General features: G+C 39.7%; 7 protein-coding genes across 14 annotated transcripts; 3 read left to right on the top strand and 4 right to left on the bottom strand.

Annotated features, from left to right (window-relative positions):
- Positions 1-10,678: 10,678 nt before the first annotated feature.
- On the bottom strand, positions 10,679-25,770 carry prkacaa (protein kinase, cAMP-dependent, catalytic, alpha, genome duplicate a). Of its 3 annotated transcripts, none has more exons than XM_041061935.1 (10): positions 24,991-25,770; positions 18,153-18,214; positions 17,439-17,567; positions 16,696-16,794; positions 16,518-16,600; positions 16,305-16,431; positions 16,097-16,192; positions 15,789-15,911; positions 14,614-14,778; positions 10,679-13,544 (listed from the first exon to the last, which is right to left on the bottom strand). In XM_041061935.1, exons 1-10 carry the CDS (start codon positions 25,034-25,036, stop codon positions 13,419-13,421), a joined length of 1,056 nt encoding a protein of 351 aa, XP_040917869.1. In that variant the 5' UTR covers positions 25,037-25,770; the 3' UTR covers positions 10,679-13,418. The 3 variants fall into 3 exon arrangements, with proteins under 3 accessions (XP_040917869.1, XP_040917867.1, XP_040917868.1); XM_041061933.1 differs by lacking the exon at positions 24,991-25,770 and adding an exon at positions 22,793-23,251; XM_041061934.1 differs by lacking the exon at positions 24,991-25,770 and adding an exon at positions 19,921-20,298.
- A 631-nt stretch (positions 25,771-26,401) lies between these two features.
- On the bottom strand, positions 26,402-30,155 carry asf1ba (anti-silencing function 1Ba histone chaperone). The gene is made up of 4 exons (XM_041061652.1): positions 29,782-30,155; positions 28,842-28,957; positions 28,122-28,298; positions 26,402-27,200 (listed from the first exon to the last, which is right to left on the bottom strand). The coding sequence occupies exons 1-4, from the start codon at positions 29,888-29,890 to the stop codon at positions 27,009-27,011; spliced, it is 594 nt and encodes a 197-aa protein (XP_040917586.1). The 5' UTR covers positions 29,891-30,155; the 3' UTR covers positions 26,402-27,008.
- Positions 30,156-31,318: 1,163 nt separating this feature from the next.
- Positions 31,319-35,608, top strand: crb3a (crumbs homolog 3a). 3 transcript variants are annotated; one of them, XM_041063582.1, is made up of 5 exons: positions 31,320-31,635; positions 31,851-31,955; positions 32,259-32,457; positions 33,506-33,552; positions 33,648-35,608. In XM_041063582.1, the coding sequence occupies exons 3-5, from the start codon at positions 32,292-32,294 to the stop codon at positions 33,855-33,857; spliced, it is 423 nt and encodes a 140-aa protein (XP_040919516.1). In that variant the 5' UTR covers positions 31,320-31,635; positions 31,851-31,955; positions 32,259-32,291; the 3' UTR covers positions 33,858-35,608. The 3 variants fall into 3 exon arrangements, with proteins under 3 accessions (XP_040919517.1, XP_040919516.1, XP_040919515.1); XM_041063583.1 differs by lacking the exon at positions 31,851-31,955 and having other exon boundaries at positions 31,319-31,635; XM_041063581.1 differs by having other exon boundaries at positions 31,320-31,955.
- Positions 35,609-35,884: 276 nt separating this feature from the next.
- tubb4bl (tubulin, beta 4B class IVb-like) lies at positions 35,885-38,706 on the bottom strand. The gene is made up of 4 exons (XM_041062724.1): positions 38,580-38,706; positions 37,586-37,694; positions 37,309-37,419; positions 35,885-37,189 (listed from the first exon to the last, which is right to left on the bottom strand). Exons 1-4 carry the CDS (start codon positions 38,634-38,636, stop codon positions 36,132-36,134), a joined length of 1,335 nt encoding a protein of 444 aa, XP_040918658.1. The 5' UTR covers positions 38,637-38,706; the 3' UTR covers positions 35,885-36,131.
- Positions 38,707-40,224: 1,518 nt separating this feature from the next.
- LOC121197919 (nuclear factor 7, brain) lies at positions 40,225-42,995 on the top strand. Its single transcript, XM_041061684.1, has 6 exons — positions 40,225-40,802; positions 41,076-41,171; positions 41,262-41,492; positions 41,580-41,602; positions 41,684-41,802; positions 41,920-42,995. The coding sequence occupies exons 1-6, from the start codon at positions 40,410-40,412 to the stop codon at positions 42,456-42,458; spliced, it is 1,401 nt and encodes a 466-aa protein (XP_040917618.1). The 5' UTR covers positions 40,225-40,409; the 3' UTR covers positions 42,459-42,995.
- Positions 42,996-43,221: 226 nt separating this feature from the next.
- LOC121198266 (G-protein coupled receptor 183-like) lies at positions 43,222-44,190 on the bottom strand. The gene has a single exon (XM_041062264.1). It carries the CDS (start codon positions 44,188-44,190, stop codon positions 43,222-43,224), a length of 969 nt encoding a protein of 322 aa, XP_040918198.1.
- Positions 44,191-57,087: 12,897 nt separating this feature from the next.
- gcgra (glucagon receptor a) lies at positions 57,088-91,419 on the top strand. Of its 4 annotated transcripts, XM_041063000.1 has the most exons (15): positions 57,088-57,364; positions 59,677-59,755; positions 81,245-81,392; positions 81,933-82,029; positions 82,933-83,040; positions 83,191-83,285; positions 83,650-83,744; positions 83,928-84,114; positions 84,558-84,717; positions 84,928-84,988; positions 85,650-85,719; positions 86,824-86,912; positions 87,005-87,149; positions 88,097-88,138; positions 88,235-91,419. In XM_041063000.1, the coding sequence occupies exons 3-15, from the start codon at positions 81,339-81,341 to the stop codon at positions 88,640-88,642; spliced, it is 1,611 nt and encodes a 536-aa protein (XP_040918934.1). In that variant the 5' UTR covers positions 57,088-57,364; positions 59,677-59,755; positions 81,245-81,338; the 3' UTR covers positions 88,643-91,419. The 4 variants fall into 4 exon arrangements, with proteins under 4 accessions (XP_040918934.1, XP_040918933.1, XP_040918932.1 ...); XM_041062999.1 differs by lacking the exon at positions 59,677-59,755; XM_041062998.1 differs by lacking the exons at positions 57,088-57,364; positions 59,677-59,755 and adding an exon at positions 79,609-79,779.
- The last annotated feature ends 29,072 nt before the right edge of the window (positions 91,420-120,491 follow it).

The raw sequence follows: 120,491 nt of genomic DNA on the forward strand, positions 1-120,491 counted from the left end.
ACGTCATAGTATAGTATGGCGTTTTTTTCGGGCGAAAAAAGTCAAAAATTTTTTTGACCTCAAAATGTCATAAAAAACGTCATAGTATAGTAAGGCGTCAAAATTGGACAAAAAAAGTCAAAAATTTTTTTGACCTCAAAATGTCATAAAAAACGTCATATTATAGTAAGGCGTCAAAATTGGACAAAAAAAGTCAACATTTTTTTTGACCTCAAAATGTCATAAAAAACGTCATAGTATAGTATGGCGTTTTTTTCGGGCGAAAAAAGTCAAAATTTTTTTTGACCTCAAAATGTCATAAAAAACGTCATAGTATAGTATGGCGTTTTTTTCGGGCGAAAAAAGTCAAAAAAATTTTTAACCCCAAAATGTCATAAAAAACGTCATAGTATAGTATGGCGTTTTTTTCGGGCGAAAAAAGTCAAAATTTTTTTTGACCTCAAAATGTCATAAAAAACGCCATAGTATAGTAAGGCGTCAAAATTGGACAAAAAAAGTCAAAATTTTTTTTGACCTCAAAATGTCATAAAAAACGTCATAGTATAGTAAGGCGTCAAAATTGGACAAAAAAAGTCAAAATTTTTTTTGACCTCAAAATGTCATAAAAAACGTCATAGTATAGTATGGCGTTTTTTTCGGGCGAAAAAAGTCAAAATTTTTTTTGACCTCAAAATGTCATAAAAAACGCCATAGTATAGTAAGGCGTCAAAATTGGACAAAAAAAGTCAAAAATTTTTTTGACCTCAAAATGTCATAAAAAACGTCATAGTATAGTAAGGCGTCAAAATTGGACAAAAAAAGTCAAAATTTTTTTTGACCTGAAAATGTCATAAAAAACGTCATAGTATAGTAAGGCGTCAAAATTGGACAAAAAAAGTCAAAAAATTTTTTGACCTCAAAATGTCATAAAAAACATCATAGTATAGTATGGCGTTTTTTTCGGGCGAAAAAAGTCAAAAATTTTTTTGACCCCAAAATGTCATAAAAAACGTCATAGTATAGTATGGCGTTTTTTTCGGGCGAAAAAAGTCAAAAAATTTTTTGACCTCAAAATGTCATAAAAAACGTCATATTATAGTAAGGCGTCAAAATTGGACAAAAAAAGTCAACATTTTTTTTTACCTCAAAATGTCATAAAAAACGTCATAGTATAGTATGGCGTTTTTTTCGGGCGAAAAAAGTCAAAATTTTTTTTGACCTCAAAATGTCATAAAAAACGTCATAGTATAGTATGGCGTTTTTTTCGGGCGAAAAAAGTCAAAAAATTTTTTAACCCCAAAATGTCATAAAAAACGTCATAGTATAGTATGGCGTTTTTTTCGGGCGAAAAAAGTCAAAATTTTTTTTGACCTCAAAATGTCATAAAAAACGCCATAGTATAGTAAGGCGTCAAAATTGGACAAAAAAAGTCAAAATTTTTTTTGACCTCAAAATGTCATAAAAAACGTCATAGTATAGTATGGCGTTTTTTTCGGGCGAAAAAAGTCAAAAATTTTTTTGACCTCAAAATGTCATAAAAAACGTCATAGTATAGTATGGCGTTTTTTTCGGGCGAAAAAAGTCAAAATTTTTTTTGACCTCAAAATGTCATAAAAAACGCCATAGTATAGTAAGGCGTCAAAATTGGACAAAAAAAGTCAACATTTTTTTTGACCTCAAAATGTCATAAAAAACGTCATAGTATAGTATGGCGTTTTTTTCGGGCGAAAAAAGTCAAACATTTTTTTGACCTCAAAATGTCATAAAAAACGTCATAGTATATATAGTATGGCGTTTTTTTCGGGCGAAAAAAGTCAAAAAATTTTTTGACCTCAAAATGTCATAAAAAACGTCATAGTATAGTATGGCGTTTTTTTCGGGCGAAAAAAGTCAAAATTTTTTTTGACCTCAAAATGTCAAAAAACGTCATAGTATAGTATGGCGTTTTTTTCAGGCGAAAAAAGTCAAACTTTTTTTTTACCTCAAAATGTCATAAAAAACGTCATAGTATAGTAAGGCGTCAAAATTGGACAAAAAAAGTCAAAATTTTTTTTGACCTCAAAATGTCATAAAAAACGTCATAGTATAGTATGGCGTTTTTTTCGGGCGAAAAAAGTCAAAATTTTTTTTGACCTCAAAATGTCATAAAAAACGCCATAGTATAGTAAGGCGTCAAAATTGGACAAAAAAAGTCAAAAATTTTTTTGACCTCAAAATGTCATAAAAAACGTCATAGTATAGTAAGGCGTCAAAATTGGACAAAAAAAGTCAAAATTTTTTTTGACCTGAAAATGTCATAAAAAACGTCATAGTATAGTAAGGCGTCAAAATTGGACAAAAAAAGTCAAAAAATTTTTTGACCTCAAAATGTCATAAAAAACATCATAGTATAGTATGGCGTTTTTTTCGGGCGAAAAAAGTCAAAAATTTTTTTGACCCCAAAATGTCATAAAAAACGTCATAGTATAGTATGGCGTTTTTTTCGGGCGAAAAAAGTCAAAAAACTTTTTGACCTCAAAATGTCATAAAAAACGTCATATTATAGTAAGGCGTCAAAATTGGACAAAAAAAGTCAACATTTTTTTTGACCTCAAAATGTCATAAAAAACGTCATAGTATAGTATGGCGTTTTTTTCCCGCGAAAAAAGTCAAAATTTTTTTTGACCTCAAAATGTCATAAAAAACGTCATAGTATAGTATGGCGTTTTTTTCGGGCGAAAAAAGTCAAAAAATTTTTTAACCCCAAAATGTCATAAAAAACGTCATAGTATAGTATGGCGTTTTTTTCGGGCGAAAAAAGTCAAAATTTTTTTTGACCTCAAAATGTCATAAAAAACGCCATAGTATAGTAAGGCGTCAAAATTGGACAAAAAAAGTCAAAAATTTTTTGACCTCAAAATGTCATAAAAAACGTCATAGTATAGTATGGCGTTTTTTTCGGGCGAAAAAAGTCAAAATTTTTTTTGACCTCAAAATGTCAAAAAACGTCATAGTATAGTATGGCGTTTTTTTCAGGCGAAAAAAGTCAAACTTTTTTTTTACCTCAAAATGTCATAAAAAACGTCATAGTATAGTAAGGCGTCAAAATTGGACAAAAAAAGTCAAAATTTTTTTTGACCTCAAAATGTCATAAAAAACGTCATAGTATAGTATGGCGTTTTTTTCGGGCGAAAAAAGTCAAAATTTTTTTTGACCTCAAAATGTCATAAAAAACGCCATAGTATAGTAAGGCGTCAAAATTGGACAAAAAAAGTCAAAAATTTTTTTGACCTCAAAATGTCATAAAAAACGTCATAGTATAGTAAGGCGTCAAAATTGGACAAAAAAAGTCAAAATTTTTTTTGACCTGAAAATGTCATAAAAAACGTCATAGTATAGTAAGGCGTCAAAATTGGACAAAAAAAGTCAAAAATTTTTTTGACCTCAAAATGTCATAAAAAACATCATAGTATAGTATGGCGTTTTTTTCGGGCGAAAAAAGTCAAAAATTTTTTTGACCCCAAAATGTCATAAAAAACGTCATAGTATAGTATGGCGTTTTTTTCGGGCGAAAAAAGTCAAAAAACTTTTTGACCTCAAAATGTCATAAAAAACGTCATATTATAGTAAGGCGTCAAAATTGGACAAAAAAAGTCAACATTTTTTTTGACCTCAAAATGTCATAAAAAACGTCATAGTATAGTATGGCGTTTTTTTCGCGCGAAAAAAGTCAAAATTTTTTTTGACCTCAAAATGTCATAAAAAACGTCATAGTATAGTATGGCGTTTTTTTCGGGCGAAAAAAGTCAAAAAATTTTTTAACCCCAAAATGTCATAAAAAACGTCATAGTATAGTATGGCGTTTTTTTCGGGCGAAAAAAGTCAAAATTTTTTTTGACCTCAAAATGTCATAAAAAACGCCATAGTATAGTAAGGCGTCAAAATTGGACAAAAAAAGTCAAAAATTTTTTTGACCTCAAAATGTCATAAAAAACGTCATAGTATAGTATGGCGTTTTTTTCGGGCGAAAAAAGTCAAAATTTTTTTTGACCTCAAAATGTCATAAAAAACGTCATAGTATAGTATGGCGTTTTTTTCGGGCGAAAAAAGTCAAAATTTTTTTTGACCTCAAAATGTCATAAAAAACGCCATAGTATAGTAAGGCGTCAAAATTGGACAAAAAAAGTCAACATTTTTTTTGACCTCAAAATGTCATAAAAAACGTCATAGTATAGTATGGCGTTTTTTTCGGGCGAAAAAAGTCAAAATTTTTTTTGACCTCAAAATGTCAAAAAACGTCATAGTATAGTATGGCGTTTTTTTCGGGCGAAAAAAGTCAAACTTTTTTTTGACCTCAAAATGTCATAAAAAACGTCATAGTATAGTAAGGCGTCAAAATTGGACAAAAAAAGTCAAAAATTTTTTTGACCTCAAAATGTCATAAAAAACGTCATAGTATAGTATGGCGTTTTTTTCGGGCGAAAAAAGTCAAACATTTTTTTGACCTCAAAATGTCATAAAAAACGTCATAGTATAGTACGGCGTTTTTTTCGGGCGAAAAAAGTCAAAATTTTTTTTGACCTCAAAATGTCATAAAAAACGTCATAGTATAGTATGGCGTTTTTTTCGGGCGAAAAAAGTCAAAAATTTTTTTGACCTCAAAATGTCATAAAAAACGTCATAGTATAGTATGGCGTTTTTTTCGGGCGAAAAAAGTCAAAAATTTTTTTGACCTCAAAATGTCATAAAAACGTCATAGTATAGTATGGCGTTTTTTTCGGGCGAAAAAAGTCAAAATTTTTTTTGACCTCAAAATGTCATAAAAAACGTCATAGTATAGTATGGCGTTTTTTTCGGGCGAAAAAAGTCAAAATTTTTTTTGACCTCAAAATGTCATAAAAAACGCCATAGTATAGTAAGGCGTCAAAATTGGACAAAAAAAGTCAAAATTTTTTTTGACCTCAAAATGTCATAAAAAACGTCATAGTATAGTATGGCGTTTTTTTCGGGCGAAAAAAGTCAAAAAAATTTTTGACCTCAAAATGTCATAAAAAACATCATAGTATAGTATGGCGTTTTTTTCGGGCGAAAAAAGTCAAAAAAATTTTTGACCTGAAAATGTCATAAAAAACGTCATAGTATAGTAAGGCGTCAAAATTGGACAAAAAAAGTCAAAAATTTTTTTGACCTCAAAGTGTCATAAAAAACGTCATAGTATAGTATGGCGTTTTTTTCGGGCGAAAAAAGTCAAAAAATTTTTTGACCTCAAAATGTCATAAAAAACGTCATAGTATAGTATGGCGTTTTTTTCGGGCGAAAAAAGTCAAAATTTTTTTTGACCTCAAAATGTCATAAAAAACGTCATAGTATAGTATGGCGTTTTTTTTCGGGCGAAAAAAGTCAAACATTTTTTTGACCTCAAAATGTCATAAAAAACGTCATAGTATAGTATGGCGTTTTTTTCGGGCGAAAAAAGTCAAAAAATTTTTTGACCTCAAAATGTCATAAAAAACGTCATAGTATAGTAAGGCGTCAAAATTGGACAAAAAAAGTCAAAAAAATTTTTTGACCTCAAAGTGTCATAAAAAACGTCATAGTATAGTATGGCGTTTTTTTCGGGCGAAAAAAGTCAAAAAATTTTTTGACCTCAAAATGTCATAAAAAACGTCATAGTATAGTAAGGCGTCAAAATTGGACAAAAAAAGTCAAAATTTTTTTTGACCTCAAAATGTCATAAAAAACGTCATAGTATAGTATGGCGTTTTTTTCGGGCGAAAAAAGTCAAAAATTTTTTTGACCTCAAAATGTCATAAAAAACGTCATAGTATAGTATGGCGTTTTTTTCGGGCGAAAAAAGTCAAAATTTTTTTTGACCTCAAAATGTCATAAAAAACGTCATAGTATAGTATGGCGTTTTTTTCGGGCGAAAAAAGTCAAACATTTTTTTGACCTCAAAATGTCATAAAAAACGTCATAGTATAGTATGGCGTTTTTTTCGGGCGAAAAAAGTCAACAATTTTTTTGACCTCAAAATGTCATAAAAAACGTCATAGTATAGTATGGCGTTTTTTTCGGGCGAAAAAAGTCAAAAAATTTTTTGACCTCAAAATGTCATAAAAAACGTCATAGTATAGTAAGGCGTCAAAATTGGACAAAAAAAGTCAAAAAAATTTTTTGACCTCAAAGTGTCATAAAAAACGTCATAGTATAGTATGGCGTTTTTTTCGGGCGAAAAAAGTCAAAAAAATTTTTGACCTCAAAATGTCATAAAAAACGTCATAGTATAGTATGGCGTTTTTTTCGGGCGAAAAAAGTCAAAAAATTTTTTGACCTCAAAATGTCATAAAAAACGTCATAGTATAGTATGGCGTTTTTTTCGGGCGAAAAAAGTCAAAAATTTTTTGACCTCAAAATGTCATAAAAAACGTCATAGTATAGTATGGCGTTTTTTTCGGGCGAAAAAAGTCAAAAAATTTTTTGACCTCAAAATGTCATAAAAAACGTCATAGTATAGTATGGTGTTTTTTTCGGGCGAAAAAAGTCAAAAAATTTTTTGACCTCAAAATGTCATAAAAAACGTCATATTATAGTAAGGCGTCAAAATTGGACAAAAAAAGTCAACATTTTTTTTGACCTCAAAATGTCATAAAAAACGTCATAGTATAGTATGGCGTTTTTTTCGGGCGAAAAAAGTCAAAAAAATTTTTGACCTCAAAATGTCATAAAAAACGTCATAGTATAGTATGGCGTTTTTTTCGGGCGAAAAAAGTCAAAAAATTTTTTGACCTCAAAATGTCATAAAAAACGTCATAGTATAGTATGGCGTTTTTTTCGGGCGAAAAAAGTCAAAAATTTTTTTGACCTCAAAATGTCATAAAAAACGTCATAGTATAGTATGGCGTTTTTTTCGGGCGAAAAAAGTCAAACATTTTTTTGACCTCAAAATGTCATAAAAAACGTCATAGTATAGTATGGCGTTTTTTTCGGGCGAAAAAAGTCAAAAATTTTTTTGACCTCAAAATGTCATAAAAAACGTCATAGTATAGTATGGCGTTTTTTTCGGGCGAAAAAAGTCAAAAAATTTTTTGACCTCAAAATGTCATAAAAAACGTCATAGTATAGTAAGGCGTCAAAATTGGACAAAAAAAGTCAAAAAATTTTTTTGACCTCAAAGTGTCATAAAAAACGTCATAGTATAGTATGGCGTTTTTTTCGGGCGAAAAAAGTCAAAAAATTTTTTGACCTCAAAATGTCATAAAAAACGTCATAGTATAGTAAGGCGTCAAAATTGGACAAAAAAAGTCAAAATTTTTTTTGACCTCAAAATGTCATAAAAAACGTCATAGTATAGTATGGCGTTTTTTTCGGGCGAAAAAAGTCAAAAATTTTTTTGACCTCAAAATGTCATAAAAAACGTCATAGTATAGTAAGGCGTAAAAATTGGACAAAAAAAGTCAAAAAATTTTTTTGACCTCAAAGTGTCATAAAAAACGTCATAGTATAGTATGGCGTTTTTTTCGGGCGAAAAAAGTCAAAAAAATTTTTGACCTCAAAATGTCATAAAAAACGTCATAGTATAGTATGGCGTTTTTTTCGGGCGAAAAAAGTCAAAAAATTTTTTGACCTCAAAATGTCATAAAAAACGTCATAGTATAGTATGGCGTTTTTTTCGGGCGAAAAAAGTCAAAAATTTTTTGACCTCAAAATGTCATAAAAAACGTCATAGTATAGTATGGCGTTTTTTTCGGGCGAAAAAAGTCAAAAATTTTTTTGACCTCAAAATGTCATAAAAAACGTCATAGTATAGTATGGCGTTTTTTTCGGGCGAAAAAAGTCAAAAAATTTTTTGACCTCAAAATGTCATAAAAAACGTCATATTATAGTAAGGCGTCAAAATTGGACAAAAAAAGTCAACATTTTTTTTGACCTCAAAATGTCATAAAAAACGTCATAGTATAGTATGGCGTTTTTTTCGGGCGAAAAAAGTCAAAAAAATTTTTGACCTCAAAATGTCATAAAAAACGTCATAGTATAGTATGGCGTTTTTTTCGGGCGAAAAAAGTCAAAAAATTTTTTGACCTCAAAATGTCATAAAAAACGTCATAGTATAGTATGGCGTTTTTTTCGGGCGAAAAAAGTCAAAAAATTTTTTGACCTCAAAATGTCATAAAAAACGTCATATTATAGTAAGGCGTCAAAATTGGACAAAAAAAGTCAACATTTTTTTTTACCTCAAAATGTCATAAAAAACGTCATAGTATAGTATGGCGTTTTTTTCGGGCGAAAAAAGTCAAAAAAATTTTTGACCTCAAAATGTCATAAAAAACGTCATAGTATAGTATGGCGTTTTTTTCGGGCGAAAAAAGTCAAAAAATTTTTTGACCTCAAAATGTCATAAAAAACGTCATAGTATAGTATGGCGTTTTTTTCGGGCGAAAAAAGTCAAAAATTTTTTTTGACCTCAAAATGTCATAAAAAACGTCATAGTATAGTATGGCGTTTTTTTCGGGCGAAAAAAGTCAAAAAATTTTTTGACCTCAAAATGTCATAAAAAACGTCATAGTATAGTATGGCGTTTTTTTCGGCCGAAAAAAGTCAAAATTTTTTTTGACCTCAAAATGTCATAAAAAACGTCATAGTATAGTATGCCGTTTTTTTCGGGCAAAAAAAGTCAACATTTTTTTTGACCTCAAAATGTCATAAAAAACGTCATAGTATAGTATGGCGTTTTTTTCGGGCGAAAAAAGTCAAAAAAATTTTTTGACCTCAAAATGTCATAAAAAACGTCATAGTATAGTATGGCGTTTTTTTCGGGCGAAAAAAGTCAAAAAATTTTTTGACCTCAAAATGTCATAAAAAACGTCATAGTATAGTATGGCGTTTTTTTCGGGCGAAAAAAGTCAAAATTTTTTTTGACCTCAAAATGTCATAAAAAACGTCATAGTATAGTATGCCGTTTTTTTCGGGCGAAAAAAGTCAAAATTTTTTTTGACCTCAAAATGTCATAAAAAACGTCATAGTATAGTATGGCGTTTTTTTCGGGCGAAAAAAGTCAAAAATTTTTTTGACCTCAAAATGTCATAAAAAACGTCATAGTATAGTATGGCGTTTTTTTCGGCCGAAAAAAGTCAAAATTTTTTTTGACCTCAAAATGTCATAAAAAACGTCATAGTATAGTATGGCGTTTTTTTCGGGCAAAAAAAGTCAACATTTTTTTTGATCTCAAAATGTCATAAAAAACGTCATAGTATAGTATGGCGTTTTTTTTCGGCCGAAAAAAGTCAAAAAATTTTTAGACCTCAAAATGTCACAAAAAACGTCATAGTATAGTAAGGCGTCAAAATTGGACAAAAAAAGTCAAAATTTTTTTTGACCTCAAAATGTCATAAAAAACGTCATAGTATAGTAAGGCGTCAAAATTGGACAAAAAAAGTCAAAATTTTTTTTGACCTCAAAATGTCATAAAAAACGTCATAGTATAGTATGGCGTTTTTTTCGGGGGAAAAAAGTCAAAAAATTTTTTGACCTCAAAATGTCATAAAAAACGTCATAGTATAGTATGGCGTTTTTTTTTGGCCGAAAAAAGTCAAAAAAATTTTTGACCTCCAAAAGTCATAAAAAACGTCATAGTAAGGCGTCAAAATCGGCCAAAAAAAGTCAAAAAAATTTTTGACCTCCAAAAGTCATAAAAAACGTCATAGTATAGTAAGTCGTCAAAATCAGCCAAAAAAAGTCTTTTTTTTTTTGGTATCAAAATGTCATAAAAATTGTCATAGTATAGTCATTTTTTAGAACGGCCTCCAAATGTAAAAAAATCACATATGCTTACAAACACGAGAGTAAGTACAGAAGAAGGTTATACTGCTTAACTATTCAATTGTGTATGTGAACATGCCCATAATTTGAGTGGTCCAGAAATTACTAAATGTGTCTTTTAAGTAAATGTCTTAATATACTTTTAAAATTCATACATTTAATTACATCTTTCTTGGATTGATTTACAGATTTGTAGTTCTTTCAATATGTCCCATTTATTGTCCAAATATCAATTAATGGATTACTTTATTTCATTCTTTAATGGACTTTTTCCATTATGTGGTCTTTTACTTCATCTTAACTGCTTTCAATTCATCTGGAAGGCTCTGTAGGCTCTTCACATCTAACTGTTGCAGCTAGATGCAATCCTAAAAGAGGAGTGCTCTGAAGATGTAGATGCATTTGGAGAGGGGGAGCTGAAAGCTGGCTGGTAATTGATCCTGTACTGTGACAGGATGAACACAACACTGCATTATTCAATTGCACCTGCCAGCCTCCGAAAACATTCAAAATAACACACTGGACAGTGAAAATAGAGCATCTGCCATCACCTACCAACAATTTTCTTCCTCTGATCCAGCCATGAGAGCAGCCTGAGGCTGTAAATATCTTCCTTCAGATTTGCATTTCATTAAAAACATTTTTTTCTTTTTAAATAAATGTGGTTAATCTAATTTAGTTGAGTGTGATATTATGCAAGGTGAAGTGGGAGTTTATATATATAACTCAGACATATTAGTCTTAACAAGTAAAACTTTATTGGAATGATACATTTTGCAAAATATTAATTTATGTATATTTTTTTAACATACTCATTGTGTTCTAAGGGTATCTGTCAAGTTCTCCAGAGGGTAAGATAGTTAAGACTGTCAAAGGCAAAGATATACAGTATTGTTTCCCAAAGGGTACAATAAACTACACAATCACTGTACCCAGGTCATGAGGAAAAGATTAATGTTCTGTTTTTGCTTTTTTTTTTTTTTTGAAAATACAATTAGAAAATATGAACGCAAAACATCTCAGATGTAAAAAGTGTTATGTTTGAATGAAGAGTGTGTGAAAACTTGATGCAAATAGAAGGCAAACACAGGAGAAAAAACTCAAAACGAGCACAGATCAGTTGATAGTGTTTAGCTGATAGAAAAGAATTAAAGACAATTGACAAGAAGCTTTGTATGGGAAACAAAACCAAAAATCAGCATTGCGATGACCTTAGTGTCTGAAGTGGATCAATTGACATTGCCTTCTACCCACCAACTCTGATTTAGTCATTTGTCAGAACATAAAGACTAAAGATATCACATGTGCTCTCTTCAAAGCATTACACAGCGTCTTAAAAATTTCAAAGAATCAGCACAAATCAATTAAACAGGAAATTTAACAAGGTGTGGCATGTGCTTCACTATTTGCAAAAGACTGGACAAGTTGGTTGGCGATCCACTGCATTGCTGAGAGTGATGCTCACGAATCAAAGGTTAAATGGTGATGAGGCTGTCAGCTGTGGAAACTATGGTTTCTCAAACATGTCTCAGGCCCAGGGGATGTCTTGCCGTCTGGTTGCTTTACCACATACAAGAAAAACCAGGCTGACCAGAGAAACATGTATTATAAAGAATCCACATCATGTTTCCAAACAGCAGTGAAACATCTCCATCAGACATTTCAAGACATTCAAATGGTATCCTGCGTTTGATCTCAATTACATTAAGAGAGTCCCGAAATAATTGCTAAAGCCTACTGAAATCATTTAGAGTCGAAAACATTCTCAAAAATGTCATGTTACAAGACTTGACAAATAGATTGATGCACATCAAACAATTCACAGAAGCTTTTCAGTGAAATGGACAAAGCCTAGCACCTAGGGTCTTTGTGGGGTGGAGGACAGGGGGCTGGGTTGGGTGAAAGCAAACATCTTTCATCAAACCAAAACAATGTGTTCAGTCAACAAACCAGCAATAAGATTTGGTCTGTGATTGTCTTGCACCCACAGAAAAAAACTTGGCAAAAGGGGACAGCTTTAGGATAGCTTCCTTAGTTTAATTTGTTACATAGAAAGCTGAAAACGGAAAACGAAACACTCCAATCTCAAAAGTCCCAAAAATTTGGTTGGACTGCAAATCTATGTCAAGGTGTTACATGTAAGGTATATACAAGAGAAGGGGGGGGGGGCAATTATCAAGGTGAGAAGCACAAGTTAAGTGACAATTATCAGCAAACTGTTGCCCTAACAACAGAATAGTGAACAGAGGCCAGAAGGACTTTCTGACCTGACACTGGGTCTTGTTCCATCTTCAAAATAGAGCAGCTGAGAGTCCATTTCTAATAGTTAGGCATGTTATCCACAATCTCAGGTACCCCAGCACAAATAAAGCATAATGCTCTGCCATCTTTAAAAGTGATATTGTACAAAAATAACATGCACATTTTGTTGAAACATTTTGCTACTTTTTTGCGTATTAAAATCCACCACCATCATAATTACATACAGAAAACTTTGCAGTGTTCTCAGTTTGCAAATTTGGCAGAATTTATATTTGTTTATTTATGAAATCTTAAGTCAGTTTCACAGCTATGAGACAATGTTGAAAAAGATGGATATTTCATGTTCTCTATCATATATATATATATCAATATACATGTATAAATGTACTATGAATTAAATAAACAATAGTCAGGAGTGTGACCACAATGTTAGTTGCTGCTAAATCACAGCTTTTTAACCCACCCTTGAGCACTAAATAACACACAAGCACAGAGATTGACATAAAAGGACAAAATGATCATCGATAGGATTTTTTTTTAAATGCGCTAATAAATTCAGCTAAGAGAAAGACAGACTTAAATGCAGACCTCATGTTTACCATTTCTTACAGGTCCCCAAAAGCGGTAAGATCTAGATGACGTTTACTGTGATAAATCGTTTTCCCCCTGATCGAAGAGGTCACCACTGCTTCAACTGCAAGCAGTGAATGCATCATCTACCCAATAATCATGCCACACTGAGCAGACAAAGGCAGGTGCAGAGAGTTTTCAAGCTTTCAACCAAAATGGGCATGGGGGCCGACGTCACCATAGCCAAAGCTCTGCATCAATGCTTTCGACACAGTTTTCCAACCAGTTGGCATTATGATAGGCACATCTGTTGGACTTGGTATTGCTTGGACAGATTCAGGATGGAGAGATGGAGGGGGAACCAGGGTGACAAGATACAAAAATCACTCTTTGAGAGGATTGTAGAGAGGGCCCGTTCAAAAAAAAAAAGGAGCCTAGCTGATTCAGTACCTTAACAGCAAAATCAATGCCTCAACCTGCAAAGACTGAAAACGTGTCATTACACCATCAGATAAAGATACAAGTCTAGCTGAACAGCCACAGCCTATGCCTGTTCTCCTCAAGCCCCTGCCACAAACACAAGAGGGATAAATAAAATGAATAGGTAACAGCTGAGAAACAATCAGAAAAGGCAACACTGCTGGTTCTGTTGGATCTTTCTTCACTCTGCCTAGCTTTCCACTGGGGGGCTTTTACATTGTTGTCGTCATTACAAATAAGCAAGTTAGCAGTCCACCCTAGCACTTCCTGTTTTCAGACCCCCTTTTACTTTCTAAATTCCTGTCTGTCTCTCCGCTACTCATGGTTGGAATCTAGAACTCAGCAAACTCCTTTGCACACTTCTCTGTGAAGGAGACTCTGATTTCCTCTTCTTCGTAGTCATCAAAGTTGCTTGTGTCACCAGGGCCTTTGCACTTAGGAATAAAGGGAGCTTCCACCTGGAACACACAGATCACTAAAATGATGCAGGAAAGTATAATAGAGGACCAAAGCCATAGCATGCTCCATTAACTACTGGATGACATTGGAATACGTCCCAAGAGATAAAGAGACAATTAAAGACAGATTTCTATTAATTTATAGTCATACACAGCAACTTAAGATGATTAAAATGGGAGTAAAATGCATTATACAATCGAGGAATCATGCTTGAATAACTTGTCATGCTTAGAAGACTTGTCCATAAATCAATCGGTGGTCACGCTGCAGGACTAACTTTGTGATCACATGTTGTCATAATTTGCTTTCCCTGAAGCTATTTCAAATGGTAATTTCACAAAATGAATTTAGATAACTGCCAGAAAAAAATATGAACTTGCTGGATTCATTTGCATTATGTGTAGGCAGAGATTATTGATACCAAAACTAAGAGCTCCAAAAAAAATTCTGTTTGTATATTGCTGTCAACATTTAACCTCAGTCTGCACAGTGTCAGTACTCATTAAATGCCTGACTGCCCTGGTAGGGATCCGCCTCTATGTAGCATTTGATCACAGCTTTTTCTGATGAGTCCAAGGTAAAACAAGGAGTCATTTTTCAAGTTTACGTTTTCTATTATGGGAACTTTGTCAGACGTGTTGACAACTGAAACTGAGATTCAGGCTGTATACAATTAAACTTGAGTTTATGTGGACCAGAAAATGGGGCTCTGTTTGTACTCCTACTGGAATGACAAATGAAGGAGGACTTTGTTCTACCTCTAGTCCACTTCAGATTTTCAAATGATGTTTCACTGCTGCAATCCTAGAGAATGCACTAGCTTTTTATGTTAGAAACAAATCCGATGTTTTAGACATATTTACATTTGCCTCTAATGCAACATCAATGGTGAAGAGAAATTACACATGGTGTGAAATTACCCATTGCCACAGTCTAAAGGCACCTCCAATGTCTCATTAAAGCAATCTTCCTTTGTTAGCATCTCCTCTCTTCTGTTTTTTTTTATTTCAAAATGGGAGGTGGGCTCTATTTGTACACATTATTGCTGTATCGAGCCTGGCCTCTTACCTTCCTCTGGTAGATGGCAATCCAATCAGTGGTGGCAAACCACTTGTGGCTCTTGATATCATTGACTCCATTCCTGAGGTTGCCAAAGCGCTTGGTCAGGTCCACCTGCAGCAAATTTCTCAACAGATCCTTCAGGTCTGAGCTGAAGTGGGAGGGAAAGCGAACCTGCAAAAAGTAAAAGCGGAATGAGTGTGTGTTCTCAAGCCAAGTGTTTTATACCTCATGCTATGGTTTTTAAATAGACTGCCAGCGTCTGGCCTACAGCTGTGAGTTAGTGCAAGCCTATGAATGGTGCGTAGCGCTGTGAGTGGCACTGTTTGGATGACGCTGTGCCCACTGATGCTGAATCTGGATGTGATTTGCTTGGTTTTCACATGTCTGCTTGTTTGCACCATTCCACTTTCCTTTGACCTTTCTGATGCCTAAGCCATTTTCGTCCACAGGACTGCTTACCACTGGCAGTTTTTGCATGAAAGCAGGATGTGACAGCCATTTGTGAGGTGCTATGGCTGGCTGATTCTAATTTGTTCAACTTAACTTGAAACTAGTGCACTTTGAATGGAATCTATATTCTAAAAATAACACCTATTTACAAAGAACAAGCCGATAGTAAAATAAACAAATACATTATAAATTTATATTGATTAAAGCACAATATTTATCAAGGAAAAGTGGAGCCGTTTCGTCTGTGTCCTGCTCGTTAAAGAAAATTACTGCACATGTAATTTCACCAAGAGGACTGTTTTTAAATGCAAGAGGCAGTAGAACTGATTAGTTAAGAGCAGTAAATGTTTTTTCCTCTATATTGGTGATACAGTAGTGCTAAGGAAAAGAAACAAATTAAGGTCAGTCAATAAGACACCTCACTAGTCTAAAATAAATGGAGTGATTAGAAGGTTTAAGGCAATAATTTCTGTTGTTTGTCTGGAAGGGTCCATTTAATACAGGAAGCAAAAGTTCCCTTTTTGAACACAATCGCCATTTTGATATTACAGCACTATTTTTGTCCACACCGATATGAACCATGGACTTTTAAAATGCATTTTGAAATCGTTTTGAAAACCACTGCCTCTGTTGAGGAAGAGTCTAGAAATGTGCACTGCATTGAGCTGGGACAATCAAACTACTAAGGAAAATAAAAGAGGGATTATTTGGGTAGGCTTCTCTACACTCACCTTCCCTGATACAATCTTCTCGTAAATCTGAATAGGCTGGTCTGCAAAGAAGGGGGGGTAACCAGCAGCCATCTCATATATCAGCACTCCCAGAGCCCACCAATCCACTGCTTTATTGTAACCCTGGAAAACACAAAGGAAATAAAGGGAAGTCAGAAATTTCCTCAAACAAAAACTCAGTTTGTTTACAATGTCGACAGTAGATAGTAAGGAGTTTTTTTTTTTTGTAAATTAAGTCCCATGTAGAACTCCTCTGCCCTTAATATAAAAAGCAGTGCTGTTCAACATGGGCTTATCTGAACACTTACCTTACTGAGGATGATCTCTGGTGCCAGGTACTCTGGTGTCCCGCAAAGTGTCCAGGTTCGGCCTTTCACCCTTTTTGCAAATCCAAAATCTGTTACCTAAGGAAGAAAGGGCACAGCTCTGAGCACTAACCACACTCTGCAAGAGCACAGAGACCAATCCAACAATAATTGTTGTCAGTGGCCGAGAAATCAAACATATAATCCTTGCCTGTATGTAACCTTGCTGGTCAATGAGCAGGTTCTCCGGCTTCAGATCTCGGTAGATGAGATCCAGTGAGTGAAGGTATTCAAAGGTCAGTACAATCTGGGCTGCGTAGAAGCGGGCGTGTGGTTCACTGCAAAACAGATCAGTCTCAATATTTACAGTCAACCAGCAGCGCATGGAAAATATTTAGGTTGAGTAAACTAAAAGTCAGCTTACCTGAATCTACCGATTCTCCTTAAGTGTGAAAACATTTCACCCCCAGGGACATACTCCATTATCATATACAGATTACTGTTGTCCTGTGGAGAGATGAGCAAAGTTTCAGTTTTACGTACAAAACTTTAAAAACTTAAACAAGAAGTGAACATGCTGAGAAGATAAAACAAATGCATACCTTAAAAGAGTGCTCCAGTCGCACCAGAAAGGGAAAGCTGACAGCTTGCAGGATACGTTTCTCGTTCAGTGTGTGCTCTATCTGCTTCAGCTTCACTACCTGGGATGACACAGGATGGAGGCTTATTCAAGGAGCAAATTTTGTTCAAAAGGCTCACGAGACACATTAAAATACAAACAAAAAAAGAGGATCTCTATTCAAAAAGGTTTGTTTTTTTTTTGTTTTCCTTATATCCCAGTCTTTATATCCCATTTTATCATGAGCTCCTTGATTCCCAGACACGATCTCTAACATTGACATGTTGTACAGCCAGGACCTCTTTTAGTGATGACAATCTGAACAGAAGCTTTATGGCACTGTAGAACATGTGAACTCTCCTAAGACCGTTTCACTGTAAGAACATGCACCAGTAGTGCTAGGAAAAAAAAGGTCACAGCCACTTCTCCTTTCTTTGTGGAATTACTGGCCAGCAAGGCATGTTTGATTTGAGTAACTGTGACATGACTACTGGTCATGAGTCACAATTTCTAAGACCAGAATACTATTTTAAAACATTTTACACATAAAAAAAATGACAACATGATTAATCATACAATGAAAATGTTACCTTGTTATCAGTATTATGCATTGCATTGATAATGCAACAATAACATTATCATGATATCAGAAATACAAGATGGAGTACTCAAGTCACCTAAGCCAGCAGTATTCCTCTTGGATATATATTAAATGCTGTACTGTACCTTCTGTTTGTCAAGTATTTTCATAGCAAAATGCTGGCCCGTCTCTTTGTGTTTAACCAGCATGACTCGACCAAATGAACCAGTGCCTAAGGTCTTCAAACGCTCAAAGTGGTCCAATGCCGCAGTTTGCTGATGGGGTAGAAGAGGGTGTCAGTAAGAGGGAAGGGTGCGTAACATTATAGTAGCAACATACCACAAGGAGCCCTACTTTAGTTTGACTATTTTACGAAATGATAACTCCACTAACATGAACTGTCGAATCAGTAACAAGTATTTACAAAAAATCCTGTTGCTTTAATGTGAATTAAACATGCTGAACTAGACATGCAGTCATTTTGTTCATAGAGCATATATTGGGAGGTGCACCCATTTTAGAAAGAATATATATCCACATCAGCCCAGCAGAGGGTGCAATGCTCCTTTAAGATAAACTGGAATTAATTTGATAATAGGCGGGGCTCTTCCCATGAGTCTGTCTGAGAGAGTGAAGGAGGAGGTGAAATGACAAGACCGGTCAATTGAAGATGTATTATAAAAATGCAGTATTACATTAATGGGTCTCAATGCACAACAATAAATATACTATATTAGCAGAATTACAATAGGAAAAGGACTGCATTTATATTATATACAATGTACATCAATAATGAGAATAAAACCATGACAATAATGATGATAGGACAGGAAAAAAAACATTGTCAATAACTCTCTCACCTGTGCTGGATTCTCCCATTTCTTCAAGAAATCTTCTTTGGCTTTGGCAAGAAACTCCTTCACTGTAATTAGAAACAAACTGCATATTAGTTTACAGTGAGTTTGTCTACTTTAAAAACCACCAAGTCCAGACTTAAAAAGGTTTAAAACTTTTGGGTAATAGGTCATCCTAACCTAATCACCAAGACCCAGAGAATACCACAACACTGGTGTTTTGAAATTAAGTGGAAGAATTTGCGAGATATTCCGGTAAATTAGTATGTTTCATGTTATCTGCCTATGTGCACATCAACATAAATATTGTCTGTCCAAACATTTGCTTGTATTGCAACCATGAAAGTGAACAAGATACTATAAAACTACTGGAATGAGTGAATTAAATTTAATGCTGAAGTTTATCCTAACACTAACACTGCTCAAAGTAAATTTATGTCAGATCACCCACAGAACAAACCACTACAAATTAATTCCTCCCTATACTACAACCAACATGGTTGTATATGGAATTATAAATTGATCAGTGCTAATATTGCAGTTTATCATGAGATTGCAATGTTTTTAGAAGAAACCTACACTTGGACTCTGTGCACACAGGGTTTGACTTGAAAATGCATCACATGCAACACTGTGCACACACACACACACGTTATTGTCGGCCAACAGACATGCCTGTGAACACATTTTGACAGCTTGGCACACATAGTGTCATATGGAGAAGTTAATTTTTCTTGTGCTTATCTTTATGAGGCTAATCACCATGCTCTGTGGGAACATGTAGATTACCAGTCCTTCCTCATTCCTCTTAACTATCTGTGACTAAGGACACTAGCCGCGCTAGCAGCTGAGGAAGCACTGCTATTTCTACTGTTAGCCCGGGAGATCAAAGTAAAAAAATATAAACAATTACAATTTCACAAAACATGATCATTTACGTTAATTAATGAACAACTGAAAAAATGGTGGAAACACAAACCATCCCAGGAAAATGTCAAATGACCATCTGTCAATGTAATCGATGCAAAACAGCAGCCTAGGGCACCGTTTAAATAAAGTCAGTCAGCTGTCAATAGTGAAAGTGAATTGAATTTATTCATCAAGTTTTTGATATGAATATTTTAACTAATGGACTTTTGCAGCAACACACTGAAATCAGAAATGAGTGGCAACTATCTACACAAATTTCTCATGAGAACATTTGCGCATCTCTCTCTCTCTCTCTCTCTCTCTCACACACACACACACACACACACACACACACACACACACACACACACACACACACACACTCAAAACTAAATGAAGATTAATCCTCATCTAGCTAATGTGATTTCCTGCAAATTCTCTACAGACCAGCAGCTCCAACAATAGGATGGGAGAAAGCCAGCAAGAACAGCAAAGACCAAAGTTCACATAAACATGTCGAGAGCACTACTGCTCCCACAGACAGCAGTGGAAGCAGACTGGTCACCAGGGAGAAAACATTTCCCGTGAAAGTCGCTCAACTGCTGCTTCCAAGCACAAAGAGCCACAAATGGAGCTATTCCTGTAGTAACTTGGAGCTGTTCAGAAGAAAGATGTGGGTGCTGCTGCTAAAGTAGCCGGGAGCTAAATGGCCAAATCAACAGCTTTAAGGAAATACCTTGATTTTCATTCAGACTCTCTTTCTGTTAGACTTAGGAGGCTTGGCCACCGTGACTACCCACAGGAGTTTCAGGTGATAAACTGAGGCTCATCTCTCATGACTCTCCTGTAACCCCAAATTCCTTACCATCGGGGATGACTATGGGTACCTCTGGTGCTGCAGCATCTGTCGAGCGCGACCCGGGTTCACTTGAGCGCGAGGATGACTCCCTCTTCCCTGCATGCCTTCTGGAGCTCTTCCTGTCACACATTAGCCCTGCAAAGTCTCCCCTGTTCTTCTTCCTTGGCCTCTTCCTCACAGCCACTGACTCATGACCTATCCTCCCCCACTCAGAGCACTCTGGTCACATCAGCTGCCCCACTCATCCACAGAAACCAGTCAAGTGTCCTTGCTGGAGGGATGCCTTCAGTCTTTCCTGTGACTGTCACTTTGCTGGGGACCAAGTTCAGAGAGTTGCATCCACATCCAGTGTGCAGTCAAACATAGCATGGAGAGCAGCACTGCTCCCGTTACACTCTCACGGATCAATTGGACCCTTGCTTGGTTTGTATCAATATTTATTCTGCACACAAAGTACTCTCTGCCGTTCCCTCTCATGTCAACCACACATACAAACACACACGCACACACAGAGGCTATATATTGATCTAAATAGGAGCATAATCATCAGGGGGAGGGGCATAAAACACTAGCTGGTATATTTATCCAACCCAGAGAGAAAGTCCCATGGAAAACTAGGCCTAAGTGAAGACCCTTGAGATGAACTAGACACATCTAGATGCAACCAAAACTTTCCCTAATTAGCAGAACCAATCAGATGTCACATCGGCAATAAAAAAAACTTTCAGAGCTGATCTGGGTGTTTTCAAAAACATAAAAGTAGCTCACTCAAGAGACACTAGCTAAGCAGGAGTGCACAAACCAATGTGAAACTTTTTCCTCCCTGCTCAAATGCACCAGAGAGTCTGTGTAGTGCCAGTGCTCAATCGATCCTCCAAAAAATCAATCCTACATCTCTCCCCTGGGCCTCACTGCCCCACTCTGACGCAGGAACAGAAGGGTTATATTAGGGCGAGCTGACCGACATTTAACTGTGAAGCGCGCCAAATCAGGTCCCAGCCTACATCGGGCCTTGTTCGGATAGCATACAGCCCCATGTGGTGCATAAGAAAACAGTGAGAGGGGAAACGGAGCCGCATGAAAGCTAGAAAGGTGTTTGCATGTGTGTAAACGTGAGAAATAAATTGTATTCATCAGCTGAATATTGGCAGTAGACATTTTACTTTGACCTGTGAGCAAGCAGCTACTTAAAAACCACCAATGCAAAGTTGTTTTGTATACTACTGCGGGAACTTAACTGAACATAGTTAAATTACTGTGCAATATGGGAGCAAAAAAGCTGAGCTGATGGTCATCTTACATTTTCATGTTCTATTCACATCTATTCAAATGCATGCAGAGGACAGGTTAAGTGCCTGTATCCATCTGTTTCATTGTGTAATGATTGTTATTTTAATTGCTCACTATCACAATGACCCCTAGCCTGCAAAAGTCAAACATGAAGAGTCTATATACACAGGTACACAACAAAAAGTAAACCCTCAAAAGTGAAGCTTTATGGTTGTGCTGAACTCATACAGAGCATGCAACCATTGTTACATAGTTAATTTATCCTTTACAAATCCATCTAGTTTTCAATGTCCTGCCTATTAGGTACAAAGTCTATACAGTGGCCAATGACCATTTTACAGTGAGTCTACTGTGTTTCCTTGAATTTCTGCTGGAAGCCTTGATTACTGCAGCATGGGATTACAATATTCTATGGCTTTGTTCATTGCAGAGAACAAGTAATTTCAGTGACACCACTGATCTGACCCCAGATCTAGAAGATTAAGGACAACAGATACAAGGACTCACACTACTACAGCGCCTGGCGATGTGAGCGTCCAAAGGAAACTACTGTTCCTTTTATGATCAGTGAACCCCATCGTCAGTTTTCCCTTATTTGCTGCTGGATTTTGCATCTTAGGACCGTTCCAAGGGAGTATGTTAGCTTGCCAATGGTGTTGTAAGCTTATCTGAGGAGGTTGATTGGCATTTCAACTGTAAGGTCCACTGGTAATCAGTGCAGGCTTATAACAAAGCCCCTTTTACTGGAGACAGGAAGTGATGAGTGATCCAAACACAAACCTGCCCCTGTTACACAAACCAGCTGCGTGCAGAGCAGGGGCAGGACATGAACCACACAGATATTTATAGACAGAGGGAGGTGCACTTTGACAGGGTGCCACCTTATTATACGGCCAAATCAAAAAGCATAAGATTCAATACAACCATACCTTATGTCATGACTGGATGTGAAGATGGTCTTGCTCGTGTGTTTAAGAATTGTGTGAAGTACAGGAAAATATTTCCAGGCTATCCAATCACACAGACTTAGAGCAACCCTACCAATGAAAAGGACAATGACACAAGGGTGTTGTAACAAAAAATATCATCTGTGTGTCTTTGAATAGGTTCATCATAATGCATGTAAGGCCCACTGTGTTATGCTGTGCAGCATGGCAGCTGACAGACATTTCCACAGTAACTGAGGAATGCTTTCCTTTGAACTGTAACAAGAAAACAACAGGTAACAGAGCAATGACAAACAAAAGGCTGCACCTTGTGTGTGTGTGTGTATTTGTATGCATGGACATATGCATGCACACACACACACACACGTCCTGGCTTCTGGCCATAAATACCAGTAAAAACCAATGTCTGCCAGGGTGAAAGATCACCCCACCAAAGCTAACAGACAATCAACTCACCAGGTCACAAGATAAACTTAGTAACAAACATTATCAAGAAAAAAATAAAACAATAACAGCTTGATTATCTGTTAAGCGTATGAGTTTGAGCGCAGCTTGTGACTGCCTAAGTTAGTGGGACATAGCACGAACCACAGCTCCACCCCTAACCCATGCTCCTGTCCAGCACCAGAATGAAAACTCACTCCAGCAGCAAGCCTCTAGCTCCTCCTGTGGTTGGTCATGTCTGCCTTCTCCCCTGTCTGTGTCCCCTAAACAGGGCCCGGCTCGTTGAAACAGCCTTCCTGCCAGCCTGTGAATAACAGACATCATAAAAGGCTGGGGGAAGCCAGCTGATAGCCTGTGTAGAGTCTCAACACTGCAGTGCGTCCAGATGTTCTAACAAGCAGGAAATCCAGAATATGTCATGCCAACCGCGTCTTAAAGACCAAAATTTAAAGCTATCCTGGCTGGCTGTGTTTAGTTTACAGAGCAGTAGAGGCGATGACCAACTGTGCAGAGCCTGGGCTGGACCTTCCTTGCTCCTTCACTTCCTGCTGCAGTTCACAGTATCTGTCCGCCCTGCTTCTTCCTGTGGGCCAGAAATCAGCTTTGTATACTAGAGCAGTGGCTGTCCGCTTGTCTTCTCCAGTCTGGAAAATGCAGAGGAAACACACCCCGTACACCTGAACCAGCTCTCAACACTCTTTCCATTTTCCGTAGAAACCAAAATGGGCTGTCATGTTGTCCTTAATCTCTAGCTGCTCTGTGGAAAATTACGCACCAGGGTGTGGGCTCTGGACCCCTGGTCTGCACCTGTCTCTGGGGATCAGGGTGGGTCCAGAGCGATCAGGCTGATAAGGATGTGAAGCATGGCATGTGAACAAACCTCCCACCAGCAGCGCCTCCTATGCCCTTGCTTCTAACCTACTAACCCCCGAATTTCTACTACTTCTAAAGTATTAAAAACACAAACCTCTGAGCTTGAACACCTGAAAGACATGGGTCTTGTTACAGGGGTTACCAGTGATGGGTTAACATTACAGAGGGCCTAGAGGCCATTCTTCACACCTACTCTCTACCAGCAACAAGGAGCTGACACTCATTTTGCAGATACCTGTTCAGATTGCACACTTGAGCGTTATTTATGGTATCGTGGATAAAAACATTAAATTGTATCCTCCCAGGGCTTCTCTAAATCCAGTGATCCTGACTGGAAGAGGGCAACCTAAATGCTTAGATTGAGTGAACAAGCATTTTTTGGGAAATAGAATGCAAATTTCCCCTCATTTAGTTGGTAAAACTGAGGTTCATCCTTGTACATAATTGTCATTTATTTTGTTAAAAGTTATAGTGTTAAAATCTGAAGATCAAGAAGCTCATCAACAAAATAAAAAGTTGTGAGGAGCAAGAGCACAAAACAACTAGCAAGAGCAGAGAATCCCTTGCTCTATATCACGCAAACAAACATTTGTGCACACGTACTCGGTGACACATACAAGTGCCCTTGTTCTAAATGCTGCTCATCACATGATGTTCAAGAGACTCCTCAACTCCAAGTTTCTGCCTGGAGAGGATCACCCTCATGCATCATATGACCCTATCCTGGTGGCTTTTTCTTTCACTGATAACAACCAACTCCCCTCAACACACTAACTGTCCAAACGCAGTCTGTGAGACTAAAAACTCTGGTCAACATTTGATTAAAACTCATCACTTACGTAGATATCTTGAAATAATACCTGGCCCTTCCTTCCTGATTTAAATTTCTGCTTAAAACTTACCCTTTCCCTATTTACAGAGGAATGTTTTGTTCTGAAGAAAGCGGGTTATTAAAAACAGTGCACAAGAAAACAACTCGCACTAAGTTTTAGGTTGGCATTATTATTGCAGCCTTTCATAACCTTACGGGGGGGGGGGGGAGCACATCTGAAACACATGAACCACAAAGAAACCTATGACTGTTGTATAAGGCTAACTGTTGTCATCCTCACTGGTACCTCTGAATATAACCTGGGGCTATTAATCACGAGCTTTCCCACATAATCAGTGGAGAAAATGAATAACATCCCCTGCTGTTTAGTTCAGATGACCATGGTGTCACAGTAAAACGGCCCCGCTGAAGTTTACATGTGCATATTAACGACCACAGGTTATCTTTCACGGGGTTTGACCTAAAGTTCAAGGTGCAGCAGTGTAGTATACTGTGCTCGATCACTTCGAAAGAAGTGAAATATTGTATGATTGTGGAAGGTCTCTGAGTCTTGATGCACTGCACAGGTGTTACGCTGAACTTTTCATTACGCTGCCATTATAAGAAACAGGAAATGACTCCAGCAAAACCACCCAACGGCAGGTTGCATGATATAGCCAGCTGCAGCAGCCACGGTTTATGGATACTCACCACTCTCCATCTCATTGCCCTTCTTTGCGGTGGGCGTGTTGCCCATGATGGCAGGCTGATGGTGGAGTCCCTGGGATCGGGCTGAGTTTTCCTTTACAAGTCGTAGAGTGATGCTACACCGCTAACGCAGTCAGTCTGGGCTCAATGAAGCTGACAGTTAGCTACTAGCTAACAGCTATCATTATTGACCAATGAGTGTAAATATATTTCTTCCAATACTTTTCCGAGATGAGTTTGGAAAACTCCAACCAAGCGAGTATATACAAGTCTGCGGCTAATACTAACGCTTTAAGTTAGCTAGGCTAGCACGGCAGCTAACTCTAGCAGAGATGTCCAGTGGATGTTAGCTTGGTAGCGTTAGCTTGTCAATTTCCAAGCGAGCACCGGAAAATCAAGACGACACTCAACTGTCCTTTATTTCCAGATACGACTTGGTTTATCCAAAATCCAGTCCGGGGCATTCATTCGTCGAAAGCTGTTTTCCGTATCTCTAATGAGCAAGCTAGCGTTAGCTTTTAGCGTCCCTCGTAGTCGTATCCTGGCCTGACCTACCCAGGTGCTATCTCTGTGTAGGCAGGCCTTTTCAGTTGAGACCTGGATAACAAAAGTGTTGTCCGAGTTATTCGTTTTTTCCGCTGTTGGTTAGTTCAAATTAATATTTCTCCATTCGTTCCTAAACCAGCCGTCAAGTGCAATGGTTTCCTGGGACCGACCATCTGCTAGTCGATTCCTAAGATCAACAGACCCCTTCCATTAATCTTCAGACCGCAAGGGAAACTCCAGTCATCCATCCAGTGGGTCCCGCCTCTGGTAGGCTCTGATTGGCTACATTCACAAACAGAAGTCACCCTTCAAGCGCTGATTGGATGAGAGTCAATACATCTAATCATTGCATTGATGCGATTCGTGTATTGAATGGTACTATCCCGCCTCCCGGACTTGCTAGTAATACGCCCAAAACTGCAGCTATTTTTTAAAATTTACTTTAAATTATCAACTGTTTGCATTTGCCCGACTGAGTTTTGCGAACAACAAAAATCCAAAGCAGCGATTTTGCAATCGTCGTTCCTATGTGAAGTATTTTTCTAAGTAAGTTCTGTAGCCTAGCCACCCCTTTTACCCGACCGATCTGTGATTGGGTGTGACGTTAACACACGCTATTTTTAGTAAAATGTGAAAATATAAGGGGATACTCACACTGATATTTGTATTACAGAGTTGACACAGTTGCTGTGTTTAACCTTACCGTGAAAAAAAAGGAAAGTACATGTATGGTACATACAGGACAAGGATAAGAGTAAACACATTTATCTTCAGGATAGATGCATTCAAAAGTGTTATTTCTTGCTTCTCTAATCAAAATAGGAAAATGTGTCAATTAGGAGGAACACAGTTCCCACCATCACACATAACAAATACAATGTTCTTTTATTTGGAACACAAACTTGCGAACAGAAAAACAGAGGAAGTGATACAGCCCATACAAAGCCCATCCAAAACTCCACAATCTACGTGGGAAAAGGTTTAAGTGCTAAAGGAATTTGAACACAGATACAATGGCAGATTATCAAATTCCTGTAAAGCAACATATTGCAATTTATTTGCCTATTGCTTCAGTGCTGAAATCCTCTTAAACAGGTACAAATCCATTTTGCACCAACAAAAAGGAAGGAAGGAAGGACAATCACACCACAGCTTTCTGCTCTTTTTCAGTTCAGCTGCATTATTTCAAGTTGCTGTTTTCCCTTCCATGAGTTTATCTATTTCAATATTGCTTTCAGCATCATGGCAAGGAACTCCCCAGCTATTAGTGATGATTATTCCAGTGAGATGTTCATAATCTTCCTTGGAACAAACACTCATCTGAAGCCCAAGGTGAGAGTTCATTTGTGACAACAAGCCTCAGTGAAATAAGTGCAGCTGTAAGGCAAAATGTTTGTACATCCACACTAGAATGTCCACCAGCATTCTTTAGAAATAAGGTCTCGTGCTGTGATTAATCATCTTTTGGGTCATTTCTATAAGCAGTCCATGGAATTATCTGGTAATATCCCCAAGGGTGGGGCCTTTCCTGGCATACAGGATGGAGGGAGCATGGAGTTTGATGTGGGATCCACATTTTCAGAGTCCTCCATTCGCTCTGCACAGCCTTCCCAGTTTATATGGAATCTGGTAACACGAGGGTTTGATGCTAGAATATTTCTCTGGAGCTGAAAGGGGAAAAAAAAGGAAATATAGACAAATATTGATTAATGTTATAATTAAATAAATTTGATTAGCATGCAGTTATATCTTATCTAACAGACATGTTATTTATGTTTATATTACATGTTAATGTCATATAAACATGTTACATGTTAATGTAATATAAGCCAAAAGGAAACAGTGACATCATTTAACAACCTTTAACATTTCCCCTGATGACTAGTAAATTTTCCATTAGCTGCAGCTAATTTTTACTAATGTGCATATTGCTACTATGTGTTTAATGATGACTAATCACATTAACAACTATAAAATATCCTACATAAAACTACATCTTTGCAACTGTCATTGCTGTAATCCCTCATCCTTTTCTTTTGCACCTGTGAGTGAAAGGTTTCATTCCAAATGTCAGCCACCTTAAAAATGTGACACCTACAAACAAAATCCTTTGTCATTCCAGCAAAAATCACAGCAGCTTATTACTGAAGTTACCATCAGAATTAAGAAAACTGCTTACAGAACAGAAACATTTCTGCTTAGCTAGTTATATAATAAAGGGGATTTGGTAAGATTATTGGTCATTTTTGAAAGGATCAACCAATCTGAGCCTTTTTTGTTCCAAAGTGCGACTTAGGACAAAAAAAAAAAATCTTAAAAGATAAGCGTTGTAAAGTATATTAGATCTTTCACCAATTAAAATTTTGATTGATAGTTAATGTTTGTAGGGTACATTTTTGAAGAAACCTTTTGGGCTGACTTCTTATAGCAAAATTCATTCACAACTCTTCTTCAACCAGACACTGTACAATCAAGCTCATAAAATGTTTTTTTTCCCCACAATATTACTTAAAACCAGTAACATAAGCATTAGGCAGATTTGATGGCATCAGAACAGAGATTATCCAGAAATCAACCATTAGTCTTACCTGTGTGTAGTCTGGTTTGATTGGAGGGTTTTCACGAAGCTCGGGGTCTGTGTATTCGTTGTTCACATAGTAACCGATGCGAATGAACTCCTGGCCACGATATGTGCATGTAATTAGCACTACAGTTACACCAACAGCATCACTTTCAGGGATCAATCCAGTGTTTGGGGCATCAGCCTGTTAAGAGAGAAACAACATAGAGATGTGCAAAAATATAAAGCATCCATTAATTTCAGGAATTTTAACTCTCTATCGCTCAGATGGGGACTTTGGCACTGCTGTGATACAATTAATCATACAGTGAAATAAGACCTGGGAAGTATTTTTTGTCAACTTATTATCATGAATTCGTCCCTTTCAGGAGTACAGCATCTAATTTTATAGTTTGAAAACAACTATGCACTATATGACATTATTATTACCACATGGGCAGATGAATACATAGTGAGGACAAGAACTGAAGTATGGTTTTTTGTTTGTGTGGAAGATGTGTCTACTTGTGATATTAGATCTTTAAAACTGCTCTGTGAACAATTACAAAGTTATGCAGAAAAGAAGGAGATCTGACCAGAATTTTAAAAAGGCAAGAGGATGTCATTGCCAATGTTGAAGGCATAATAGAGTATAATATGATATTACACCTACCAGCATAAACTATATATGGCTTCATAAAAAAAAAAAAAAAAAAAAAAAAAAATCCTTTGCCTTAACAAAACAAACCTGAAACACAAACATATGTCTCCCAGCAGGTACGGGGCCGACCAGAACAGAGTCAAGGATTTGATCATATTCTTCACTCTCTGCTGAGCCAACATAGATGATCTTCCACTCCAGGTCTATAAAATAAAAAAAATTGATGTTATGTTTCATTATAAAATCCGATATTGGTAAATGCAGTGTAGAGACAATTAGTCCATTAACTGATTATACCATCAAATCAAGTGTCAGTTTATTAAGATGTTCCGTTTTTCTTGAAACTGTGTTAAAGAGGCGTTTATCATGATCATTTTGGTGGCTGCAGTTTGTAATGTGTTAACAGGACTACCCCATTCAAATCAAAAGTTAACTAGGTGTTCCTAATAAACTGAGTATCTCACAATAGTAAATTATAGCTCAAAATGTTTTCTCTTGCACCTAGAACTGACACCAATATTTGGACTTTAAGTGCTGTAAAAGTAGATTAAAGTAGGTGCTGAACTATGCAGTCTACTCTACTGTGTCCATAATTACAATGCACACTTGACAGTTAGTCAAGTTAGACATTTTACATACAATACTTGACAAACACTTTCACAATATTTAACGGCTAATCAGCACCGTGCCCTGCTGTGTAACTCGAACGGTACGATATAGATGCATTTCAAAGACTCGTGATAGTCTGCATTAGCGTATTCATAAGTTTACGATCTGAGTTAAATAAGTTTGAGATGTGTCCACCGCGGGGAATACATCCAGTCAAGCTCAGCATTCTTACTTTACTTTTGACTTTTTTTTTAATTAACATTACCTCCCGTAATCCCGAACACTTTCTGGTTAAAGTTAGCTAATGTAGCTAATACTGCGTTAGCCACTAGCAATTTTACCCAGACTGAGATAGCAACATGCTCACTGTTTGGCCTCAGAGACTCAATAATGATGGTTTTTCCGCGATGGTGCCTACCTTCGGGGAGGTCCTCCATACACTCAAACGTTATTTCAAACTGAAAGGGGTTTCCAAAAGGACTCGGGTTATCCAGGACAGCCACATTCAACACCTGTACCTTCGCCATTGTTGCTGAGGCGCTAAAAACGATGCTAACCGAAAACAAACGTTCAAACCAGTTTCCCGGGGAATGCTTTAAAAGAAGCACTACCACAACAAAGACAAATAACCAGCGTCAACAGTATTATTTGCCGAAGACCCGGGCTTTTACCCAGCTTAACTCTTATTTTAACGACTCAAAACACACTACACACTTAATTAATATACAGTATAACCAGCTTTCATTAAATTTGAGGATAGATATACCACTCTCCCGCCGCTTTGGTTGTCCTACCGCGTCTACGGCGAGCGGTACGTGCGTAGAAGAAGAGCCGCCTCCATCAGAGGAAAGGCAAAGTGTGTATATCGCCCCCTAGTGGCACGATACCAGAGGAGCAGGGCCTACAAAAACGAGATGCCCATTGCTTTCCTTACTTACTGAAATTATTTCAACCAGAAACACGCAGTGCCTTTCCTGACTCACCAAAGTACAAAATCAAGTTGCAAGCATTATTGAAGCGAGGCATAAACCCCTGATCTATCAATCTACAGTCTATGCTGCAGGTATTTTGCAACCAACACTTCGGGGAGGCACACCTTGAAACAGGTCTCCTCTGAACACATACTGATGAGCATACCCTTCACAAAGGTAACACTTATTGCAAGACTATTGTTGGGCTGTCAGTGCACATGTGATTTCCAAGTTTGCTGCAGAAAAATGTCCACATTGCTTCAGGCAACTGAGAGGAAATTCATGTACTGGCAGGGAAAAGATGATTAGATTATGATTTTGAAAAACATGGAAGACATTCAAATAAAAAAAAAAAACAAAAAAAAAAACAAGAAGACTGATACACAAACAAACAAAATAGCTTTTCTACATTAGAGACAGTAAAACTTGCTCATGTACTGGCTTACCTTACAATGAAATTAAAATGCAATTTGAAAATTGAAGGAATTTTCACTGGATGAGACAAGCACCCAAAATTCTTTAAGAGTATAATATTACACCTTTACTAATTTTTTAATTTTGTCTGTCATGTCTATGAGTCTATATCCCTGAAATGCTAAAGATAGGACAGTGAAAAATGCAGGAAAAGGACATGATCTGAAATGCCACAGACTGACTCACTGCAGTAATATTACAGGAGTGACTTATAGCAGTTGTCTGCTTTTCAAAAACGCCTCAGTGCTCTCACACACCCTTCAAATGAAAACTCTTTGACCACCACAGATTAGGGCTGAAGCAGCCTACATTTTCTTTGCCCCTCTGAGTCTGAGAAGGGGAGATTAGGTGCGGATTAGAGCACACTGGACCAGCTGGCCGCCGAATTCATCCTTAAAATATCTCAGGAATGTTGATATCCTTTCTCATGTTGGGAAACATGAAACCTGATGGAGGCGCTATTTCATGCCACCCACCACCACCAGCAGGAGCAGCCAGGTTGCTAGGTAAGAGCTGGGCAGGGAACACAGTCAAACATTGTACTCCAGCAGGTTGGAGCAAGTGAGAGCGAGCTGGCATCATTCTGTACTATTGAAAAAAAAAAAAAATCAGTTTAAATCAAGTATCAGAAGCTACATAGGCATTACAGCCTATGCCACAACAGTGATTTGAGTTATTTCTAGATATCAAACAGTCTATTTTGAGGAGTTTTTTTTTAAGGCAAGCGGAGAAGTCGTGTCTGTTCTGCTCCAGTGAGCTGCGTTTTTCTTCGACTTTGTACAAAGGAGGATCTGTCCGCTCTGCTGCAGGTGGATAACTGCGCTCAGGTAATGTAACTCGAAACTGAACCATGTGACCAATGGCGATTTGAAGAGTAGACGAAAAAAACTACTTTACATAAAAAAACCCAACCGGTGGTGCAGTCGAGGATGTAGTTTGGCACTGGAGGAGCCATTGTGTTTCAGGTGTACGGAAAACTTTTTTTTTTTTATTTCTGAAGATGTTACCTGTCATTTTCATTGGACTAAACCATTTTTTGCAGTTTCATTTTTGACAAGGTGAGGCGGAAGCAACATGGTTCATTCGTGATCAACCTGCTCGATGTTTCCCGTTTTGCTCTGACCACTTTAAAGCAGCCGGATCAAGGGTATGTCTTTATCACAGCTTTTTCATTATTAGTAAATATAGTAATATCTTTGCAAACGGGAAGGGGTTGAACTTTAAAGCAGTTTAATGCAGTTTTTAATACATGTGCTATTAATAGCGTATTATTTTCCTGTGGTCTGAGCAGGTTTATGGTGATTCAACATCAGGCTGAATGTGTGACTCAGTGGTTGTATGGTGTTAGCTGCCTCACTAAACCTCAGATTAAAGGAAGCTGTAAGGGTGAATTCAAAATGACAAAAAAAGCACATTTGTCTGAACATTACTGACAATAACGCGTTTTCAGCTGTTCAAGGAGGACGATAAATCCACACAGTGTATGCTGGACCTAATGAGATGGACCCAAGCTGATGCCCTAAAGTCCCAGTCTGCCCTCGCTTGGCCCTGCTGGGTAGAGATGGCAGCATATCCGGACGTGCTGGCCATTCCCCGAGTTGTGGTTGGGAGTGTTTTACTGCTAGTACTGAGCAGTAATCCAGTGTTGGGTGAGTCAGTGACCATCTCCTCATCCTCAGCACTCCCACACAGATAAACCATCATTCAGACCACACCTATACACACTCACAGACACACAGACACACACACACACACACACACACACACACACACAACATTAAATCCTGCAATGATAAATAAAAAAGGAGACATTCCAGAGCAAATTTGAAACATGCACAGGCTTGTCAGCAAGCACTGAATTAAGCAATACGCTGTATGTGAGAAACAGTTACAGGTACAGTACGTTTCTATCCAGTCTTGGCTTACTATCAGTAAATCACAAAAAGCACAAAAGAATTCTATTTCGCAGTGTATTCAGCTGTCTTTTTTGAGCATGGCTGCCCCTTCCTTTAACCCCTGCTTTTTGTTATCAGGTTGTACTTTTGTCCTTGCGAAGTTTACTATTTGCCCTGGTGAATGATTGACTCAGAAAATGCCATGAGGGTTGGTTTAAGTTTCTAAAATAATAATTTCTTTATAAAGTGATTCCAAGTAGCGTTGTAATGTTTAACACAAACAAACAAGACAACGGTAGATTTGAGTTTTTGTCTGTTGTTTGACTCAGCTGACTGTATAGCTGCGGGACGCTCTGCATTCCTGAGCTTTTCCCCCCTCTCCTCATTCAACTCTCCTGCTCAAGCAGTTACTATGTAGTTTCCTGATGTCACTTAGTAATCACATGGCTGGTCATGGATAAAATAACTGAAAACAGCAGTACACTGGCAGGATATCAGGATAACAACCTCTGCTGTGCTGCTTGTTCCTCTTTTTTCTACTTGTGTAAAATAATGTCACCACTGCATTAAGGATATTGATCTTTTGGCTGTGAGTCATTAGTGTAGAGTGACTCCAAAGCCCAAATTTGCAGGTATTTAACAATTAAAGCAACAAATCCTACTTTAATAATTAACTAACAATTTCTTTAGTCAACGGACAACCCTAATTGGATGCAGTATTCACAGACTTGATTACCTTTCATTGCAAAGGGTGATAAGAATTGTCACTACAGTGTTCCTGATGTTTCTGCTCTATTTACAGGAAATTTCACCACCAGTGCAAGTGGCACCCATTCTAATCAGACCTCTGTGAGTGTAAAACGTTTATCACGATCAGTTAATAACATTGGAAAGAATCCAGTTTCACCAGATTGATCCCTGCTCTGTGTTTTTCCGTTTTTCAGGGACCCAACATTGCAGCTATTGTGGCCCCTACGGTCACTCTGGGTGTCCTGGCCATAGTCTTAGCTGTACTCGGCTGGCTCTTCTGCGTGGTGAAAAAGAAGAGGCAGACTGAAGGGACATACAGACCCAGCGCTGAGGAACAATCCGGTGCACGCAGCGTGGCGGCACCAGATGCACTAAAGCTACCAAAGGAGGAGAGACTCATTTGAGATATCGTGCTTTATGTACTCAAAAAAACCTGTGATGACGCAGACTGCAGACATGTGCATGACAGCGCTCCTGTGTGACCAGACTCTCCCTTGGGATGAACATTGAAAGAAAAATCTCTCACATTTGAGAGAGGACAGAGTGCCAAGTTTGAGGCACCGTGACATGATACATTTCCTTACCGCTTCATTGCAGCAAGCACTGAATGGTCCCTGTGTGGCTTTATATGAGGAAAAGCATCTGGATGTATCTTCCAGTGGATTGTAAGACAACAGTTGAACATTTCTAGGAGCTTTGGAACATTTCTTCTGCACAAGTGAAACAGGAGCTTCAGTATTTTATCACCACTAATCATTTTAGTTTGACATGTTTTTCTTGTTTCACTTTCGTTAATATTCAGTTTACCATGTAACTGTACTTGATTTGATTCAATCTATTGTGAAATACTGTTGCTAGCTAAATCTGCACTCCTTTACCTTTACCTCAAACTACAGAAAGCCCTCATGAGTCCATTGCATTTGAAACTGATAAGTTTTTTAGCCTAGCAGTGAGAGTAATCAAACACCTTATCACAGTGCAAACATTTTTGATTGTACTGGGAAATTATACCCAGCAAAAGCAAACACTTGTTTACAACTTAAGTATTCTTTGAATAATCAAACTAAAGTTGCATTATTTAAAAAATTTCACTTCAGTAGATCAGTGATGCAGCGCATTATACATTGTAATCAATCAGAGATGTTATACAATGGCACATATTTATTAATGCTTTTGTCAAATAAATAGTAACATATTTGTGTAATAGTTGAGTAATTTAACTTTACAAAGCATTTAAAAGTCCCTGCGGGAAAATGATCTCTTGTTCTAAGTTATGAGTTTCTTAAAAATACATGATGGTACTAAAGGTATATTTATATTCACGGTATGCAAACTAAGATTTGGATGTGAAGCAGTGGGACATTTAATAAGTCACTGAAACACCCTCATGGGCAGTGAGCCATAATTAGATGCCTAAAAAGTAAAGACAGCATTGGGAAAATGATAAAAGTCCATAACTAGATATTTGTGCAGGGATGATAAAACAGCAAGGCAGATAAGCACTCTTGGCAATCAGAGAGCGGAAAGTTCAGCCCCTCATGGTACCTAAACACTGAAGCCATTGTTTGTCTCGCTGGGGAAAAAAGGTTATCTGTAATGAAATGAAAAAGTGTTGAATGAGTCTAATCTTTTAGAGGTCTTTAATTAATCAAAATATTTGGATATAAGACAAAAGGTAACATCATGTAACACCAAATTACACCTTTTACAGATATGTTTTCTGGTTCTTAATAGATTGTGTACAGAACAGTAACTTGTATAGTCACATAATGTCATTAGCAATAGGGTGGATGTTAAATAATGCTGTCATCTAATTAAGTTTGGACTGGTAATGAGCTTTTTATGTATGACATAGACTAAGATAGTACTGGAAGTATTTATTTTTTAAATCCCCATCCATTCTCTGATATTGGATTTCTAGAGAAAACATTCATATTCAGTGATGCCTTGCTCTTTGATGCCAGTCTACAATTTAGCTGATCAGAGAACAGATAGAGTTTATATAAACATAAAAAACAGCTATAAATAATTTCTTCCTTAAAAGTGGGATCCAGGTAAATTTCTTAAAAACTGTTACTGTTGTGCTGTTTAACTTATTTACATGACAGCACAGTCGGTTACCTTGACTGTGTGTTTTATGGGTATATTATTTTTTTATGGGAATAATACAGTATTTGTTGCTTTTATGCTTCATACTCCCCATTTTTTTGATTCCTAATAACGTATTCAAAATCAAAACTGCATTGTTGCTGCCCACATCACCACATTTCAGAATAGACACGGAAAGTGATGCAAGGTCTGATAATGTCAGATCACACATCAAATGAATCCATAAAAACTCAAGAGGCAGCCTTTTAATCAGACTTTAATCATCCTCCAATTTCAAGGCTTCACAGTTAAAATCGCTTGCTGCTGAATTTGGCAAGGCAATGACAGGACAGATGTAAGGATGTCAATAATTCAGTGCATTCACAACATACCAAAAAAACATTTTAACCAAAAAGTTCACTAGTATCAGTTAACATCAATGTCTAACACTAGAGCAACAGTGATCTAGATAGTGACAGTTTTTCAGTGTGGCGGACCATTCAATTCATAATGGAGAGGGATGAAAGGGATGGAGTCGGTGGATGGGTGAGGTAAAATGAGGTTTGGCAGCTGGGTGGAGGTGAAGGTTTTTAGGCGACTTCCTCCTCTCCCTCTTCCTCAAACTCGCCCTCCTCGGCAGTGGCATCCTGGTACTGCTGGTACTCGGACACCAGGTCATTCATGTTGCTCTCGGCCTCAGTGAACTCCATCTCATCCATGCCCTCACCAGTGTACCAGTGGAGGAAGGCCTTGCGACGGAACATGGCGGTGAACTGCTCGGAGATGCGCTTGAACAGCTCCTGGATGGCTGTGCTGTTGCCGATGAAAGTGGCAGCCATTTTGAGGCCACGGGGTGGGATGTCACAGACGGCGGTCTTCACATTGTTGGGGATCCATTCAACGAAGTAGCTGCTGTTCTTGTTCTGCACGTTCAGCATCTGCTCATCCACCTCCTTCATGGACATGCGGCCCCTGAACACTGCAGCCACGGTGAGGTAGCGGCCGTGACGTGGGTCGCACGCAGCCATCATGTTCTTGGCATCGAACATCTGCTGGGTGAGCTCGGGCACAGACAGGGAGCGGTACTGCTGGCTGCCCCTGCTGGTGAGGGGGGCGAAGCCTGGCATGAAGAAGTGAAGACGTGGGAAGGGCACCATGTTAACAGCTAGTTTACGGAGGTCAGCGTTGAGCTGTCCGGGGAAACGCAGGCAGGTGGTCACTCCGCTCATGGTGGCGGACACCAAATGGTTGAGATCGCCATAAGTGGGGGTGGTGAGTTTAAGTGTGCGGAAGCAGATGTCGTAGAGAGCTTCGTTGTCAATGCAGTAGGTCTCATCTGTGTTCTCTACCAGCTGGTGGACAGAGAGGGTGGCATTGTAGGGCTCCACCACAGTGTCGGACACCTTAGGAGAAGGCACCACACTGAAGGTGTTCATGATACGATCAGGGTACTCCTCACGAATTTTGCTGATGAGCAGGGTGCCCATGCCAGAGCCAGTACCACCACCCAGGGAGTGAGTAAGCTGGAAGCCCTGAAGGCAGTCGCAGCTCTCAGCCTCTTTCCTCACTACGTCCAGGACAGAGTCGACCAGCTCGGCTCCCTCAGTGTAGTGGCCCTTGGCCCAGTTGTTTCCAGCTCCACTCTGGCCTATAATTAAGAGTATCACATATTATTGAGCTGATGTAGGAAACACTGGCAACAAAAAAGGTACTCTATTCTAACGTGACCACAAGTAAGTGCATTATCACTAAATTCACATAGCTTACCAAAGACAAAGTTGTCGGGTCTGAAGATCTGCCCAAAGGGACCAGACCTGACTGAGTCCATCGTACCAGGCTCCAGATCCACCAGGATGGCTCTGGGCACATACTTACCACCTGAAATCAGGCAAAGTGGATTGACAGTGTCATTCATGACGCAGTTAATGTAAAACACAGACGTGTATGAAAATAATTTTGCACAGTAGGACAGCTGAGTAAGTGAGGGAAGGGATGAGATTGTTTATTTTGTTCTGTGTGTATTGTAGCTAAATCTGTAGCCTACCTGTGGCCTCATTATAATAGACACTGATCCTGTCTAGCTGCAGATCGCTGTCTCCGTGGTAGGTACCAGTGGGATCAATGCCGTGCTCATCACTGATCACCTCCCAGAACTGAGAAATAGATGTGGTAGCGGAGGAGGGAGAGACATATGTTAGTGGTGCCAAAGGTAAAAAAGTAATAATAAAAATAACAACACAAAAAATTTAATATGCCCAAAATTGGTAACTATGCAGACACCCAACCACTGAAACAACACATGCTTGCTGTGCAGAAAGCTATTTACATTAACATGCAAAGCTGCAAGACTGTTTCATTCTCTAGTTGAATGCAATCCATTAGTCTGAAATGCAGAGTGTCTCAGGAGTAATTCAAGCACATGGCAATAATCTGATAAGTAGCAGCTTCCTCCATGCTATTAGAACACACCATACTATTAAAGGTTAATGATCTTAAAAATACTAAAGATATAATCATGCTACTGTTAAAATACAGAACTAGTAACATTTTAAAACAGTTTTAAAACAGAAATTGGCTTGAAAAGAATCATAGGTTAAAAAAAAAATAGGTCATAATGTGAAGGGGGAGGGGAGGCTGCTTCTCCAGTGACAGTAAGGTTACATTACTACTACAGTCAATCGTTTACATAATCGCCTGCAGCACCTGAAAAAAAGGTCGGTCATATCAAAGACCAATTTTGCATTCAATTATCAAACCCAAATATTTTTGTTGCATAAATTTTTTGTCTGTTGCATAAATCAAAGCGTACATAGATTCTGAGCCTAATGAAAGCCCTGCACAGAATATCAATGAGCGTATCGTCTATATACGATTATTAATTGCACGGAGCTTTAATCGAGAAAGGACACTCTGTTTCTTCTAGAGAATTCCTGCAGGATGGATTAGAGGGCTCTGCTCAGCGACACCGAGGTGTGCCTGTACAAATGCCTGCACGAATGCCTGCACAAGTCTCACCAACAGAGAGAAAGAAAAAATACCTTGGCTCCGATTTGGTTTCCGCACTGACCGGCCTGCAAATGCACAATTTCGCGCATTTTGGAAAGATGGATTCGAGGATGGTTGAGTAGAGGATGGGAAACTGAGCAGCAGAGATAGACAGGATGACTGGCTCTCGCGGTCGATTGTCCGGGATTTTTTAATTTTTGCACCGCCTCTGAAACCGTCTACTGGGCTGAATCGGTGGTGCAACTTGACGTCATCGCCATGGCAACCATAGACCGGAGGAGAGAGGGAGGAACCAAGATCCGTGGAAAAGGCGGATAGGATGCGAGGAGCTGCATCAGTCATCGATAAGAATCTCATTACAGTCCCGGACTGAGTTCTCCTACGCCTACCCGTACACGTACGCACACATCAGAAGTAAGTGACCGAGACCTAATGTAACTACACATATTACCATCAAGGTCATCATTGTGCAGTTTTATCAGTGTAGCCCATTGTAATGCATCGTGATTCATTATTCTCACGTTAAACACACAACATCACTCAGCCATGGCTTGAAAGGACAAGGACAGAAAAATATAAAATGTATTTACTAGAGTTTGAAGACTTGATACTTTCTGAAGTATCAACTTGATGTTTTCCCAGGATTGTTTTTTTTGGTTTGCATGTTGAAACAGGACAAGAAGAACTGGAAAAAAAATGCCCAGGATTTGCAGCCTGGTAGGGCTAAGGACCAAATCTTCAGAGTTATTAGTAATATTCCCATAAAGTCCTTCAGCCAGTTTTCCAAGTTAAAACAGTTTAGTTTGTGTTATTTCCAGGTTATTGTGACAATATATTTAACTAACAGAAAAGAAATATCCTCCAAATTCACGCCTAAAAGACAGGCACTTTACTCTGTGTTACTTAATGTTCACACTCAGGATTAAGGACAAACCTATAATTATATCATTCTAAAAGCTTGTCACTTGTCAGGAATAACAACCTGCATCCACAGATTCTCCAGACTCAGCAAAAGTAGGCGATAAGATTAGATGTTCTCTGTGTTCTTTAATCTATTTTTAGCTGCCACATATTTAATATTCTGCTTTTCATGGATTGCAGTTTTCTTTCAGAAAAAAAACATGTTCCTCTGGTTCTCTGTTATTAATCTGTATCAAAACGAATAAATGAATAGAATAAATTACAAGTTTTAATGTGACCTGTTTGTTACTATGGTAAAATCCTGTAGGTGAAAAAATCTCTGACTACTTTGAGCTGGTTTAACCTGTTCAGGTCAAAACACAGCTGCTGAAAGACAGAAATCATACCGTGAACACAACATGAGAGCTGGGTAACAATGCTACAGTGAATCCATTCACTGGTGTATGAAATTAGTTGCAGTATTTTGTTTTCACCTGACCATCCGTTGTTGAAATGGTCAATCCCTAAACTTGTTGAATTAATGAGTGGCTTGAAAGGTTTGTTAGTGTGCAGCCTTGGGTAGTTAACATGGATGTCAACACTGAAACATTCACATCCTGAATGATCACATTCCAAAACACGCTGCATGTTACCAGCCAGTTTTAAGCTCTCCAGCAACTAGCCAATAGGGCTTTATTTCCTGTTTCCCTGCTCTGCTATATACAGGGTTTTTCACACCACTGCATGATTTAAGTTACTCCCACAGAAGTCATGCAGAGGAAAACCAAGAGCTCTTGCTACTTCGTGTCAAGAACAATAGATAGGTAGCTAGTGCACTCTGAAGATTTTGGGCGACAGGTTTAACTGGGTACATTGAATTATAGTGTGACAGAGGAATCATAAAGGACTTCTGCTGTTTTGAACTGTGGATTTACCTCACTGCACATGACGAGCTAAAGATCATGTCACTACCAGAGGAGGATCTTACTTGCCCGGTGTGTTGTGACATCTTTACAGACCCTGTTTTGCTGTCATGTAGCCACAGCTTCTGTAAGAACTGTCTGAAGCGTTGTTGGGACACAGGGTTACATAAATGTCCAGTATGCAGGAAAAAAGTCTCCAAGTCCTGTCCTCCCTCCAATTTGGCTCTGAAAAATGTCTGTGAGACTGTCCTAAAGGTCCGGAGGCAGAGTTCAATTCCAGTGGAAGAGAAGACAAACTGTAGTCTACATGGGGAGAAGCTGAAGCTCTTCTGTGTGGTTGACAAACAGCCCATCTGTGTGGTGTGTCAGTCTTCTAAACTGCATAAGACCCACGACTGCTCACCTATAGAAGAAGCAGTGCTGGACTGCAAGGTAAGGGAGGCGACCAAAGCAATGTGTTTCACTATTAGACTTTAACAGCAGTTTGCCAAACTGACTCTGTCTGACCTGTTTTTGTGAACATGATGCATTTGTAGCAACACGTTAAGGTAGAATACGGTTCCACAAGTCTGTCTTCATTGTAAACCAAGCTGTTGCCTTGTAGTGGTGAACATAGGCCTAAAATATCTAGAGTATTGAAAACACTGAAACATCCCTCCATTAAGCTTCCTGGTCTCTGCTAACTGAAGCATGCCTGACTTTCAGGACGAACTTGCTTTATCTCTTAAAATCCTGCAAGATAAATTGGACGACCTCAAAAGAATTCAGAGGACTTCTGCAGACATGTCCAAGTACATCAAGGTAACTTGTGATGGGATAACAAGTCTTGCATATTCCTTATGAATAAAAAAAAACAAAAAAAAAAACAGAATTTGCAATAATCTCCCTCAGAGTCAGGCTCTGGAAACTCAGAGATTGATCAAGAGCCAGTTTGAGCAGCTCCATCACGTCCTCTGCCAAGAAGAGTCAGCCAGATTGGCAGCTGTGAAAAGAGAAGAAGAAGAGAAGATTGCAGAAATAAAGGACAAGGTTAAAGAACTCTCTGCAGAGATGCTGTCCCTCACAGAGACCATCTCAGTCATACAGGAGCAGCTCAAAGAGGACAAAATGGTTCTGTTGAAGGTTTGCACAGTCTAGTTCACTTCATCTCTTCAATCAGTGTTTCCAAAAATGTCCTACATTGACATTGTTTTTTTGTTTTTTATCCAGAATTTTAAAGCCACTCAGGACAGGTAGGTCATTAAAATTATATTTACACTTTTCCTTTAATCTGTTGACATTTTCTCAGTGTAAGATATCTGTCAATATCACAGAGGCAAAGGCATTGTGCTTGATTCAGACAACATGTCGGGATTATTGATTGACATGACCAAGCATCTCTGCAACCTCAAGTATAAAGTCTGGGAGAAAATGCTGGACCATATTGACTACAGTGAGTACACTTCATTTTATTTTATTTTTTTTCAGGTCCAGAAACTGAAAGTAGAATCACAAAATACCAAACCTTGTTTATCCCATCATCCATTGTGGCAAATTTCCTGTCTTTTAGCTCCGGTCACTTTGGATCCAAACACAGCACACCCCTGCCTCATCCTGTCTGAAAACTTCACTTCCCTCCACTACTCAAAGCAGCCCAGCTGTTGCCCTGACAACCCAGAGCGCTTCCACATAAGCGCTGAAGTGGTAGCCATGACCCCGCTTGGTTCAGGAAGTCATCACTGGGTTGTGGAAACAGGAAGTAATCAGGACTGGCTCCTGGGCGTGGCCTCTTTGTCTGTACCTAGGAACGCTGAGATCACAGCACGACCTGAAAATGGCTTCTGGACTTTGTGTTTCCGAGATGGAGAGTTCAGGGCGATGACCTCCCCACCCACCCCACTGACTCTTTCAAGAATGCCCGAACAAATCAAAGTGCAACTGGATTACAACAAAGGGACTCTGTGTTTTTGTGACCCTGCTGATAACACAGTCATTTTTGCCTTCATGCACACATTCACAGAAACTTTATTTCCATATTTTTATACACAGAGCACTCATCCCCTGAGAATAATGCCAGAGAAGGTAGTTGTCACAATATTGCGTCAGTAAGTGGTTGAATGACTTATTAAGTAAAAAATAGCATTTCAGTCCTGTTTTGCTAAATGAAATGGGTTGACTGGCTGTGTATTAATGTCTTTAACTGAAGACATGGTACTCCAGAAACATTTGTCTCTCTTCTCTAAGGAATAGTTTGACATTTTTGGACACAGCTATCCTGGCTCTTTCAAAGGGTAACAAAATCCGCCTTTTATCACCTCTAAAGGTCACTAGTTAACACATTATATCAAGTTTGTTTTTTGATAACAATTCACTGATCAAAATGTGCTCTGTATTGGAGGGGTTTGTATGGTAAGGTGTTTATTGTACTCTACACATGAGGGCGCCAAAGCCTAACAAATATCTTGCAGGATGTGGCGACAGCAGCTTTGAAACATGCATCTAATCGTAATAGCAGAAAAAAAAAATTCAAGAACACAATCAGTTTATCAGATTATGAAAGTAGAATTTAGATTTTCCACTTGTTTCCTTATTATTGATGGATATTATTTGTAAATAAGAAATTGTCCTGCCTGCTAAAATTAAAGTTGGAAAATAAAATATTTTAAGTTATATTTATATATTATTTTCAGCAATGAAACACATTCAATTAAAACAAATATTTTAAAAGTAATAGAAATAAAGAGAAACAAAATCAGTGACCAAAATAAACATGAATTCACAGATAGATTTACAGTATTCAGCTCCTCCTTTGAGACAAATATTAAAATCAGCAACCAAGGGGCTCAGTAAGTCTGATATTCATTTGTAAATCTCAAGCATTTTGGTTTTGTACAGGTGGAGTTTTGTTATTTTCTGCAGAGACACAGGAGCAGCACTTCTTGACGCAGGTGTCTGAGAGGAAAGGCACCTTTTCCAGACGAGACAGGTAAACAAGTGGCTGGATGGTGCTGCTGATGTTGAGGAAGGCAAATCCCACGGGCTGCACGTAGCAGCGAAACACATCAGGGGAGTAGTAGTCTTCAAAAGGGAACAGCGCGACAGGCGGCAGGTAGTTAAACACAATGATACAAAGGATAGAGAGCACCATCTTAAAGGCCTTCTTCTTCATGGGGTGCATCTCATCTTTCCCTGCACCACGGGACCTCTTCAGGGTCCACAGGATGCTTATGTTACATACAACCATCCAAGTAAATGTCGCCAGGATCTCACCAGTGAACACCTTCTCAAAGTTGGGGAGACCTCCCACAGTCTTGGCGGCTGAATAGGCAAAGGTGAGGCAGAGTACCAGCACTGAGAGGCTTACCCTGTATTTAATGTGTTTAAGCTGCCCAAACAGAATCGGAAAGAGCACAGCCACAAAGCGATCCAGGCAGATACAGGCGAGAAACAATGGGCCGCTGGTGTCTTTCACACCGTAGGAAAACTTAATGGAGGACCACACCGCTTTGCTTTGCCAGTGGTAAAGGTTAAGGAAGATTATAGGGGGCATGACACTAAAGTAGGCATCCATGAAGGCCAGGCAGCCCAGGAATATGTCTGAAGTGGAGGGTTCTTTGCGATTGCGGATGAGGACTGCAAGGACAAGGACGTTGGCTGGGAGTCCCACGATTACATTGATGGACTGCACGGTCAGGTCAAAGAGAATTCCCTCTACCTGATGATCACAACCATCAAACACACTAAAGGGTTTTACTGTTGCATTTCTGTCACCTGTGGTATTGAGGGGTAGCTGAGTCGGGAGAGAGGTCGTGCTGAGTGGTGAAGATGCATTTCTCTCCATGTTTCAACAACAGCAAAAAGCTGGACTCTGATGGGAGAAGGATGAGAATAGGGTTGAAAAAAACATTTATTTACCATCTTCATCTGGAATCACACACTAACTCAATGGCAAATAATACAGTATTTATTAAGGGAACTTATATTGAATCTTGTTTTCTCTCTCAACACAAATGTGTCATCTCAAACATACTCGTGTTCATTAGGATCCTTGTTTCTAATCTGCTGAGAAGTTTATTCTCAGTAGAGTTAAACTAGTTGCAGAGTAAAGCGAGACAGTTCCCAGAGAGCAAAAACATGTTACAAACACCGTCAGGGCTTCTCCTCAGGCTGTTATCTTGTTATTGTGTCTGTGTGGACTCTCCTCTGGGAAGCGTGACTCCCTGTATGCAGGGACATCTAACTCACTTAAGGGACTCATAATACAAGCACCACCCTTTCACTGCAGAATAAAAGGGCAGCTATTCCCAAATTAAAATGGCAAAATTCATATTCTGCACGTAGACAATTGCTCAAGACTATTGTTAGTAAGGGCAGTGGAAATTTGATAATTTCCTGGAGCTCTTAAAAGCCTGCTTCTGACATTTAGCTATTCCTAAAGCTAATTTCTGACCAGAAAAGGACAGTAACCTGGAAAATAAACTTAATAATGGGTTGATTGATGGAATAATAACTGGAGTCAGACATGAAGCAAACCATTATAGGTGTGCTGGGCCTTGAGATCTGTGTCTCTGTCTTTGGCCCCTACAGAAGGACCACAAATGGAAGCTTTTTTCTTTTTTTCCCCAGTTTTACTAATACAGGATCTAAATGTCAGGGTCTGTTCTGGGCTCTGGGACTATTTACAGCGGCTCTGAGTCAGGCTGATTTGCATGACCTCTTTGAAAATGTGAGAGTCCTCTCATGCAGTACACCTGATCCCCTCCACTGAACGGACTGTTGAAGCCAGAGGCTGTGATCGTTCCTTGTACAACCATCAAGGGGCCTATTCTGGTTTAACGTGGACCTTTGTTCCCTTTGCTCTCTCAGTGGATGGTGTTTCTCACCTCCCTCTGCTGCCGGCTCCACCTCAGGCCACACACACTCCTGTGGGACTAATCACACTGACGAAGAAGAGAAGCTCTTTTCCAAAGATACTTCTCCCTGGAGATGAAAGACTTAATCAATTGTGTTTTTATTCAGGCGTAACTACTGATAATGAAGCAAACATAACAGAATATTAAAAAGTATTTAATCAGGTGCTGAGCACCCTACAGTCATTAACTATTTTACATGTATCCTGAGAAATACTCAAAGCTCAGTTTATACTCTGAAAAAGTGACTTGTGTCAACTTATCACTTGATATTTGTCGTGTTTTTTTTTAATATGTAGAATTACTTTTCACCAATTATTTTTCTACTGTCATCTGACAGCAACATATATATTACTTGTCTGTTATTAGTGACAAAAACATGTTTCCTTGTATATATTTATGTATATACTTTTTCTGTTCCATAAACTATTTTATTTGCTTTTAATGTTTTAAATCATTCAACACTTGGATCAACGATGAGAAGAATTATTTAGTATCACTGTCTGTGCAGCTTTTGTAAAATACTTCAAATGACACAGATGTTTTTACTCAGGTTTTTAAATTGGAAACTCTCTTAGAGCTAAAAAAACAAAACAAACAAAAAAAACCTTTAACCTTAAATACTCCCAACATTCCTATCCTATTGATTTCCTATTGAATATAGATATTCAATGCATAAAGATCTTCAGTGAGAGTTTAAAATGTTTGCAGTCACATGTTGATTTTAAAGTTACAGGGCATGTGAATTTATCCGCATCCACAAATTGAGTTAACCAATTTTCTAGGTTTATATTACACTTAATAAGGCAGTATAATTCTATCAGCCTCACTAAATAATATCAAACTATGCCATTTAAATGGAGATTAATAACTGAAGTCCAATAATTAAGCAGCTCTGCCTCTGTTTTAAGGACCTGTATTGACTGAAAATGATTTGATTAGAAACTGACTTGCAAACTACTTTACAAAAACCTAATTGACCTGTGGAGCTTTGTGAAAATTCAGATGTATTGTTTTTACTCACCAGTGTGGAATATTGTTCTGTGCTGTGTAGAAAGTGCGATGCAGCGTGTGTCAAACATGAGTGTATATTTCAGGGATTCATTTATAAGTTCTCTGATGTGTCGTGGATTTGACGCTGACCAGGAGGGCAGGACTCTTCCAGCTGAAGTCTCTTTATTAAGATGCCTCTACGTGTTCTTGGCAACAGCGCACTAAGAAAAAAGGGGCACGTCTGGGGACCTGAAGATCTGGTACTGAATTATGCCAGAGGTTACAGATGTATTTGCCAGTGTCGTTACCTTGTCTCCTGGGTTTTCAGCCTGGGTTTTACATGTGGGTTCAGGCAGCAGTGTGGGACTGGCCGGGTGATGCAGTGGGTTTCTTGGAGTGAAATGTGTCGCTCTTATCTCCTGCTTCTGGAGTGGCTGAGAACAGGTACACAAAAACAATAGCGAAGGCAAAGAGGAAATGTCACTGGTCATTTTCAGCTTGTTTTGTTTGGTTTTAGTACATTTTCATCACTAGGACCAAAATAAAAGCATCCTCGCTCTGTTGCACTCGTTCAATCTTAGCATAGCTCATTAAGACTCCCTCTGAAGTGTTCTTAACAACTAGAGATGGAAAAAGATGCAGTTTGAAAGTGTGCAAAGCCTGTGTGTGAGTATGTGTTAGGGTGTGTTGGGATTGATTGTTTCTCAGGGTGGTTAATTGCATTTGAGCTTGTGCTTTGGTGAGTTGAACCCAATGTTCTGTTCCCATCTGAACACAAAGACAAAACCCACACTGATCCACTGTCTTACTGATGTGTAAATCACAAGAGAGATAGAAAGAGAAAGACTCAAAGAACAGGACAGGGTGATTTGGTTGCTTTATCTCTTTGTGGTCTAGGGGGGCGGTAGCGGTCTGCACTTCGTGTTGGACATTGTTAAGGACAGCAGGGCCTTACTAAAAGTACTTTGCAGACAAGACAGGATATTTACATTATATTAAAGTCTCCAGGGCAGTCTGAGATCTGTCAGCTCCCAGAAGTCTTTCCAACCAGATGAAACATCTCACTTTGTTTCACACATGTAGTAATTTGTTTTAAACACATACCTTTGGTCCTTAGCCGTGACAGTTACAGATCCAAACAGGTACTGAGCTTTGGGGACATTCTCGCTGTGATTTTATGTACACCACACTCTTCTCTATTATCTCATTCTTTAGGTTTTTCTCTGTGTTCGGGATATTTTCTCGAGAACTTTCTAATCATTTCTTTTCTACAGTCACTCTGCTTAGTGTGCTTGTATCCACCTCTTTCTTTTTTAAATCAAAGTATCAACTCAAAAGGATTTTTCTGGCATCACCAAGAATATCAGCGTTGCCAGGGCAAGTTGGAACATACAACAACCAACAGAGGTTGGAGCAGAACTTAGATATCCTGTGGCAAACGTGTTTATGCAGAATCAAATAAATAAGGTAAAACACACAAAACGTATGAAATGTAACCTTGGACAAATCTACTTCAATCTGATATTTTTAGGACTAAATCAAAAACAATCTATTTATATAAAAAGGCAAAGGAACACAGGATGTATTCTGGGCTGCTCCAATGGTTCATATAATTGTAGCAGAGTCACGTCTTACATAAACACATTGTAAAACCATGCTGTGAGGAAATATCTCCCTCTTTCTCTTATTTCCTGTCTCAGATGTGCCAATGTTAGCAAAGAGGCTCTATTGCAGGAGGCAGTGTATGTGGTATCAGTCAGGATCAAGCATTAGCATACATTTTCCCACCAGGGGTCAAGTTGCCAAAACCAAAATTATAATATGAGCTGCTATTGACACTGTGCAGAAACCACCCACACAGAATGGACATCCAGATAGTGATTTTTTTAAAAATTCAGACATAGAAAAAAAATATGTGATGATCATTTGTCATAGTGAGATTAACAAGAACAGTAACAGAAATCAGAGGCTGTGTGGGTCAATAAAGTACCAGTATTTGATTAACTCATTAAGTCCTAAAAAAAAAAAAATAAATCTGTGCAGATCTGTGTATGTGTGCAGATATTGTTAGCATGATTTTCCACAGTACAAACATGTCAGAAATGCACAGTTCAACAGAGATCGGCCTCAGGTCTCTTCAGGGTGAAAGAGATGCAAGTAACTTTCCTGCACACCTACACACATGCACACTCCTACACACACACACACCACATGCGTGTGCAGGCAAGACAGGAGTACACAAAGCGCAACACAATCAAAAATTCTGAATGAGTTGCACAGTAAAGCCGTAGCTGTGATAACTCTATTTGTGGAAATAGGAGTCTTATGTTTTTCCTCACAAACACGGTGGCAGCGAATGCGGCCTGAAAAAAAATAAAACTGAAATTGCCGCTGAACAGTGAGTGGCTCATCTGTGGAGCTAGTCTCTGTTGTCCAGTGTTAATTGAAATCACATGTCAACAAGTGAAAAGGAATCCAAAGACCTCTCTGCCAGAAAGGTGGAAGATAAATAGTCTCATATGGTCAGATATAAATACAATAATAATATTATACAATGCCTCTGTGTTTTTTACATCTGTCATTTTCTGTAATGGTTGTGAGAGATGAAATTGGCTGCAACAGAAACCTACGTGCGTCACGGCAGTCGGGAGAAAGAGGAGCTAGAATTAGAAACAGGACTGAAACTTTTCTGTGAAAGCACACACCCTGGCGAAACGGTCATCAATCAAAAACCTTGCCGTCTCAGATGGGTGAAAGTAGAGAACTCAAGCAGAGAGAGAAAGTGACAGAGAAAGAGAGAGATGGAGAGAAAAGGGCAGGAGTAAGGACAAAGCTTCTTTTTAAATAATATATGTTAACATAGAAATGGAGTTCTGAAGTTTTATAATGTGCATTACATACATGCAACAGATTTCCTCAGTATCGGTGCAGCAGTTGTTTTAATTTCTATACTGATATTAATGTCAGCATTAACTGCGCTTCAGAGGATGTTTGTGTGGGGTGAGCGACTGAGCTGAACTGATTCCTTCTAATGGGATTTTGACATGAACGTATACAGTTGGAACTAACCGAATGGCCTGTAGCCAAAATAGGAAGAGCGGGCATCCCACCAGCTTTCCACCCATTATTACAATTATGCCACTCTAAATATGCAGTAATCACCATAATTACGGCCCTTCAGTCCTGGGGTGGCTAACCAACAAACAAACAAGCCAGAGTTTCATTTAGCAATCACTTCTTAATGGAGTTAATTATGGAATCAAACAACAGGAAGTGATGAAGTTTTTTTTTCTTTAGTTTTTAAAATGCATGAAGGGCTGCAAGACAAAATACGCTGCTGAAAGACTCGTCACAATAACAGGTGTTTTGCGATTAATAAAACCAGTGAGCTGATTCATGTCAGAGCAATATGGACACAGGCTCAAGATTAATAAAAAAAAAAGGCATTGAGACAGACATCTCTTTCAAGATGATTTACAGCTTTGTGATGCCAGTTGAACACAACAATAACATGAAAATAAAACTGCTATCAGAGAGTAGAGTTCAGGTGTACAACAGTAATAATTAAGTATTAAGATCAGAGCTGTGTGGTATGAGACAGTACTCAAACAGGTCTGGAATAGGGATTTTATTGTACTCCGTGTGTGTGTATTGTATCTCCTGAAGGACACTGCTGATCAGCTCATTATGGAATTAATTACCAATATTCTGAATTTTAATAATTTTGTGCCTTTATCTGCTCTTTCCACTTTTCACACATAATTATACTCTCAGTAATCTCATTTTCACAGGGCCTGTTAAGTCAAGCATTGGCTCAGTGACACAGCTGAGCTGCGTTTGGGTGAGAGGGGAATTTAAGGTCAATTGCCACTTGGAGTAACAGAGTAAATGTTCACGTTTTAAGTCAGTACAGCAGTTATGGGATAATGTTGCTGTTTTGAACTGTCAGAAAATGTATCTTGGAGCAAAATTAAAACCAAATCGTGCTGACAGAGAATTTAAACCACTAACTGAGCATTTGATTGTTTTAATTTTGCTGTGATGACAGAATATGCAGTAGCTGTTTGCAGAACTGTTTTGTTTGTTAAAGCAGCAACATGGTAGGGGTGGTTACCTCTCACAAATCCATCCATCTCATCCATCCGAGACTCTAATTAATCTGGGCAATAATAATGGACCCAGTTCTGCAAACTGTTGATGTTTCATATTTCCCAAAGTACATAACCTGCCTAATGTTTTGCTAAATTATTTGTTAACAGAGACACTCACTTTGCAGCTTGTCTGCAATGGACTGTGAAATGCATTGGAAGGACTGAATAATTTAATCACGAGAGCCTTATGAATAGAAAACTAAACTCATCCTGTTATGATTTCTTCGTGAATGTTAACCTCCTTCTGTACAACAGTTACATGCTTCTAAAGCTCCACATTTTATTACACAGAAATAAAAAATAAAAAAACGGAAAGAAACAAAAACTTTTGAATCATACACTGCATTTTGAAATCTCCTGTGTTGTTGTCAAACGCTGCCAGAAGGAGCTTTTATGTTTGATGAATTTGAAAGGGAATATCCTGCTGGGCTGCTATTTTGCCTGTGTTTGTTTAATTTATTGGAGACCAATAAACCACTTAACCACAATTCAGGTCTTTGAGGAGTTTTGAGTCTGGTTTGGATTCTCTTTCACATCACCTCAGCATTATTCGGTGAATAATTCACAGAAATCTGTAACATGAACCTGGCTGGATGAGAGAGAGAGCTGGCCTGGCTTGAAATCTACAACGTCAAGGAGGGACGGGGGCGGGGGGTGGGGGGTAAAAGAGTGTGTCTTTGTTGGTTAGTAGTTGTGTGAATAGGGAGATAACACCATCCGTCAAACGGCTATTTTTACACTCAGGGACATGGTCCAAGTCTGTGACATGAGCTGCGAGGCTCTATTGTATCACTGTAGTCCACAGGAATAAACACCTGCCGCTGTTCTCAGAATAATTATACACACTGTTTGAGCTGCCCTGTCAATATGTAGCCCTGTCAGTGCTCGCCATCCACAAAAGAATCTATACATAAGTTCATATATGGGTTGATCCCAGAGAGACACTCTGCAATGCAGTGGATCCTTAAACTGGGAACCTGGAAGGTGAAAACATTTAACATTCACTTTCTCTTTAACTTCCACATGAGTGGTAGAGAAAGGGGTTAGACTGAACTTTAAAGGCCACAAAAACATATTTTCTCTGTCAGCTTCTCTTACTGTGAGTGATGTGATCCAACATGAACACATTTTCTGCCAAAGTTAGAAGAGCTCTGTTTATTCTCCGTTAAAGATTTCTTCTTTTTGTGCTTTTATCTCTGCTGTTGTCGCTGGTTCGAAGTGGGCATGGTTCAGCTGATAAAAGGTGACGCCACATTTGAAATATAACATGAACACAGGTGTGACTGCCTGCTTAGCTTATGAGTGTTAGACTCAGTGCTGTCAATGAGAAAAGTGCAGAATTTGACACCAAGTTTTTAGGGGCTTTAAACTTGCTGGAAGTTCATGTTGGTCCCGAGAGACATTGTTGCAAAGCAAGGTTTAGTCTCTGTGTTCAGGATCCTCACAATAAAGCCACTGAATAATGTTGTTATAGCTGACACATGACAGTAACTGCTAGTTAAACAAGACCCTGTTGTAAATATTATATATTTGAGTTATACAATATTTGTTTGAATTACAGAATTCCTTTCCGGGTGAAGAAAAGCTCAGCTGTTGGAGTTATGAAGCCTTTTTAAAACCTGTAGGATAAACTGAGAATACATCACTGTCAAGCTCAAAGCAATGTTTAGTAGCTCCACGAAGGTTCATCGGAGAAGTTACAATTACTGAAAATGCATTAACATCTCTTTAGAATATCCTCAAATCTGCTCATACCTACATTATATTTGTTCATTATAAGTTTATATAAAGCTTATAAATGACAAACATCATTCATAAAAAGCTCTGAACCCAGCCAGCACTCAGAGAGAGTGCTGTAGTTTCACTTAACCCTGTGGGGGGAGAGCTGACGTGTGATAAGCGGTGCCGCCCACCCCGGGTCTCTGTAGTGGCCTCCCCAGGGAGAATCATACTCTAGCCAGCTGGCTGTCATAGGTGAGAACAGAGCTGATAGCCTTTCAACATGACTGTACATCTATCAGCCTGTCTCTGCCATTACCGCTGATGGACAGCTGGCTGAAGAACACTCAGACCTTCTCATGTGCGCAGGGAAATGCTTTAATGGAAACATGCACAGATTGGCTATTTGTACGTTGCCTCAAGTTGCCTGGTTTGGGGATATATGTGTGTTGTTCCATTACGTGTTGCTCAGCAACTCCTTTCACTCACCTCATTCCATTACAGTGGCTCTGGTACGGCCACTATGGACTCTTTCTTTTCAAAGTGAGAGTGGTCAAAATTCATTAATTTGGGTGGCACCTTATTTTCTCTCATTTAGCCTCTAAAACAGAGAGCGTGTTAAAAAGGAAAAGATGTAAACTTACGTTAAACAAGTCAAAGTCATGACTTGAGCCTTAAGTGACGTTCAGATCATCACAGTTCAATGACATGTAGCTTTATGGTGAAACATTGACAAAGCCCTCATTGATGCTTCCTCTATTAAAACCCTAGAATACTTGAATAGAAGATAATATGTTGAATAATGAGGAAGTGAAGCGTGGAACATCTATAGGATGGCATTTATTGTTGCCTCATGTGCCCCACATATAGCACATGTACAGTAATTACTTTGAAACCCAAGATGTTTCTGGCCAATCACTGTATATTGTGAACAAAAAGAAGTCCCTACAACGAAAGCCTCAAATCAGGTCTAATACTATGAAAGAATGTTTGTATGCCACAGCGCACTGATCTCATTGTCTGGCATGGAAAATACGATCCTACCGAATGCCAGCTGAATGGCCAGATTCAAAGAGCGTGACCAGACTCTGAAAACAAACTTGTCTCAGAGGGCCCAGGGGGACCAGAGACCAGGCCATGACTGACTCAAACACACACTGCCGCGTATTGCACTCTCACCTGTCTATTCCCACTGCCAGCTTGCTTGTGCAGACCTTTTTCACCTCAGCACAGAGTGTTCCAAACACTATTCTAACTAAGTTTTCATGGAAGTAAGCAATGTTCAGCAGAAATGTTTCACCTTGTCTGATGAGAAGTTTATCTCTGCAGCAGCAGTATGCCCCACAGGTTAAATCTGAATAATCTATTTATTCTGATGTAAATGAATACCTCAACAACATGGGAAAGTTATTTTTACTTTTATGTGTTTAGGTAGCACAGGAGGTGTACAGTGGTGCGTTCGGACTGTATTACACTCCAACAGTTGTTGCAGCCACATGAACTTAGTCATGTTCCAAAACCAGAAATCATTATGACTATGTCAGTGGTTTAATTCGTTGAACTATACATACAGTGTTTACTCTAGCTTTTGCAACGAGGCTAATCTCTCCTCAAATATTTACCTTGTATACTGTTGCTGACAGATTTGTGTGCTGTCATGTGACTAGATAGCAGACCTAGAAAATGTGAAGATAGCATCCTGCAGAGAGAGCAGAGAAAAAGAGTGGGCGAGTGGTTTCAGAGGGAAACACCAAGAAAATCACAACTATATCTTTTTGTGTGTGTCTTTTAAGACACCAGAGAGCTGTATTTTAATATTTCATAATGTTATGCATCTCATTACTGGCATTAATTCAGCTGTGTCTCTCAGTGTGTTGGCATTGGTCCACTGGCTCCCTCTGTTGGATGCTCTGGGGACTGATCCCCACCCCTCCCATACACATCCAACACACATACGCCCACACACACTTTCACTGTCATTTGGTAGTACTAAATGGCTTTTGCTATTTTCAGCTGCAACACTCTTGCATATGTGAATAGATGTGCCCCATGGGTCTGTTTTAAAGAAGGGGGGATATGTCTTATTGTTGGTGTTGTTAAATTATCAGACATTTCTCTTTTTATAGCTCATGGCCTCTAGAAAAAAAAGATACAGATGGTGCAATGATCAAATAGTGGTTAAGCAAGACACTATTGTTATTTAGAGTCAAATAGAGCCTGTAAATGTGCCCGTAGGCTAAATCAGATGCTGTTACATATAATGTCTCAGAGGCCAGGGGGTGGAAAACATATATATCCGGCTCCTGACTTATTTCCACCTGATTTAAAAGCCTTTCGGTATAGAGGCAGTGATGCCTTCCTAGTGGAGGATATCATCACATTTTGTGTGACACTGTAGCCACAGAGAGCTCGAGGCACTTTTAGAATCACAGCTCAGTCTAGTCTTATTCTTGCATATCTCATGTTTCACAGCAAGAGGACAAAAGTCACAGAAGCTGCTGTTTGCCTTTTCTTGCCTCGTTCAAAGCCAGGCATCTTCAACAACAGCTGCTACAGGACATGGCTGATTAAAAAAAGAATGTGTAGGTGGAGAAATCTGATCTGCTGAAACTGTTCACTACTATTGGCAATTCATGGCTTTTCTTAGAGTAAATAAAGAAAGGTTGTTTAACAAGAGGTGAAAGGGTTAATAGATCTAAAGCACCACTTTAATAATAACAACGTTTCATGGAAAGATGTAGCCCAAAGTGCTTTAAGATTACAAAGAAAGGTCAAAAAATAAATGAGAATAAAGCTAAAGTTTGAAACAACAACCTAACAAACAAACAAAAAAATAATAAGATGCAAAAAGATGCATGACCAGAAGGCAGAATAATAAAGTAGGTCATACAATAATACAATAAATAAAATAAATGGCAGAAAACTGTTTTCCAATATTATATTAGAGGCAGAGCTCTGTTCAGCAGATCATTGCTTCAGCCCTGCAGAGCTTATTGACACACGCAGAAGGTCCTTGAACCCTGTTTATGAGCAAAGTTCTTTTAAAAAAAAAAGTATGTGTGTGTTTTGCAAGAAGAAACACAGTGTTTTGTTGGGGGATTCACTACAGCAGCATACAGCACTCTGTACATGCATCTCATTTAAGTGTTGTAAGGACGGGATTTTATTCACAGTGGGACATGCGGTCAAAGTCACTGCAAGGCAAGGTGACTGATTAGCTGGTTAAGCGTCCAAGAAATTCCCCAGACTGAGTATTAATATACTGTGAGGCTCTGTGATGGGAAAACTATTTCCCCATTTATTCACAAAATGCTGACAGTATTCAATGCATTTTCAGTAGCTTGCTCAGTCTAATCCTTTGTGTTCACATCCATCTGACCTTACGCCACAGCGCAATCCACATTTCTCACAGGATGGATCCCCTGCTCAGAGCATAAATTCAGATTCAGTCGGGGATGAATATCACTGAGGAAAGCATTGATTACTTCAGCTTGACATTTCAGTAGAGATCACACAAAATTCAACCCTCATTTGCAGTAAAGAACTATTCCTGCACCCAAAGCTATTTAATAAAAGCATTAGTTCTGCTCAGTGTATGAAGTGAAATGGCCTTGCCAAGGGTAAAGACACACAACAGTTTTGTAAAATGACAACTGAGGGCACATTAGAGATACAAGGCGCCAGGAGAGAGCGGGACAAAGTTCAGTCAACCAACAAACTATTTGTGAAATTGGAGTGAAGTTTGGAGATGGTAGGTCTCTCACAGACACACACAAACACAAATATATCTCAAAATATAATATTGTCAAAAGTTATAATAAAATAGTTTGGCTTTATGAAGTCCCTACAGAAATATTATTAATATGGTGGTAAGAGGACATCTCACATGCACACACACAATCTCTTATAAATCATAAATTTTTAAAGAAGTAGTTCCACAAGAAATTCAATTACTTGCATTCTTGATATGAGTTTGCTGAGAAGATTGATACCACTCTCATGTCTGTGTGGTAAATATGAAGCCAGGATCCAGCAGCCGGGTCCCTGGAGATGCTGATTGGTGGATTTTATTACGTTCGGACAGAGCTAAGCTAGCTGTTTCCATGCATATTTACCATGCAGATATGAGAGTGAGATTAATATTCTTATCTAGCTCAAGAAAGCAAGGTGCTGGTAGGGAGACTTTGCTCCCCTTGGACAGGGCTGGGGTAGCTGCTTTACCCTGCTTCCAGTCAACAGTCTAAGTTTAGTTAAGACCAATTCATGGTTTCCGCATCCTTGTGGCCACAAGGGTCTGTCTTAAATTCTGCTATTTGTCATCTGTATTCCCCATCCTTGGTTCAGTTCTGGTGAAGCTACCACTTTTTCTTCATCTTACTGTTAGAGGGTCACCCCCATGTTTTCAAGTGCATATACATACATGTGCCTGTGTGCACATCCTGGGCTGTGTGTCCACGTTTGTCCTGGAGTTTCACCAAGGCTTCACTTTGCTGCTGGTGGCTGCAATCTGTCATGCAGAGATGAAAGTGGTGTCGATTTTGGCAAGAGAGCAAATAAGCGTATTTCAAGCTTTTCCTTTAATGAGTATTTCAAATTACATTAATTGATTGCCTAAAAATGTACATTATATTAAAAAATGTTATTTTAAAAATAATAACACCAGAAGTCAAGTCAGGGGCTACTTTCAAAAAACAAAGAAACAAACAAAAAAAAAACCATTATGATCAGAAACATGTCAATTTATTACGAGAAACACAACACACACACACACACACACACACACACACACACACACACACACACACACACACACACACACACACACACACACACACACACACTATTCCTGGCCCGAGGTTTAGACCCCCCCCCCCCCCCAGATTCTCCCTGTTACGTCACACGGGTACGGGGAGCGCAAGAAAGCAGCGGTGCGGCTCGCGCTCACTCAGCCAATGGTGCCAACCGCGCTCGCACACCTAAAGCGTGTACTTTACTTGTTAACTTTAATTCCATTTTAAAGCCTTTTCTTTAAAACCACAGACAGTTCACACTCTTTGCAGTCGCTGACAGGACAGCGGACTTGTTCCCGAAGCTGCACGCAGGCGGTAATTTTATTTTAAAAGTTGGATTACAGCGGAGCCACTTGAGCTGAGAGGAAATATTGTCTGCCAGATGCTGCTCAGAAGATGAGCAGCACTGAAGTACAGGTTGGGGAAATCAGCGTAATCCCGTGCTGTCAACGGTAATTCGCCTTTTATTTATTTTATCTAGTTGAACGGAATTTCCACATGTGCTTCAAATGAGCTGAATGTCATCACTCACATGGAAAAAAACAAACAAAAAAACATTCGTAGACGCAGTAATTCTTAACAGATCTTTGCACAAATATCAATTAAAACCTGACTTTATAGGAAGACCATGCGTTTGTTTTTAAGCGAAACGCGATTTATGGGACTGATCAACTTACTGCTGAGAGCCTCAGACACATATCGGTCACCATGAGCGTGTGATTTTTCGCTTGGTACATGTTGAGACTTATTCAAATTTCTGGAAATGTTCTCAGAGTTTCCAGCAACTGCAGTTAGTGTCACTTATCGCTCGTTTTCAACTGCCGTGTTATCTGGACCATCCTCTATCTGGAGTCTGCACTTGGTCTGCTGCCCAGTCTGTCAGACCCACACGTGTTAAGTCAATGTCAAGGTGCGCTGTGCACAATTACAGTAATGAAGGGTTTTAGATTACAAAATATCTGTTCATCGGCCTCGGCTTGGCCTTTAATCTTTGGTGAAACACAACTGCACAGTTTCTGAAATTTTTTAAATTGCGAGATCAGTTATCGCAGCGTACAAACAAACAAATATATATACAAATATATTCTACTTATTGTACAAAAGTCTAGACACATCTTGCTCTGTACATCCTATTTAGTGCAGAGTAATGTACTAAGTAAAGTATAATAAAACATATTATGTAATATAATATAATATAATATAATATAATATAATATAATATAATACAGGAAATTACTAAATTTGAGAAAAATAAAAATGTATTTTTGAAGACACTATGTCAGACAGCTGAGATTTAACTTTAAAGTAATTTTGATTTTATAAACTGTGATGTTGCATTGCATTCTGCTGTAAGGTGTCAGTGTGTCCACAACAGCAGCTCAGCCTGAATTTTCATTTTCAGCCAAAGCAATGGATCATCTTATCCATGGTTGGGTTGTTTTTAATAATTGAGTTATTCTGCGCGCTTCGTGCAAAGTATTTCCTTTCTTCAGCAGAATTGTGAAACGTAGTCAAGACAAGAAAACTTTATGCATTTTTAAGGCAGCTGCAAATGAACCATGGGCACCCTGTGCTGTGCCTATATTAGAAAAATGTGTCTAATCATGTACCAGGCAGAATAAACACATTAGTGCTTCTCTGTGTTCTTTAACACTGAATAGATAAGAATTTAATTGTTATGGGAATTAAATGTCCAGGAGTGATTTTGATCCTAATTAGACCTACTTGGGCAGCATCATGCAACTGCAACAACAACATGTGGGCCCTCGGTCCCTTGTGCATCTTGTATTCTTCTGCACAGAGTGTGGCTAATAAATGTGCCTATGGTTAGGTAAACACTTCTCACACATAACTAAACAAACATGTTCGTTATTACCGCAACACATCTGTTGCAGTGATATAAGAGATGCTCCTCATCATCACTCATTCATGGAGTGCATACAGGTGCGCTCCATGAATGAGTGATGCCTTGTGCCATGTGTTGTCTTTAGTGGTAATTTGCAAACATTAGCGGGCGGTACAGGTGCTTCAATGCATACAAAATACACATTAGTGCAGTTTCGTGGTGCATAAAGTAATCCTCTGCTTTCTAAGTGCTGCTACAATCAGCAGGGTGAACTTTTCATGGTCACAAGATCCATTATGTATGTGGCTTAAAAACACTGAATGATAATACAGGGTTTAGGGTTGCATTTTCTAACAGGTTGCATACAGTATATGTCTGACCCTTGTATGCATGAAGCGCATTGTGCAGTCTAAAAAAGCCCGCCGGCTAAATTACTCAGACCGTGATTGGCCTCAAGGGGCGGAAGCTGAAAGCCACGAGTGCTTTCTGATCTTTCCACCCCCTCCTGAGAACTGTATGTCAGTGCTGTACACCCTGTTCAGCTCCAGCATCCCCAAGTCTGTCAAAGAACTTTCACTGTTTCATGGCTTTGCCATTGTTGGATACAGATTCTATAATAAAAGAATTGGTGTGACAAAGGATGGCCTGATATTCAGGTTACTCCCCTCTCCTTCCTTTCTCTGTGTAAGTACAAGTTTGTGGCTTGAGCCAAGCAGCATCAGCATCATGCAGTGTTATCTCACTTGCTATTTGTCTTTGAGGCTTGAGCACACACGGTACGAAACCGGGGCTTCGCTATTGTTGTTACAGAAAATCATATCAAAAGCTGTTTAAAATGGTCACCTTTGATGTTATATCACACTGTAAAAAGCTGCTTACAGTGACTTAATGCTGTGTTGTGAAATTGTGCTTTGTCAGGGTGTCAGCAGCAAGTTACAGAGATGAGTAATAACAGATGGTTACAGATGACTTATGTGCCTGTGATGCCTGAAGACAGGTCAGTTCATCTGTCTTTATAAGTTACTTAGTTTTACTCATAGTTCAGGACTAAAAATGAATGACTCAGTGATTTAAGGAAGAACAAGATGGACACATCAGAATAAAGAAATGGGCACTTGCAGAAATATTTAACAAGAAAGTGATTTGGGGTTTTTAGAGAAAAGAAACTTTTAGAACTCAATAAGGGCCAGTATGAAAATTATTGCAGTGGTGAAAGAAGTAAAACCGTATGTTTCACCTCTTCACTTCTTTATATAACTGTTTAATTAACTATATTGCAAAGAGAATATTTATCAAGGACAAGAAAAAACAAAAGACCCTCCCCTGCTCTCCCATAAAAGTCTGACTACCGTATCTTCAGCCAGAACAAAAAATACAATACCCTCCTCCTTTTCTGACCCCGTCTCTCCCCCCAATAATTTTCCTTATAGTCCTGGACGCATGGAAAGTAATAATAAGATGGTGATGTCTTTGTGCTTTGAAAGTTACACTTTCAAACTGCTTTCTGATCCAGGTCATGCAGACATATATAACAGGGCTGCCTGCAAAGCACTTTAGGGCTTTCTCTGTTCACAAACATTCGTTCTTTGATCTGTAACTTGCTAAGTCAAGTGTTGGAAATTCAGGTTGCTGAGTTATCCTGCCTGCAAACATTCAGATTTCTGTCTGTGGTAACTGTGGCTACTGCAGAAATATGGTGAAGACGTTCAGTTGAGAATAACAAAAATGGAGAAGCAGCATGACAGAGATCAACTGACATGGTGAAGTGTACATCCTCACAGCTGATGACCAATGTTAGTATTGTATCGGACACCAATTGCTTTGATCTTTTTGATTTGTGTTTTCTGGATAAACTGTCAAGTATTTAACACTGAAAAGAGGAAAACCTTTTTATCAAACACTTGAAAATGCATTTGATAGATCCATGATGGTATAGAGCTATGCATAATTGACATGCTGCAGGACTGAGGTTAAAGAGGGGTGAACGAAAGAAACACTTGATGTATGAGAAAGGAAGAAGGACAACTTCATATAGTGCATCTCTGCCTTTTGTGGTTTCCTGAGTATACATGATCTAACAAGATGATTGCAAGAGAGGGAGCAAGATAGAGAGAGACAGAGGAGAAATACAATAGCTTTGCTTATGTTTTGCTTTGCTCCCTTCTTTTTCTTTGGGTTTAGTGCAGGAGGAAAGGGAGAGACAAGAAACATACAGATAGAAACAGCCTAAAGTGCAGAAAGACAGACTGAGCGTGCAAACAAAAGAGACAGAACTAAAGAGGGAGGGATGATCAGGAGGCTCCTAGCTGGACGATGGCCCGTGGTGGTGTGGACGACAGGTGTGAGGAGGAGCTTAGGTGTCAGCACCCATCAAGTGACCACGAAGGTCCTGTGCAGCTCTGCAGGCACCGCTTCAAGCAAATCCCCACGATGGATCCAGGGGCGCTAAGAATAGCTTCCACTACAAAGAGCTGTCACTCTGGATTGTAACGGAGCAGCGATAACGGTCTGTTTGAATACCGCCTCTGGGCTCCACTTAGCCCCGCGTGCCATGCAACTCATAACACCTAAACCAGAAACACACACACACACGTGTGTGCACACTCTAGAGTACATGAACAAACACAAACATTCTCAGGTGATCAAATTATTTTTTGAGACAAGTGGAAAAAGTCAGCCCCTCAGAAATGATACAGGCATCCCTTGAGCACAATAATAACAAGTTAAACATTGCACTGTGTCGCACCTTACCTCAGTTTGTGCAATTTCTGAATAATTAAAGGAAAAGTAATAAGGAGCAGTGAGGCATCACTCCTCTAAGAAAATTCGATCAGCAGCAGCCAAGGGTCTGCGCAAGCACACAGGCAATTAAGCAAATCTAGTGTTCGTCCAAGGGCAGTCATCAGTAGCAGTCAGTAATCTGAAAAAGAAAAAAAAAAATAAAAATAAGCAGATCAATGACACACATCATCCTCACTCTTAAACTGTTTTTTTTTTTTTTGAGAGAGAGAGAGGAGGGGTGGGGCAGCAAAACTCACTGCCCACTGACCCACTTTGTGACAAAATGACTTGTTAATAAAGACATTTTTAATTTATTGGCTGCCATGTAAAGAAACACACGTTAGTACACACCACGTGCGCCCTTTCTGTCTTTCTCTATTATACACACAAACATACTGTATATGTACAGATACACAATGTTTATATACACAATTGAACGGGAAGGATCAGAACCAATCCCTTCCTGTTAGCGGCAGGAAACATCTACAGCTTATTGAATAGACATCGACTCCCATGTTGCTTTGAGCCACAATTGGATGGGTGATTTCGCTCTCCAACTTTCAGGCATGTGCCGGGTTAAACGGATAAGTTGAGAGTTTATTAAATCTTCCCAAGTACACCCAACAGTGTGCCAGTAGCAGAACCACTGTCAGTTCCTTTAATGACCTCTTTGACCTCTTCGAAACAAGCTCTTTACCTCTGGAGGAAAATTGAATTACTCTTTTTTTCAGAGTTGCTATAGCAACAGAAAAAGCAGCATGTGCGCAGTGTTTATCTTACACTTTCCTGTTGTTGACGTTTTGAGGGATGTTCATACGTAGTGAATAAGGCAAAACATGTTACTGTTTCTTCATTTTGTTGGTTGTTTGTCCGGTCCTCATTGGCCGCCTTTCGTTGGTTTTCTTTGTACGCAGAGCAGAATGTGCTCTTGTTTCTTGTGCACACTTCATGCTGGAAACGATTTCCCTCTCTGCTCATTTGAGCCGTCTCCTGGTGTGGCTCTCTGGTCTCTGGGTAGCGTCTCTTGCCTTTTCCTCCGTGTTCCCTGCTCAATACCAGAACCAGAATCAGATATGAAGTGCAGCACATTCCATCACTTACTGTGGTCTGGGTGGCTGCCAACATCTTACCTTCCTGCCCCCGTGAACAAATCCAGACAATGTTTTGATGTTGCCTGCTCTGCAGTGGGAAAACGGTGAGATTAATCAATGTGACATGCCAAAAGAGTCTCCTCGAGGTGGACAGCCTGAATTGTTTCTGAAGCTTGGGTCAAAAGGGATCAGCACTTAAGCTGTTGTCAACAAAATGAGGCTAAGATGTGTTTTTTTTAAATTTGTTTTATATATTTGTGTTTTAGTAAGTGTGTGTCTTGCCATAGTGAGAAAACATTGCGTCATTCCTTTTTCCACTTTCACACACCCTGAACTGAACATAAGAAACATATTATAATATAGTAAATAAAGCAAAACCAGAGTTGCAGTTCTCTGGAGAGACCCAGCGCATCATTTAATTCTTAGTTTGGTATGAGATTTGCTATTTCAGCCTCACAGCACGAAGACTCACCACATTCCCTTTGGGTATCAGCCAGAAACCAAAACACTTAAATCATATCCTTCCTGTCTTCACTCAGTTCGAGAAAGTCCCATAAGGAATAGTTTAAGGATTAGAGCTGTTCCATAGTATGAGGTTCAAAGGTGAACGTCTCATAGTTGGAGATGATGCTGTTAAGGGAACTAGAGAGATTAATTTATCCATTATTTTAAATCGATACCTGCTTCCTGTTAAAGCTGGTGTCACTGATAATGACTCATGCTGTTTATTCATTACAGAATAGCTGTTACAGAGAATGTGCTTCTGCTTCTGAAGATTTTTTTTTGATTCTTGTAAAATCAACACAGAACACACGGAACACACAGAGGTGATAAGACTGAAATGTTCTGGTATCACAGTGAAATCATGCTCCAGAGTCTGTGTTGCTGGATTTGCCATAAAATGTGAGCCAGGCGTACGCTTTCTTAAAGCAGTCAGCTAGGATTGCATGTTAAAAAACAGCAACCATTGGGATGTGTGTTTCTGATTTCTTTGCAGATTTCTTAAAGTGATAGATTTTGCTTAAATGAAAATCCAAACAGTATTTTGAAGTCACATATATTAAACTGTCAACACCCTTGATTGTATAACATGGACAAGGTATGGGAGTGAGAGTGGAGAGCCAACAGCCCTTTTGATATTTGAGCTCAGATGTGGACGGATAATAATTTAGGGCTCTTTCCCATATGTTCATACTTAACCTAACTTCTTAGGGTTTCTTTAAAGACAATCAACCTGCCCATTAAATTCAGTCAGAGTTTACGTGTCATAGATGGACTGAGATATGCAGCTTTATGTTAAGGAGGTCATGACTGGAATAATCTGTGAGGCCTCAGATAACTCATGTTGGCCTGAGAGAAGTCAGTGGGTTGTGATGATGGAAACACATCACTTGTGCTGTCTTGCTCGAAGATGAATCACACAATCAGGCTCAATGTGGTTTATATGATTACTCCCTAATGACCAACCCACACACTCCATTGTCAACTGAACAGCGGCCATGTGCACGTGGCTCTTCAGGGGTCACTGCTGGTCAAGCTGTGGATCAGATTTGGGAGTTTGGAAAGTGGCAGTCTTGCTCATGTCTGTCTCACGTCTCCCTGAGTGGGGGAGTTAACCTGCCAGTCCAGTGGGAAGTAAATTCCTCTTCTGCGTGCACGGAGACATTTCCACGCAAGGTGGAGACTGGAGCAAAAAGATTTATTGCAGAGGAATCAATACCAGCAGAGCAGCAAAGGATTTGAAAGGATAAATGAACACAACAAGGTTTTGCTTTTCTCTGAACTCCTTTGTAAACCCTGGAGGAGGTAACAGTATTGAGCCATTTTCTGTTTGTTCAGATCCACACCGGTGAGGCACTAAAAATACCCCCTCCTCCCTCGCAACGAGTGTGGGTCGAGGGTCAAGTGTAGCTCCTTTTGCTCCCCAACACAGCCTATTATCACAGTACAGAGCACAAACAACAGTTGTTTTATCTCCACAACTGCTCAACTGGAAACTCTCGCAGCCATGCCTTTGCCGAGGCCTTTGGGTCGCACGCTGTCCACTTGACAACTTTTCTCCAGCCACAACTAAATGATCTGTAAATTCTGGTCCACCGCTCATTTTAGAGTGAAAGGTTTTTCAGAGTATGAAGGTAGAAAGTTGTGAAAGTCGGACTAAACATCAAGGACTTCTGTCCTACAATTGTATGTCTTTAATCCTTCATCAGGGATATAAAATAATAATCTATATTTCTATAGCTTTTATCTTAAAGTTATAAAGGACACACAGGAATAAAAAAGCAATTACTGTTACATATGATAATGAACACACGTGTAAAATTTTTTCAGCTTACCTATAGTGATTTTAACTGAAAAATACCCATAAGGAGCAGATTGATTTAACTTGATTTCCATACAGATTTTATGTCCCCAGGCATCAACATGTTGTTGTGTTTCCATCTGAAAGAACGTAAAAGCAATCAAATCACTGTAGTTTACTGTAAATAACGTCCTCATGCGAGGAGCATGGATCAGAAAATGCTTCTGGTAATAGAAAGTGATGACTTTATGCGCCAGAGACCAGTAAACAATGGCTAAACAACAGGCGCTTTGTGGCGCAAGTGGTATTTATTTATTTATATCTGAAATTTTTTTGTTTAGTGTTCCACGCCTCAAAAAAAAAGAAAAAAAAAGAAAAAGTGAAACCAAACAACCCTCCCACTTAACCATTACTCATGAAACCAATCATGACTTTTGAGTATTTGTTTAGAGTATTAGATGGTTTTTGCATCCAACAGAGCTTTAGATCATTGTTTGGCCAGTAGACCTAAACCAGAAAATGTGCCCAAATTCCCTTACAAACAAAGAAACCACAGAGGGAGTCTTGGCTTACTTCTCCTCCAGCTTCAGTGGAAAGACGAGTTCACAAGTAGACGTGAGCTGTGCATAGTCGCAGGAGTAATATATGTGAATTTTGATGCAAGATATATTTTCCCTAACAGTAGAGTGAGTGCACTTCATGTGTGATGAACTACTGCAGCATACAGTGTCCATAGGGGTGGAGACTATTTCCACTACTGGGAGAAACAGTAGATAGTACAAGGTGTCTTGTCTGAGACTCATATTTGTGTATAATAACAGTAGAATTCAGCTTTATAGCAATGCGGTAAGAATATATAGGACATACAAGTGCATCTTAAAGAGAAAGTTTTGTTTTACTGATGTGGAAAAGAAAATGCACAATGCATTATATCAAAATAAATGTGGAATAACATTCAAATGATACTGTTAATGAAACTTCTTCTCTTCAAGTGGCTTTTTAAACGGTCCTGATGTGATCCTCTATGGCTGTAGTAGCCCCTGGATGTGTACATCAGAAAAACATTAAAGAGAGAGTAACACAACACTTATCTTAAAGTTACCACTCTCCCAAATATCCTCAAGTGTTCACAGCAGTCAACAGTGCTGCAGTGTTGCTTGTTGCTGGTGCTGTAACAGGTAAATGGTTTTGAAATGAGGGCTAGACAGAAATTAAGGGATCTGAATAGCAGACAGTGTCATGCTGAACTAAAAAAGACGAGAAAACAACACGTCTTTCTGCGTCACCGAAGAGACCGCTGATGTCAGTGTGTTTTTCTGACCCGGGTGGGGTGGGCTGGACATGGGCCTCCACATGCTGTGTACACAGTGGGAGACATTGACCTCCACATGTAACACACACACACTCACACACACTCCCTGCTGGTGGCTGTCACAAGAACAGAGGAAAACGCCTACAAGGTTAGGTTTTAGTGACTTAATCAGCCCTCTGTATTAAAGCGTCTGCTGACAAACAGTGAAATATTGTTTAGGATTAAACAGGACAAAATAACTTATTCATGTTTAACTGGTATAATTCACCCTACCAGTGTGCAGAAAGTGTGGTTAGTTTGGCAGGTATTTTACCTTAAACCAAAGTATTAGACAAACATAAAGTTTGGCTACGGGATGAAAGGTGTCTGCTATTCATCCTTGTAAATTTCTGCATCAAGTTTTGAGACTTTTTACTGAAAACCTCAAATATGATATCATTGTGGCGCTAGAGGGAAAGCCGGGGGACCACTAAAGTTATTAGTCTTTATTAATTTATTCTTTTTCCAACATGCATTAACAATGCATGTGTACAGAAACAACGCAGATGTACAGAAAATACTATCTGTATTACAACTGTGCTGTACGTCTGAAACGGGAAGAGGAAAAGTGTAATCCGAATAATAAAAGAGGTTGTGGCACATCCTAGACTAGATGCAATTTTCAGTCATTAAACCTTTATATTACACAGATAAATGACACAATCTTTCCAAGTCAAATCAGCAGTTTTTCTGTTGAATGTAAAATTTCCTTTGTTTTGAGTCTGAACTCTCTTGGTTATGATTTATACATATGAGACAAAGATAGTTTCCTCTGAGTTGTAGCATTTGCAGGCATTTCATCATGTGCTGCTGCGTATAAGCTTGCAAAAGTGAGTAATGTCAGGGCATTTATTTTGCTTACATGACCTCCCAGCCCCCCCCCCCCCCCCCCCCCCCAGCCCCAACACCTCACCTGTCTGCAGTTGACTGACTCGCTGGCTACGTGTTTCTGCTCGGTGATTCATGCTGTCACCTCGTCTGTGCAGCTCTCTCCTGTCAAACCACATCTTCTCCTCTCCTTTAAAGAGCTGCCATTAACTATGCTCTCCTCCCTTCGCAGCAGCGTTGTCATAAACTAAACACATCAAATATTCATTACACACGAACACAGTACTGCTAAGGAGTATTATTCATTCTCTCCACGGGCCAGTGTTGAACTGCTGAGGGTTTTTCAAAAGCTCAAGACGGCCTCATACTACATCCATCCAGCAGCTCTTTCTCAGGCATTGGCACAACAGATCTTATGTGCAAGTGGAAGACAGACACATTGAAATTCCATCCCCCTCATTTATAATCCCTTTTTTCTTTGTATGCTCTTTCCAGTCTGTTAAGTTATCATCACTAGAAGGTTTAACATTTCTTTGGAGAATCTGTAAAGTAGATAAATCCATCTACAGTGATGATACTGTGCTGTCATCTGTGCTTAACTTTTTCCTGCGTGTGAATCCTTCGGTCTCTGTCGGAGCCAGTTTTAGAGTTTTAGACTTTCAGAGTAAAAACGTGAGGTTGTTGGTTCTTCAAGAAGACATTTTAGGGTTATAGTCTGGGATTAGATTGGTTTAGATGGTTAAGTTTGTGCTTAGCAGGGAGTGAATGTAGTCACTGAAGGGTCCTCACACGGACAGAAACAAAAGGCTATGTGTGTGAGCGTGTGTGTGTGCATACATATATTTGTGCGCTATCTGTTTTACTGCCTAATTAGTCTCTGTTTGCTGATTACATTACCTGCATAACACAGCCACCTGAATGTTTCCAGCAGGCGTGTTTTTGCAGGATGACATAACCGCAGCTGTGAAACAACTGCATTACATATTTTGATTTTGTTGAATAGAAATTGAGTAAAATTCTTAAGATGAAATGATTAGTTGATAAATTAGTCAACTGGCCAAAAATTCACTGGTTCCAGCTTCATAAATGTGAATATTTTCTTTTTTGTTTTTATTTTTTTCATATTCTAGGTTGGATAAAACCAACAAAATTTGAAAACATCACCTTGGATTCCTGGATGGTCTTTTTTTTCTATTTGCTGTCATTTTAAAGTCAGTGATTATTGCATAAATAATTTGGTAGATTATTGAATTTTGAAAATAGTCATTAGGTGCATTATATGGTAGTGGCACAGAAACTCCCAGATGAAACTTACAGACTGTGGGTTCTATATTTATTCTTGACTTTCTTGACCTACATTACATCTACAGCTTCCGAGCTGCTTCTGTTTCCTCGCTCACTCTGCTGCTCGCTGTTGCGTGACGTGTTAATATCTTGTTTGCCTTGCACCGCACTTTCTCATGAATGCCTGAAGATGATGATGCTGCAGTCCTCCTAAGTGATGAGAAGCAGGATATGTTATTTTACAATCTAAGAACTACATCTCCAAAGTACAGACATGGGAAACGATAGCGCTGTAGGTCTCGCCTGCCTAATTAAATGACTGAAAACAAACCAGGTCAGAAGCATTTGACGACATACAGTCCACGTTCATGGATCAGCTCTCTGTTTTGCTTTTTACTGTATCTCAGGCTGAGCGCACTGATTAGTGCTCGTAGATAACATCTGTTCCTGCGACCCGGACTGTTTGCGTGGTTAATTCATTCCTAAGTGGGGTCAGTTGCAACAAGTGATCCCACAGCTCTTCATGGGAGAATAAATGACACTTGAGGCCTATTTCGCTATTCCTCTGCAGCCCACAGCAGAATAAAAGCATCAGCATAGCTGCCTCACATGCCTCACACAAGCTTTGTGCTCTTTAAGATTAAATACACTGAGGCACCTTTTAATTTCTTGTTGTTAATGAGCAGCTGGAGTCAACAACAAATCAACAACTTAGCTATGCATGAGAAAACACAAATGAGGCACCTCTGGCACAGTGAAATTATTTTGGGAGCATTACAGAGCACTTCGAGGCAAAGTTTACATAATGGTGGCTTTAAGCATGTACTATAATTCTGCTGTAGTGAGTGTTTGTGTGGGTGTGATGTAGAGCAAGCAAGTGTTTGAGAGGTGAGCAAGAGAGAGTGGCAGTGCTTAATGTGTATATAACAGAGAAGATGGAGCGGCAGATAAAGTTGTTTCGCTTTCTGTGCCAAGTTGTAGTAAGGAATTGAGTTCATTTAGATTAAGGATGATACAAATACTAAGAGCAGGCAATGGACTGAGATAAGACAGATGAGCAATATGGCCTATAAAGAAAAGGAGGGCTGGGAGCTGTGGGAGTGAAGATCCCCTTGATTTACTTTGTGAAAGTCCCCATATGATACCAGCAAATGTTACATTTAAGCCTTGTGTACGTCTGATTTCTTATTCTTAAGGAGATAATGCATATTCATCAGTACCTACTGAATGAGAATGTTGCTCAGTATTTTGTTAATGTAAGTACAGCAGTGAATTATTCAGCTCTCTTAATGAGTCACTTTTCTGTCACTGGGGATAACATAACTGTCAGCTCGAAGGAGCCTCAACCTCTCCGGTTATTTTAGGGACCTGCAGCACACACACATTACATTAGTATATCACCCTGAATCACTGTTGTAGCCCAGAGGTTAGAAAGTAACTGGTCAATATAATCTTAGTGAGAAAACTAAAAATTCACAAAAAAAAAAAAAAATAAATAAAAATAAAAAAACAGAATAAGTGTATTTTACCGCAGTATAATGTAGTTGTAAGCAGAGACAAGAACATTGTAAATGTTTATCAAGACACATTTTACATTATTACAGCTGTGTTTCATTACAGTATATTGTCATTCATTCATTAATCAGAATCTGTTTGTACACCAGCCTTCACTTACAGGCACTCACAGGAGGAGTTATAGTTGCGGCAAAAAAAAATACATTGACACACTGTTACATCTGTTTACAACTACATCATAGCATGTTCTAAACCATCTATTACATTTTTTACATACTGCTAACAAATGCTAAATAAGGGGGCTTAACATGTTAGCGAATAAAGATCCAAGTCCCTGCATGCTCAGTTACATCTGCTGGACGTAGAGCTACTCTCCAGAGAAAGAAAATGCAATTGTCGTGTTGTTTCAGAATAAACCGATAAATATAAAAATAATTTAATTATCCAGTCATTCATATGTTTTTTTTTAAACAATACCAGCCTCATTCTGTCTATTACAGTAGTAATTCAACCAATATCAGGTTCATAAGTGCTTTTATGTACTGTTCTGAGCTTCTGTAGGGATTTTATCGGCAGTGTTCCTGAAGTATAATGTTCCTCTTATCTGCTGCACAGGAGGAGAAGTTTGAGTTAAAAATAAAAATTCAGAGGAAACATATGAAGTCATCGTCTGCACTGCCCGTCTGTACTGTCGACTTGACCTCCTGTACCTGATCTGGTGGTGTTTTCTCAGTCATGAATTCTGAACAGTGTTGCAGGTCCACAAATATCATAAAGTACACAAAGCTTAGGTGTTAATTAAAACGTTTCAAGTGCTCCAAGTCTGTGTTACTACGTAGCCCCTGAGCATAAAGCATGACCTCTTCCCCTGCAGTTTCCTCTTTTGGGGGGGCGGGTGCTGAACTACCTGCCTAAATAAGGTTTAAAAGATTCAGCCTATCTATGTATGGAGTCTGCTATTCTGTGCAGCTTTGCCACTGTGTATGACAATCCTCCCCTTCCTCCAAGTGTTTGATAAATTCCAGGCTGATGGCGGAGTGACAGAGCGGCGTAGAGGAGCTCAGGGGATTACTGCACGTAAACATTGCCTGCCAGCATCCATAAGAGCTCGACGTACAATAGAACCATGTGGATACAAGATAGAGGAGCCATAGTATAGGGATCACCCGGGGTCCTTCATAATTCAGGAGGTCTATTTGGAGTTACATCATAAACATTGAACACTGCAGAGGGCACTGGTCTGTGTGAGTTCCTCTGCTGTGCATTTATATATTAAACATCATGTAATGATGTCACCAACACCCCTCACAGGGTGTTTTGTGTGCGAGTAGATGCATGTTGGGAAACCACTGAGTATGGCCACAGTGTAAGTAAGTCGAGTAAGTCGTCATATACCCTTTGTGGTGTCGTTCTCTCTCCTCTTATCTCTGTACTGTGTATTTGTCCTCTCTCTATTGTTTGTTTTGGAGCGTCATTTTCATTTCCTCATTTCTATTTATGATGTTTCTTACGGTCAGTGTAATCAGTATATCACACAGTACATCTATCAGGCGTGATCTTATCAGCGCGAGCATGAAACGACGGCAGTCTTGCTGTCCAGTTTACTCATGTCTCCAAAATATGTTGATCTCTTTGAAGTTTTCAGATTTGTCACTCTGCCAAGTCTCCATTCATTCTTCCTGGTATGACTGTTCTATTTATTTTTTGCCTTGGGAGAGAATGTGTGTATGTGTGAAAGGATATTCCGTTCTTGTCTTGCTTTATGCTTTCTATCTGTTTATTTTCCTTAACTGATCTAGTTCCCATTGGACTTAATTAACTGGTTTATCATCTGATCTTGGCTCTGATAACAGGGTTTGTTTGTTAAACAGTGACTCCTGTCCCTGAACTCTAGCTGTTATCGAGCCTCTGTGATGTTGTACAGTGTCAGAGTGTCACAAGAAAGCCACTACAGTCACATCTAAAGGGAAAAGCTGCCCAGACTCCTAATCCTGACTTTTACTGCAAAGGAACAAAACCAGCATCACTGAATCACTTAGCTACTGGAACACAGTCACCATTTTTGCCATCCATCAAGCAACATCCTTTCACATGAAAGACTGTTGACACCACAAACTACACAGAGTTCCCATACTGTTTTGGCACAGATAATGCTTTTTAGTAAATGTCACAGTAAGGGCTGCTTTCTATTCGCAGACAGCTGAATCAGTGTGTTTGACTTGTCATGCTAACTTGCAAGTGTTGACAGGTGAAATTGCTGTGTTCGCTTCACTCTCTGCTCACTTGTTTATACCAGATCTCCGACGATTGGTGCAAATGTCACAGGGAGATTTATTACTGTGTCTGAGCAGTCCTTTTTGCTCTCGAGAGCTCACTCTGAAATGCTTTACTAGTTTTGTGCTTTGTATGCCTTTTTTTTTTTTGTAGAACTGCACAGTCACAACTCAGTGGTTTGCATGTTTTTCCCTGATGAATTTATCCAGCATCACTCGATTGGAGTTGTTAGGAGCTGAATTGGTTCAGGTTGTGTGTTTGTCCTGTTGTTGATGTTAAAGTGGGTTATTGCAAAGACACCACTGATGGCTGTTGGCTGCAAAGGTGGAAATAGTATTCAGATAATTTACTTATGTGAACAGCATTCTAATCAAAAGTATGGATATATAAGGCAATACAAGTATAATCTGACAAATGTACTTATGGTATCAAATGCTAATTATTAAATCCAGGTTCTGATTCTTGTCATGTAATTTCTGGAATATATTGTAAAGACTTCACACCTGTGTTGTGTAACCAGTGCTGCCAGCGGTTTAGGCCTTTGGATTAGCAAAGAAAACAGTGAGTGCAGCTACAAGTGCAGCTACAAGTTCTGCAAGTGATGTTGATGTTTCCTCAAGTTCTTTTTCCTTCATCTCTGTGCCAGCCGGGTCAGTTAATATCAGCAAGTACATGGGCAGAGACAAATAAGCTAAGTGATGTGTTCTTGTTTGAAGCGCGTACAGCATTACTCCTGCCAGGCTGAGACCACAGACATTATCTGCAGGACGGTGCTCCTGCTCTTTGCTGAACCTGGCAGCACTGTCGGGCTGTAATTATACTGTTGTCTCAGAATCAGGTTTGTAATCTCAGGCAACTAATCTTTGTTTATTTTGTGGTGAGAGGCTACAGCACAGCTGGAAACCTCCTGTTATCGGGAAGTGTGATTGGCCTGGCTTGGCTCATGATCAATATAATCCTCCCTTGTGAAACAGTGCGCTTTGTGTAATGGACATCTTAACAATTTTGTGATGAAGAGCACCATCCCGGGGCACCACAGAAATAGGTTCTTCCAGGTGGAAACCAAGAATCACCTCATACCATCAGCAGAAATAAGCAGCTGTGGGCAGATGATGCCAAATGTGGAGGGAGAAACATTTTATCTCTAGCAGAAATTTTACTGACACAGTCCAGTAATAATATAGGTGAATAACACACATATAGCAAAATATAGTTGGTCAGTTAACAGTAGTTGGTGTCAAACATCAAGGACACTTTTACTGTGGCCATATGATGTAACATGTTGGAGAAAGGCCTGATTGAGTGATTTAGGGAATCACTGTATATCAAAGTGTCCGACATACCATCCACATTAGGGTTTGGAAAATCTTTGCAATTGTGTCGAATTTTGTTTTAAAACCACAAAAACGGCATGAAAGACTTACTCACCATGTATTTTTGATACAAGAGAAAAAAAACTTGTAATCTTTAACATCATAATTGCACCACAATAGGCCTTATTGTTGACAACACACTCTTGCTGGTGCAGTCACGTTCAGCTGCCAAAATACACAGTGGGAAAAGAGGAAAAGAGGGAAAAATACAACTGCAGAGCCAACAGAAATGCCAGTGAAAGCACAAATCCCAGATTTGTCATGAACAGTGACTAAATAGAAAGAGGATGAATTAATTGTTTGTGTTCAATGTTTTTATGTCTGTTCATATTTTGATAATGTATTTGTAAAAGTAACAAACATATCAGGAACAATCTTGATGCAGATCCCTTACCTCTAGTTCTTTAAAGTTCTGTGCCTGAGCTACATACCGAGCTGGACATTTTACAGTTTTTCAACTTTTCATTGCTCTGTGGTCCAATGGAGACACTTCACCCCATCAAAATTACCTCAGACCTTGTCTGACATTTCTGTTTGCGCTGGTATTTCTGCCGACGTAAACAGATATTCTTATATATCTGCAGTAAGTGAATATCTGTCAGAATATTTGTCTAGCTCAGTTTTTCTCAGTGTAATTAAAAAAATAAAATAAAATCCAATTAGGGCCTAATCCACTTCAGGGATGATCACAACATGGAAATCTTTAAACTGTACAACTCGGAAAGATGACTGATCGACGCACAAGAGCAACAAATGCAGCAGAAACAGTGTAGGATGGTGAACATGGTAACTGATAATCAAAGGCACCCTGTAGGGTTGCTGTTGCTTCACAGCAGGTACGGCTCTTAAGTCCAACACACCTCATGAAAGAGCGCATGAAACAGCATCCAGCTAGTGTTAAACTCTTCCCACACACATGCTCACGCAGAACACAGAAAAGCTCTATATACGCTCACACTCACACAATACAGGTACGCCTAAAATGTTATACAACTGTTTGTCATTGTTTCCCACCCACATTCATCCGATGTGACCTCTGAATAGGAAATGTGAATGTTTACCAAAACACATGAATAATCAAAGCACAGAAGAGGCCAAAAGCATCCTCACAGAAAGGTCTCACTCGGAGCTGCTCTCCCTCATTGTAACGGGGTCAGTGACAAACATTTAGAGCAGTTCAAAGGCTAGCCACTGTTTTTGAAACTCCACATTGTGTCCCTGTCATGTTTTCATGTTAGAAAGACACAATAGCATCCGTCCATGTGAAAGACAGAAAATAACATAACAAGGATGTTGGCCAGTGCAAAGTCCTGGGCTGGAGGCTGTAAATACTCCATGGTTTTCCTCCCTTTAGAAAAAACTGGAAGATGAGACAGATGATGAATAATCAAAAACACTTCCGCTGTGTGTTAACATTTACTGTATTTGTACAAATGTTATTATTCTGTAGATGTTAGAGGAGGTAGACACTGAGCTACATTCTGACCAGTGTAATAACTGAAAAAGATGAGAGGATTTTTCTGCGACTACTAATTTCTTTGCAAACCCACAGCACATTCATTGTACATTTGCATAATCAAGTGGGAAAAGTCCTTAAACAAAACGTTGCACGTGTTCCCCCTGACACATTTGACTTGCATATTCAGTGAAGTGCAATGTCCTGTTGACTTTTTGAACACGTCTCTAAAATGCAAGCATGTAAGAGCAGCTTAACGCCAGATGTGGAATATTTTAGCAGGGCAGAAAAAGGGGGCACTTTAGCAATCATTTCATCAAAATTATCATATTCACTACACCATGGAAAAGCTGAAATGCAGAAGTGTGTGTAAGAGACAGAGGATGAGGTAAAACTTCAGACTTGATGCATTTTACAAATGGAATCCAGAGGAGAAACGCTAGCAGGCAGCAAACAATTAGCCCAGCTGTGCATGTCATATCCTCGAACAAATCAAGCAAACCTAACAACTTAATCCCACTGACACACTGACCAAATTAGGCTACAACCATGGTGAGGATGATTACTTGGTTGCTGTGGAGTGCAGTGTATATATACATCATGTTTTAACAAGGGACAGTGTCGCTCACAGGCATGTCCTGGATTGCATAGACCTGGTGAGACCTTGTGTCAGGAACTAATTACTGAAATGTGTGGATTCTGTTCTCAGTGCAGCGGCTTTTATGTTACAGGCAGCGAGGCTGCAAAGGTTGAGAGTGGGGGTACCAATTTTCAATTTTTTACAGTCAGTTCCGGAAAATCTGCCCTTAAAATATTTTAGCTCTGTCAGCTATTGGTGTGCATTTTGTTGTGTACATTTTGTTGTGTGGTGGTGCATTTCGTTTGGCTACAGAACAGCTATAATGCAGTTGGACAGCAAAATGCTTTTCAGCAATGTAATACATCAATAGTAAACTTCAGGTCTTGACAGTTGCTTCTCTGAATCAGAGAACATGAACTTTCCTTCTGGGTTCACATAGAAGCACAGAGATCCATCTGTCATACTTGGCGAAGCCTGAAGAAAAAAAAAGTAGCACGGGCAAGTCGAGGGAAAGGCCTACACCACTGAAGCACAGAAACTAGAGGTTCCACTCATCCAGGTCATGGTTATCAAAGAAGAGGGTGAAACAGATGGTTTAAAAGGAGGCTTTCTGTGTTGAAGTAGAGAAACCTTCGACACCACTTAGACCCCACCTCTAATGCTGTTCTTTCATTCCCTCGAACCAAGTGACATCAGTGGCCTTTATAACAACCTGACAGGTTAAATACCTGGGACCAGTCAGTCAGAACTGAACTGAACTCTCTTGGATGAGAGGTGAAACATCTTCAGGATCTGCAGCCAAGTCGAGTTGCCCTCAATTCAACTCTTCTTGGATAAAGAAACCAGAAGCTTCCCCAGTGCAATCTCTAAGTTGTGCTGTCAGACAGGTGCATCACAGGAGCAGTTTTCGGTGCCTTGCACACTGGCACTTTGGCTGAAGAGGACAGCCCCAATCCTCATTTCTCAGAAGAAGGCAAGAGAAAAAGCAAAAATCCAGCTTTAATCTTATAAAGTACAACTGTTGTTATTGACTATTTCCATTCCATTATCCACACAGCATGTTATGTTCTAATTATGCAGAGGGCAGCTGCTCCCAGTGTTGGTGAGACACACATTGCCAATGACACTCCAGAAAAAAAAAAGGATTTTTGTTGCTAGCCTGAGCTCAATGAGCAGCTGAGGGAAAGCTTCCCCTTTGATTTGTGCAATTGTAAACTTTAAGGCTGAAGAATTCTCAGTGACAAAGATCTCTCGGTGAGAACCCAGGTGCTTTCATTTATTAAATGCTGATACATCTTTCGCTTAAGTAGAACATCAACAGGAAGCTTTTATCGGGATGAATTTCCTGTTGAGTCATAGTGATCTGAAATGTAACTTCGCCATGATCGTACTGACGTTCTCTCTGCGTTAAAGATACCACAAAAACAGCATCTGGGATGAACCTTGCATCACAGAAACTTCAACCAGTGCAAACTTGTGCTCATGCTCTGCCCGGTTCTTCAGAAGAATTTCTGGGGAAATCGCTAACCGAAGCAGAAGCAGACAGGTAGCAGAGATCAGATGAAATACTGCACCAGAATATAGTGACTGAAACGCATTGAAGTGGAGCTACGGTGTGTTAAATGTTGTGGAGCTCTGACACAGAAAAAGAGACTTAGCCCGAAGACTGAGTAAAGACCCGTGCTAGTTTGCTGAGCAGAACATTATCCATCGCTCAGCTACTGTACAGAAAACACACAACCCAGCAGCTTTATAATCACACAGAGGACAGTGAAATAGCAGAAGTTGATTTACATGGCAACAGATAAGTGCGGTGTCTTACTTAAGATCAGGTTAGTCGTGCAGCGATGCCTTGATTTATGCGACGTTCTGTCTTCCTCGCAATAGCCAAGTCACAGGGCATGTTGAAACACGACGCTCTGCCTCCTCTGAACTCTGCTTCACCCTATTATAAGATAGTGACGCCCTCATTCAGCAGTGTTATGCTCAGTGTAACATCTGCAGCCCTGAGGTATGAGCATGGCGTGCTTTGTCTTGGCTTTAGTCAAACCATGGGGAGGAATGAGAAGAACATGCAGAGAGGTGGCCTGACAGGAGCTGTGCTGTTTTCACTTTGATGATCATCTATATGATAGATGTCTCTGTTTAGAAACAAGTCTAGATGAGTGAATGTTACATAGGTATTTTATAGGTGCATTTTAGATAGGCGATGGCAAGGAAGATGGGTGATGCAGGAGGATTTTGACTTTATTTTTTACTGGCTCTTCTGCATTTGAAAGGTTGAATGATAGATGGCTGCTCAGGGGGCATTTTCTGAAGCGTACGGTTATTATGTTTTCCAAGAGGTTTGTTTTTAATCCTTATTGCTCCCCTCTGCCCCGTATTCATGCGTGCATGTTCCTTTTTTTGTAATTTTATTTGTTAGACAATGTAATCAAATAAAAGGTAAGTACTCTCCTGCAAACAACAGTAATTGTTAGTGGCCATTGTACTGAGCCATCCAACATGCACTTGAACACAAAGCGTTTTTGTTCTTTTTTTCTTTTTTTTTTGGGACATTCAGGGAATTTGCGTCATTTATTTGTGATTGTCAATTGTTCTTTTTTTTTTACACAAATATAAACAAATATAGATAAATGACCAGGCATTATTCAGACAAATAGCTGTCTGCCCTTTCAATCAAAGGGAGCAATGACAGTTTGGTATTTCTGTTAAAACGGCATCTGTTTAGTTTCATATCACAAACATAAATAAATAGGTCCAAGACAAAATTGTAATAAATAATAAAATAAATTATAAAGATTATTGCATTTATCTGAAATAATTTTTCACAAATTGGACAGATCCCAATGCAGTGGTGAAACATTTTGGCTTAGCAACTTGTTTCAGGATGAAAAACGATAAAGGAAATAGGCTCAAACACCCCAAGAAGTCCCTCTGGCTCTGCCTGTGTGACTCTGAGCCGTCATTCCACTTCTTAAATCAGATGTGCAGCAACAGGGGTAAAAGTTCCAGGTTATTTCCTGGAACAGAGAGCTTGCAGGGTTAGGCAACACATGTTCCAGAGGACCTTGATTGGTCTGGATCCATGGTGGGAGCCCAGAGCTGAATATCTGGCAAAATATCATAACAGCAGAATACACAAGCCTAATTAGCCTCACACCTCCAAGCCCATTAGTTCCACTCCAGCTACCACCAAATGGCCAATGTGATTCCCGTCGTTCTGCATCAAAGGCATCCAAGCAGAGACATACTCTATGTGACACATCTGCGTACACGAAGCATGAGAGACGTACAAAGATGTCTTAATGGCGTCTTTTTAAAAATCCCCTCTTGCGTTCTTTTTGAAGAATGAATGCTCGTTTTAGGGAAAGCCTCAATTTGTATCTAGCTTAAGGGCATTCAGTGATGCTGTAGCTAAAAATAAGCAGATGCAACATGAGTCAAAGCAGGAAACTGCCACAACTGTGACGTCAGACAGCTGAAAATTGTTCGAAATTTGAAGGAGGGTGAGAGAAGGAAGCAGTTTGGTGTAAAGGTCACAGAACGGAATTAGATGTTGGGACAGGCTTCACATTATTTTTATTATTATATGATATTGGTTTCATCTAAAAAGATGAAACCAATGACTTATGCGAGCTCAGTTTTTTTATGCTCTTTGAAACATTTTGTAAGTTGGGCTATTCTCAAATTTACATGACAAATTTACAAATGTGGAATGGCTGGTGTTAGTAGTGTTGGGACATAAAAATGGTGTCGGGGTCAGAAAGGGTTGAGAAACCCTTTTTTCCCCCCTCTGTCTTTCCGTCTCACTTTGGCATTCCCTCTCTGTGTTTCTGTCTCACTGTCCCTCCCTCCCCTGTGGGACTCTGTCGAGCACTGAGTCTGGTTAATCATTGCTCCTACTTGGTGCTAAGTTGCAGTAAGTGGTGCAGACGGGCCGGTGTGTTAGGAAATGAGGGTCTGCATGTGTTTGTGGGAAAAGAGAGAGAGAGAAAGAGAGAGTGAGAGAGAGAGAGAGAGAGAGAGAGAGAGAGTGGAGGAGGGAAACCCTTGGAAAACTGTCATATGCTGGTGTAACACTCATCCCGTAAGCAAGAGCATGTGCTCACCCACATGTATGTCAGCCTGTGACACACGCTTAAACGTCATGCACTCACAGAATGACGCCTGGTCACTTTCTCTGGTAAGAACGAATCTGTCACACTTGTTAATTATAGAAGACCTTAATGCTCAGTCTGGTGTGTTTGATATAATTTATCTGCTGTTCTGTTGGTGCCATTAGTGTAAAGCATAAGTCAGTTTTACATCAAGATGTTGTTGGCATTCATTCAACTTCCTAATGAACCGTAACAATTGCAGGGGTTTTTGAACCGAAGCTGATGTGTTTGTTTGTTTTAAGCCTGTTATGTTGCTATAAAACTGAGTACTAGGAGCTGCGGAAACAGAATTGTGACTTCTACATGTCTGATGGTGTTAGGGGTAGAAAAGTCGGTGCTGTGATCTCAGCTGGACCAGTCCTGACCTGATGTCAGACTTGACAAGAGTATCCCTGATCCCTCAGGCGCCTGGGGCAATCAGTCAGTCTGTACTACGGCTAATGCTAACTGCATCCTGCGGTCATTACACTGAACAGGCCCTTTAGAAAGTATGGCTCTTTGGTTTAGATATTATCTGAAGTCTGACTTCCAGTAGAGCTTTGTAATATACTCTAAAGGGTGGACGTTAAGATTGTGACTGGAACCTCCTGGCGACTGTTTTGCCTCAGACTCTATAAGCTTGTCGACATGTTCAGTCACAACGCAGACTGAAAACAGTCTTTGATTTGGACCGAGGCTTTCTCACCCACATACATCGTGTACATCTGTCATGACACACTGTGTTCTTATCTCTTGAGCAAATACCATACCCCTGGTAAACAAAAGAAATCCCAAACACATCAACACAAGCCCGACCTCCCTTCCACAAGACTAGAACAGAATGGAATTTGAAACGTTTTAGCCAAAAATGTTTCCATGGTCAAGGTGTTTTTTGCAGAAACGTTTCAGATTTCGTTCCGTTCTCCGGCTTCGACTCAAATCTCTTGCTGGAGTTTGCGGCGTCGATCGATGTGCAGGTGAGTGACCTCTGGCACACACTGACACACACTCAACCAGACACTGACAGGCTTTAAGATGAAGGTGGACAGCAGCCAACTGTGAGTCACTGAGTGAGTGCAGCTCTTCTGAGCCGCAGCTGTCTCACTGATGGGACAAACAGCATTTCCTGGAGGTTTTGGGCTCTGTGCTTGATGTTCTGGACAGTTTGGGGCTGGGTAGTCCATCCTCCTGCATCATTCAGCTGTGCACCTTGTTAACCGTGGCCATGCCTGGCATGATCGAGTGGTCAGGAATGGAAATTGGACTGGTCAGGCTCACAATTGTTGTCTTTTCCCCCATATTTTAACTGAGCCTTATCCCTTATGATACAAGTCACACTGACCTTTTCTCCTTATTATACTCATGCATGCCTTCAACTGTTGGTGTAATTGTAGTGAAATGACCAAACCATTTGCCTCTGTTTGGTCCTCTTGTTTTGCCTGGCCCAGCTGAGGTAATAAGTAGAGCGTTTGCAATGAGCTTTGATGAATTGTGTGTCTCTGTGTCATCCAGGCAGTGTGGCGGGCGTAGATAAGCCCCCTTATGAGGTGAAAACTCTCCCCCGTCCTGCAGTATCCCCTCACAGCACCAACAGCAGGAATAAGGGATGTCACGGCTGTTCTTACTTTTGGGAATGCTCATTTTCTCCTGCAGCATCCAGGTGAGTCCCCAAGAGCACGGATACATACACACACAGGCATGCACATAAACATCCATGTACACACTTGTTCCAAAAGGTAAACAGCCTCCATGAGAACGTGCATTAGTCGCTGGCCTTTACAGCATGTGGATGCTGTTTCTTTACCTCTGCTGCCTTCTGAAACAATCCAGAGAGCTGTGGTGTGGAAGCCTAAACAAACTGTCTATGACACCAGGGTTACAGTGTACAATATATCAGTCTTTCCATACAGTAGCACAAGACCTCCCATTCCGACAACACATTAGACAAAGACACAGTGTCATCCTGATGGATTATATCCCCAGGTTGAGGATGGGATGTTTATAGCTTCTGTATACATGAAATGAAGTGAAACAAATGAATATCAATTCAGTTAATGGGCCTGTCTTGTCTCCGTGGTTTGTGTGGGGCTCACATTCTCAACATTTTTCCTGCCCACCTGCTTATACTATATCAGTAAGTCCAAAAATAATGAACCTTCCTTGTGTAACTGACCTCATATGTGCTCTACTGTTTCCATAGATGTCTCCTGCTACAACCCTGGATAAACTGAAGGAGAATTGGAAATCGTACATGGAGGAGTGTGATCGCAACAACAGCAGAAACCCCCAGAGCACTGGTGAGCCAAACATACCGGATACCAGATGTTTGACCACACTAGCATCACCAGTTCTCAATAATAACAAGACTTGTTTATGTTTTGTTTTGAGAAGCAGGGAATTGTAAGTTTATAATGAGCTATGATTCCTAAATTATTATTAGAGCTCTGACAACATTTTATGACAAGGTAAATATGACAGATGACAGACAGTGGCAACTCTCTTATGCAGTACAATAGGCAATGGATAGGTCACTCCATCACCAGATTATGGAGTGGAAGCAGTTTCCACTCCCTGCTCAAACCATTGTATAATCACTCTACTTGCAGCCACTCCCAGTTTTTTATTTGCTGTACTACACGCACGCTCTTCTCTCCAGTTCGCTCCATCAACAGTCCTCAACTACACGGCGAATGCCGCCCTTCAGTTGCATTATACTTTGTTAGCATGTTTTATGCTTGTGGGACAGATTGGGACAACGCTGTCGCTCCAACATTCAAAAAAGCCGCTTCCCACACTGCGTACAAAATCACACCACTCCACTCAGCCCTCACATACCCTTGCTGTCATCGCATGAGTGTAACAGGGAATTAGCAGGTGCAGAGGGGACTGGACAGATCCCATCATGCACCTGAACATCCAACTGTCCATACGCTAACAGCCAGCACTGTTCACATCCTCTTTTGACAAGATGAAAGGTGTGTTATAAGCGAAGGGTCACTGATGGAGGACTTTACTCTGAAGTCAAGATGAAAGACCATGATGTGTACAGATTCTATAAGAAGCCATCACTTCAAAGTCTTGCTACTATATTTCATGATTTAGATTACTCCAGGAAATCAGGACAGCAGGGAAAAGTGTGTAAGGGCTGTGACTATACGGGATGATCCCCCCATATTTCATGTTTTTTTTAAAATCTCCAGGCCTCGTGTGCAACAGGTCTTTTGACAAATATGCCTGTTGGCCTGACGGACTCCCCAACACCACTGTCAGTGTGCCATGTCCATGGTATCTGCCATGGCACCACCAAGGTAAGAGACACATGGGTTAGTAATTACAGACTGTATGGGAGTCGTGTTAATGCAGGGTAACTTAAAATATCCTGCAGAGAAAGACAGCTGTCCATGATGACTGGACTTTCCAGTAAATCACAGAGACTCTGTGTGTGTGTGTGTGTGCAGTTCAGCACGGCATGGTGTATCAGGAATGTGACGCTAACGGCCAGTGGGTGACTATGAAGAATACCAGTGAGTGTGACTCTAATGATCCAAGTCAGGTAAGAAAAATCTCTTCCTATAAACCTGTATGGAAGATATTATTGCCCAATCCATGTAGGTTTGGCAACATGTCAACAACTGCCATATGCTGAGGTGAGATTTACTCAAGCTAACCTTAGTCCAACATGAGGGTGAGGGTTAAAACTTGGTTGTGAATGGCAAGTGAAGCCAGTCCTGGAACACGCACAACGCAACTATTTGTTTGGAATATGAATTCAGCATTCTCTCTTTAATGGTCACACAACAGACTCAATATTACAGCTTGAATTGAAACTAAACCTGAACCACTGTCACATGTCACCCCTCTCAAATAAAAGAAGGAAAAATCTGAGTCCATGTGTTCATATGTGTTTTGATTTGCAGCAGTACTATGGCCACATTCGGATCATGTACACAGTGGGCTACTCTTTATCACTGGTGGCTTTGGTGCTGGCGCTTGGTATCCTCATATTCTTCAGGTAATAATGATTTTCAGTTAAAATCAATTTAAAAAAAAGTATTAAGAGTATAAAGTAGAAATATTGTTTGAGTAGTAGTAATGTTTAAGTAGAAAGCTCTATTGCAGTTTATCTGATAATTATGGATTAAAGAAAAAAAGGCAGATTATCTTGCAGAGACCACTGTTGCCTCTCATTCATCAGGAAACTGCATTGCATGAGGAACAACATCCACATGAATCTGTTTGCCTCCTTCATCCTGCGAGCGCTGTCTATTCTCATCAAAGACGCTCTGGTGGCCAACATCACATCGCAAGACCTCAGTAGAGACCAGGAGCAGGGATTCCCCCAGGCTTCGATGCCTCCAGTGGAGTTGCTGGTCAACAATGAGGTCAGTGTGAGTGATCGGCAGCTAAACAACAAGCTACAATGGACAGTGTTTTACAGTGATCGTTTAGGGTTATGTAATTGTGGCTCAATGCAAGACAGAACAAAACTAAAAAGGACTCAAAGCTGCAAAATCCCGCAAGTTTTTACTGCCATAATTATGATTTGTATAGCTCTACACTACAACTCTATTCGCAAATAAATATAGTGTTGGATTTGTGCTGGGGGTGGGGGGGCAAGGTCACAGCTGGCTGAGCCTGAGAAGTTGCTGCTGTTGTAAAATCTGGTTGCTGTAGGCACAAAGCCTGATTCCCGACGGCAGACGGAGCTCCCATCTGCTGCCGCACCGATCTCATCGTTCACATTATTCACAACTAAACAACGTGTAACGTCACACAGCTCAATATCTTAACATTTGTAAAACAAAACCTCACTGCTGTCTTGCAGACAACGATTAGCTGTCGCATTGCCGTGGTGATGATGCAGTACAGTATCATGGCCAACAGCTACTGGCTGCTGGTGGAAGGCATCTACCTCCACAACCTCCTGGTGATCACCGTGTTTACAGAGAGGAACTACTTCAAAATCTACCTTTGCATTGGATGGGGTGAGCTGGCGTGTTGTGTGTCTGTGAGTGTGAGTTTGTTTGGGCGAGTGTGTGTGTCTACAGCTGGAGTAATAAGTCAGCGGATGCAAGTTCATTATGTGCTCTATGATACTTTTAAAAGGAAATTAAGCCAGAGCAGATAAAACGCAGAAAGCTGCCACACTGGTGTGCAAAATGTTCTGTATTTAAACAACTCTCATTTCTTCACAGGTACCCCGTTAATATTCCTTGTGCCCTGGGTGATGGCTAAATACATGTATGAAAATCAAGAGTAAGTTTCCACACTTCCCTCCCTCTCTCTCTTTTTCACTCTTTCCTTCAGTCCTGGTTCTGTAGCCGGTACAAGAACCTGCCAGACATTTTACACTTCAGCTCACTTGTGTTGCTTCTTCAGCCATAACAGAACCACATATCAAAAAAATAAAAGTTGACAGATGGTCTTTTTCCTGAACATTTGAGTGTTGATACTCAACAGCTCAGGGTCAATTTAACACGTAATTACTACATGAGGAATTGGCTGCAATTAAACTTTTCACACAGGCACAGTTTATCATCTGCAGGAGGCCAAATATGGAAACCGTGTCAGAACAGCACTTGTGTTTGCACATTCTTAATATTTCACAGTAACATTCAGCTCCCAAAATTTCTGTTATGCAGCCTCTTATGGTCTAATGTGTAAACTTCAGCAGCAAATGGGGTGAAAGAGATTTTAAGGCCGCACTTTCTAAACCATCGACACATTGTGTGTTATGTAAAGCTTTAAAAACCCACAGCGGTGCTGTGACCCCCCTCATGAGCCGGAGAGAGGAAAGCTTTCTATTTTAGCAGGAGTTGCAAAACAGTGTAACAAAATGTGTTACAGGGCGAGTACGGGAAATATTTCTAGTTGTTTTCCTCTGATATTTCAATCAGCGCTTTTCTTTTTTTTTCAGGTGCTGGGAGCAAAACATAAACATGAATTACTGGTGGATCATCCGTTCTCCAATACTGCTGGCAGTTGTGGTAATTTCCCCTTCCTTCCTCTCATTTTATATCTCTATGTCTCCTGATTTTTCTGAACATTACACCACTCATTTCACATCATGCAATGTAGTTCATGATTATTCTTATGAAACTTGTGCACAGTTCTGAGGCAAAAAAGTGGATTCACACTGAAGGTCCTACATCTGTACCCAGTATGTGCACTTTGTGTGCACTTTAGACCTAACATCTGGGGAAACATGTTAAGAGTCAAAGTTTTTGTGGATTCAAAAAGATTATCATTACTTTTTTCTGACTTCTCAGTTTAGCTGCCCTCTATCCGTACTGTACAGTCACAAACAGGGCCTTTTATTGTAGGTGTGCTCTGCAAAGGTCAGTTCTAAGCTTTTACATAAGTCCAATTCATCATAGCTTCTGTGTCTGGGCAATTACACAGACATGCCGACATTTTCCATGCATTAATCCTCCTGCTAAGTGGCCTGTATCTCACAGGAATTCCTGTGTTTGAGTTGTCGCAGGCACGGGAGAGCTGGTTCCCATTTCACAGTTTCCCTCTTAGTGCGTGTCCCTATTACATATAGATGCTGTACACATTACAGTGTATTCACTTTCTTCTTCCAAACACCTGCAAACTACCCGTAATGACATGACTGTAAATAAAAAGGTCACATCATGAGTGCTTTTCATCATGAGGACACTCATTGCTTCTTGAAATGCCAGCTGCTGTAAAAGGGTCTCTGATAATAAATGCTTCTGCTGTGTATAATAATGTTGTACAGTTTTTTCTTTTTTTACTTAAGAGTTTTTGTCCAAGTCTTTGTGTTGGGAAATGATGCTTTTCAAATGTAAATTCTCACTGCTTTGAGCAGCACAAACAAAATTTCCCACACCTTCACTGTACTGTGAAGGTACAGTAATATTTGCAATGTCACAAATATTAGCGTATCAGTGCTGCATTATTTCAGAACCTCATGCTTTTTGCATAAAACACATCTCTATAACTAAATAAGAACATAATTTTTGGAAGAGCTGACCTGTTAAGATCGGTTTAACATGTAATCAAAACTCTTATTTTTCTATTATTAGTTATTCTATTATTAACACTGGTGCCTTTGTCTTTCACAGATCAACTTCCTCATCTTTATCCACATCATTAAAATTCTTGTGTCGAAACTTCAAGCTCATCAAATGAGATACACAGATTACAAGTTCAGGTGAGTTCATACATTAAACCAGCTTTCTATTTAGTGTTATGTGGTGTTATTTCTCTCTCTTCATTTATTCTTTGTGTTTCCCTCTCTCTCAGGTTGGCTAAGTCGACTCTAACCTTGATCCCTCTGCTGGGTATCCATCAGGTGGTCTTTATCTTTGTGACCGATGAATCCACCAAGACCACCATAGGTCTGCGTCTCACCAAGCTCTTCATCGACCTCTTCTTCTCCTCCTTCCAGGTTGGACTCTAAAAAGAGGAAGCAGCAGTTATTACTCTCACCAACAAATGCCACACCACATTTATCAATAAACTCAGCATCATCATCCTTTGGGAAGAGAATATCTTGGGTCATTGCTAGCAGGCGGTGAATCAGCAGTTCAGTTGTTTGAGTGAAGTCAGAAAGGTTAAGAGTTTAGACATTGTTTGATGTTATGGTTTCATAAATCCCTGTTTCCTATTTCCTGTACCGAGACAAAATTGGAGAGACAGAACTTTAAGGTGCTGTCTTTCTTCTCAAGTTTCATCTAATCTTAACTAAAAAAGACTAAGTGAAAGACGCACAACTTCAGCTCAGACTTTCTTAAAGAAATCCAAATCTCAAAATTCATGTGTGAAATTAACAGCAAAGCACAAAATTCTTTCATTTGCCTCTTGTCTAAGTGTCATTCCAGATGAGTTCCTTCAGCAATCTGCTCAGAAGTCTGAGCATCTCTCTGAGTTTCCCTTCCCCCAGACAGCTGAGAAGTGCTGTATTTACTTATGTGTCAGGAGGGATTACATTAACACAACGTGCCGTCTACGCTCCTAACTGGCTGTGTCACACTGTCACATAATGACATTGACCTTTTTACTGTGGGGACACAGATGACGTGTCAAGATTACAGTTGACCGACAGGGGAATCGCCTTGATGAAGAGAGTGAGGGAGAGAGAGCAAGAGAGAGGATGATGCTGTGGGACACCGTTTAAAAAAGATGCTCTGACCTTTAATGAGCATGTGGTGTCTCTCACTTTTGCCCACTGTAGCCAAAAAGGTGGATACGCTGATGTGTACATGAGAGCGCAAGGCCTCTGAGTCATGTTTTCATAGCTTCAGACATTTTGACTTTCAAAATAATACATGGCTGAATATTGCGGCAGTCATGATTTAATGTAACGGGCTGACTAACTATTGGTTGTCTCCACAGGGTCTCTTGGTGGCCATCTTGTACTGCTTTGTCAACAAAGAAGTGAGTCTCCTCATCTGCGTAACAAGATGTTTTTTCTCCCATTATCCCACTAATAACATTTTAGTTAAACAACTTTTGTCTCTGTCTTCTCTTCAGGTGCAGTCGGAGATCCTGAAGAAGTGGAAACGCTGGAAGCTAGGGAGGAACATCGAGGAGGAATACCGCCACACCTACAGCAATACCCCCAACACGAAGACAGGCAGCCTGTTGAACCACGTCTCTCGATTGCCTCACTTGCCGGACATCGCCAAAACCTCTGCTCCGGTCTGCAGCCCCGAGGAGAGGCACATGCTTGTTGCCGGCTGCCATAACGGTATGGTCCACAGTAAGGAGGCAGGCCAGTGTGCCTCTCCACTGCACGAGGGAGCCATCAGCAACTGCACCATGATGGAGGACATCGGCCTTACGGACAAGGTGCAGTGTTACGTGTCTCCAAGAGAGCTCGAGCCACCAGAGAAAGACACTGGGAACGAGAACTTGATGGAGAAAGTGGAAGGGCTCTGAGATCTCATCTGGCTCTGACTTACTGTCCTGGGTGGCTGTGAAGAGCTGGGCTGATAGAGTCATCTGTCAGAGAGGTCTTTGCTCAGAGATCAGTGTCACAGGGAGACCGAGCAGCACTCAGCCCTCTCCACAGCCCGAGAATGGAGAACAATATGGCAGACATCCACGCTGAGGGGTCTAATGTGCTGTGAGCTGTGTGATTGGATTTCTGTAGATGTTTGTCAGACAGTGTAAGAAACTGCTGCATGTTGAACAATGCAACAACGGCATCTCAAGGCACATAAGCCATGTAAAATAATACACAAAAAAAACAAACAAACCCTGACACCTTAAATAGCAACAACGGCAACAAAACAAAACAACAAAAACAAAAGACACAGGGTCCTTGCTTGAGCCACTGCTTTAATTTGTGCTGTGTATCAAATGTGTGTTTTGTGATACAGGAGGCTAAAGATAAACTGGACATTGAACTGCATACACAAAAACGGACCAAACAAGTGACACAAAACAACATGGTAGGAACAGAAGAGACTGCTTTTTTTTCCCTCTTTGCTTTGCTCTGGTATCTGTAAATGTTTTTTTTTTTTTTGTCTATACTGACTTTGATGAAAATGTACAGAAAAAGAGGACACTTTCTGTTGACTGTACCTCATACAGTAAGTTCACCACAGTGTTGTTCAAGCGGCCCCCATCCAGGGCCCCTGGGAAATTGGCAGCTGCTCTCACCAGGTCATTCCTGGTGTACATATAGACCTTAAAGGAGGTCAAGAGATGGCATGGGATGAATTATAAATAAGCTAAAATGATCATCGCTTGACTTACTTAGGTGTTTTACAATACATTTTTTTATATAGGTCTAAACCTTGAATAATGCTGAGTGCTACAGTTGTTACTGTGTACATGTGCCAGGTGTGTTTTCAAGAAGAGGCGTTGCAAATCTGTGCCGTTAAACATGTTTTCTTTCCCCCTCGCCATCAAGATGTTGTCTGACTCACATGCCTTGGTGTACTATGTGAACCTCCACATAGAAGCCCTCCTAACCCTTGAGATGAAAGCTGATAGGGGGAACTGTGCACTCAAATCAAGGATAAAAATACACAACACATAAAGATGACCTGTAAAGGCACACATGCATAAAGTATGAATCGAACACTGTGACTCAAAATAGCATGTCACCTCTGGCACAAAGGTGTTTTTGCGATGCTAAATATAGTCTGTCATGCATGCAGATTGCACAGATTTAGTGAACTTACAAGTTGTGTGTGCCATACAGTGCCATCACATCACCATCTCCACTGTGCAAACGCCAAACAGTCAGACAGACTGTGCTGATGACTGCATGTGCCCAGTTACTCTTCACACAGTGTTTAGTATTCAGCCTTATTCTATGTCTGCGGCGCCTGTGGACACTGAACAAAACTCTGCGACTTAAAGGTGGAACAAACCCTCTCTGGTAAGCATGCTAGTGACAAAGAAAGCTAAATTAGCAGTGGTACATGTGCTTCTGAATACATCATATTAACTTTTGTTTTATAAAGGGAAGCTTTTGTTAAATATTAGTTAAACTTTGAGTTGCTAAATATTTTGCCATAACTAACTCAACTTGACTTTGTATGACTATTTGCACAATGTTAATTTATAATTGCTAAATACTGTGTGTATATATGTGTTTAAACAGGTGATTTATCTGATTGCTGTAAATATATTTCATGCATGTCTGTGTGTATGTATGTGCGCGCGTGTGTGCGTGTGTGTGTGAGCATATTTTCAGGTGGGTAGTGTGTGTGGTTTCAGAGTATTCCCGATTTGTGTATGTAACAGTAGGAAGAATCACTGGCTGCAGCCAGAGGAACGGTGGGGTGATATAAACCAGTGCAACTGGCTTCACACAGAGCACAGAGGTCATAGGTCGATATGAGTCAGTCCCACTCTAGCATATACAGTATCACACCACAGGACGTTCCCATAGATTATGTCTATATAAGGCATGAGGAAGACACAGTTCTGTGTTTTACTATGGAAGCTAGTCTCTGTGTGATTCCTCAGTGTCAGTTTGTTGTTCAGAGTTAAAAGCACAACAGCAACGTGTTTGTCATTCAGATAATGGCTCTGTGCATTTACGCAGAGCCAGCCAGGTGTTGTTGGTGTCGGGAAAAAAAAAATGCAGACTGAGGTTATTTTTCATCAACATCTGCTGAGGATTGTAATAGAGCAGGGCAGGTAAATATCCAATTCTCAGAGCTGAGCTGGGAGCATGACGCACACCGTGGCACTGCTGTTGCTCAGAGGTGAATTTGCAGTGTTTTTCTTGTTTTGCAGAGCAGGAGAAATGTTTGGATACTGACACGGTAACAAAGGAATGTTGTGCACCTTGAGTAAAATAGGATTCATATGTAAGTATATTGCTGATGTATTTTAAGCTGTGACCATAACCATGTATGTTTTTGAAACCAGCAGCTTGGGTCACTCCCCTTTCTGGACCAAAGTGGTGGTTCTATCTGAATGTATTCTTTAGAAGGCCCAAATTGATATGTTCCTTTTTATTTTCTCTTAAAAGTGGTTACGTGAAATATATTTGGTGTGAGGAACCAGTCAGCAAAAAACTGACTATGTTCAGGTGTATACAGTTCATCATATATTGTGTATCAAACTTTGTCCAAATAGTGAAAGAATAAATTACAATGTATGCTTTTTTGTTGTTGTTGTTGTTGTTTTGTTTTTTTGTTTTTTTGTATTGGTGAACATTGATCAGGTTAAAATAAAAAGGAGAAAGCATGCACAGATCAATTTTCGTGGCTTTGTTATAATAATGTAGGCTTCTGCATCTCGGCAGTGGCTAGCTGGCCAGCTGAATGCCAGGTTGGCTTATAAGAGAGGTGAGTATTGATTCTACCCCAGGGTCAGGTGCTATTTGAGCACACACTGTTCCCCATTGTTGGCAAGGCCCTCTTGATAGGTCAGCTCACAGTTTCAGGTGCCTGTATACTCCATCAGAACTGCTTGTCAGCCTCAGCAACCCTCTCCCCCAAAACCTTTCTGACGTCAGACTTTGTGGTTTTGGCTTCAAAATATCGGCGTTAGCATCACTGATCACTGGTCTCATCTACAATCACATCAAGACGAGTTGTGTAATTAATGCAAAGCCCGTGTTAACCCTGTGACGTTAAGATACTGAGACACTGCAGCCTGCTGACAATTCTCACATTTAAAAGGCAGTTAATTGCTTGTTACTACAACAAAAAAAATGTCCTTCAGTTGTGTTAACTTGAGCAACCTAACCAAACTACTGTGTTGTGCTTTCTTGCCAAAATTCTCTGCAAAGGAGTCTTCTTGACTACTTCTTCAGCAGCGTGTGATTAAAGTAAGAAAAGCAGATGTTTCACAAAATGTGGTTGAATATTTTTCTGCTCACCCACACCAAAATAAGAGCGGTGTGTGGAGCAAAGAGAGGAACATCCAGTGACAGTGGAAGTTTTCAATGCTGCCAGATTCCTGACGTAATAGTGGCCCTAAACAAAATCTCAGGTAGAGCTTCTACATTTATTTGATCTTACAGATATATCCTCATTTGCTTTAAGAACTAACTATGTACAGCATGTTAACAAATGGGGCCTGTTTTTGCAGGGATGAATTTAATGCCCTTCGGGTATAAGAAGATGGGAAGTGGTGGAAACAGCATCTTTTCTGTACTCCATAATGCACATGGAGTAAGTATATCGGGGGGAAAGGTCAATTGATGTGGTGTTTATGTTTTCCCCCTGAGGCCTGGGTGAACTGGGTTTTGTGTCTTGATGTGAACAAAGAGATTGTGTGTGATTGGGCCATAAAGCCAGTGAGTTATTCTCCACCCTCGGCTCCCTGACAGGCTCTCAGGGCAGCTTCATGGCTCTCGTGCTATCATCGCTTTCCTGGATCTTCAGCACAGCACAGCTGGAGAGCTGCAGTGCACAGACGGTGTGCATTTGTGAATGAATATTTAACATCCACATATTTCACCATGTCACCAAGCTACTTAAACGCTATATGCCTGAGTGCAAACACGCAAATATTACTAAATTAGTTAACACGGAGAGTGAACTGTGACATGTGCTATGGGCCATATTAAATGATTAAATCACAAGGGATAACATCAGTTTTTAAAAAAATATTTCAGCTTTCATCAGATCTAATAACATAAGTGACATGTAATATTATATAAAGCTATTTTCATGCACATAATATGCTTCCATAAAGTTCTTGATGTCTAAATGGGTAGTAAGAGGTCATTGTCAGTTTCAGCTCTTCATCTGAAGAGGAAACTGTCATGTTGGTTCAGAGCAGCAAAGCCACAGAATGCGCTGAATTTTATAAACAGACAAACTTTTCAGAACAAGCCTCAGTTCAGTGTGTATTCCCTCTGGCACTTTCTTTTCCCATTTTTATCTCGTGGGCCTGACACCTTCCTCTCTCATTCTGTCTCCAGAGAAGCAGACAGACAAAGAAAGTAAAAGAATGTTTCTTTACTTTTGCAGTTTGGAAACAATCACTGAAAACTATTAAATACGTTAGAGGCCTGTCTAAGCTGCTCTTTGCTAACTTGGTTTAGATATTGATCACTGTAAACTCTACAGAGTCATCAATTACCACCCTATTTTACCGTCTTATAGGTCCCCAGACCAGGCAGCTCCCATTTATCACACCACTCCACCCACACTGAGTAAGTGAGCATGAGCACTGCTTGTCTCAGGAGCAGCTCTTACAAACAAAATGAGCAATAATCTGAAAAACTGGGGTTTTTTTTTTTTTTTGCATTGACCTAGCCATAATTTCTAAGTTTATACATTACAGCATTTACTTTACTTTTTCATTATTTTAAGTTCACATTAAAAACAGTAGGAACAGCATAGATTTTAACCAAAGACCTACAGATGTTTGAAAACCATTTTGACACTGTGGTGTTTTCAGGGTTGAGCTGAAAAAAAAAATGTGTTCAGGTTAAAATTCAGACTTTAACCATGACCATAGGCACGTTAAGAGCAGTGATGCATGTAGAGTTCCCGTAAAAAGAAAGCAGGTGGTATTAATTTATCCTCTGAGGCTATTTAGAAATGATCACTACCCAAATGCAATTGCAATTCAATGAAGCAAGTACATAGGCTAATTAACCTGAAAGTGAGTAGGTTTTGAATGGAATTGGACACTAGCAATGCCAATTTACAAACATAATGCCAGAAAACTTGAAGCTTATTAGGTAGATGTGAGTAAATTCAAATATTCTGCACAATAACTCTGAAGCACAAACACTTGTCGCATCATTTTTTTCTCAGCCTGTGTTTTCCTCATGTTTCAAGCGGGGCACGCTGCCCAGCTAAATTAACATCGTTTACTCCGTTTCGCAGTAGGTAGAGGAGAGGAGAGCAAAGAGAGACCGGATTCATTGGTTAATGCATGAGCGTCATCAGTCAGGTTGTTAGAGCTCATTAGCCGTGTTTGAGAAGTCGCGTTATCGTCTCTCTCAAGCAGAGCAGAGTCCCCTGGGTACACGCACCCTGGGTCGAAGCAACCCAATCTACCAAAGCTACTACATCCCCATGTAATATGAAGCAGACCCTCTCAGCTTACACACACACACACACACACACACACACACACACACACACACAGTCTTGTCTGAGAGATCCCCCCTTGCCACAGCCTAATAGTCTGTCAACACCCCTGCACGGTCTGGTCACAAGCATGCCAAATTAAATCAACTAAATGTGCAATCAGATTACAGCCATCAAACTCACAATAAGTTGAATAAATCCAATATCTCAGACGGTGTGGTGGTTGGAGCGGAAGCACTGAGGCAGAGTGACTGACATGGTTCTGGGTAGATTCACTGGCCTGGATGAGAGTCTGATAACCAAAAGCTCCTCTCAGAGGGAGATTAAAAGAAGGGCTTTCAGTGCATGTTACCATTCTGTGCTCTGCAGTGTGGCTCAAAATAGCCAAGGGAATAAAAGCTCATCGCTGATATCCCACAATCGCAATGCCAGTTCAGTTTTCCTTCTACAGGAATACTTAAACACTTTTGGGGAACTATTCCTTTAAATCTTCAGAGTTGGAATCAATCAGCTGCTTACTAGCCCCGATCTCAAGACTTTCATTCTTAATTTAAGCTGTCATGTCAATTTAACAGCGAGATACCTTCTTTTTTATTTTTCCTAGCTCTCCACTTGCTTATAATTTCCAGAGGAGATTAGAATAAGAAAAGGAAGCCGGACTCACCACAATTTTCTCAAATTAGGATGTAACTGCCATAGTAATAGCCTCAAAAAGCCCTGACAATAATAGAAAGGCAATTTTACACATGCTAAAAGGTTCTTTCAATTGCTTTTATCCTGCGATTATTTAAAAGACACTAATTCACCTCTATTATGTTAGAAGTCCATGCGTGGCTCGATCAGTTTAGTATTCCATAGCTTGATAAAACGACTTGATAACTTTGCATAACCTCTTTGGACTGTCACACACACTTGAGTGCATTTGAAAGCAGATGATGAATGAATTTTTTTCTTTTTTTCTGTGACGGACGAGATAAATTAATAATGGGGGTCATAAGACTGTGAGGAAAACAATTAGACACTGACCAAACAGATGCTAATGCGGATAATGATGGCGAATGTGTTCAGTATTAGGTCACTGAGAAGTACAGTGTGGTGATACTGTAACTGTACAGTGTCGCTGACATCTTTAATGTGCCTCAAAGTAACAAAAGTGCATGTTTTAGTTATGGTGGACCAGAGATTGGAGTTGTGTTAGCCTGAGGAGCTTCATGTAAAACGTTTTCTTCACAAAGACAAAAAAAAAGTGCACTTCAGAGTGGAAACACTGAGTGGTTCACTCTACCGCTACACAGCTCTGCCCCAAAATGAACTTTGTCCTTGTTTCTAAGCAATTAAACCACTTTACATCTGCTGTGTCTCATTTGAGTAAAGCCAGCAACTTAAGCAGCAACAAGGAGACAGATTTGTCCATACTGAGACCCAGCGGAGGCTGCAAGGTGAGGTTAAACAGAAACTTTGCATCAGGATCAGAAGAAAAGAGGAACGGTTTCCAATATTTTCTTTGTTCTCGATTTAACCTTTACCATAAAGTTAAGTTAAAGGATTTTTGCCAGCACGATTTTTTTTCAGCTGTGTCCAACTTACGGTAAACATTTCTTCACTTAGAAATACTGTGGGGGCACTGCTGTGGTATCCTGTCGAATGCAATACAACAATTTAGGATGAAAACATTATTTTATGTGTTATTAACACATTAGTTTTTCCCACCCAGATTTTCCAGTCTGTTTGGACAATTGGGAAAAAGCCGCAAGCCTGATGAGATTTAAATTCAATTCATCGTTTATTTTATTCCACTCAGTGCATGTGGGTTTCATTTGGGCAAAACACCGGTAAAGAAAAACGAATATGCCCCAGGCTTTCATCACATTTCATTAAGACAGATTTCTGGGTAGTTACTATTACGTGCTTTAGTTTGAATTACAAAACCTTTCTGCAAGGGAATTAGCAATTATGGCTTATGGCAAACCTCCCAAAGAGTTTCGGGAAGCCAAATTCATGTTGCTGTTTTTCATGGTTTCTCTGGGAAATGACAGTAGCTATAATCAAATGGGCAACTGAACAGAGTTTCCTAGAGAGACTCGAACAACTTCACCTCAGGCAGCACCAATTAAACTACTGTACCTCAAAAACCGTTGAGCCTTTTCGGAGACTGTGTTAAGCTCCCTTCAAGCTCTTCACGTCAGCTTTTTGGACATAAAAGTCAGAGGCAGTAACAGTAACTGCACTCGTCCTGACTTTTTCTAGTAGGTAGCATCTTTCAAAAACAATGAAACTGAGCAAAAAAGTGTGCAGGAAATGTTTCTACCTAGGCGTAACACCTCCACCCATAAGCCTTTTTTGGATTTCTAGCAAAGCTAAATATCTGCCCACTATATCTTAAGCTGAGCTCCAGCACAGCTGGAAGCAGACAGACAGGCCACTAATGTTCTTCTATTCAACAGTGAGGATAGTGAATCAGTGACTGGTTGTTTCCTGTGTGCGTGAATTATTCCCATGAGGGTGATGAAGTCAGATGATCTGAGAGCAGACATAGTGAGGTGTTGGGGTGAAAATGTTTACTGTGGCTTACAGGAGGACAAATTGTCCTCTTAGCTCCCAAAGGCTACAGGTTTAATGTTATGCTTTACTGTCAGATGTACTGAGAAAAAAATCACATTACACGTGACCTATGTCACTAGAATACAAACAGGTTGCCGCTGCTGCCCTGTCACATTAGCCTACACATGTACAAATGCAAAATATGATATTTATGTGGTACTAAACATTTGATCTGTAATAACTCAGTGATAATCTATCTGCATAAAGTGCTCATCCCATTCAAAAGCCAAAGATTGTCATGTTGGTTGAATCTGAAAGTTCCAGGTAGAGATGAATCATTTACCCTGTTTCAATACGGACCATTGTTCTCTTATTCTTCTTCTGAGAGGCTTAATGACTATGAGCCTAAAAGCTTGTCAAAAATGTCCTTTAAATACAGAAAAGGATGAGGATGTAATTAAAGTCAGAGAAATTAAAAATACAGAGAATGTCAAGAACATTTTGTTTTCAAATGATCTATCTATTGATCTATCAATCTACTTGATCTATCGACCTATCTATCGATCTATCTATACTTAAAATCACTGGGTCAACATTGGTAATTAGGTCACCAATCAAACAAGAAAATGGATTGTTTTAACCTTTTCTTTTTTATCGTACTGTTGGGTTATTTACCAAAATATGGTTATGAACTGTTAAAATCCATAATAACTGATTCCTGTGCAGAATGACACTGCCAAAGCTGTATTTGTGATAGTGAATGGCAACAGTAGTAGTTACAGTCTTCTCTTCAGCCAGGAACACTATAATAAAAAGTGACATCAGCATCATTGTTGGATAATAACTTTCAACTGTATCATAATTCATCACAGTTAAACAGCATGGCTCTTAATTATCCAGATGACATCATTAAAAGCTCCGTGTTAGATGTAGAAGTGCACATCATTATAAGATAAACCACCAAAATTGAGCAACAATGCTCTGACTTGAATGGATTTTCCTGCCTGCTGAAATCAATACACCCTGTGACTAGAGGCGGACTAGAGGCGGACACCCTGACATCTGTGTGACCTTCTTAATGGGACTCTCTGACCAGACTATGACCTTCATATTACAGTGTCACCTGAGGGACCAACTGTAACTTCCTGCTCAAGGTTTCACAACCACTTTGATGATCTTACTAAAGACTAGGCAAGAACATATGAAATGCCATTTATGTCTGGCCTTTAGTAGAGACTGTTAAGAGTTGAGCGAGAGGCTACATTAGCACCACGCTCTTCTGCTACCTGCTGCAGTTTCACAGTGAAGAAACAGGTCCAGTGAAGTGAGGCTGCCAGGAGATTAAAGCTGTCTCCCCGGCTCTTTGCACATTAATTTACTCCGCAGCTCGGTGAGTGAATACTGATGCACAATGTTAACACTGAACCCCTCTGGTGGGAGATGTAAACAAACTAACTAACAAGTTAATGATTACCTGTTGGATTTGGAATGTCTGCTCATTTACAAAGCAGGTGGTTTCAAGTAAAAGGCAGAAACCTGCCTGCCTTGAATTCATGTCTGCTCATTAATCCTCACCATGTACCAGGCCCCACGAGTGCGCTAAATCCCCAGTGACGGTGGTTCCACCGAGGCAGAAGAGTGTTACAGACAGTGATAGCCTGACTGAGGTGCTCCACAGGGTGATCATCCGCAGATGTTGTATTTCAATCAGACGTTTCATTAGCGTCTGGCCAAACAAGATTTATCCTGTGCTCTCTTGAGTGGTAGTCACTGATGAGGTGAGAAACAAGTTCAACTTAACGCAAGACTCCAAAATCACAACACTAAATAATTTCAGGTTTGCACTCAAAAAAAAAAGGTCAAACCTGTGTCTGCTCCTCATTAAGTGTAAATGCGTTTGTTTAGCCTTTAAGGTCGTATTTCTTTTCTCAGGATAGTTTCAAACGTTTCATCCAGTGGGGGGAATCATGGTCTTATTCTGTGGAAATGGAAAAAAAAACCCAATTCATATTTAAGCCGTTCATTCAGCTCTCTATGTAATCCATCTTAAATAAGACCCCTGATTACAAAACAAGCTATTGCCTCCTCACCACAAAGCCACATCCTGTGACCACCGACTCCACTCTCAGTGAACAGCCTCTCTGTGGCTGGCATCTGCAGTCCACCCATGAGCCTCCATAATCTGAGGAATAAGAAATATTAGTCTGCTCATCTGAGACATGCACAGTTTTATCCCCGGTCCCACCTGTAGTGTCAGCTGGATACAGGAGCATTTCACGCTCTGTCAGTCCTACCTTACCTGCCTGTTGTTTTACCACAGTATCAGCCAACAGCTTAACATGACATGATGTATGTCATTACTGTGATGAGGACACGTCTGTCCAGTTGGAAAAAATAAACAAGTGAATGTGCATCTATACAGTATTTTCTAAATCACACAACCTTGAGAGGGATGGATGGACTAGAACCAGACCAGACATGAGTCAGTCTAATGGTTTTGGTTGCATCCACGCTAAAGTGATATCTGCCTCATCATTGATCTTCACCTCTGTATGTGTCCAAAAGAGAAAAGCAAAACAAGCTGGATCCCCGGGGGGAAGCAAAGTCAGCATGCCTGCAGCCAGACTGTAAGTGGCAGAAAGCAAATGTGTCTGGTGGAAAAAAAAAACAAAAAAAGCTGAGCAGCGTCTGTTGAAGGGATGTAGTGGTTTTTGCCCCAAGAGTAAAATGGACATCAAGTCTCCTCTTACATAAGGACCTTGTTGATTACAACCTTCATTCTAACCACACATCCATTTATTTATTTGCTGTGGCTCTCACAGTACCAGTGGACTTGCAGAGGAGTTGTTGTGATGGTTTCTGGACGAGTTCATCAATCGTCAACAGGCAACTGTTAGGCACCTCGGCAATGAGCGAACAAAGCACACTACATCTCAACTGACAGCTTCTCATTTCTTTCTTCACACCGTACCATTAGACGGTCATACATCAGCAAATACAGTATTTACTGGAACATACAGCACAGAGGCAAGCACCAGTTTTTGTTGAGAACAGGCACCACGTCTCCTCTTTCAGCAATGTATCAGTGTTTTGTTTTTCTAACTCACCAATGAACACAACACAAACATAATCCATTTACCGTGAAGCTGTGCTGGTGAACGTCTACGTGCTTCTGTAGTAAACTATGGCGGCCACCTGGAGAGTGAGTTTATTACTTTCAAGGTTTAGTTTGACCTGTTTAGAGCAAGAAGGAGGACTGTTTCTTTTAATGAAAGAGTCCACTTTGGAGAACCTGTACACTCTTATATGATGTCAGTCTTATTCTCTTTGTGTACCCACTGACCCAAATCTACTTTAATTAGCTTTTTGGCCACTTGGGGGCTTATAAAGTTGATGTGCATGTATGTTAGCAAACAGCGGCTCATTTACACATCAAACACAAGAGGAGCATGTCTTTGCATTTCTTTCTTCAAATGATTAGTTGCTTAATCGATCAGTAGACGGACAAAAAAATAAACTGCTCTGGTAATCAATCATTTGGTGGAGCTGTAGAGTTGGCTGATTCTTTGCGGATTTGTCACAACAAGCAACCCTTTCACTGTTCATATGGTTTCACTGATAATGTAAAACTACTGATTATAGCAGCTTTAACATTAGTTTAATACACTTCTTCTTCAGTTGTAACAATTTTTTCATCTCCAACAATGCCCTTCCACCATCCCCAGAGAAAAGGTGTGAAAATGTCAAGATGGATTGTATTTATTGTAAATTATTGTCACATTTAATCAGAGCATGTTCAACTATGAGGCTAAAAATAAAACAGCTGCTCCGACTGCTCGTGGCAGAAAAGAGAAAGTAGTCCTTCCCTCTTCACTATTCATCTGTTTTAGTACCTCCATCATGAAACTGCTACCTATCAAACTAATAAATAATATGCAAGTCAAGTCACATTAGTAGTTAAAAACAGAAATAAACCTTAGCGGGCTACATAATTGGTTGGTGTAGACTTTGATTGAACATTCACTGACAAGAGTTTCTGTCTGCTCTATAGAAGTCTTGTGCTGTGGCACAGCCTCTCATCACCCTCGCAGTCTAAAGGGCTATGGGAACCAGGACCACCGTAATGGAAACACTCAGATATGATGCAGTCAGGCCACTTGATTGTAGACAGAATCAGGCCACTATTTATGCCTTCCCTCTTGGTTATCTTTGGGCACCTCCAGCCCTGTATATATGTATGGCATTAATGTTCTGCCCTGAGGTTAAGCATTCCCAATCTGCATTGTTTAGAGGTGATGGAGCATCCCAAGGGATTCGCAGACAGTACTTGGATCCTCTCTCTCTTTCTCACACACGCTTTGCACCGCTTTGCACACACCACACATTATCACTTTGAGTGTAAGCTAGTTTGCCGCAGGAGAATGAAAGCTAGTTTGCCTTGCAGATTAAATTTAAACACAATAGAAGGAGCTTCACGTCTCAGATGCCCAGCTCCTTAGAGCTGTGATTAAAAAAAAAAAAGGAAAAACCCTCAAGCATTAAAAAAATATTGAAAAACAGCCGACAGCTATTTGCTCTGCTCACAACTTGCACTTAAATACCCTTAACGTGACCTAGTAAGCAAACACAAAGACTAATGTATGATGAAAATTATATAAACCTTTTATAAAGACAAAATAAAATGCCTGGAGGGGGCGCCTTACCAAACAATGCCTGCATCTCTCTCATTTCTGCTCACTCTCTGCAAGATTAAGCATAATAAAAATTGACCATTCACTAAACCTCTCCCCTAAAAAGCGATTTCTCACTCACAGCTTAACTCATGCAGCCATGTCTGACATGGATCAACAGCTGGTGACGAAGAATTTCTTATGGGACATTTAGTATCTATGAGCAAATATTGTATTTCAGAATCAGATATTTTGTCAGAAAACAAATAAAATATGTTGCGAATATTCTACCCATAACTTCAGTCTTGGCACTTTTGTAACTTGGCAGATCTGTTAATTAAAAATGTCAAAATGTCATTTCCGGGAGACAGCTTTGTTCATTTCTAAGGATGTCTGCTGACAAAATCAGTGGTTGCTGACTAACAATGAGAGGCCTGCTTCTGTCTGCCTGTCAGAAATTTAGGACCCATTATTTCAAAGATATCAAAACTGCCTGTATGTGCCTTGTGATAACAGGAAGTTTGACAGGTGTAGCGACAGTAGCTAAGGAGGACCGGGCTCAGCAGCAGTCTGAGCAGCTGAGAACTTAAAGGAGCAGGCATGTTTTATCGCCTTGGTTATCATAACTGATGAGGGCCATTCATAGAAGTGTAAATGTGGTGTATCTGAGTTCAGCATGTATTAAAGTTTGACATAGTGATGCTAATTACTCTTTAAAATGGCTTTAGGGAGTCTTGCTGTTGAACACGCTCAATGATCCCATATGTACCATTAACACAATCTAGAGTAATTAGAGTTATAGCTTATCAGTGGGTAGATCCCATCATCAGAGCTCACAGATATTAACGGTAAACCATTAGCAATTCTCATTTTCTAAAAAAATCATTATTGCATTGTAAGACTAAAGCATTAGGAACCTTAATTGCAATACAAGGAAATTATTTAATTATAAGCGAATGAGTGCTTAGAACCAGTAAGGGGGTAGATTGTGTATGTGTGTGTTCCTGTCTGTGTATGTGGGTGTGCCAGGGTGGGTTGCAAGGGGGACAAAGTTTGCTTAATATTACCATAATGGAATCATATAAGAAAAATTAATGGAAGTTCATTTGTCAGATTCTCAGTTTGCATAATTTCCCATATGCATCATCATTAACATTTATTTTTTCCCTCAAGGATAAAACCATCTTTCGTGGTATGGCAAACTATATAAGCGAGGACAGTTGTTCACACTGTATGTCTGCAAATCTGTTCCCTTAAATATGGCCTTCACCGCCTGCTTGCATTGCTCATGAGGTCTGTCTTCCTGCTTTATTGGGTTATCAAAAATTACAAAATATATCTGTCAAGCGCAGCAAACAGATGGCAAATTATTCCAACTGCAATTAGGTGCGGCATAGCGAAATATCTTTTAATTAGATTCTGCCCTGAAACTGCCCTTTATGATGTTCAAATGAACCTTGCGGTGTGTGATGAGAATAGCATTTCCTGCATAGGACCAATAGGAGAGATTCATTGTATTACCCCCAAACAGTGTTTTACTCCTCTGCAGTTGTGTTGCTCTGAGATTAATCCCCAGCTTTGCAACATCAGCCCTCCCTGTTGTTCCCTCTGTGAATCTTCAGTTTCATTCACAGCAGGGCAGTACCAGCCTCACATTCTGCGTCAATGCCCCCAAATGCACTGTGTGTCAGCCCTGATCAGCAAAATAACTGAAGCAGAGACACAAAGATCGTACAGATGGTATTGTCTATAGAGTCTCATTTATCAAGGAGACAGAAGATTTTAGAGTATATGAATAAAATAAAAGTTTAGTTGAGTTTATTTATTTATTTGCAGAGGTAAGAAAAAACAAAAGCCAAACTTTAAAGGATAAAAAAAAAAATTGTGCTGTGGAGATTTTAAAAACTGAACCTAGTACTGCAACATGTGAGGCCTAGTACTGCAACCATAAAAACACCAAAGTATTTTTGTCATATGGTGTTTTATGACACATCAAACAAAGGAGGCCAAAGTGAAATAGAAAGAATATCACATTGTCCCTGATTACATGAATGGAAGACCTATTTATAAGATCATCCAAGTTTCTATTTCTGTCCAAGTCTCTGTATGTTTTCTCACTGTCACTGCTGGTCCTAATCTGCTTAACAATGTCAGTTCCCAAGAACCCTCATCCTGACAAAACAGCCATTTCCTCAGACTCTGTGGTTTCTATATTCCACATGCAGCTGCCTGAACATGAAACTGACGTCAAAATACTTCACAGCCGTGACAGTTGGACTCTCCAGCTCGGACTTTGTGAAGCACGTGGGAGTATTATGGTGATGGGAACTAGACGATGGGGAGAGAAAGGAGGCAGGGAGTTATCTTTGGAAGACAGGTTGTAATAATTCAGTTGCTGACACAGGAAACGGTGTGCTGCACACCTCACTGCAGATTGAGTGGAATGAGGAGAGCAGTCCAAGAAGTGTGGAGTGGAAAAGGGAGAGCAGGATAACATCCAGCAGCTGATTAAACATGTCCAGTGAGAAGAGAAGAGGACGGAGTGCAAACAGCTCCTGTCGCGGTTAGGGCTGACTCTGCCAATCCACTGCTTCAACATCTGTCATCTGCTGGCCATCTGAGCTCGCCTGACCACAATTAACACAAATAAAATGTACATTTGTGCATGAGTACATGTATTCATTCGATTCACCTGTTCATATGCTACAAACATCATAGACATCTCATTTTTTTGTTGTTGTTCAGCAGCAGGATCCTTTGATAAATGCTGTCTGTGCAGTTACATTTCCAATGTGCAGTATCACAATTTTGCTCCTTGCCATAAACATTACAGGAACGAACAATGTTTCCTCATTATGTTATTTGTTATATGATAAATAACTACATGCGGGTAGCATTATGTTTCCTCCAAAACTTATTTGCTGTTCCAAATTAGCTGTATATAAGAGGAGAGAAAGGGTTACTTGATGTGGACGGCCAAACTAACACAAACACATCAGAAAGGCTAATTATATAAACACACACCTTGCATGCAGAACCACTGACTTAAACCCCCACAACGGATGTCTTTCATATTCAGATCTAACCCGCTGACCTTAAAGGCAAGATCCCACATAGTCGGCTCTGCGTCACTTTAAATGAGACCCAGTTGTAGCAGAGCTCTTCCTAATTTAGAGCCGTGTTACATCATCAGAGGGGACAGAGAGGTTCGAAGCCAAAGGGCAACCCTTTGTCACAGAGCCACAAGGCCATGGGCAGGATGAAAACACCGTGAAGTGAAACAAACAATTATCCCACAATTATAAAAGAGGTATTATTTCAGAAGATAATAGCTTGAATTTAACTCTTTCTGTGGCCTTTTTGTAGAAGCAGTTTTTAAATGTAACAGGAGATTCACGTCTGTTTCCTCTTCACATTAGTGGCTGAATTCAATGCTGCAGAGACTGCAACAAGAAGTGAATTAAAGAAAATTTTAAATATAAAAAATTATATAAATATGCATAAAAGCAATACCATGGATTGTTTATAACCAAGTGTACTTTTTTTTAATCAAACAAGTTTGTCTGCAAACAAATGAAGCTTCAGGATTGCAAGCTAACTTTTATACTGAGTACATTTCAAAGTTTTTCTGTCAGGGTTGAAGGACTTCTCCTGAATTATTTACATTTTACTCCCTTCTAAGAATAAATTGACACGGAGCTTCAAAGTGCGCCTGCATGTGTTGGCCGTGACCTCTTAGGGTGGCTGCTTGGTTTTCAAGAAAGAAAAATAAAAATCCGCCTGCAGATACTCTCACTTTGTAAAACATTGAGAATAGAAAGAACCATTTTTTATTTATTATTCATTTATTAGTCATTTATGCATTAATACCAGCACCTGACATTAACTTATTTCAGACAGTAACTCAGGCTTCCTCATCTGCATTTCATTATGTAAAGGTCAACTAGCGTACTTTGTGAAATCCTCATGCTACCAACACTTCAGACCCTCGAAAACCCCTTCCTACTTTATGAGTTAAGAGGATGCTCCAGCACTATTTTCTCTGGGCTGTTTTCCCTTCCGTGCTCCAGTGTTAACAGTGCCGGTCGTGCCATGGCACAGGCATTATCCCTGACGAGATGATTGCTCTGTCAGCTACAGGCTCGGTTTGATTATGCATGTTTTCACTTTGTTTTCATTCAACACCATGCATGTTAACGGGTTCTGGGGGAATGTGGAGGTGAGAAAAGGTGTTGCTAAGATGTAATTAATCTTTCTGCCTTGCTGTGGTAGACAGCGTGAGGTGCTCTGACCAGCGTCCATTAAAAACAACACTGGCACACTAGAGATGGATGAAAACAGCAGCTGGGCAGTGAGGGCAAAATAATGATTAATAGAGAGAATTAATGGCCTTTTCCTGTTAACGCAAGCAGTATGACTGAAAAGTGGCTTTCACCAAAATGTTTAACGAATATCTGTGATTTGCATGAAGATTCTCATATGGAAGTGCACACTTAGTAGCATTTAAGAGCATATTCATAAAAAAGCCAAGTTAATTTGACTGCAGACTTTATTGCAGACTGTGTAATTGCATAAGTTTGCCATTTAACATGTACAAAAGCTGAAGTGTAAAAACATCACCTGAAATAATAATAATAATAATAATAATAATAACTGAAATCTTTCACATTCATTCCAATGTGTGATCGATCAATAACAATTCTGAAAGGAAATGATTGTGATTACAAAAAGGATGTGAGGCAAAATGACCCTGAAAAGGTTGTTTATAATATACAGGGGCACAGTTTAAGGTGCGTTTGTATGATCCACTGGCATGTTGGCGGGTGTGTGAGAAAACAGATTTCTGCAGCTGTCCTGCCCACGCACCCACACGTGCTTAGTATAATCACACAAACTACACAAAGTCTTGTGTTGCCTGCTGGAAATCTTTATCCAGTGCTGCGGGATGGAAAAAGGTTGCTAAGAGTTAACATCTTGCCACCCTTTCACACAAACTTTCAGTAGATTGATTTGTTCTTGCTCTGTCAGGATATCGGGGAGCAAAGTGTCACAGTCACAACCATAGACAGTCATAAAAGCCACTCACACACAATTACATACGCACACAAACAGGCTCTTGTTCACGTTTTTGACTCACTCATCAGTGTTTGAATGTCTTTTGTGAGAGTGAATCTCTGCAGGGATAATTAATCAATTAGAGATTTAAGAGGCTTGTTGTCCTCTGCTGAGTGGGATTAATGGGCCCATTTATGTGATGATGAGGCCGTGCTTTCGCTGGGGGTTTTGTGAAGCTGTGTTAGATGCCGCAAGCAGACAGAACCATGGTGAGACTGCATCGGGGTTGCAGTGTTTACATCTCCACCTTTTTGGTCCGAGAGTTGGTACTAATCCTGCTCTTACTGGCTGCGCCTGATAAGCACCGGCAGTGTTCCCATTCAGCCTGTCATATCTCTCAAGTGTCATTTCTCTGGATCATTTACCCATTTCGTTCTTTCCCCTGAGACTTTTTCATCCGAGAATCGCTGGACATAAAATGCAAATAACCCCACTGATATTGTACTGCTGATGTTCAGCGGCAAAGGCAATCATATCCTTCATTCCAGCCACTCCTGTATCTGAAATGACTGTCATCAAGAGCCCATGGTGGGAAACATGCGCACACAGAGTACGCCACATTCCTTCGCCTTTTTTGGCCACATCTGGCTGCAACGCAACACAAAGTGCACCTCATTAGTTGAACTATCAAAATCTAACATGAAGCAGTGGTGCTGAATTGTAAACCAAACACAGCAATAAATCAGTCCGATTACAACATTCAAATGCATAAAACCCATCTTAAGTTTACTTTACTTAAAGTTATATACATAAGTGGTGGTAGTTTACATTAGTTTAAGATGCACTCGAGTGAGTGCATCAGAGGGGAAGAAGAGCATAAAACTGACAGTGGTGGAAGAAATACTCCCCTGTGACTGATGACATTATTAGATCGTTAATACTGATACATCAATGAGTAAGCAGCATTTTATTGTGGTACCTACTTGTATACTTTTACTTACTTTATATAGTTAGTTTAATCCAGTAGCTAATAACCTGGGGACTGGGATTGAATTTTTATTTGAGGTATTTATATGTTACATTTCTATTTCATTTTTTTTTTCACAAAGGTAAATATTGTCCTTTATATTTCACCAAATTTATTTGCTATAGAAAGTTTTTTTTGTGAAGCATCACAAGTCAAAACTGGGCTAAAAGTGTAGTGTTTAAATGTATACTGTATTTTATAAGCTTATCATTGGGTTCTTTTTTTGTAATGTAAAATCTGAAAAGTAAACAGATCACTAGCATTAACAGCTATTTATCAATTTAGAACATGAGTTCAGCATCAAACTTTATTCCTTTACATTTCTTTACTGTGTGTTCATTCTCACATGCTGAACTGCGAGTAGACTAAAGGTTACAGTCACTCGCTATCGCAAAGTGGTATTGCGAGACTTGCTTTCCACCGCGACTTTGTTGAGTAAATGAAGGAAGTTTAATGCTGATCTTGAAGTGTTGCTTCTAGACTGGTAAGTAAACAGCTGGGACTGTTGGCATTGGCTATGTAGTGACAGCAAAAACATTTAAAGAGTACAATATTTCCTATGTAGTGGAGGAGAAGAGTAAAATGGAACAAAATATTCCAGTAAAGAACAACATCGTACTTGGCTGTTTTATGAAAACAAGGCAAACTCTGTAATAGATGCAGAATAATGCTGAAATTAGCTGTCACCTGTACCTGGCCTGTTGCAGAACAGTGTCTGAATCAGAATAAAGGCTGCTGGGACCTATTGACCTGTCACATTTTTCGCCAGAAAATTCAGTTCAGTCGCCTGTCGACGGCACATGGCCCTGCTAATGACTAACATCCGCCTCCCTCAGGATTGCTTCTTTATCAGAGGCCAAGGTGTGAGCAAAACAATATCCCACTAACTCTGTTCTTCCGCTGTTTAATAGAGGAGGCATATTAGGTTTGTAATGACAAGCTTAAAGACATCAGCAACAAGCTGCTCCGGTCTGCGTCCAAAAGAACGTTTTAGCTATAATGTCAGGTGCTATTTCCATCATCTCAAATATGCATTTATAGGTGAATCTACTGTTTATTTTAAATCAAGTCAATTTGGCCACAGGGGCAGAACATACAAGGAAAGGAAATGAAAGCAGTTGTTTTATTATGTGGCCACAAAATAATATTTGACTGTTCTTATGTGTTAATGGATCAAGAACTGTCCCCGGGCACATTCATGCAAAACATAAAACTGAGTTGGAGGCAGGCAAAGGCTAGAAAATGTGACTGTGTTTTAAAGATCTATTTGGACTAAATGTCAGGCCAGTTTACAACAAATAAGGCTTAAGTGAAGGGGAACACTGCTGTGTTTGTTTTCATTTAACTCATTGCATGACTCACAAAGATGCATTAGCCCGTTTAGAGAGCCAGAGACATGTTACCATAAACATAAACGCCGTTCAGATTTAGTACACTCTGTATTGTCTCTGTCTGAAATGTTAGAGAAATTTGTTTTGGTAGTCCGTGGTTTCATGCTCCATTAAAATTGGCATAATGTTGTTGCAACTAAAGAGGAAAACAGAGGAACAATCTCATCCGTCTAAGATTCTTTAAAATGTCTTGTGTGTTTTGACTGCTATCACAGACGAATATGAATAAACAGAAACAGTGATCAGAGTTCAAATCAGAGATCTATCAACTCCTTGAGTAGGTTAAGATTTGGGGCTAAATATCTATAAATATATTTATAAGAAATCCAATTAATGATGTAAATAAGCAAGTAGCCAATATAAAATAAATGAAAAAAAAAATTGTTCTCTAACAAAAACCACATTTTTCACGTGGTACAACAAACAACAATTTGTGATTGTGATTGCTAGATTCACATTTCGCACATACTGACCTTTACAAAAATGTTTTTGATGTATGTTTAGTTTGATTGTATTGTGGCTTTACAATCCAACAACTATGTGGTCTATGTGTGTTACAACAAGTGTAACCCTGTTTTTAAAGACACAAGTTTATGCACACAGAATCATATTTAGATCCTTTTAATCTTGTAAAGTTGCCTGTTATATTGAATATTTGTTTGGAGGTCAGTAAACGTGACTAATTATGGTTACTGCCTCCAGAGCACAGCCTCATAGGACGAGCTGGATAAACATCTCTCGTTCTTGCACATGCAAGCATTAAACCATGTTATAGCCCATTTACTACAAATTGTGCATACTTAACATTACTAACAGATACTTTCCAAAGCATACTGTAGGATTTTAGATTGATGAGCATGCTTCTTCTATTTCCAAGGTGGCCATTGTTTCAGTTGAAGCCAGTGCTTTTCATGGGTAATCCACCACTTACTTGACATTTTTTGCCAGTCACTATTATTGTTGCAGCTGAAATGCTGACTTAAGGGGAACTAATCTGAACACAGTCTTTCAAGCGGTGCATTCAGATTTGTTGAAAAGCTCAGATGTGTGAGACTTGGGATTTGGCTGCTAAATCAGCTCCATGAGCTGAACTGCCAGAAAATAAAACTCAGAAACCATGCATTGGGGAACTCAACATTGTGAAAACCATGTACATTTTGCAGTCCATCACTGGATTCACCAGCCTGAAGACATCTCCAAACAATGTAAGCTTTTGCCTCCATTTACATTAAGTGATAGTACTTAACTTTTCCAGAGAATAAATAAAATACAAATGATATACAAAAGCTATTCAGGCTATTTTCACACTGGCATCTAGTGGAATACCTGCTGTCTGGAAGGGAAGAAAAGCACATTCATCAGTCTAGAAAAAAACATATAGCATGCTTTGGGAAATGGTTTGAAAATTATGTAAAGATTTTGCCAACAGTAGTAAGTTGACACTAATATATAAAAACATATGCTATGAAGTGGTCAGTCCACTCATCACTGACATACTAAAACTGTCCCAAAACAGAAAAAAAAGTTATAGTTAATGCTTGGAGGCGCATTTGAATTAGTACATGTCTACATTGATCTATGGTTGAAGAAGGAGCTCTGCAGCTTCACTCGCTATTGTAAATTACTGAATATTTTCCTATAGGAGAATGGTTAATGATCCAGGACTCACTGAAATGTTCATGTAGATGAGTCAAGTTAATGTAAATGACTTCTACAGTCTTAACTTTCAGAATTATTGTTCGATCACACAGATTATAGAGGAGAACCTCTATAAGAGAGGGAAAATGCTTTAACGTTTGGGTAGGTGGTGAAAACAACGTATCCTGCTGGAGGATAAAACCGCTCCGACCACACTGTCACCACAGGAGGAGGGAGCTGCCAGAGTACACAGTGATCAGGGCTGATGCCTCCGCTCCCTCCAAAGTAACCAGCTACTGGAACCAACTCAGCGGCCTCCAACCTCAACACTTAGAGTAATGAGATCATGCCCCATCGATTATCAAAACAGCTCCCAGTTCAACAGCAAATTGTTTTTTAACACGGCCTGATTAAGTATCCAAGATTAAAAGTCAGTGGTCAAGTACACAATACTTCCTCTTTCAGCAGCTGTCTCCAGAATATTACTATGACAAGAAAAGCTGGATGCCAGTGTCAGACATCTGCAAGCCATTCATGTGTAAGAACATGTGTACCACTGTAAAGTTGTAAGGGTCATTAATCTGTTCACTTTAATTATGTTTAACAGTTTAATTGTGCAATGAAGCAGCAGCCGTTTCATTTTTTCCTCCACTGTAATCCACAGAGTAAATCCAACCAAAAAAAAATTAGCACAATATTTCATCTCTAAATCTCACAGAAATACAGCAACGCACAGTGCATTCTGATTTTCAGGTAATTATCATGCATACTGCCTTGGCAAGACAGCTGAGGAAATTTACGTGATTTGTTGTAGCTTTAATGTGAATCTTTATATAATGGCATCCCCTGAGGAAAAACAAGAGAGAATAAAAAGTACAAGACAAACCTCCAGCAGTGACCTCCTTCAGAGGAGATGCAGATCTGCATGAGTGAACTTTGCCTTTTTTCACAAACTTCACCGCAATTCCAAGTAAAATTTAGAGAAAAACAAGCAAATCACACCATCAGAATTAAGAGTAGTTAAGTTTTAAATTTAACACCAAGCTCTTTTCACCCTCTGTCACCGTAGTCATGCCTCCATTATAGGAGAGCCAAAGGTAACAGGGTTCAGTATCACTGACTCAGTGTCTGGCTATATCGGGTTGATAAGCAATGTGATTACCTTGGCCCACTAATAGCTTCTGTATGTCCACTGATGTTATTAAGCATTGTGATAAATGCAAACCCCCCCACAGTTCAGCCATCATTTTTGTTTCGTAACTTCACTTCCTGCTGCACAAGCCAAATGGACTGAAATTAAAGCAAACACTAAATTGTTCTGACAGGGAAAATGGACCTTGAACATTTGGATATAACACATCTCCATCACTGCTGCTGTTGTTATTTTGGATGTATGGAGTCATGTCTGACCTTTCTAAAAAGGCTGGATGACAGAACCATGGTGGGCTAATATCCTTTATTGGCATATTAGCCCGCCATGGTTTGGATATGAGTCTTTTGTCAACAAAAACAACAAACTCTACAAAACTGTTCTTCATTCCTGATGTCCCAGACTAATGGCTAAAGTGTTCCTCTCCTATGTTTGGTTTAATACCGAGTTTTCACTGAAAGCAAAAACCTGCTGGGTCCTGCCTTTTTTTTCATCTTAATCATTATCATTAGCAGCTTTAGCAGCGAGAGGCAGCCTCCTGTTTTGCTCTCTGTTCAACTGGCCACTGACTCTGAGTCTGCCCTATAATTTTGCTGTCAGATTGAAAGAGCTTGTTTCCTCTGCTTCACAATGAGTGAAATTGTAATTCAGTTAGAGAACACAGAGGTAAATACCAATTCATTTTGGTCACAAAATTCAAATTCATCTTTTGTCTGTAGTTTGGACCAATCCCTGGTTTAAAAATAGCATTTAAATGTACAAATAGCAATAGCCACATAACACACGCTGTGCTCATATTCGTATGAAAAACCACTGATGTGTAGCAGGACAGAAAAAAACAAGCTGATTGTTTTTTTCTGCTTGCTAGGTTCTGGACCAAATGCAAAAAATCAGACTGACGCTCTGGTCTGCCAGTTAAGAGACTCACCATCATCCTTATATAATGTCTTTGTGACATCCTCCCCCTTGGCTTTAGTTCCTATTTGTGTGAAAATCACTGTTCTGGCTGGCTGCAAAGGGCTGGAGGCCAGAGTGGAGAAGGGAGGCACGTAGGTTTAGATCCACAGTCAAACCTCGAGAGAAAAGCCTGGCTCCCACTCTCCATCCCACAAACTTTTCCATAATGTGAAACCATCGCTCATTCTCTAAACTCCGTTGTCAGTCCAAACCTAGGACATCAGCACTGTTACCACCCAGTGAGAAAGAGGCAACAAAATACTTCAAGAGGGAGGAAGAGAGGCAAATTGCTATTGTCAAGTGAAAACCTGGGAAATGCAATTTTGGTTATTTTCCTGTTTAAATATAATTTCATGGATTTATGGCTCCTCTGTTGCACACATTTGGTCTTACAAAGCCCATTTAAAGAACTTTGGATAAGTGGTAAGGCAGTGTCTGTTGTTAAGCCCTGGGAGCCTCCAGTTTTCACCACAACCTGTCAAGACTGGTCCAAGGGTGGCACAGGTGTTGCCATGACCAAGTCTGTGCAAACTGGCAAAGAACTTGCAGACATAGAGATTAAAGAGGCAAAGAAAGAACATCTTCAGCCACAAAGACAACTGATATACTCGGGTAATAACGGACAGGTTCGTGAGAGGACACTGGCTCAGTTCTTGAATCAGGAAGTAAAAATCAGAGTGAACCTCAATTGTAATAGTTACTGTTACTCCCCTTTACAGGCTTTCCTATCTCACAGTTTACAGTGATAACAGTGGCAGATCTGATCCAAAATTCCTCCCTTTTTTTTTTTTTAAAACAGTGGGTCCTTAATTTCAGATTTCAGACATATTTCTAGCCATTGACCATCGCTTTTGTTAGCTGAAACAACAGCTGTTGGTACCAAATTTCATCAGCTGTAAACAGCTTGTTATTTAACTAATATTAGCCGCATGAGATGCCTAAAGGTCCAAGGCAAGTGAGCATGTCAACTTAGTAATCTCTCACCCATCTCTCTGGTGGCTGAATGCAGAGAGGGAAATCAAAGCACCATGATCTATCCTGTGAATAAGATGCTTAGAAGATTAGAGGAGATGGGATTTCCTCCGCTGGCTGCAGGTGGTGGCAGGTAGACTCACCGCTGCCCCACAATAAAATGATGCTCCTGGATTTGAGGTCAAACTGTGAGAAGTGGCGGCTCCCAGCAGAGACGCCAGCAGACGTTCTACAGACAGCAATGCTCAGCAGTCTTTACACCAACCAGTGAGCACTGCATTTAGTTTAACTTTGAGCAGCTAAAGGCCAGATACAGATACTACATGCAAATGTCCACTTCAGTAAATTAAATTAAGGCACCATATGAATCACTGGGATGTTTGCTGTCCCACTGGTTCTTATCACACACATGAGAATTTGGAAATGTAACTCAATTAAATGAATACTTATTGCATTAAATTGTCAACAGCTGTATGCCGATGGTGTGGGATATGGACTGACAACACCAGAGCTGAGCTGAGTTGAAAAACATAAAATCCCATCCTGCTTTCACATGCCCATTAATTTTTCAATAAACTCTGTGACCTAGAAAGTTTTCAAACATGGATGTGAATTATTTTCAATATAATATTTAACAAACATTTATAGCGGGATGGAGAGCGCTGAGGATGGGTCACTGTTTAAGTAAACATTGCTTTCTCAGCATATGTTTTCCTTTAAGGCTGCAGAAGAGTACAAATTGCAAATGAAATATTGGAGAACGACAGTTTATATATTCTTTATGAAATGTTCATTCACTATGGTTTGCAGAGCAGCTTAAGGAGGAGCATTACATTACTAACTCCTGATTCAATGAATAAAATTGGACATCTTCAATATTTTAGCCATGTCTCTAATTCAGTTTTCGAAAAGAAAATTGTCTCATGTAACAGGAAAACCATTAAAAGCCATAAAAATTCTGTGCTTATTGGACCAATCCTATAACATACAAATGTCATTAGTTATTTTGGTGTTGACTTTCCATTAAGAGTCAAGTATGTTATCAGTGTTTACTATTATAATGGTGGAACAGAAACCTTGTTAATACTCCCGTCTCAACTCTGTGAAACGGTGTTGAAAAGGTGTTGCGTGCTTTTCATCAAACAGTTGTCAACACTCTAGTCTTTATATTTGCACTGGCCATGTTTCTCTGTGAGAGATAAATGTGGTCCATTTGATAAGACCTTCACACAGACTGAAACATTTGCAGATGATTTCAAGGGAGTGACTGGGTCGAAATAAAAAAGAAGCTGCATAGCATGTTTGTTCATGCTCACAGTGAGAATCCTATCAGGGCTAAATCAAAGCTATAAATTATTTTTCCTTTTGTTGAGATAGGAACCCAACAACATCTGGTATAAAAGTTATTCCTTGTGACATATCAAATTCTGTTTCTGTTGTTAAGACTGTTCCAAGGTATTCGGTCTGTCAGTTCTCAGTTTCAAACCAGGTCTCTTTCTCATCTTTTCCAGACCCAAAGGTAGAGAAAGTGGTCCGTCTGTATTCTATCAGTGATGGAGCGTCTGATAAAGTGGAAAATACAAACATAAACATGCCTCTGTAGCTTCACTACAAAGTAAAACAGGACATACACTGAAAAAGCAGGCGACAGATGCAGGTACATATATGCTGCGTTTGTAACAGTTGCAGGTTTAACACAGACAGGACTGACAGCAAACACCAAGGGCAGGTGTGGCTGATCAAAGGGCGGGAGACACACTGAGGCAGGAACTGAAATGACAGAACCAGTGACTACTTCAAAATAAAACAGGAATCACGACATGAAACTGTTACTGCGTTATCTGTTATTACCTGCTCTTTTGGTGAGCTCCATGACAACCACTGAGGATAATTGTCTTGCCAATAGATGCCTTCTTGCCCATGTTTAACATGGTTATGTAACCTGTCCATCAACCACAGGAAACTTCAGAGTCCCATACTGTAACCAGCAAAGTCACGTCACCTATTAAAACAGCTAACTTACTTATGTTCTTACCCATACACATTTATTTATTGTGGATATCTGTCATTCAACAGGTCAGACAACGGTAAGAAAGTTCATCTGTCTTTTTTACTTTTACATCACGGACAAACAACAACAAAACCCTGCAGACAGCTTTGTACCATCACTCAAATACTGACCTCCATACAGACAGTAAGCTAACCATGGTACATGGAAAAATATCAGGTGTCTTTCAAGGCTGAGCATGATGGACTGTGCATCAAAAAATTAAAGACAAAAAGAAAACCTCAAGTATAAAGGGAGCTTGTTTTATGTTGTGTTCATTGATGTAAAGTTCAGAGCTTTTTCTAAGTGCACTTTCCAAAAACTTTCAACTAATAAAAATGTGAAACTGAGTCTTTCACCACAAGCTTCACAATATAAAATTATATGATCTTGTTTGGGCAGTGGTCACCAAAAGCTATCTGGCACAAATATGTTCAATACAGACACACAGTACTTCTGCTGTAAATGTAAGCACGCCATTTTTCAGTGTAACACTGTCCCCCAGAGGGCAAAAAAGGCCTAGTATTAAAAAGTGTAATTATCTGGTTCCAAATGATTTATACTAACGAATGATACTAACCTGAAAGACAGTTTCCATTTTCACAGAACTCTGGTTGCAAGTTTATTAACCCTCTTTTTGCCCACAACCCTCAAGTCATACAGCTCATTAAAGGCATCTTGTGCCACAATGGTGAATGTGAATAATTCAAGTCATTTCTCTCTGTAATGCTGTGGAAGATGAAAAAAAAAAAAAAAAAGAAATAAAAATATATGCATCACATTTCATTTCACCCCAGTGCTTTATCTGGAGCGGGAAATGCATGAATCACTTTGATGTTGTGTTGTGGATGTAGAAAATGTAGCATGAACATGACTAGTCTTAGACAGATGTTGGTATGTTACTTCCTCGTGGTTCTTGTCATTAGTGGTGTCTACTGGACTCTATTGTAAGAACAGCATTCATGATGAAGCATTCGGGATGTCAGACATCACACACTCAGGTGACAACCACTGCACCAAAATGCTGCCTCAGCTATTCAAGGAATATGAAGCTGAAGGAGATGGATAGATGCAAGAACAAGACACTAATCATATCATTATTTCAGCAAGTGAAAAGTGTTAAGAGGTTTAAGATACAGAATTGTTTACTCAAGTAAAGTATAAAGACTCATGGTTTTGACTGGAAGGAGCTGTGGAAAACATGTCTTCATGTTATTAGCAGTGAAGGTGGCCTCAACCTTGTTAAATGCCTTCGGGCCCAGTTTTGCAGGTTCTGTTAGACAGTGAAACACGCCCGGCAACAACGAGACAAAAGAACTAAGATATGTCAAACTGTGTAAGTCTCCTCACAGTCTATGAATAAAACATACATGTCAGAGTGATGAGAAGCAGACTAAGAGAGATTCCCTAAGTAACCCCAACCTTGCTAAAGCAAAGGGTAGACAGAGTGTGTGGAGGAATCACATGACAGTATGTATGCTACACAAACTCATGCCAGTGAGTATATTTTAAAAATGTTAAAATATAAAGACTAAAATGTCAAGTACTGTCAATTAGACATACACCCAAAGGCACCCAGGAGGACATCCTGGTAGAAAGGGAAGAGCCCTTTGTTCTTTCTCTTCGTTTTGTCCCTGACAGTCTCATAAATGGCAAATCATAACAGCGAATATGTAATTTAGGGCAAAGGAAAAAAAAGCAACGTTCAGAAAGGTGCAGCGTAGAGATGTACAGTGAGTGAATAATTTAATACGTGTGCCTGCAGTTTTCAACCTGCCAGCAGAGGGATGCACTGAGGTCACTGTAGAGAGCCAAATGACCTTCTCTCCATTATCAGAATCACACCCACCTGTGATCAAGACATGCCCCCTTCACTGACAGCCAGTCCCTGCCTGATTGTGTGCTATCCATGGTTTGTAGATGTGCAACAGTTCTCTTTTCCCTTAAAACCTACATACTTTGCCTATTTGTAAACATGCTAGACCTGCCTTACACCTGTTCTCCTTGTCCCTAGGATTTACCCACCTGCCTGCCCTCTGCTACAGTGTACAGAGTACAAGACCACCAGCAAGCTCACGTCTTCTGGACCTAGCCTAGTCACCTCCCAGCTTTCTTTCCCCCCTCACCTCAGCCCCTGACTCCAGCCAGCCACTGCCTCATCATCTGGGTCTACGGCTTGTCTGTTGTCTGCATTAGGGTTCAGCCTAAATTTGTGGCAGCATCTGTACAGGTACCTGAAAATTACCACACAGAAGCAGCTAAGAGGGTCAGTAGAGGTCTGGGTCTCCTAGCGACACACATCACAAACACATTTGTCCTCACTTACCTCATATTTTAGATGCCCTTCCCTCCTGTACTGACACTCCCCCCCCTGGCCGAGTGACTCCACCCATGCTGTCAGACGATCCTGTAGAGAGCAAAAAGACAAACTTCTGGTCTCATACAAAGTTTTTAGAGATTGTATAATGCTTTACCAAAGCTCTAAAGGTCAGCCAAGGCACAATATTACTCTGAACCATTTAATAAAAAAAATGCCTACAGACCTAAAATATTGGTTGGCATAATCAACTTTGTCACAAATCTTGCTGCTGCTGCTACGTCTACATCCACTACTGAAACATGTGAGAAGTTTCTGAATTCCTTCATCCATAAAACCGACAGCACAGTATCTTGCATATCTCCCTCAGTCAGCTTCTGTCTTCTTAGAACCATAGCCAAATTCAAGCTGTTCTCACCTCAGATGGATCTGGAAACAGTCATCCATGCTTTTATGACCTCGCAGCTGGATTAGTGTAACCCCCTGTATATGGTGTTGGCCCATTCCACCCTTTCTCAACTATAAAAGGTTCAAAATGTAGCTGCCAGACTTAACTAGTACAGAAAAAAAATCACTCCTGTTCTGGCACACTTGAATTGATTGCCAGTGAAATACAGAATTGAGTATACCTATCTTTAAAAAAATAAATTAATTAAAAAAGGTGATGTTATTGGTTTTATTCACTTTCTCTTAAATCTTTCATTTCTCTTGTATTGATTTAGAGTTTATCATGGTGTAGCCAATCTATATGTGAGTGTCTCTGCACTGTGCTTTGTAGTTAAAATGACAGGTCAGGAGGCAATACAGGGTCAATACTCTTTACTTGCACCTCACATACACTGTTAGATATTCACAAAACACAAAAAACTCTGTGTAACCTCGGGTCCGAGGCCAGCTCCCTCCTGCACAGCCAGAGGTTTTTTCATAGACAATCAGCATATTTATACATTCAATAAGTTTCAAACAAAAATGGGAAATATTTGAAATGCCAAGTTGACTTATGCACATTGAATTACATTAATACATATCAGTTGTTTAAACAAACTTTCACATTTGAATATGACTTAGTCTAAACAAAAACACGGCCAAGTCCCCAAAACGCACATAGAAACAGCACGCTTACACATCTCCGCACCTGTTAAATATTGACAAGACACAAAAACTGTAAGCTATGTGTGTGACCTTGGATCCAAAGTCAGTTCCCTAAACAACAAAATTCAGAACAAACTGTTGAAAAACACGGCGGACTTTAAGCTAGCAAAAACGGCTACGCAAAAAACATTAGCCGGCTAACACTTGTACGTGAAACTCAAATTAAAGTGAATATACTGCGATCAGATCTTCACCACACACTTACTGCGTGGAGCTGAGTTTATATAAAACAAGACAACGTCGTTTCACATCATTAATATACCTGGAGCAAGTCTGAAAACCACATTTTTCGGAGACACACACTTTCCACGACTGCACCTCCTGCATAGGCACAGAACGCTTTAGCCCGCGCTCACGTGAACGCGCGTACGTAGCTACGCTGACTGCAACCCGCACGCACAGGTGGAGATGAAGGTAAACTGTCATAACAGCAACCAAATTGGTGGAATTCACCTGTTACAATCTCCTGTTGCTAATACATGTGCCTGGATTGCAAAGCTCCTTGCGTCAGCTCCTGTTGCTTTAAGCAGGTGACAGTGTGCTGCAGGACAAGAAAAGAAAATTGGTTCAAATATGGATCTGAAATTGCAGCTCACAACTTAAGTGGTAATGTCAGCAGCCTACATTAAACATCACCACAAACATTCAGCTGGAGTGCTAAATTAAAGAAAATCTATTCAGTAGCTGGGTAAAACCTGTAGGGAATACAAAATTGAAACCGGTTAGACCTGTGCTAAAAATGCTTCTATCGTTTTATTAAGTTTAAAGTATACAAACAAGCCTATTGAATGAAAGTAATTTAGGCACATCATCATGCCAAAGTGACTAGTCACCCAATTGAAATTTCAGGAAATTGGGTAAACTGAAACATTGCCATAAAACAGCGAACTATTGCGAAAGCTCTTATCATCAGGGAAAGAGAGGATAATAAAAATTCAAAGAATATAATTTTATTAACATTTTCCACAATGCAATCCAGAGGCATGTGAAAAACACCCCAGACAGGTCAATGAGGCCTAACTGGATTATTTTCTTAATTTCCTAAAGGAAAAATTGTGCTCCAGTGGTAGTTAAATTAAAAATAAATTAACTTTGTCTTTTACCTTAATTAAATCCAGTGGGTGTGTTCAACAGGCAGCTGCGCTGGAGGAGACTCCACCAAAATACCAACGAGAAATACATGCTTCATGTAAATCTGCATTTTTGCTTCTCATAAGGAGCTGGACATTTTGGAAGGCCATATGGCTGAGCCAGTCCAGGCATGTAACTACAGACCCTTTGTACTTACTCCATGTTTCTGTGCCAAGAAAGGGAAGCAGCTGGTTTGTGGGAGGTAGCGTACAAGAC

This window comes from Toxotes jaculatrix, chromosome 18 (genome assembly GCF_017976425.1).
Source record: "Toxotes jaculatrix isolate fToxJac2 chromosome 18, fToxJac2.pri, whole genome shotgun sequence".
In the NCBI taxonomy this organism is placed as follows: Eukaryota; Metazoa; Chordata; class Actinopteri; family Toxotidae; genus Toxotes; species Toxotes jaculatrix.

Bases quoted from the DNA above. Each gene is read 5' to 3' on its own strand.
- prkacaa (XM_041061933.1), bottom strand. From the start codon at position 22,919: ATGATGTCTGTTATTCACAGGCTGGCAGGAAGGCTGTTTCAACGAGCC. The intron at 16,601-16,695 runs GTATGCATTTGT...ATCTCTCCACAG, and splicing joins GACTGGAGCACTCTTTTAAG to GACAACAGTAATCTGTATAT. The intron at 16,193-16,304 runs GCAAGGATTATA...TTTCTTCCTTAG, and splicing joins ACCAGCAAGGTTACATACAG to GTAACAGATTTTGGATTTGC.
- asf1ba (XM_041061652.1), bottom strand. From the start codon at position 29,890: ATGGCGAAGGTACAGGTGTTGAATGTGGCTGTCCTGGATAACCCGAGT. The intron at 28,958-29,781 runs GTAGGCACCATC...TTTATTTTATAG, and splicing joins TATGGAGGACCTCCCCGAAG to ACCTGGAGTGGAAGATCATC. The intron at 28,299-28,841 runs GTTTGTTTTGTT...CTCTCTTAACAG, and splicing joins GACATATGTTTGTGTTTCAG to GCTGATGCCCCAAACACTGG.
- crb3a (XM_041063583.1), top strand. From the start codon at position 32,292: ATGCTGGACCTAATGAGATGGACCCAAGCTGATGCCCTAAAGTCCCAG. The intron at 32,458-33,505 runs GTGAGTCAGTGA...CTCTATTTACAG, and splicing joins GAGCAGTAATCCAGTGTTGG to GAAATTTCACCACCAGTGCA. The intron at 33,553-33,647 runs GTGAGTGTAAAA...TCCGTTTTTCAG, and splicing joins CCCATTCTAATCAGACCTCT to GGACCCAACATTGCAGCTAT.
- tubb4bl (XM_041062724.1), bottom strand. From the start codon at position 38,636: ATGCGCGAAATTGTGCATTTGCAGGCCGGTCAGTGCGGAAACCAAATC. The intron at 37,695-38,579 runs GTATTTTTTCTT...TCTATTTCTCAG, and splicing joins GAAACCAAATCGGAGCCAAG to TTCTGGGAGGTGATCAGTGA. The intron at 37,420-37,585 runs GTAGGCTACAGA...GCCTGATTTCAG, and splicing joins CTATTATAATGAGGCCACAG to GTGGTAAGTATGTGCCCAGA.
- LOC121197919 (XM_041061684.1), top strand. From the start codon at position 40,410: ATGTCACTACCAGAGGAGGATCTTACTTGCCCGGTGTGTTGTGACATC. The intron at 41,172-41,261 runs GTAACTTGTGAT...AATCTCCCTCAG, and splicing joins ACATGTCCAAGTACATCAAG to AGTCAGGCTCTGGAAACTCA. The intron at 41,603-41,683 runs GTAGGTCATTAA...TCAATATCACAG, and splicing joins TTTAAAGCCACTCAGGACAG to AGGCAAAGGCATTGTGCTTG.
- LOC121198266 (XM_041062264.1), bottom strand. From the start codon at position 44,190: ATGGAGAGAAATGCATCTTCACCACTCAGCACGACCTCTCTCCCGACT.
- gcgra (XM_041063000.1), top strand. From the start codon at position 81,339: ATGTCACGGCTGTTCTTACTTTTGGGAATGCTCATTTTCTCCTGCAGC. The intron at 83,745-83,927 runs GTAATAATGATT...CTCATTCATCAG, and splicing joins GGTATCCTCATATTCTTCAG to GAAACTGCATTGCATGAGGA. The intron at 84,989-85,649 runs GTAAGTTTCCAC...TTTTTTTTTCAG, and splicing joins TACATGTATGAAAATCAAGA to GTGCTGGGAGCAAAACATAA.